General features: G+C 47.8%; 3 protein-coding genes across 12 annotated transcripts; 2 read left to right on the plus strand and 1 right to left on the minus strand.

The window, feature by feature from the left end:
- The first annotated feature begins 7,486 nt into the window (after positions 1–7,486).
- Positions 7,487–67,565, plus strand: RTN3 (reticulon 3). Of its 3 annotated transcripts, XM_048511864.1 has the most exons (9): positions 7,487–7,733; positions 28,460–28,510; positions 40,436–42,499; positions 53,206–53,413; positions 56,663–56,801; positions 59,178–59,247; positions 60,014–60,060; positions 60,905–60,963; positions 65,358–67,565. In XM_048511864.1, exons 1-9 carry the CDS (start codon positions 7,622–7,624, stop codon positions 65,401–65,403), a joined length of 2,796 nt encoding a protein of 931 aa, XP_048367821.1. In that variant the 5' UTR covers positions 7,487–7,621; the 3' UTR covers positions 65,404–67,565. The 3 variants fall into 3 exon arrangements, with proteins under 3 accessions (XP_048367821.1, XP_048367829.1, XP_048367836.1); XM_048511872.1 differs by lacking the exon at positions 40,436–42,499 and having other exon boundaries at positions 7,520–7,733; XM_048511879.1 differs by lacking the exons at positions 28,460–28,510; positions 40,436–42,499 and having other exon boundaries at positions 7,521–7,733.
- Positions 67,566–75,466: 7,901 nt separating this feature from the next.
- On the minus strand, positions 75,467–91,903 carry ZFTA (zinc finger translocation associated). Its single transcript, XM_048512095.1, is given in 6 exon segments — positions 75,467–76,570; positions 76,573–76,664; positions 79,529–79,954; positions 81,836–82,228; positions 89,634–90,122; positions 91,517–91,903. Coding segments are annotated over 6 exon segments (1,836 nt in total). The 5' UTR covers positions 91,563–91,903; the 3' UTR covers positions 75,467–76,180.
- Positions 91,904–101,007: 9,104 nt separating this feature from the next.
- On the plus strand, positions 101,008–124,196 carry SPINDOC (spindlin interactor and repressor of chromatin binding). Of its 8 annotated transcripts, none has more exons than XM_048511938.1 (9): positions 101,033–101,182; positions 102,544–102,655; positions 104,628–104,818; positions 107,935–108,219; positions 116,487–116,588; positions 116,679–116,783; positions 120,925–121,044; positions 121,573–121,632; positions 122,892–124,196. In XM_048511938.1, the coding sequence occupies exons 3-9, from the start codon at positions 104,668–104,670 to the stop codon at positions 123,251–123,253; spliced, it is 1,185 nt and encodes a 394-aa protein (XP_048367895.1). In that variant the 5' UTR covers positions 101,033–101,182; positions 102,544–102,655; positions 104,628–104,667; the 3' UTR covers positions 123,254–124,196. The 8 variants fall into 8 exon arrangements, with proteins under 8 accessions (XP_048367890.1, XP_048367895.1, XP_048367924.1 ...); XM_048511967.1 differs by having other exon boundaries at positions 104,680–104,818; XM_048511958.1 differs by having other exon boundaries at positions 101,034–101,182; positions 102,576–102,655.
- Positions 124,197–129,782: the final 5,586 nt, after the last annotated feature.

The raw sequence follows: 129,782 nt of genomic DNA on the forward strand, positions 1-129,782 counted from the left end.
GAAAGAAAGATTGAATCACTTGGTATATCTCTCGACTCGCTTTTCCCGCTATCTAGTTCAGAATCCTACAACTTGTTAAAACAAAAAATTGTTGGAAAGCTTAATGGATTAATTTATTTAGGCTGCTATGAAAACTTGTTCACCCTTACATCTTTCAATACCCCTATATCAAAACAGGATGGCTCCCTATTTGTATTTTTTGACTAATCCAATGCAGAGAAGAGCCCTCACACTTGCTCGCTTCAATGTTTTCCCCTCCGCTTTATTGCGTGGTAGATTTAACAACTTGGAAATGAGCGAAAGGGTATGCTCTTGTGGTGAACAACAAATTGAAACATTGGCACATCAACTGCTTTGCTGCCCTAAATCTGCTAATATCAGATCAAAATATTCCAACATTCTTTCTAGGATACCTAGTGAAATGGAAGAATCAAGTAGACTTCCTTTTCTTCTGGACAATTCTGACAATGAAACTTGTGAATTGGTTGCACAATTTTTACTGGAGGTGATGCACAATCAATAATTTATATTTTATCTTAAACCTTTGTATTTGTATACCTTTTATCTTAAACCTTTGTATTTGTATACCTTTTATCTCAGGTTTTTTATTGTGTTATGATTATTGTTATGCCAAATAAAGGCTTATTATTATTATTATAAATAAATGTGAATCTCTCATTATCATTTCTGTGTTCATTTAACATAAATAGAAAAACACTTTTTAATTTAACTAATCACATTCATTTAGCTAATTCTAACCTCTGATCTCTTTTATATCCCTTAGGCATCCCATATAGCTAGCTTTAACAAAAACAAAGTTATAAATGCATATGTCTTCTGTCACGTTGGCCTTTAGTGACAAGATCTTAAAGATGTTTATCTTTGCTTGCCTGCATAATCACTGACAAGCTTCTTTGACCTGCTGCTCACAAGCAGTCTTCAGCTGGTCACTATAGAGAAACTCCATTTTGATTCTTAGAAATCTTTGGTTCATTCAACTTAATCTTTCTTGATCAAATACAATTTATAGACATTCTGGTCCGTCCCCACACTGTTATTGCCTCCATCTTGCCGAATGGCCTGCCCAAGGAGATCAGAAGGTTCCCAAACTTTCATTGTTCCTCAGAATGTGTAGAATATTTACAGGGAGGGAATAGGGATCCAATAAAACGGAACTGTACCAGAAGACCCATCAAATTGTCATGGAACCTTTTCTCCAGGGTTACAAACTTTGGATTGGGAAATTCTTGGAAATGTTGGTGGTGGAGCCTGGGAGGGGCAGGGTTTGGGGAGGGACCTCAATGGTGTGGATCATATTTAATATCAAGGCTTTATCTTCCATATCTTCATATGATCCACAATGGAGCATAATGCTATGGAGACCACCTTCTAGAGCAGCCATTTTTATCAGGGGAAATGATCTCTGTCGCCTAGCCATCAATTGTCATTCTGGAAGACAACCTGAATAAGAAGAGTTGGATTTATATCCCTCCTTTCTCTCCTGTAAGGAGACTCAAAGGGGCTTACAAACTCCTTTCCCTCCTCCCTCCTCACAACAAACACCCTATGAGGTGGGTGGGGCTGAGAGAGCTTCAAAGAACTGTGACTAGCTCAAGGTCACCTAGCTGACATGTGTTGGAGTGCATAAGCTAATCTAGTTCACCAGAGCAGTCTCCACAGCTCAAGTGGCAGAGCAGGGAATCAAACCCAGTTCTCCAGATTAGAGTGCACCTGCTCTTAACCACTACACCACACTGGCTCTCTGGAGGTTAGCAACCTCAGGAGTATACTGCCATCGAGCCCACCTCCAAAGCAGTTATTCCCTCTAGAGGAAACTAACTTATGATAGTTGTAATTCTAGGAGATGGCCCCATCTGAAAGTTAGCTATCCTACTTCTTTTCCTTCCCACTTCATATTGCATTGCTTTCTGGGTGCAGCACACCATCTATAGTTCAATGTCCCATAATTGGGAAATCCGGGTTATAGGATCTTTGTTATCTGACTGTGAAATCCAGTTTATGCAATGTAGTACCACACAGTTTCTATTTCATTGTATTTCAATTTGCGTAATCTGGTTTTATGGCATGGTTCATAGTTTCCACTATCCCAGGGGTAGGGAACCTGCGGCTCTCCAGATGTTCAGGAACTATAATTCCCATCAGCCTCTGTCAGCATGGCCAATTGGCCTACCCCTGCACTATCCCATCTTCTTGCATTGTTTTTAATGATGCTATAATCTGCCTTTCTCACTGAGACTCAAGGCAGATGACAAATCAAGTGAATCAAATAATCAAGCATAAAAGAATAGAGCCAGTTATACCTGTACAAAATATTTTGCATCAAAGGATTGGTTTGGGATACAAATTACATCCACAAAGAAGCCTACAAGTGTTGTAAGGTGGGAGAAAAGGGAATGATTAATATGGGAAGGATTTAAACTGAATTTTTGAATTTTGGTAGCTTTACAGAGTTGGGAATCCTTGCCTAATCGTAAGGGTCCTGAAGGCACCTTTGGAATTCTGACAGGGAGGTAGGTGCAACAACAAAATGGCTGCCATGGTAACGGAGCCTGTCAAGAAAGAAGGTCAATTCTGCATCAATCAACCTGACAGCACTGTTAAAGAAAAATGTCAGGAGAGTTCCATTTCACACGCTTACAAACTCTTCCCTGCTTGCTGTTCCCAATATAAGATGAAGAACTGGAGATCAAGCCTTTGTATTTAAAGCAGTCTGACTCAACTGCCCTCAGCAATGTCAGATGAGAGAGGGGAATCTTTCTCCTCTTCGACAGTCATCTTTTGGATCCCGTTCTTGATTGGCTTATACTGGCCAGGGAGTCAGTGTTGCAGTTTCCTAAAAAGTTAGCCTATAATGGGGTGTTGTGTGGTTTCCGAGCTGTATGGCCGTGTTCTAGCAGCATTTTCTCCTGATGTTTTGCCTGCATCTGTGGCTGGAATCTTCAGAGGAAACCACACAACACGCCAGTGATTCCGGCCATGAAAGCCTTTGACAATACATTAGCCTATAATCATCTAGCAGATTCTTTTTTCTGAGCATGGCCCAATAACACCATCAAGAGCAGTAACGAGCCAGGGACTATTTTGCTGCATCTCCTCCCTGCTGCTTTGGTACTTATGCCAATCTGAAGATGTTGAAACCTGCTTGCCTTCTCACCTGTTAGTGCATGTTAGGAAGATAGATTGTTTAACTTTATTGGACCTGCTTGTGTAACCCCCATGCCCAGAATGGGTTGAACCAGTAAGGGGGTGGAGACTCAGAGCAGCAGAAAGGCTGCAGAGCTCTTTGGAGAAGACAAGGCTACCAGACTCGGACCTTGATTTCTATAAGCCCTTAACACCTTGTTAAGGTAAACTGCAATATTATTGGGAACTACTGGGAAGGTAGTTGTTTTTGCTATGTTGTAAATGTTGGAGTTTATTGTTTCAGGGTTCTTTTTGTGGTTGTAATGGGTGAGAGTTCTCCTGGAAACCTTCATCATGTTGCATCCTGTTCATCAAGCCCTTGGAGTCTTCAGGAGCCAACCCACTTGCAAAGAAGAATTGGACTTGGCAGTATCAGTAGACTGTAACTAGAAGGACTTGAAATGCAACCTGAACAGGACCTTGAATTGTAATGTTAAATGTTGATGTTTAATGTTAATTGTAAAGAGAAATAAACTGTTTTGTTTAAATTTGGTTCTTTGCAACTCCTTCCAAGTACTGCCCTACAGAACCCACAAGCAGAGGTTACACTTGTCCTCTACCTTATGCCAAACCTGAACCTTTTATTTAATATTTTCAATAAACCTGTTGCTTTTATTGGTTTTTTGGTCAAACCATCAGAAGGATATTTATTCCAGGGTGCAGGTCTGGGAACTGGGGAATCAAGTCATCCTTGCAAGGACCTGGTGGGTTGGAAACCCTCATCTTTGACAGAGCCAACCACAAAATGTCTGGAAGTGAGGTTATGTATAACTTTGATAATAGCTCTTCAGCATTTCACAGAATCTGCATTTAACAGGATGCCTTTTAACATGTTTATTTTCAGGCATATACACAAAATAAGTATATACATTGAGCGGGCTAAAAAACCTCTCTTCTGGCAGTTTCTGTCTCCACTTTGCAGGTATTTAATCCTCTCTCAATTATCCCTTTCACATGAGCCTTTTTCTCACAAGTCCAGCCATTTTCAACCTGCACTATTATTTGTTTGTCTATACCCCTTTCCACCCATTCAGGATCCATAAGGTTGTGAACCTATTAAAACATTAAAACAATTAAAACATAGTTACAAACTATGTTTTAATTGTTTAAATGTTAAATGCAATTAAAAACACTTAAACAGCCCTAAAAGGAGGACCAAAAACCATTCTTTCAGGTATGCCAGACAAAACAAAATGTATTCACCTGGTGGCAAATGAAAAGAATACAGGGAAATCTAAAGTTTTGATGCCACGACAGAGAAGACCTTTCCTTGGGTCACCACATGTCTAGCCTCAGATGATAGGATAACCAAAGGAAGGCCTTCAGGGAGTGAGTGGGTAAATCATATGGGACAAAGCAGTCATAGCATACATGGCTTTAAAGGTCAATACCGGCACCTTGAAATGAGCCTGGAAATAAACTGGAAGCCAGTGTAGATAGAGCAAGACTGGAGTGATGTGGTTCCTAAGACCAACTTCAGTGGACACTGGCCACAGCATTCTGTACCAACTGCAGCTTCTGGACAGTCTTTGAGGGCAGCCCCATGTATAGCCCATTGTATAAATCCAATCCCCACCCACCCTATTAGGAAGACCTGCAGGGGGTAGGGTCTGGCAGCTACAACAGGCAGTGGCATAACTAGGCAAACTGGAGCCCTGCGCAAAACCGGAGTTTGATGACCCCCCAGACGCATGCCCGGTGCAATGCGCAGCCCCCTTGTAGCTACACAGGAGTTCCACCAGCAGCCCAAGGCACCAGCTTTGGGCAGCAGCTGAAGAGCAGCAGCATAAGGGCACCGCCCATTGTGAGCCCATTTGGGGACTGTTTGGAGAGGTTTATGCTGTAGGCGGAGTAGACTCTGTTAGTTCATTGTATTTTAGTTTTTGTGGTTGTGGGATCTATGATTTGGGAGTTAGCTGGTATATTTAATTAACTGTTCATGTTTTATTGTTTGCTGCATTAATTTTTTGGTTGTACGTCACCCTGAGCCCTGTGGGAAATTGGGTGGGATAGAAATGCAAAAATAAATAAATATTGATATTAGCAGGGCCCAAAGGTGGCAAGACTTTTTCTGTCCAGGAAGGACCACAGCTGGCTCAACACTGCTGCTGAAACACACCTCCGGCTAATGCTGCCACCTGTTTATCCAACCTCTTTATCCATTGTAGAAGAAAATGTCACCATTTCAAAATGGCTGTGAGGGCCCTTGAGGAATGCAGCAACCAGCTATTTTGTTTCCCCTAAAACAGTACTGAAACAGTCACGGCGGGGGGGGGGGGGGGGGGCAGCTGTGCAGTTGGGAGTGGGGCAGCAACTACCATTCCTTCAACAGATATTTCTTTGCAAGATCTAACCCAATAAACAGACACAAATTTTATATTTAGAATGGCAATATTCAGAGGCTTGTGATGGCCCAAATAGGATATTGCAGTCTCCCAGGGAATTATATGGCTATCAAAAAAACCCCACCATTCTTCTACATAGGAATTTGAAATCCCAGCATGAAATTTGCTGTGAAGTCCTCAGACAAGAGGATGAAGTCAGCTCCTGGCAGTTCCTTATTTGCAAATTGAACCACAACCTTACATAGTTGAAAAGTTCTGCATTCCAAAATGAGCTTTGTGGACCATCACAAGTCATAAATCCCCATCTAGCGTTGCCAGCTCCTGGTTGGGAGAAAGTGGGATTCAGGGAACATAATGCCATGCAATACACGCCCCCCCCCCCCCCAATCAGTCATTCCCCACGCCCTGAGGGATAGATCTCATCTCTAGATCAGTTATAATACTGGAGATCTCTAGGGACCTATGTTCTTCTTCCTAGCGTTGTCCCACGCTGTTCTCCAATCCAAAGAGTGTTTTTTAATTAATTACTCCAATGTGGGATTGTGACTCCCGAAGAAATGAAGGTCAAGAAATTAGGGGCATTTGTACACCTTGTACCTCAAGGTATTGCCCATGGGTTGGGTATTAGAATAGAATAGAATAGAATAGAATCTTTATTGGCCAAGTGTGATTGGACACACAAGGAATTTGTCTCCGGTGCATATGCTTTCAGTGTACATAAAAGAAAAATACATTTGTCAAGAATCATAAGGTACAGCACTTAATCATAAGGTACAGCACTTAATGATTGTCATATAGGTCTAGTAAGCAATCAGGAAACAATCAGTAGTAATGAAAACATAAAATGTAAAATCATAAAATAAAATAAAATAAAATGTAATAAAATGTCAGCACAGGCTATAGTCATACAGCCATAAGTGGGAGGAGATGGGTAATAGGAATGATGAAAAAAGTAGTGCAGTAATTATATAATAAGTATATAATAAATAGTTTAACATTATCGAGGGAATTATTTGTTTAACAGAGTGATGGCATTCGGGAAAAAACTGTTCTTATGTCTAGTTGTCTTGGTGTGCAGTGCTCTGTAGCGACGTTTAGAGGGTAAGAGTAAGAGTATTATTGGAGATTTCGGGGGGTGGGGCCTGGGGAGAGCAGGATTTGTCCAGGGGGACTGATCTCTGTTGCCTGGATATCAGTTGTAATTACAGATCTCCAGCCAGCAGTTTGGCAAGCCTACCTGTACCCCCAATTATCATGACATTTCCAAATCACACATATGCACTCTAGAATTGCTTTCACCCTTAAAAGGAAAGCACCGAAAGGAACCTCGACCAAGGCACTGTACTAACTCCTTGACCTGTTAAGAGTATATTCACTTGGAGGGGTGGATCGTGATATTTATAGGGCTCCCAATTTTCAGGTGGTACCTAGAGATCTCCCGATAGTACAACTAATCTCGAGGTGATAAACATCAGTTCACCTGGAGAAAATGGCCACTCTAGAACGTGGACTCTATGGCATTATATCACATTGTAGTCCCTTCTTTCCCCAAACCTTGCCCTTCTCAGGCTCCACCTCCAAAACTTGCAGGTATTTCCCCAACCCGGAGTTGGCAACCTTCGATATTCAGCAATATTATGTTAACTGCGCATGCGCTAGCGCTTTCACCACCCCTCCCAAACAGCCAGCGTTAGAGGCCTATGGCCCCAATACGCATGCGCGACATGGACGGTCCTAAACGCACGTGAAACCCCACCCTTCCGTCATATACACAAAGGGGCGGGGGGGGGGAGGGAGGGAGGAACGCGCTAATGTCAGAGCGTGACTATAGAACCTGCTGTTCCTTTCCATGAGCATACCTCTTCAATGCGCGTGCGCACTTATTGCAGCCTCGGCCCCTCCTTTCTACGCTACCTTCCCTCATCGGTTCGCCCCGCCTCGTTGCCGCGCGTGCGCACTACGATCCGGCTGCTTGCGCCTTGTCAGTCGGCGCCTGTCCGTTGAGAGGGGCAGTCGCTTGAGGGAGTGGGTCGCTGCTGCTGCTGTTTTCGCCCTTCACCGCCATCGACGCAATGGCTGAGCCCGCTACCCAGTTCCCGTATGTTTCTTCCTCCGCTGGAGGTGGCTCCTCGGAGCCGGGAGGACGAGACGCCAAGGGGGCAGGTTCCCCCCAGTCTTGCGCTGGTAAGGGGGTGGTGGCCTGGAGAAGGAACAGCCGATAGAACGGGTGGGGTGGGAGCGGGGCGGCGGCGGCGACTCACGACGGGAAGTTTCTGAAAGGTGGTGGGCATGAGGCAAGGAAGGAAGCGAAAAATCAGTCCCAGAGCAGATAACCCCCACATTCACTGGGGCTATTAAACAAAAACAATTACTATCATTATTTTTTTAATTACTTAGCACAAAATCATTTTATCATGGGAACGTTTTAGGTGTGTAAGGTTTCGGTTTCCACAGAACCATTCCTCAAAATGGATGCCCTGGAAGGAAAGGGGCTGTCATTGCAAAAGCAGCTTTTGTTTTGCATCTGAACTGCCCAAGAGCAGCTAAAACAAATGCCGCTGTTAAAACCAAGTTGCATAGACCATCATGACCAGCCCAGGTAAGCAAGCTTTTGAGTGACACTGCATTCTCCTTCGAGAGAGATGTGGAAAAAAAAAACTTTGGCTGGCATAAGGCTACACAGAATATTAGAATGGTGCCTAAATAAAGCGCTTATCAGGAGCAACTTGGGTTTGTGGTGAGATCTTGTCTTGCCTGCAGCGGTTCCTTAGGCTGGGCGTGTTATATTTAAGTAACTCGCTGTTACCAGGGTACAATTCCTAGGAGCAATTTTCAAAATGCCTTGAGGAAAATCAGGTTTTGTGGCACAACGCAAATTCCCAATGTGTGAGATTATGGGTTATGCAAAAATCCTTAGGCTGGAGGTGAAAATAAGAGCATAGGTATGAAATGTGACAGGCAGGGAGGGGTTGAGACTAGGAATGAGGAGGTGGCTAGGGAGTCACTGCAGGGCAGACCAGTGCGTTTTTCCAGGTTTTAAATTGATGCGTCTGATTTTATATTGAAATTTAATAAACCATACTACAAAGCAGGTAGCCTTTGTTGTAGCCATATTCAAAAAGCAGGTTAAAAACCTCCTTTTAATAAATAACAAAAGGTATCGTGGCTAAATATTCATTACACCCTTGTTCAGAAATGAAACGTGCAGTCTTTTGAGTGACACAGAACTCTTGCTCAGTTGGGTATTATTTCGGGGGCTGGGTTTTTTTCTGTTTTTCTGTTTTGAACCTGAGGAAAGGTTCTGCATAATTCAGAGTCTTGCACACTGCTTTGTGATTAGTGGGAATTCTGAATACAGGTATGAGTTTGTAAGCCCTGAGGCAGCTTGGTGGAGGAGACTTAAAACCTACACGAGGGAGAAAGGTGGGGGGGGGGAGAGAAAACCGAGTAGGGGTGTGGCAGATGTGTTTGGGTGAAACTGTTCTGGAAGAAAATGGAGACTTGGGCTTTGAGGCAGCCTGGAATCTGCTGGAAATGGGCAGGTTTGAGATTAACACTGCAGTACGTGCAGTTCAAGAGGGTTGGTTTACAAGTGGGATCACCTTGTTTATAACGGGAGGGTGGCTAGCTTGCCTTTCTGGGTCCCCCCCATCTTGCCCTGATACACAATGCAGAACACATCAAGGGGGTGCTATGAGCGTGATGGTCTTAGAATTTTTTTTTCCAGAGGTTAGGGAGCTGAGCAGTTAGCATATGTTGATGACAACATTGCTGGTAAATGCAAAAAGGGTGGGTGGGGGGGGAGGTTGTGTCAATCACATGGGGAGCACATTTTGCAGTCTTCTTTCCTGGGAGAGGCCCGAAGCGCACTTGAATTGTTCTTGCTACCCAATGGCTGGATTCTCCACCCGTCGTTTTTGCTGTTTTCTAATCCACCATTTTTGAACGCCTTGACAATTCATCAGGGATGATGCCTGATAGGAAGGCTTGAATAGTACAGGTTCTCCCTAGTGCTGAGTGGGTTTGGGGAAGATTATTCATGGCATGAGGGAGCAATTGGGGCGGGGGTTAACAGCTCTTTTTTGTTGTTGTTTTTTTGGGGGGTAGAAATCTGGCTGGGGCACAGAACCCAACGCCAGCCGGTGCTGAATTCTGCTTTTGTACCTGACTAACGTAGGAGCAGGAATGACTTGCTGAGTGCTTGGAAAACACCAGATGGGCTGGAGGATGAGAAGGGAGGGGTCCCTGGATTGGAAAGTGGGGATCTAAAGGAGTCCCCCCACCCTCCTTCCCTGCTGGTGTAGCCTTTTCCATTTCTGACAGAAGATGCCTCCTTGCCCAGCAAAACAAGAAACCTTCCCCCCCACCCCCTTCCGTTTCGGTGGTACCAGCCGGAGCTTGGGAGTGACATAGACCTTTCTGGAGGGAGCTGACTGCCTCTGAAATCTCTCCTGCCCGAAAAACCAGGAGAACGGACTGTAGGGGGCTTGGCTTTGCCAAGGTGGATTTCCTTCCTACATTCCGTCCTGATCTTATATTGTTAGCTCCCACTTAGGAGCAAGAAGTTACATTTCTTTCGCATCTTAAAAAAACAACAACCATGTCCCTGTAACCCGGCCATAAATATTTATTGGGGGCGTGTAGCCGTCGCGGCTCCATGATTTTTCTTTTGAGACACTTGGGACCGATTCCCTTTTGTGATGGCTTTTGGCAGCTGGAGAGGCGCCAGGGATGAGCCCCAGACAAAGCGAGGCGCTATTTAAAATATGCACCCCTTTTCTCCCCCCCCCCCCCTCAGTCGCGTGGGGTGGCCTGAGAACCAGAGGGGTGGTTTCTTTAGCCAGCTCAGCCTCGGAAGCTGGGAAAAGGTTGACTCTCGGGTTTGAAAACAAAACCAACCAATCTGCACTGCGGATGAGTCTCTTTGAGGGTAAAAAGCATGTCCAGGTGACAACACTCAAAGGAGTTTTAGGGTCCAGAGATTTTGATACTAAATGAATTGTGTCCTGTTGGCTTGGCTCAGGGCTGACATTTCCAGTCTGTGGGGCTTTGTTTGGAAATTCCTCACCATGCTCCTTCCCTTGCATGGGCATATGGTTGGCCCCTGGGCTGGCTGCAGTGAGGAACGCTGGTCTTTGTCGCTTTCCTGAGTATTGTGTTCCTGGAGGCTTTGCATTTTTATGTTTCCCACTTCTGCGGGGGGGGGGGGGGTTGAAATCCTGAGCAGATGGTTTCACCCTTTGCAAGGGGACGAGCAGGTTTTTGCCTGGGACCTACCTTGACGTCAAGGTCAAACCATGTTGGCTGGTTGACCAGTGGGTGTGCATGGCTGATGTGTGATTTCGTTAAAGACGGGGGAAGAAGGGATGCTGCCCGCCTTTGTACTGAACCTTTCCTGTGGCCGGAGCATTTGCCCTCTCTGGTAGACTCTTTCAGAGCTTTGGGGGACAGCTCCTCTTGGCAGTTCCTTCCTGGCCTCTCTCACGACCCCAGACCGCTGTCCCGAGAGTCAACACCACCCATCCAGATGGCGCTTCGGTCTTGCTGTGAACGTCGAACCACCTCAGAGGGCTTGCGTGGTTCTAGAGTTCCTCTCTTGGAATGCAAGCAAGCTTTGAAGTTTCTTCGTAGGGAACCATATCTGGGCCCTTGAAGGCTGAAATCTTTGTATTGTCTTCCAAGATTGCAAAGATAGGCTTTGAAGAGCGTCTGAGTCACACTCTTTGACACCCTGGGAGTGAATTCACGTGCTCACATTCATACGTGACCGAGTAATGTTCTCGTAACAGGGGAGGGGACAAGACTCGATACTCCACATAGCTCCTGCTCCCCCAATTTTTAGATGAAGAGGCATTCTTTCAAATGAGAGAGAACATTTGTTGTTCATGGTGGCTTGGATTCTGTGGATCTGTTCTGCCATGGGTGGTGCTTATCCCTGGCTCATGGAATCCGTTCTGTGAGACCTCAAGCAGCGGGGCAGCCACACGGCGTCTCTTTAAACTGTGGGTGCAGGACACGGACTGGCATTTGTCTGAACAGTATACAAGTGGGAAACACCTTCCTGTTCCAGTACTGATACATAACAAACCCACTAGGAAGGAAGCACTTTATTTGTCCTCCGGAAGAGGCTTGAAAACTTGAAGAGATCGGAAGAAGAATCTGGCAGCTAGAGGTTCAGCTGCTGAGTCATTCTGACAAGACCCAGCGTCCCGAGAGGTGAATAATGTGGGGCCTTCCTTCCAGGCCTTTGACCCAGGTAGACAGTCTAGCCCCGTGATGGCGAACCTATGGCACTCCAGATGTTCATGGTCATCCCTGCCAATTAATCATTCTGGCAGGGGCTGATGGGAATTGTAGTCCATGAACCTCTGGAGTGCCATAGGTTTGCCACCACTAGTCGCCTGATCTCAGAAGCTAAGCAGGGTTATTCCTGGTTTGTACATGGATGGGTGACCACCAGGGAAGTCCAGGGTTGCTACACTAAGGTGGGCCATGGCAAACCACCCCTGGCTGTCTCTTGCCTTGAAAATCCTACAGCTTCACCCAAGCTGGCTGTGACTTGACCATATACATAAAATGAAAGAGGGTGAAGTGCCTCCTCCATCCAGTTACCAGGCTTAGTTCCTCATGACAGGAAGGTGAGAAACGTCTTAATTGTGGTGCTGTCATTGTTGGTCCTCCTTGCCTGAGGGCCCTCAGGGTGGTGTGCCAGATTGCGTAACCTGTTCCGCAGAAACTTGGGTTTTCCTGCAGCCGCTTGGCAGCCTCTGGCCCTGCTTTGCCTGTGTTTCACGAGCGTTTTCCTGCGAGGCTTTCTGCCGCCCTTTATCACGGCATCGCCAGCCATATCTACCAGGCAGACTCACTGAGAATGTAGGTTGCTTGAGTGAAAAATCCTGCTATGGAGGTCGGTGTTTCTTTCCCGCCGCCATCATTTTCTATACCTTGCAGCTGCTCGATCGCATGAATGAATTAAAACCACAGTCTTGCAAGCGTGCTATATTGCAGAACGTTGCCTGAACAGCATGGGACCGTTTTGCTGTTGTTTGCACAGTCTGCATTTGGTCCTCTTAAGGGCTCGGCGGATTTGCATCACTCTTGAAACCCCGCTGTTTAAAGACGGGGAGGGGCGCATTTGTCTGCTGTTCGGAGTTCTTTTGGTGAGCTGAGATTCCCAAGCTTCAGCTCCGTTCGTCTTCATGGCAAGCAAAATCTAAATTATGCAGCAGCTTTGTATCGCCGTTGAATACTGCTGAAGCTATGAATCCCTTCGAAGGTCATGGCTTAAAAGCAACAACAATGAAAGGACTTGAATATAGATCCATTAAGAGGTACTTTGGCTCCAGGGACAGTGGTGCAGGGCTCAGGCATAACATCAGACTGTGGTTTGGTGCTTCAGTACATGATGCGTGTGTTTGCATTCACATTCCCCACCTCACTTATCCACCTTTGCCTTAGTTCAAATAGCCATTTACTGTTAACATCTGAATGGGCAAAGTAAGATCTCAGCTCTACCTCCAGATCACTGCTTCAGACCAAGATTTTAAAGCTGGTTTTGAATCCAGTTTGCAGGAAGCGCAATATTTGAAGCTGTGAATGGGTCGTATAAGGAGACTTATTGAGAATTTGAGGGTGTTGCTGTCATTTCCCTATCACAGCCCACTTTCTGTGAAAAACATAAGAACAGCCACGTGTCCAAAACCAGATTATTTAGTGAGTGTGAGAGTTGCAGGAATTAAAGTTCTAGACCCGTGGTGGCGAACCTTTGGCACTCCAGATGTCATGGACTACAATTCTCATCAGCCCCTGACATCACGGCCAATTGACCATGATGGCAGGGGCTGATGGAAATTGTAGTCCATAACATCTGGAGTGCCAAAGGTTCGCCACCACTGTTCTAGACCATTTGAGCTCAGTGGGGCTGAATGATCTCCGACTGGAAAAATCCAGCTGATTTGCTTTTGTGCATCTCTTTGTAGTGTCCTTTGGGGTTGACTACCTCAATCTTCCCATATTGTTGCTGGAAAAGCAGGTGTGTCACTGTGTCCAGGAGCATGACATAATTTAAGGAGGGCACGGCGTATGATTCAGTTTGATAGCGATGCTGAGACACCGTAAATGTGTCTGGAACTCTTAATAGGGGTGACACATTTTCAGTTTTGGTGCATGATTATTGTGACCATTAAATATAGGCCGCTGGTAGAGTAGAAGTCACCAGGCACGTATAAAACTTCAGGTTGATTTCCGTTTGCATAACCTTGAGAAAGAAGTCGAAGAAGAGTTTGGATTGGTACCCCACCTTTCTCTCCTGTAAGGAGACTCAAGGTGGCTTACAAGCTCCTTTCCCTTCCTCCCCCCCCCCCCCACGACATCTGGTGGGGTAGGTGGGGCTGAGAAAGTTTTGAGAGAACTGTGACTATTTATTTATTTATTTATTATTTGAATTTATAAACCGCCCAATCCCCAAGGAGCTCTGGGCGGTGTACAACACTATGTATGCAAGACTAGCCCAAGGTCACCCAGCAGGAATGTGGGAGTGCAGAAACCACATCTGGTTCACAAGATAAGCCTCTGCCACTCAGGTGGGGAATCAAACCCTGTTCTCCAGATTAGAATCCGCATGTTTTTAACCAATACACCACGCTGGCTCTGAAAATGTAGTTCTCGCTCTGAGGAGGGCTACAAGCTAGGGTGTCTCCCACTGGTTGCTCAGAGTGGAAGAAACCCTCACAGTAAGTTTCCAAGGTCCCGTCTGAAGCCTGTTCTCAGAGCTTCTCCCCAGCCATGAATTTGGGATTGCTTAAGCACTCCCTGTTTCATGATGTGCGGTGGGACAAATTGACAAAGGCATCGTCCCAAGGAGGAAAAGCTGAAGCACGCGAGTTTTGTAAAAAAAACAACCCTCATTTTGGAGGAAACTCATAAAAGGTGGAAAGTGGGGAAGAGAAAATATATTCTCGCTCTCCCCAAATGTTGGAACTTGGGACTACCCAATGAAATTGAGGGCAAATGGCAGGGAAGTCCTTCTTGTATGACAAGGATCTTGATGGAGCCGGTGGTCACTTACTGACAGCCACAGGCTTGGGTGGCATTAAAAGGCAGATTCGTACGGGGGCGGGTTTGTTGAAGGCTTTCAATGCGAGATGGAGGTGCCATGTTCTGATTCGGTTGCTAGGGAGCTGTCGGAGGGGTGAGCTTAACTTCCTGCGGACCTCTTTAAAGCTCATCCCCGTGTGAAACAGAACGCTGGTCTGGGCGGAATTCCGGTCTTAAGTTCTTTACGAGACTCTGAGCAGCCTTCATTATTGTCTGGCAACAAACGCGAAGGCTCATTGCTGCCCCAAAACAATGTTGCTTGCTTGCCTTTGTTTCCCCTCTTATGCAATACGTCCCAATTTGGCTTCTACCAAAAACGGTGGCAAAGTTGACAACCAGACTGGCCTTTCCTCTTTTCTTTTCTTTTCTTTTCTTTTCTTTTCTTTTCTTTTCTTTTCTTTTCTTTTTTTTTTGAGGAGGTTGGGGGGCGGGAGGAGTCGCATTGGGAAGACAACTACACTCTGCGCCTTCCACAAAGGCAAATACTAGGCAGCGTTCCAGCTTTGTCTTGGCTGGCAGGGAGGCACGCTGTCATCATAACACGCAGCGCTCTGCTGTGACCTGCAACTAATGCGCAGGCCACGGTTTCTTCAGCCAGGGTGGCTTTTATGTTGCCTAAACGGCTGTTCCCCTCAGTATCATGTAGAATCTCAACGAAATGGGGGTCAGCAGCAATACCCGTGGGAGGGAAATGCTTCACTGTCCTTGATTAGCAGAGAAGGGGACCCGTGTAGCAGAGCAGCTAAGGAAGTTCCTGGTTCTAATCTTGTATCAGCCACAAACTTGCCTGGTTGTGTCGAGGCAGTCTTTTCTCTCCCCACATTATATAATGTTGAAAGTGAAATGAAACTTGAAGAGAGAAGGAAGGGGAATGGGGGGGGGGGGATTTACAGAAGGCGACGAGAGGATCTTTATATCCTGCTTTATCTACCATAAGGAGACTCAAAGCGATGTACAATCATCTCTCCCCACCACAGACACCTTGTGAGGTAGATGAGGCTGAGAGAGTTCGGGGAGAACTGTGACTAGCTCAAGGTCACCCAGCAGCCTTCATGTGCAGGAAACAAACCCAGATCCTTGTTTGCTGCTCTTTACCGCTACACAGTGCTGACTTTCAGTGTGCATAAAGCAGTGTGCATAAAATTCAGGTCACAGCTGAATTTTGGCAACCCTGTGGGTCGGAGGTGTCCAAGTCTGGTGGTTCAGATGTTCATGGACTACAATTCCCATCAGCCCCTGCTGGCATGGCCATCCATGCCAGCAGGGGCTGATGGGAATTGTAGTCCATGAACATCTGAACCACCAGACTTGGACACCCATGCTGTGGAGTTTTCAAGGCGAGAGACGTTCAAAGGCAGTTTGCCATTGAAGAGGAGGAGAGTTTGGATTCATACCCCTTTTTTCTCAACTGTAAGGAGTCCCAAATCTCCTAACCCTTCCCCCCCCCCCAAAAAAATCTGACACCTTGTGAGGTAGGTGGGGCTGAGAGAATTTGGGGAGAACTATGACTGGGCCAAAGTCACCCAGCAGGCTTCATGTGGAGGAGCGAGGAGACAAGCCTGGTTCTCCAGATTAGAATCCACTGTCCTTAACCACTACACCACACTGTCTTTCAGAGGCACAGTGCTGGACTTCAGTGCCCTGGGAAACTGTGCTCTTTATCCCAGGCACATTGGAGGTGGTAGTGGTCATTTGGTAGGGGGAAGAAACTTTACTCACTTGAAAATGGCCTTCCCTTTCCAGCTGAATCGCAGTGGCAGTGAAAATGGGTTCTTCCTTAATTCAGTTTTTTAAGCCTGGTACAAGCATCCTCTTTGGCTTGTGTTGACTCAGACTCTTTGGAGTGTGTATATACTCCTGATGCTTAAAGAAACCCTCAAGAATAGCTAGGGTCAAGGACTTGGTTGCAGCTTTTTAGGACTGCTTGCGTTGCAATAAGCACCACTGTTCCAGACCGCATCATTTGCCCCCTGCTGCTTCCTTTTCTGGCAGTTTTTGTACAAGTCAGCCATGTGACTTTCAGATCTGACCAGTCTTCTTACATTACTTCCATGCCAATGCGCGTCTTCCCTTCTCCCCTGTTATTTTGACTACATCTTTGCAAATAGGACTGCAGAAGTGACCTTGCCTGCAGAGGTGATTACTGTGAGGCTTGCTCACACATACCTGTACTTATGGTTCATTAAGGTATATTTAATTTATATACCGTCCTCCCCCGAAAGGCTCAGGGCGGTGCACAACAACATAATAACGACATCGATAAACATACCATCATACAACAAACGTCAATAAACATAGGGTCAATAAACATAGGGTCAATAAACATAACATCATAAATCATAACATAGTATCATAAACAGAACATCATAAATCATAACATAGCATCATAAATCATAACATCGTACAACAACCGTCAATAAATGCATCAGTAAACATAGGATCAAATAAACATAGTATAACGTCGTAAACATAATATCAGAGATATAGCAATGTTGACATAGCATTGTAATACCAATAAAAATCCATAAAATACAGTAATAATAGAACATATAAAACAGTGGTTCTCAACCTTCCTAATGCCGCGACCCTGCAATACAGTTCCTCATGTTGTGCTGACCCCCAACCAGAGGTGGGATCCAGCAGGTTCTCACAGGTTCCCGAGAGTAGGTTACTAATTATTTGTGTGTGCTGAGAGGGGGTTACTAATTGGTGATTTTGCCACGTGATTTTTGCCTTAGTTATGCCCCTCCTTGCCACAGCCCCGACCAGGAATGCCCCGCCCCCTGAATGCCCAGCCACGCCCCTGCCGTGCCACGCCCAGCCCCATTGGCGCTACGCCACAGTTTGAATCCCACCACCATGGGAACCTGTTACTAAAAATTTTGGATCCCACCACTGCCCCCAACCCTAACATTTATCCATTTTACAGATGGAGAACACCGATGCAGAGAGTCTTAGGCGACCCCTGAGAAAGGGTCATTCGACCCCCAAAGGGGTCCCGACCCCCAGGTTGAGAAACCCTGATATAAAACATCATAAATACAATTAAGCCAGTTAAAACCAGTCCCTTTGTGACTTAAGAGGAAGGCACGGCTTCCTCCTGTATAAGGCTTCCCTGCCTGAAAACAAACCTCTCTGCACAAGGAAGCCATGATAGACATGGTATGCAAATCAGTTTTATTTGCATGGTATCTGCATCCGTACCCCTTATGGTGAGATTCCTGATTACTTATGCGAGCATCTTTTTCACATCGAACCCACCCAAGACTGATCCCGGAAGCCCTCATTTCATCTGGATACTCAGTCTGTTTCTGCAAAAGATGTGGCCTTCTGTGTAGTAGAACGGCCTCCCGCAAGACAGCACTGCTAATGGATGTCCTTTGGGCAGTTAAACATGTATTTAAAACTCTACCGTATCTCCCAGGAGATAATAAAGCAATGCTCGATGTACTTGTCATACCCCGCTTCTCTTACTAGACAGAATGAAAATCCTTCTCCCTTGCTTGCCACGTGATACCAGTTTTTGGACACGCTCGGTTTTTGTTTTTTGTTTTGCTGTGGTTACTCTAAAACAGCCTTTCTTTGGCAGACTAAAAAACTTAAAAGGCAAAGGCTCGTCTGATTAAGCGTCATAGAAAAACATGAATCCTGTGTTATCAGTTCAGTGTATCCCAGCTGCTGTAGTATAGGCGAAAGGACCGGCTGTGTGTTGCGTGGTACCTTACTGTCCATGCGCATGTTTTGATGCGTATGTGTCCTGGACCGTTGAGAACCTCTGGCCGAGTCCTGAACTAGCGACTCGCCGAACTGTTTAACAAGGCTTTCCCAAAAGTCACAGATCGGGGTAGTGCTTTCCCTGAAGACAAAGGTTGTTCAGAGTTGGGTCATGTTTTGGGGTCCTCGCTTGTTGACATTCCAGAGGTCAGTCATGGCTCTCCTCGTTTGCCATGCCTTTGGGATCAACACCCTTCATTGCAGCCGTACTGTTTTAATAATATCATTGTTACTTCTGAAAAAGTAGTTAATTTTAGATTGGTCCCTCCCCTCCCCCCTCTTCCCCTCTGATGTTATATTTGGGTCTTATGTGATGGGCTGCTGGGTCACAGCTGCTAAAAAGCATTCTTGAAATACCAGAAACAGGTGAGATTGATGGTGTCTCTAAACAGATCCCGTGGTTCTCCTCAACCAGTGATTCTTGCTGAATTCTAGCTGCACCTAATCTTAAGAAATAGCCTGGCAGGGAATCCAGATGAATAAAAACCAGCAGACGTGGAACAGAAGCCACCTTCAGTGCTAAGCAAACAGAAAGTAGCTTAGCAGGGTAGCTGAAATGTGTAAGCTGTAAAGTCCTGTGGTTCGGGTCTCTTCCTTGGTACGCTGGCTGGCTTGATTGAAAAAATGCGCAAGACCTGTTTGAAGGATCCTAATCACTATGACCATATCGCTGCTATGTCTAGTTCTCTTGATGAAAAGTTACTTGTTTGTCGTTTTGAAGGATCCTGCGTCTCTGTGTGTACGAGAGACGGATTTGGGCACTTAATGACCCTTCCCAAATCTTGATTGCTTATCACACCCGTTTTAAACTCTCTGCCAGCCAGCAGAGGATTTTCAGAAATAGGGATCTGCAAAGATGTCATTAATTGTAATTTGGCTTTTTTAACATCCTTTGTTGATTTATGGGATTAGTGGGTTATCTGATTGGATTGTTGTGTGTGCTTCAGATAGTTCCTAGTTCCTTGTTATAAGCCACTTTTTAGTTGTTCTGGGCACAGATGCATGGTATAAATACATAAGAATATTATTGAAATGGCTAAAAATGTTGGGCATGTTTTTAAAACTGATTCAGAGTGCGTACAAGACTTGAGAGAGAAAATATCTGCTGAACAGTGAGAGACCATACACTGTGCTGGAAACTGAGAGTCAGCCTATTATTCTAGGGGTGTCCAACTCTGGTGCTTCAGGTGTTCATGGACTACAATTCCCATCAGCCCCTGCAATTGGCCGTGCCATCAAGGGATTATGGGAATTGTAGTCCATGAATATCTGAAGCGCCAGAGTTGGACACCCCTGGCTATGCTGTATTGGGAAAGAGGCCGACCGTGCTGAGCCTGTAGAAGTGTAGAATTGCTGAAGAAATAGGTAGAAACCTTGGGAGACCAGAAAAGGACTCAAATCTGCGATGGCCTCAGAGACGTAAAGGTGAGAGGAGATTGACGTAAAGCGAAAGTTGCCTCTGCAGATGCTGTTGCCTCACTTTGTTTTATCTGTTGTAAATTATTTCATGAAACCTTCGAGTTAAAGAACACACATGAATAAAATTTTGATTAGTTAATTGTAACCTGGAATCCCACACTAGTAGCCCTTTGAAACTGCTCAGACAGACTAGTTTCAGGAGAAAAGGGGTTTGGAATGAAATTCCTGGCTGTAGCGAAATATATAGAGATCAAGAAAGGAATAAATAAACGTTACTTTGCACCTATTATATTTCTTTGAAACGGAATAAGAGTGGACCTTGTAGGTAATAACAACTTCTGCAACATTTTTTTCCTTCTGTTGAGAGCTGTCACAGACAAGACAGAAATGTATTGTTGAAGGCTTTCATGGCCGGAATCACTAGGGCCATGGTGGCGAACTATGGCCAATGGGCCATGCTGGCAGGGGCAGATGGGAATTGTAGTCCATAACATCTGGAGTGCCAAAGGTTTGCCACCACTGCACTAGGGTGTTGTGGGTTTTCCGGGTTGTATGGTCATGTATGTTCAGAGAAGATGCCAGCCACAGAGGCAAGCGAAACATCAGGAGAGAATGCTACTGGAACACGGCCATAAAACCGGGAAAACCCACAACGCCCTAGTGATACTACTGGAACATGGCCATAAAACCCAGAAAAACCACAACTCCCTAAGACAGAAATGCTTAACTTTTTTTTTTTAATATTCCCACCTTTTGAAAGTTTTAGCAGAGCAACTTTATTCAAAAGCTTAGGACCCATGAGTGGGAATGGGGCTTGCCTCGGGGTGCCTCTGCAAAGAAGCATCTAGAGCTTTGCAGGCAGACAAGGCCGTGCCTGTGCAGGCCTCTTACAAAGTCTGGTAAACCAAAACAAAGGTTCCGTTGAAAGCCGATCCTGTGGGCTAGTGACACTATATATAATCCCATTGGCAGAACAGCTGGGATTGGAGGGATGATTGATAAGAGGGTGCAGAGTCTGAAAAGTCTTTTCAGTATTTATTTATTTCTCAGTGGTACTCCTTTCTCACAAGAAATAAAACCAATGCTCTCCCTCCTGCACGAGCCCTCCTGGAGCTAGGGGGATGCATTTGCGAAAAGCCCAACAATGCGCTTTTTGTAAAAGGGGGAGAGCCCCTGTGGCGACCCCGGTGCGCGTTGTACGCTCGCTGTCTGCCTCGCGCCGACAGAGCTGCTGTTCATCAGGACCGCTCGGCTCTCCTGTTGAAATTTTCCACTCACGAAAGGGCGGCGCGGGTGGAGAGGGGCACGAGAAGGACTTGGCGAGGGATCTCCTCCTGTTCTGCTGACCCAGTGGAATCCTTGCCAGAAGCCGTTCCCGGCTTGGTATGCCGAGTCCCGGAGCCTCGCTATCTTTCCAGTGGAAAATATGAGTCACCTGCCAAGGCCTGCGAAGACGTGGACGGGCGGGTTCTGCAACGGCTCGGTATTGCATGAGGTGCGATCTTTTATAACAGCCCTTTGCTGAAGCACAGGTTGTGCTCCCTGCGGTGGATAATAGATGGTAATAGATGGTAAGATTGGCCCTCCGGTTACTAGTGGAGTATCTAAGTCCCAAGGGGTGTGTCTTGCTTTGCTTGGCAGTGGTCCCAGGTTCCCAGTATCTCCTCTCTCCTGTGGAACAGAGGTTTAATTATTTATTGAAAACATTTATTAGCCGCCTTCCTTTCTTATGGAGCTTAAGGCAGTGTACAGTATTGATAAAATGCTGTTTTAAAGATTTTAATAACTTATTTATTGTGTTTTAAGTTGTTGTACACCGCCCAGAGCCCCTAGGGGATGGGGCGGTATAAAAATGTAAACAATAAATAAATAAATAAATAAATAAAATGGGGTACATAAACATAAACCCAGGATTTAAAAATCACAGTTTAGCTGTTTTATTCAAGCAGAACCACGTGGTGTGGTGGTTAAGAGCACCCCTCTAATCTGGTGAACTGGATTCGTTTCCCCGCTCCTCCACATGAAGCCTGCTGGGTGACCTTGGGCCAGTCACGGTTCTCAGAACTCTCTCGCCCCACCTGCCTCACAAGGTGTCTGTTGTGGGGAGGGGAGGGTGATCGAAGACTTGACATAGAGGAAATCTGGGTACAAAAAAACACCTCTCCTTCTAGAGTCGTCCACTGCTGCCTCCTGCAGAGCGAATGTGAGGCGTCCAGGCAAATCTCTCTGCAGAGTTGTTCTATTATTGCAAGTTGCCTTCTCTCCCCGAGGCAGAGGGCATCTTCACACATGGATTATTCCCACACATTCCTCTGGGAGGCAGGACTAGAATTAACTTCCTGCAGTTGGCCCTCTGTTGGCCCCAGGAACCCAGTTTAGTTCCTTCCTCACTTGGGAGGTCAGGCTCTGTCTTCTCTCCAGCATCCTCAACCTTTATATTCTTTTAAACCTCTTTTTATTCTGATGCCTTGATGCATTTTTCCTCCTCCCCGAATCCGCCTCTTGCTCTTAGCTTTGCCTTCCTTCTTCTTTTCACTTCTGCCTCCTCGCTGCCTTTAAGAGCAATGGCGGATTCAGTTGGTGCCATTAATTTGTGCGCTGAAGAGAAGGTTGAAGTTCTGTCAGAAGGGGATGAGGACTCCGACCTTCTGCTGCCTCAACAGCCAGCAGCAACCTCTAGCCCTCCTAACACCCTTGCGAGCCGAGCAGAGGTGGCAAGCGCTAAGGGACATAAGTTCAAGCCTCAAAAACACAAACAGCTCTCTGCGCCCTCTACAAAAGGAAGCTGATCTGAAGAATGCCCAGGAGACGGCCAGTTCAACCCACCTGGGTAATGATGACCAGGACTTCCCTCCAGCCACCGCTCCCACCACTTCTGATCTCAGGGTCAGGCCTGTGGTCTCTGCACTGGGAACTCCAGAAACAACGTAAGGCCTACCCTGTTTACTTTAAACCCTGTGGGAGGGCAGCCATCTTGTGTGACAGACGGGTGGCTATTTTGTCCCTGGAACTTTGCGGCGATTCAGCGTTCTGTAAGGGAGGAGACGCAGCATTCTACATGGGGCAAGTTCCTTCTCTTCCAGCCGTCCTTCTCTCCTGCGGATCGGCTCAACCAAGGAAGAAAGAAATCCCAAATCCAAGAAGGTGTTAGACAGAGCCTTAGGGCTTCCATCCTCCGCCGTCAGGTAGCAGCCATTGTTCCCTGCATGGTCCGCATGCCTATTTCCCATCATCCTCTCAATTGTGGCTTATTTCAAGGGAGTCTCCCTACCCAGAGACTACATGTGGTTCTGTTGGCCTTCACAAAACCACCTCTGGAGCTACTCAGGGAAGTCATTCTCTCTTCATCTCCCTCACTCCTTCCAACAAGGGGAAGAAGAAGTTGAATGCTGCCATCAGCCATACTCAGACAGTGCATTGTTCATGCATATCTTGCAAGCCAGCTTACGCCTCCTGAGGGGATAAACCACGCATTCTACTTGAAGTGCAGCCAAAACCGCAGCAATGGAATCCCAAGTGTCTGTGGAAGATATCTTCAAGGCTGTTAACACGGGCAACAGTCTCTACCTTCGTCCGCCACTATCATAAATCAGTGGGCCTCATCCGAAGCTTCCTTTGGATTCTTGAACAAATCTCAGAACATTAACAGGCCCTCCTGAAAGGTTATCAGATGCTGCTTTTGGACACCCCGTCTGTGAAGATGCCCTCCCCCTCAGAGAGAACAAAACTTTGAATGCTCACTGTGAAAGTTCCTTCTTCTATGAGGTTAGGAGGGCATCCATAGAAGGAGATGTTCCAAAGACTCCAACTAATCAACTATACAGAATTACACCTTTGTTACAGCACTGCAGGACTGAGATGATTCCTCACTGAGGAGAGGATGAGATAAGGTCATCGGTCTACTCACAGCTTCATAGACAACTGTATTTCCTCTCCGAAATTCCAAGGAAGATGTACTTCCATCCTTCCAAGTTCATCGACCCCTCTGGTCAATCCCTAGGCTCCATTCTATTTTTATCCCGTCTCTATGTTTGCACGGTTATGTGACATTCTAACTCAGTGGTTCTCAACTTTCCTAATGCTGCGACCCTTTAATACAGTTCCTCATGTGGTGGTGACCACCAGCCATAAAATTATTTGTGTGTCGGTTCCTAAGAACATTGAAAATATGTGTTTTCTGATGGTCTTAGCCAACCCCTGTGAAAGGGCCGTTGGGTCACGACCCACAGGTTGAGAACCGCTGTTCTAACTAGTTACTGTTTTATGTTTCTGTTGAATGACCTGTCTTGCTCAGAGAGTTTTAAACTGAGTTCCTGGGTCCAATAGAGGGCCAACTGCAGGAAGTATAGAATTAGTCCCGCCTCCCAGAGGAATGAGTGGAAATAACCCATTTGTGAAGATGCCCTCCGAACCTCAAAGAAGAAGGAACCTTCACGATGAGTATCTGAGGTTCTGTTCTCATGTGCCCACCCAATGAGCTTCTTTGATAGATGGGACAGTCAGGAGCGTCTCTCCCTGCGGTTAGGAAATCCCCTTGTCCCACCTCCTAAAAAGAGAGACAAACACAGAGAGAGAAGAAAAGAGGAACATCTCCAAAAAGCAGAATCCTAACTCTGATCAATCAAGCCTGCGTTCTCAAGCAACGGGGAAGATGTTTGCTTCCTTAATCCTCCTTCACCCCTCTCATATCGTTCCTCTGGTCATCAGTTGTTTTGCATCTGACAATGCCGCTTTTGCCTAATCTGGTGCTGTTTTTATCTCTGTTCTGTTCCTTCCTGTCCTCGGATTCGTTAGCTCCTGAAGTAACCAGATTGAGCCAGGTGACTCCCAGCTTGGAGACAGGGAGTTGTTAAAACTGGTCCTGCCTCCCTGAGCCATTGGGGGGGGGGAGGGGAATCACCCAGAGTTCAAGGTGGCTTCTTCACCTCTGAGCAGAAAAGATCCTAAGTATCTAAGGTTCCATTCCTCGGTACCTGCTTGCACTTTTCCTTGTATCAGACATAGAGGTGAAGCCAGGGGCTAGGCAGACTAAGGTTGTTGGGGTTTTTTTAACTTCATTCATACCCTGTCTTTCTCCCCAGTGAAGACCCACTGTGGCTTGTATCCTTTTTCTGTCCTCTATTTTATCATCATAGCAAACATCCTGTGAAATAGGTTAGGCCAAGAGAGCGTTGGGCCCAAGATCACCCATTGAACTTCCAGGGCAGAGAGGGGATTTCCACCTCCCCGATTCTAATCTGACACTTCTAACCACTGCGCAATGCTGAATGTTGGGTTGCAGTGTTGAGAGCCGGTATGGCATAGTGATTAAGAGCAGCAAACTCTAATCTGGAGACCTGGGTTTGTTTCCCCCAGTCCTCCAGTTGAAGCCTGCTGGGTGACCTTGGGCCAGTCACAGTTCTTTCGGAACTCTGTCAGCTCCACCATCACAAGGTACCTGTTGTGGGTGTGCAATTGTGTGTGTGGTGGGGGGGCCTGGTTTAATGGAAGTTGCTCACAGACTCCTTTAGGTAGAGAAAAGTAGGCTATAAAAACTATTCTTGCCTTTGCATGTCTCAAGTGGATTCTTCCTACTTTCTCTGTCCAGTTCCAGGGTTAGGTGAAACGGTTACCTGCCTGAGGTCAACCGGGTAAGCTCCTGAGCATATTGCTAATAAACTGAGGCGTGGGGTTATGCCTCAGCCTAATAGTTCAATCCTGATTTCATTTCTTATTCTGACTGGTTATTGGGCAGGGCAACATTATCTTTGCCATGGTGATAATTATTCCCCATGTAGGTATTGGAAAAAGAATTTATTAAAGTACAATGCGATCTGCTCGGTAATATAAGGATTCATATAATCATTTAATCTTTAGCATCATTAAAAAAACATTTCTAGAATGCTTAGGAAGTCAAGATGTTTTGGTTCATTGTTTGTTTGTTTTTAAGCCTACCCGAAGCCTGAAACTATTCTGCCTAATTACTGACAATAGACATGTTGATTAATCTGTAGTTTCCACAGCCCCAAAACTGGGTATTGAAAGTCCTTTGTTAGGAAGCGACAGACACAAAGTCTAACAAAAAGTAACGCATACAGTTGCACGCTGGTCAGTAGTTTTACAACAGTGATATAATTCTGGGCATGGTTCACACTTGGATTCCGGGCAGCTGGTTGCCTTTATCATTTCCCTGTCTGTAAAAGACCCCTAAGAAGCCCTTTACTTTGATAAAAACAACTTTGTCTGCCATTTTTTTCCTAATTGTCATTATTCTAGCCATCCAGGATAGCTCATTTTTTTTCTTAAAAGAGCTGCAGTTGGTTCTGCACCAAGCCTACATCTGAAGAAGAAGAGTTGGTTTTTATAACCCTGCTTTTCGCTACTATGGGGAGGCTCAGAGCAGCTTTCTGTCCCCTCCCCACAACAAACACCTTGTGCGGTAGGTGAGGCTGAAAGAGTTCTGAAAGAACTGTGGCTGCCCAAGGTCACCCAGCTGCCTTAATGTGGAGGTGTGGGGAAACAAACCCAGTTCACCAGATCAGAGTCCACCACTCCACCATTATACACTTGAGAGCCATGTAAGCCACACACACGCACACTATCACAGAGTATACAGTACTTCCATAGTTGCCTTGGAACTTGGTGTGGGAAACACAGCATGATGATTGTCTGCTTAGAGGTAATTAACAGAAGTCTCGTGGCATCTTAAAGGCTAACAAGTTTTTATTTTCATACAAGCTTTGGTGATCTAGAGTCCTCTTTCTTAAGGGTCATAACAGGCTCTGCATACAATCTGGAAAGGCCACAACACCCCAGTCTCTGCATATCCCATAGTGGACTTCAATATTTGAAAGTCTGTACTAGAATGAGAATTTTTGTTAGTCTTTAAGATGCTACAAGACCTCAGCTTCTTCTGCATCAACAAGTAATGCCGCTACCCCTCTGGAATGATCTGCATAGTGCAGGGGACCCCCAGTGTGATGCCAGTGGGTGCCAGGGCAAGGGCCAGTATCTTTCCTAGCGCCCGCCGCATCTTCTAAGAAAGTGGGTGGAGCCAGGTGGGTTTTTTTTTACCCAACAAGCCTTCTGATTAGCCACTGAAGATTTGATTGGGGCTGTGCAGGGTTGTTGTTTTTTTTCAAGGTTGCTATGCTGCCGCCATTTCACAAGGGTGTTTTGCACAAGAATTTACTGTGTGATTGAAGGTAAGTGCTGGTCGGCTCCACCTCCTGCAGCAGCCATTTTGTACCTGCGTCCACCATGCTGGTAGTCAGAATTCCAAGCGTGTCCACAGGCTCAAAAAGGTTGGGGACTCGTGCTATAGAGGGTCACTTTGTTGCTGTCGCACTTCAGATTTACATATCTCTTTCAGGAGATGTGGAAAGAGTCCTAGGGTACTTCCACACAGGCTGAATAATTCTTTTTCGGTTCGCTTTCGGTGTACTTTTGGGAATTATTTGCAAGTGGGTTTTCCTGTTTCACACAGTATAATCCAGTTGAAAAGTGGGTTGAAAGCGCATTACTCAGTGTGTGTGTAAGCGGCATTTGTAACTCAACACTTAGTGTGTCCTGTTGGAAACCCCTTCCCAAGGGGTTCTGGTCGCCGCATCTCAAAAAGGAGATAGAAAAAGTGCAGAGAAGGGCAACAAGGATGATTGAGGGACTGGAGCACCTTCCCTATGAGGAGAGGCTGCAGCGTTTGGGACTCTTTAGTTTGGAGAGGAGACAGCTGAGGGGGGATATGATTGAAGTCTATAAAATTATGCATGGGGTAGAAAATGTTGACAGAGAGAAATTTTTCTCTCTTTCTCACAATATTAGAACCAGGGGGCATTCATTGAAAATGCTGGGGGGAAGAATTAGGACTAATAAAAGGAAACACTTCTTCACGCAACGTGTGATTGGTGTTTGGAATATGCTGCCACAGGAGGTGGTGATGGCCACTAACCTGGATAGCTTTCAAAGGGGCTTGGACAGATTTATGGAGGAGAAGTCGATTTATGGCTACCAATCTTGATCCTCTTTGATCTGAGATTGCAAATGCCTTAACAGACCAGGTGATCGGGAGCAACAGCCGCAGAAGGCCATTGCTTTCACCTCCTGCAGGTGAGCTCCCAAAGGCACCTGGTGGGCCACTGCGAGTAGCAGAGAGCTGGACTAGATGGACTCTGGTCTGATCCAGCTGGCTTGTTCTTATGTTATGTTCTTAAGAGCATGGATTCTGTAAAACGAAGCGATTGGTTGCTCTCTGGTACTGTGACAACCCCCCCAACCATCCCACCTCCTCTAAAAGAATTCAGGTCATTAAAGTGAGATTGCATGTAATGATTCTTTTCTGGGCATTTCTGGCAAGGAAAACTGTCTTGTGGATATTTTTATGCAACCCAGGTTTCTTTTTCCTCCTTAAGCGGTCAGGTCATATACTTCAAGGGGCTTTGCTCCGTCGGTGCTTCATAAAACTTTGAAGCGAGGCTTTGCCGCCAGGTGAGTGCAAAACCCACCGCTGATCTCTTCTCCACTCCTTCCCTGTGACCCCGTGCACCTCGAGAACCAGGACCTGATTTACAGAAGCAGTATGAATTGAATGTTATTTCCCTCCTCGCCGAGGTTGTTGAGTCTCATCCTGTGTATTTTCCTTTCAGATTCCTTTGTTTCTTCCTCTCAGCCTGTCTCTCTCTTTTCGACCTCACAAGGCAAGTCTGTCATTTTTCTTGTACCCTGATAAAAGAAAAATGTTGAGAAAGAGGCTGTAACTGGGGACAGAATCAGGTCCATCTTAAATTCTTCCTTGAAACCTCCAATTAGTACCTGAACATCTTGTCAGGTTACCTTTGACAGATATTAATTCATAGCCAGCTGGAACTGGTTTGCCTCTACCCCACTTTCACTATCAGTAAGGCGTACATCATTAAAAATATCCATACACATAAATTAGTCTGGAAACTTGACATGCTCCCCAAAAATACTGATTGGATTCCATTGATCTGTTCCATTAATGGCAGCCCTTCCCTCCATTGCGCAGATACTTATGAGGCTTGTCTTGTGTCAGAGGAAGTGTGCCATTAGCTGAACGGATCCCCGAGATGCAATTCTGTATTTTTGTGGGCCCAGAATTACAGTGGTGTTCTTTAAAAAGGAAATGCTACACACAGTTTTGCCAAAGCAAAACCTTGTTTGTAAATTCAAACGAATTTTCTCAGAATAATTTCCCGTTGAAGCAAGATGTGCCCCAGAATCCATACAATGAATTGGGGCTCCGTGACCGATGTGTCTTGGTTTCCCGGAGATAGGGTGCTTGAAACTTGAGTCCCAGCTCCCTTGGGAGAAATGTTTGCAGCTGTTATTAGGAGGCAGTTCCTTCTGTGTTAACAAACGTCTTCTGGCTGATCTCTATCTCCACATGGCTTTTCGGAGGAAGTGAAAGGAATTTGCATGCTTTGCCATGGCCGGATATAAAGCCAGCAGTGTGATCTACCATATTGGAAAAGATTCATACAGCCTTATGACTCTTGGGCACTGTGCCCAGTCAGTGGTCTGGATGTCGGCATAATTCTGGATAAGAATGCTATTCAAAAGGACTTTAATGAATGAAGAAACCTTAGAATCGTAGAGTTGGAAGAGACCCCAAGTGCCATCAAGCCTAACCCCCTACAATCCAGGAACATACAATCAAAACACTCCTGACAGATGGCCATCCAGCCTCTGTTTAAAAGCCTTCACAGAAGGAGACTCCATCACACTCCCGAGGTCGTGCATTCCACCGTCGAACTGCCCTTACTGTCAGGAAGCTTTTCCTGATGTTTAGGTGGAATCTCTTTTCCTTCCCCTTGAACCCATGACTCCTGGTCCTAGTCTCTGGAGCCGCAGAAAACAAGCTTGCTCCCTCACCAACATGGCATCCCTTCAAATATCTAAACCTGGCTATCATGTCGCCTTGCTAGAACTTCTGCTGCTTCTGCAAACAAGTCAGAGAATCCCAAGAACTGGTCTAAAGCAAGCAGTGTGTCTTGCCTGTGAGATTTCTGCTCCGGGTCACACGAAGAGCCGTGGAATGAGCCTGTCAGACAGGATGGAGGCTCTTGTGTGCTGCCTTGAGTTAGAAACTTGGCTGTTAAACTTTCCACCGATAGAACCCTTTCTGTAATGACCCACCTTTCAGCTGAGTTACTCTTGCCTGTGGAACAGGAGCACTTCTCATGCGGAAGATCAAAAATTCAGCCCCACACTCCTCTAGCCAAAAGCAGCTCAGGGAATACTGGAGAAGACCCTTCTCTGTCTGAGGCCTTAGAGAGCTGCTACCAGTGAGCCTCGTGTGTTTGTATTTATGTCGTCGTATTTGAAGAAGGGCTCGTAGTCCCAACGGCGGAAGGTCTTGGCTTGCAGAAGGTCCCATATTCAATCCTTGCTATTACTAGTTAGAAGTAGCTCAAGTTGTATAAAGCAGCTTCCTGTGGGAGGTGTCTTGGAAGACACACCAAGGCCTCAGCATTGGCCCACATGGACTGTGTATGCCCTAGAACAGGGGTGGGCAATTATTTTTTCCATGGGGCCGCATAAGAAACAGAAAATATTGTGGAGGGCCGGGCCAAAAGGCTGAACTCAATTCTGCATAATAGGGGCTGATAAGTGACAGACAGGTGCACAGATCAACTTGGAATCAGTGGCAACAGTTCTGCATACAACACTATTTGGCACAAAGAATCACAGGCTTAACCTACCTGCATAGTTGTCCACTGTGACAATCAAGCAAGTGGGGAGACTTAAGTCCCTTGACCTACTGTTTTCATTGACTGGTGCTTTTGAAAGCCCCGCAGAAGCCAGCAACCAAGGCAACTGGCTTCTGCGGGGCTTTCAAAGGCGCCTCGCTCCCCAGCAAGGGGGGGGGGGGCAGCGCTTTTGAAAGCCCCGCAGAAGCAGGCAGCCAAGGCAACCGGCTTCTGCGGGGCTTTCAAAGACGCCTCGCTCCCCAGCAAGGCAGGGGGGCCAGTCAGGGTCATCCGGCGGGCCGGATGTGGCCCCCGGGCTGTATAATGCCCAGGTCTGCCCTAGAACATAGTCAATACTCCCTTGCATCTGTGCACTTCAAGGGAGTGTCAGGGGGCGAGTTGTTTTTTTTTGGGGGGGGACACCTGTCTGCTATTGCCAGTTGTCTCCAGTAGCTGCTGGGTTCCCCAGAAAATGGCTCGAAAGCTGGGCTGTGGCTCAGTGGTAGAGCATCTGCTCGGCATGCCGAAGGTCCCAAGTTCAATCTCCGGCCTCTCCACTGAAAAGTTCTGGCAGTGGGTGATGTGCACACTTGACAGACCATGGGTCTCGTTCGGTGTCAGGCAGCTTCCTGTGCTCATGAGGACTGAGCGTGGCATCTGCTGAGACCACTTTGGGCAAAAACAGAGAACCTTGATGCCATAGGTCAGTGGTGGTAAACCTTTGGCAATCCAGATGTTATGGACTACAATTGGCCAATTGGCCATGCAGGCAGGGGCTGATGGGAATTGTAGTCCATAACATCTGGATTGCCAAAGGTTCGCCACCACGGCCATAGATGTATGCTTTGTCACATCTGACTTATGGCACCCCATAAGGTTTTCAAGTCAAGGGGCGTTCAGAGTGGTTTGCCATTGCCTGCCTCCGCTTGGGCCGAGAGAGTTCTGAGAGAACTGTGACCCAAGGCCACTCAACAGACTTCGTGTGAAAGAGTGGGTAAACAAGCCCAGGTTCACCTCTGCCACTCATGTGGAGGAGCGGGGAATTGAACCCAGTTTTCCAGATTAGAGACTGCAGCTCCAACCATTACACCATACTGGCTCTGCAGTGCTTCAGGTACCATTCCCCTTTTTGTCACCACATTCCAGTGAAAGGACCACCTGAATTATCTGGGGATTCTTTCTGATACTGCTTCATAGCAACAGATGCTCCTCAGGAATAAACAGCTGCTCTTAAGAGAGATACCAAGTTTTCAAGTTTTTGCTTCATCCACATTTTTTGCAAATGCAGTCATAAGCTCGTGGGGAGTAGCTTATGACCACATCCTCCCAAGGATTCAAAGCGGAAGGATTCAAGGGTTCAATCTACTTTTAGCAGAAAGAGCCTAAGCAACACGGTCAATCCGTCTGGTGCAACTTAACAGCCCATTGTGAGTCTAATTCCAGAAGAAAGTATTTCACACAGTCCATCATTTAAGCTACGGAGCTTGCTGCCACCGGGTGCATTGGTGGTCTTTAATGTGGGTAATTTTTAAAAGGGGTTGGATAAATTCACACAGAACAGGTCTTATCACTCATTGTAGTGGCTCAAGAGAACCTCTCTCTATTTAAAGGCCGTAATTCTCTGAACGCCCTTCATGGGGGGAGTCACAGCAGGGTGAGGCTTTGGCCCCCTGGCCTTTTTTGTAGACTTTCTAGGGACACTTGGTTGACACTTCCTGGAAACTGGACCTAGACCAGAGGTGTCCCAACTCTGGCGCTTCAAATGTTCATGGACTATAGTTCCCATCAGCCCCTGCTGGCATGGCCAATTGGAATTGTAGTCCATGAACATCTGAAGCGCCAGAGTTGGACACCCCTGACCTAGACGGACCAGTGATCTGATCTACCAGAGGTACAGAAAAACAACCCTTCCCTGTTCTTTGCTGAATGACCATGCAAGCTGTATTCTAGGCAGCGGGTGAACTTATCCACTTAGCAATGGATGAAATTATCTAATTGCATAGAGGTTTCTTTCAATTACATCTGGCCTGCTGCCGCCAGCCTCTTCCAAAATGAGTGGCGGCAGAGAAGCATTAGGTGTTTTCAAAACCCCATCCTCTGTTCCCGTGGGCCCACCAGTAAAGACCTAAGAGATCTTTACCAGATTCCTACCTGAACTGGAATGTGAGCAACTACCAGAATCTTTTCCAACATGGCAGACATTTCTTGGTAGACGTGTGAAGAGTTCCGTGTGTGAAAACCACAGATCTGATCCAAGGAGACTTTTTGAGATCCTCTGTGAGGACTTCACAAGGATGTATTCTTCATACGTTGTGGTGGAACAGGTGTGAGTCTTGTCAACCTGTAGTGTTGGGTCTTCTTTTAAGCTCAGTTGTGTACGCCCAGCCTTATGAGTGAACACAGAGGTCATGCAAAATAAATTGGGATTTAACATCTTGGAGCTTTTCATTTGCCCAAGTGTACAAGATCTGGTGAGGCGAAGGGGTTAGTGTCATCATCCTTGCCGACTCTGGAATGGAGAGCCACACCCCCACACCTCAAGAATCTCACTCACACGATTGGCTGATGGCTCAAGTGGAAAGTGTTGGCAAAGGGCTCCCCTTCATCCCATTCCTATAGCAGCCAGGGAGTCCTGTTGGCTCTGTCTCACACATACACCTATGCACCTGCCCCTGGATTGTGAGAAGGGGAAGGCCAGCAAAGTCTGCCCCCCACGAGGGCCTTCTAGTTGCGCACCTGTAGGATCCATCCACAAGGAAACCATTCTTTCAGTTTAAAAGAAATGGATGATCTAGTGACAGCCCTGCACAAATCTTTGTGAAAGCCTTTGTACTGCCGAATCATAGAGTTGGAAGAGACCCCAAGGGCCATCAAGTCCAACCTCCTGCCATGCAGGAACACACAGCCAAAGTAAGAAATGAAATTAAATTAAATGAAACCTTTAATGGCATATCTGTTATACACTGGGAATTAAATTATTTTTAAAAATCTGTTTAGACATGCAGCATGAAGAAACTAAAATATTAAACCGTTGAATTAAAATTGGTAAGCATTTGAGAACATATCATAATGACAGCGCACAGAAATCTGGCAGTTGGTTACAGTCAAAGTATTCCTGGCATATGTTCATCCAACCTCTGTTTAAAAACCTCCAAAGAAGGAGACTCCATCACACTGAGGCAGTGAATTCCACTATCAAACAGCCCTGACAGTCATAAAGTTATTTCTAATGTTTAAGTGGAATCTCTTTTCCTGCACCTTGAACCCATTACTCCTGATCTTAGTGTCTGAAGCAGAAGAAAACAAGCTTGCTCCCTCACCAACATGACATCCCTTCAAATATCTAAACATGGCTATCGTGCCACCTCTTGACCTTCTCCTCACCAAACTTAACATACCCAGTTCCCTAAGTCTCTCCTCGTAGGACCTAGATTCTAGTCCTTTTACCATTTTGGTTGCCCTCCTCTGGACAAGTTCCAGCTTGTCAGTATCAAAGGTATCAGACTGCTTGTTCCAGAGTAATTAGCACCCCATTTACCTTGTTTAATCCACCCTTTTAAAACCTAGGCTCCTTCCGCACTTGCAGAATAATGCACTTTCAAACTGCTTTCAGTGCTCTTTGAAGCTGTGCGGAATAGCAAAATCCACTTGCCAACAGTTGTGAAAACACATTATTCTGTGTGTGCGGAAGGGGCCTTTGTGTGTGTGATCTTCCATGTGCACTTTTACCACCTCGCTTGGCTGCCATTCTGGATCGGATTGGAGGCCCACCTGATCCCTGGGCGGAAACCCACAAGCAGGAAACGGAGGCAACGGCCGTCCCTTCCTGTTTCTCCCTATTGTGTAGTGTTAGGAGGTACACTACCTCAACACATGGAGGTTCTATTTAGCTATCCCAGCTAAGCTGTATTCTTGCCCTTTGTAAACGTGCTAAGTGATACACAATAGGAAAGTGTTGGGGGGGAAATGAAAAAAATGTTCAGGACAAATAGCAGGAAACCAGTTACAGCCTTTTTTGGGGGAAACAGAGACATTTTTCTTACATTTTCCTCCCCTCTCACTACTTCAAAGCTCCCTCAGGACCCAGCTTGGCTGCAGACCGCTGGCTGACTTATCTTTGGTGCTGTGGCTACATCACGTGCCGTTATGGCTGCTTTTGCACGGACTGTCTTTCCCACTTTAGTTTCCCCCTTGTCTGTTTCACTGGTTTTGTTGAAGCAACTCGAGCACAAACCCTTTCTGAATAGTTTTCCAGGAGAGGGTCGGGGTCGAGGCTGATGAGAAGCGGGAAGTCCAGCAGGCAGCTGCAAGGTCTAAAAAAAGATATGTGTGTGCAACCCCCCCCCCCCCCCCCGTGAAAATCTCACCCTCTCAGCCCCCACATCTTGAGATTTCAGAGAGGGTGAAGGAACGCTCTCATTCCAACATCCCAAACTTTGTGCCATTTGGACGACTGGTTGAAAAATGACAGAGGGATGAGTCTGACAGCAGAAGTTGCAGTTGCTGGTTCTTATTTTTTGTCCAGGGCCTGTATTGTAGTGGGGGGGGAAGGGGGGATGATGTGCAACATTGAATTATGGCCGAAGGATGGGAAAAGTTGTCTTTAAGAAGGTTAGCTAGAGAAAACCCTTTCCAGTCCCTTTTTTAAAAGCTTTTGATGCCATATTTTTGAAGGTTGTTGCTGTCTGTTTGGTGCAGCAGTTAAGAGCGGCAAGCCTGGTTCTCCAATCCGGAGAACCAGGTTTGTTTCCTTGCTCCTTCACATGACACCTGCTGGGTGACCTTGGGCCAGTCACAGTTCTCTCAGGACTCTCTCAGTCCCACCAACCTCGCATGGTGTCTGTTGTGGGGAGAGGAAGGGAAAGGAGTTTGTAAGCCCCTTAGTGTCTTCTTATGATTGAGAAAAGTGGGGTATAAATGCAGCATGGTGTAGTGGTGAAGAGCATGTGGATTCTAATCTGGAGAACCGGGTTTGATTCCCCACTCTTCCACCTCAGTGGCAGAGGCTTTTCTAGTGAACCAGATGTGTTTCTGCACTCCTTCATTCCTGCTGGGCAAACTTGGGCTAGTCACAGTTTGTTCAAAACTCTCAGCCCCACCTGCCTCACAAGGTGTGTTGTGGGGAGAGGAAGGGAAAGGAACTTGTAAGCCACCTTGAGTCTCCTTACAGGAGAGAAAGGTGGGATATAAATCCAAAACTCTTTTTCTCTTCTTCTTCTAACCTGGTGTGCCTTCAGACAAATCCTGAATGCTGCATTGCAGAGGTTGGTGTGGTGGCGAACCTATGGCAATTGGCCATGCTGGCAGGGGCTGATGAGAATTGTAGTTCATGAACATCTGGAGTGCCATAGGTTCGCCACCACTGGCTTAGAATGTGCCAGTTCTCCCATGAGGCTCTCTTTCATTGCACTTTCTGTTTGCACTCGTGAACAGGATTTTTGGACTGTTGCCATTCTGCCGTCCACTCCAATTCCCCCTGGGTAGCTTGGCCTTTGTCTCCTTCCCCCGTGTTCAGTAAGTCCGTGAGGGGAAATGTCACTGTTCGTAGAGCACCTTGTTCCAGAGAGCACGACTGGGAAGCCATTGTTTTAAATACGCCTTCTAACACCTTAGATTTTTTCCTTTTTCAGAAGCACAATAACTAGAAATACCCTTCTGAGAACTCATTCCCTGCTTGTATTGATGCTAGGCAGTGAGATGATGCATATTGTGTATAGGGGAAAAAACACCTCACCCGTGAAAGGGGGGACAGGTGCAGGAATGAGGTCGAAACCATTTGCAGACTTTTAATTGCCACCGCTTCTGTGCTAGACCAGGTGCCCCCAGCCTTTTTGAGCCATAGAATCATGGAGCTGGAAGAGACCCCGAGGGCCATCAAACCCAACCCCCTGCAATGCAGGAACACACAATCAAAAGTCTGGAGGCACATTTTGGATTTTGGCTCGGCACGGTGGACGCAACAGTCAAGTGGCTCCCAGAAGAGGCGGAGCCGGCTGCTGAACGGTCGCCGCAGCTTGTCTAGCGGGAGACGATTGAGTGTTGTGGTTGACGTTAGCAGATAACTGAGGCCTCCTTTTTCCGAGTGGCATGAGGGCTGGCTCAGAGGTATTCTGCACTTTACGAGTCTGAACTATGAAGCTGCCTCATGCTGCCAGGCTGGTGATCCTGCTCAGGGTGGATTGGCCCTTTAACCAGCCGGGAAAGGTCCCGGAAACCTGGGGTTGGGCAGCAGTGAGCATAACCACGCCCCAGAACTGCCAGCATCACCAAAGGGCCCATTTGACCCTGAGCCAGGAAGTAATGGGCAAGGCTATGCCACTCCTGTCTGGGCAGCCCACGGGGTTCCTCAGCTTCCTTCTAGGCCAGCGATGGTGAACCTTTTCGAGAGCGAGTGCCCAACTACAACCCAAAACCCACTCCCTAGGAGCAGCAGTGGCATAGGAGGTTAAGAGCTCGTATATCTAATCTGGAGGAACCGGGTTTGATTCCCAGCTCTGCCGCCTGAGCTGTGGAGGCTTATCTGGGGAATTCAGATTAGCCTGTGCACTCCCACACATGCCAGATGGGTGACCTTGGGCTAGTCACAGCTTCTCGGAGCTCTCTCAGCCCCACCTACCTCACAGGGTGTTTGTTGTGAGGGGGGAAGGGCAAGGAGATTGTAAGCTCCTTTGAGTCTCCTGCAGGAGAGAAAGGGGGGATATAAATCCAAACTCTTCTTCTTCCCTTCTTCTTCTTCCCAGATTGGGGGGGGGGCAATTTTCTGCCTTCCCACATGACGAACTCTGTGCGTGCGTGCCCACAGAGAGGGCTCTAAGTGCCGCCTCTGGCACGCGTGCCATAGGTTAGCCACCAGGGTCTAGGCTGTTTGAATAGGCCAGTCCACCCGAGTCCATGTAGCCCAATGATATATATTACTTGTAGAACTAATTCTCCAAGGTCTTAGATCTTTCTGCTGCAGTCCTTCAGCCAGAGCTGCAGTAGGCCTTCTACGGGCAGATCAGGAGCTGTATCCCTAGCTGCAGGTTCTCCCGAGCTATGTGATTTGTATTGTGAGTCCATCTAGTGGTCTACTCTGGTTAGCAAGTGGCTGTGATTCATCCCTACTACTTGATGTCCTTTATTTAGAGGTGCCAGGGCTTACACACAGGTCCACCTATGTGCAGGGCATGCACTCCGTCTCTGAACTGTGGCCCTTTCCTCCCAACGGCAGCATTTAAATACCACGGAGAGACTGAACCTTGTGGCAGAGCAGGGGTCTGCAACCTGTGGCTCTCCAGATGTTCATGGACTACATTTCCCATCAGCCTCCTCCACCACGGCCAATTGGCCATGGTGGCAGGGGCTGATGGGAATTGTAGTTCATGAACATCTGGAGATTTACAGGTTGCAGACCCCTGTGGTAGAGTCTCTAGCTTGAAAGCCTGTGTTAATTTTCAGCATGTGCTCACTGGAATATACTCATTTTCACTCACGGCCAAGTGAAAGCTGTCGTGGAGAGGTATGAAAAGCGGTGTTATGTGTTTTTCCATTGACAGATTAGCAGGTTTCCCAAGAGCATTGAAGGCGTCTCTCCAGAGGAGGGCAACCAAAAGAGTAAAAGGTCTGGGATCTTTTACTGGTTGATACAGGAAATTTGGACTATTTGGAGGAGGAGACTGAGGGAGCTGGGGATGTTTACTTTGGTGAAGAGAAGGTTAAGAGGTGACATGATAGCCATGTTTAGATATCTGAAGGGATGTCATGTTGGTGAGGGAGCGAGCTTGTTTTCTGCTGCTCTAGAGACTAGGACCAGGAGTAATGTGAAGGAAGATGAAGGAAAAGAGATCCCACCTGAACATCAGGAAGAACTTCCCAGCAGTAAGGGCTGTTCAACAGTGGAGTGCACTACCTCAGAGTGGGGTGAACTCTCCTTCTTTGGAGGTTTTTAAAGAGAGACTGGATGGCCATCTGTCAGGAGTGTTTTGATTGTGTGTGCCTGGATTGCAGGGGGTTGCACTTGATGGCCCTTGGGGTCTCATCCAACTCTATGATTCTAAGATTCTGCTTGAGTTCTGGAACTGCCCTGTGGCTGAACTGACTTGGGAATTAGAGGCAGTGGGCTCCCTTGGATTTGTGTTTGGTTTCAGGCAGAACTGCCACAGGCGAGTGAAGTTGTGGACTGGTGGCATTTCAGCTTGAACATCTGCCATTTTGCATTTTGTTTCCAGATTTGGCAAGGAACACAAGCAGAATATTTGGAAGTGCTCTGTGTGTGTGTGCTGTGTCCTCAAGGCTGTTCTTTAATATAGGACATCTCCGGAACCTTATTGCCTTTCTGTTAGAGGGGCACATTCAAAGCCGGCCTGCTGTTGATGGAACGCTGTTAATAGAACGGGCGAAGTTGATTTCAATCCAAGAGAGCCAGTGGAACGTTTTCCACCAGCATTACTGCTGTATTGAAAATTTGGGGTTCCTTACTCTGTCAAGGTGGTGGCTATGGATGTTTCGTCTGGGAAACATGACTAGTTGAAATCTGTGAGATCTGTTTCCAGGTCCAAACAGAATGTCCATGTTTTAGTGTTGCATGTGGTGAAAGTGACTTAAAAGCACTGCCCACACCAAATGGCTCAGGCTAACCTGCTCTTGTCAGATCTCAGAAGCTAAGCAGGGTCGGCCCTGGTTAGTATTTGGATGGGAGACCACCAAGGAATGCCAGAGCTGTTACACAGAGGCAGGCAATAGCAAACCACCTTTGCTTGTCTCTTGCCTTGGAAACCCTTCTGGGTTGCCCAAAGTCGGCTACTACTTGGTGGCACTTTGTATGTATGTACACCCACACGCACATTGGGCAATCGAGCTCCTCGAGAATAAGACCTTTTCCTCCCATGCACCTCGTCTGATTACTTCAAATAATGCTCAAGTGGGTGTTTTGGCAATTTGACTGCAGGCCTGAACTCTCAGTCCAAAGCTCAGTTGTTCTTGAGAAGTTCCTTTGTGGAGTATGCCCTCTGGCTTTGGCCGAAAGACAAGCTTTATTTTCCCATGGTGTTACAGCATCAAGCAATTTAGACGTAAATTCCGCTGAATAGCTCCAGCTCCATTGAGCCAAACGTGTGGGCAGATTGATTTGGGAAAATGCCCCTTCAATACCCTTTCCCAACCACAGCTCCATTTTTGAGGAGAGGCTCCTAGAATTGTTCCATGGTGTAAACACAACCTTGGTTAACTGAAAAGATAATTTAGGGGGGAAACCACCCGGCTTTCCAGCTCTTTGTTATACGATCCCTGTTGCCCAGACCTTAAGCATAGGCTCATTTGGTAAAGCAGAATCACCGAGCTTCCAGTTATCTGGTTGGCTATCTTGCACGGTTGCAGCAGGCACGAGATTGTTCTGTGCCCTAGAAGGGCTCCAGGCTAGAACAGGGCATTGCAATATTGTACTACCCAGCGTGCCATATTTTGCTTACCTTCAACGTTTGCCAAGGCTGTTGTGTTTTCTCAGAGATCACATCTCATTTGAGCAAGGCCGTTTGAGTAGGGTCAGGTTGCCTCATTCTAATCTACACCCTCGCCATCTTCTGTAAGCCAGCCCTCAGGGATACTCACAGATAATTAAGTTCACTGATGCAATTGTGTCTGTTCACCTGCCCAGCATGCCAAGGTTTTTTGCGCACCTGATTTGTTTTTGCTGGCTTCAGCGATCCATGTGCTATGAAACTTGACCGTTGGTGGCTTTATGTCCATGTGGATGGCAGCTCCCCTGTGAAGTGGCTTCCCTGTCCTTTGGGTGACGGTCCCGTGCATGTTGCCAAGGCTGGTGTTTTGGAGTCTTGTCGTCCCTCTAGTCCTAAGAGCATGTTGCCTGCTTCACTGTGTGAAATCTTTAACAGCTACTGTGTGAATCTCTCCTTTTCTCTACTCTGGACCCTAAAGAAGGGATCACATCTCATCCTTTGGCCGCAAAATCACCTTCCAAAGCCACGACTCCCCATGCCCCTGGATACTTTTCATCAGCTGACACCCAAGTGTTCCATTCGATCCATTCAGAAAACCAGAGGGAAATGAATGGGAAACCAACGCCCCTGAATGCAGAAGAATTCAATGACGGCAAGAGATGGAGCCGTTTTAGTGGGACCAGCGAAGATTCAGGAATAGAGGCGGCTTCTGTCGGATCCCCTGGCCCAGAGGAACCCTTATGCTCAGTTGGATCCAAAGCTCATAATTATGAGCCCATGAATCAGGCTGGTTCCCTTGAACATGATAGCTCTATGGGAGAAGGCAGCCTGTGCCAATCCAAGCAGCAAGCTTTGGGTGGAGAGTCCAAATTTCCTGTATCGACCAGCCCACAAGAAGGACCTGAACAATTGCCGACAAGAGTTGCCTCTTCCTCCTCCTGCCCTGCAGCCCCCGGGGATGCTGTTGTGGACAAAGATTCCCCTGAATCTCCTTTCGAAGTCATTGCTGACAAACTGGAGTTTGACAAAGAATTCAAAGATGCCCTGGCAAGCAATTCCAGTGACATCAGTAGCAACTGGGTCATGCACAGTGAACGGGAGCTGCTTACGGACATCCCAGAAGACAGTGTCTGTGAGTTTCGGGCCAAGCCTCGTGGTGGGAGCAGACTTCCGTCAGGACTTGGGCTTTCGCGCCAGTCTTCAGGCACAAACGCCGCCCTGGAGGAAGTGTCCAAATGTGTCCGCGAGCTGCACAACTTCACGAGTGAGATGATGAACTGGGACTTGATTCCCAAAGATCTTGGGGAGAAGACTGCCGATCCGGCGAGTTCAGGCCACCCCACGTCACCTACTGGAGAGGCAGGCGGCGTCCTCGCGGGCTCGGTGGGCAGCAAGGCAGAAGTGGGTAGAACATCTGCCCCTTTCCAGCCCGTCAAGATCAAAGTCCACCAAAACGAAAGGATATCTTCAGAAGGGGCAAAGCCGCCGTCTCAGAAACGAGTGAACGGAGAGGCAGCTGCTGTGAAAACTGCAGTCGTACTGAACGCTGATGTCTGTTGGCCAAATCCTGGCTCGCCTGAACCTATTGACGGTGACAGCTCCGGTGAGTCGGACGACACCGTCATCGAAGATACAGTGGCAGATCCAACCGTCCGAGGCGAGGAAGGTGCGCAGAACAGCGTGCAACCTCAGAAGCCGACCTCGGCACCGACGACCTCGGTCAAAAAGGAGAATGTGACTATAGATAGCAAAGACAGATCAGGTGAGCCGCTCAAGTCTGCCCAAGAAGCCAGAATTCCTCGTAAGACTCCAGAGGGCAGTTGGGGATTTATTGATGACTTTGAGACCGTACAAACTAAGGCCGACGTTCTTGGAGGAAGTCCCGTTGGTGCACCGCAGTTCCCTAAACAGTTCAATACAAGCTTACCGGTCAAAGAGCGACAGGACACGGGTGGTTGCGAGCAGGGCTTTTTTGGGGACCAGCCCGGAATGGAAAACATTTCCCCCAGGGGACCCCCTGCTTCGAAAAGAGTCAAAGATGCTGCACGTTCGGATGATCCGAATGGCGAGAGTTTTATGGACTTCATGAAGGAATGCTTGAAATCCAAGGGGAACGAGTCCCCCGAAGACCCCGTAGAAACGTTCTCCGAAGCGGAGCTCAAAGCAGCGAGGTCCGAAGTGTTGGCTCCGCCCTTCCAGCAACCGCTCAAGGCGGCTCAAGATTTTGAGCAGGAAGACCTCACTATTAAGGCCCTCAAAGAAGCGGGGAGAAAGGTAGAGGCAGAAAAGCCAAGCAAGTTCCCCCCGCCAGGGGGAAGGCAGCCAGGGCGCTACGGGGAAAGGTCGCCAGAGCCCCTTGTGCCTGCTCAGAAGTCCGCCTTGGAGAAGCGACCCCTCTGCCTCACGCAGGCCACGGATGTGAAATTGTCTTCTGCCTCTGCTAGCTTTGGCATGCATGATGTTCCCCGGGCGTCATCTCGGGCCCCTCCTCTTGATCTCCCCATACCTCATGCTATAATGAAATTGCTGGCTGAAGTTTCAGGTAAACTTGCTGTTTTCACATTACCACTTGTAGCCCACCCCAGAATAACAGTAGCTGTTTTACCTCGGGGGGGGGGGATGGGACTTTTCAGCTGTTTCTCAACAGCTTTGCAACTGGTGATTCGAAGTAGTTGGTGTTCCTTTTAGCATGAAGTATCTAGGTCTGTGGTGGCGAACCTATGTTACTCCAGATGTTCATGAACTGCAATTCCCATTGGGGCTGATGGGAATTGTAGTCCATGAACATCTGGAGTAACATAGGTTCGCCATCACTGATCTAGGAATATCTCAGGAGTGTGCATGCTTGGAGAAGGCCCAGATTATAATTGTGGGAGCCGTGCTACCCAAACGCAGCTTGAACTCTCTCTCTCTTTCCCATACTCCCATAAAGCTTACAGTTGCCAGGTTTGGAGAGGGGCCATGGCTGAGCGTTAGAGCGTCTGTTGGGCAGGCAGGAGATCCCTGGTTTAATCCCAAGCATCTCCAAGGTGAAAGAATTAGGTAATCAGAGAATCATAGAGTTGGAAGAGATCCCATGGGCCATCAAGTCCAACCTCCTGCAATGCAGAAACACACATTCAAGGCACTCCTGACAGATGGCCATCCAGCCTCTCTTTAAAAACCTCCAAAGAAGGAGACTCCACCACACTCCCAGGTAGCGCATTCCACTGTCAAATTGCCCTGACTGTCGGGAAGTTTTCCCTGAGGTTTAGGTGGAATCTCTTTTCCTTCCCCTTGAACCCATGACTCCTGGTTCTAGTCTCTGGAGCCGCAGAAAACAAGCTTGCTCCCTCACCAACATGACATCCCTTCAAATATCTAAACAGCTATCATGTCACCTCTTAACCTTCTCTTCACCAAACTAAACATCCCCAGCTCCCTCAGTCTCTCCTCGTAGGGATGGATTCCTTTTACCATTTTGGTTGTCCTCCTCTGGACCCGTTCCAGCTTATCAACGTCCATCTTGAATTGTGGTGCCCAGAACTGTGCACAATGCAATGATGTGAAACACCCCGGAGAGCCACTGCAGATCTGAGTGGACAATACTGACGTTGATGGAGTGAAAAGGACCTTCAGGAGCCGTTGCCGATCAGAATAGGCAGCACTGGCATAGACTGGGTAGATTAACGGTCTGATTTCGTGTTAGGTAGTTTGGTCTGTCTGTGTTCGTTTGAGGAAGAGATCTTTTTTAAAAAAGGAACAGCACAAAGCTTAGTTGGAGCAAAAGATTGGGATGCTCACCATGTTCTCACCCCGTGCACACTCGCCTGCTTTCTCCCAAGATGCTCTCTGCCTTCTCTCTCCTGCAGATAATGCTTGAAGTCTCCAAGCAGCTGGCCAAGATTAGATTTCAGGAAAGAATTTCTGTTCTCTGCTAACCCAGTTGATTCTAACGGCCCAGTGGGTTCCACGGGCCGTAGATGCCACAAATGGTTTCTGCTTTCGAATCACATGGTTGAAATCGCGCTGGGGTGGGGCGCGTGTGAGAGATCGGCCTCGGCCAAAGAGAGCTTTGGATTTTGTTAGAGGTTATTGTAAAACCCGGTTACATATCACGATCAAGATTAGTTCAAGGGAGGAATGTGGCCTTGAGGAACTGCTGGCGAAACGGTTTGAAGGGGAGGGGGTGGAGCATGCAGCTCAGAACTTAAGGATTTTCACACATGCGCACCAATTAGAGCGTCCTGAATAGAGGTTTTGTTTGGCCTCACAATATATGCTCAGAGTGCTTTTCAAGCAAGAGATTCGGTAGACGTCTGTGGGACCACACATGTCAACATTTTAAAGTTCCATAGCACAGGTGTCAAACTCGTGGCCCTCCAGATGTTATGGACTACAGTTCCCATGATCCCCTGCCAGCATGCTGGCAGGGGATGATGGGAACTATAGTCCATAACATCTGGAGGGCCGCAAGTTTGACACCTATGTTCCATAGGAACCGGTGTACACTTACCTTGCAATATGAACCGAGTCGCAGTTGTCTGTTTCAGAGAGAGCTCGAGTTCCAGTGCAGTTTAATGGTTCCGGAACCTTGCCCATGGTTGGGAGGAAACCTCAGGGCATCTACGCAGAGCCCTGTGATGTTCAAAGATCGTCTGATCATAAAGATGAAGAGTGGGGAATGATGGTTTGATGTAGTGGTTCAGAATGTAGTGGTTCAGAATGATGTAGTGGTTCAGTGTCTGAGTAGAACCTAAGAGCCCCCTCCGAGGGGGGGAGCCTGAATTCGACGGTGGAAGAGGCGCATGGCCATGCCAGCAGATTCACCTTCCCCAGGGCACTTAGCGCCGTTGGAGGGGTGATTCTGCCTGCATTCAACTGCAGTCGCCATCCCCCAGTCCTGGGATGTGGTACCAGTGTCCCAACGCCCCAGTTCCTGGTGTAGGGGGTGTGGGTCGCGGGTGTGGCCAGGAAGGGGCAGCTCCCTCCCAGCCATTCGTGGCATTGCGCCAGCAGCTGGGAAGCAAGTCTGTTGAGCCCTACGGAGGATTCTTGGCAGCAGGGGGGCCTGTTCATTTTTTGAGCCTCCCCACACGGCCAGGAGGCCTCTTTGGGGGTTGCGGCTGGGCACCCGGCTTTTAAATGGGGCTGCCCATCTCAAATCCCCACTCGGCCGTGACCCTTACTAGGTGACCTGGGGCCTGTTGCTTTCTCTCAGCCTAGTCTGCCCCCCCGCCCCCATGGTTATTGTAGGTGCAAAATGGAAGCAGGGAAAGACGTGTTCTGAGCTTCTTGGAGAAGGGAGGGTAAAAGGGTGAGATGCGGAACTGCAAACCAAGAAAAACTCATTTTTAAGCTTGCCTATACCATGAACTCAGTACTTGGATTTTGCCGGATATCTGGTCTTTTAGCCTCACTCTGACCCATTTATAAGAAAGCAATAACAAGAGGAGGGGGGCTTCAAAGGTTTGCAGAGGGCATTTCATGTTCCACTTTATCCCTTGCCCCACTATTTCCTGTTCTTCTGGATGGAGTAGTCCATCTTGTGGGTTCTTCTCTACGATTCGTCAGAGAGGCAGGAAAGATACTTTGTCGCTCCCTGTTGGTCGGTTGCCGCCCTTTCTCCCCAGTATCTATCTTCCTGCCTCGTTCAGGGAGTGCATCATTTCAACAGGCTCCTTGCTTTTAGGACAGATTGGTGTCTGATTCGCATTTTCCCTTGTGTTTGTTATGAGTTGTGTGGTTGGGAGGTTTGTGGACCCCTCCTTCCCCTATTGTTGTTGGGATTGTGTGGCTTCCCCCCCCCCCCCAATCTTCTCTCTCCTTCCCGCCACTTTCTCCCTTGCCCCACTATTTCCTGTTTTCCTTCCTTGGCAGGCCCCATCGCCTCTCCCTTCTCCCTGCTTTCTTTTCTCCTTCCCATCTGCCTCGCCACCTGCTTTTACTTGCCCCATCTTCCACTCCCCCCGCAGCTTCTTCCTAGGAAAAAGCTCAATGGTATGAGTAGTGCAGGGGTGTCCAGCTCTGGCGCTTCAGGTTCTCATGGACTACAATTCCCATCAGCCCCTGCTAGGATGGCCAATTGGGCTGATGGGAATTGTAGTCCATGAACATCTGAAGCCCCAGAGCTGGACACCCCTGGAGAAGTGAGTCTCCAATGGTTGCCGTGAGGCCTGCCCTCAGCACGTTCTTTATCAAAACACATGATAAGGGATCAAGATTGGAGCCTTTCAAGGGCTGGTTAGATCTCTAGATCCACCCCCACTTCTGCCTACCTGCAAAGTAAGACTTGGAAAGGTTGTGGTTACCTAGCAACAACCAAAATGTTCTCTTCTTAAAGCGAAAGGCTCCGTTTCTGCTGTGCAGGGGAGATTTAGTCCCACAGTTCTGCAAACCTGGGACATTCCTTAGGTTTATAGAGAAATCCCCCTTCTGTCCCTAGGTCTATTTTTCAGATTTGCTAATCCGTGCTCTAAGCCCTGTTCCGAAGTTAGATGGAAGTGTGACCTGTCCTGTTTTTATATTCATAATTACTGGGGAAGTGGCATAGCTCAGTGGCAAAGCATTTGTTTTGCTTGTATATAATCCCAGATTCCTGCATTGGCATCTCTAGTTAAGGGATCTTGGGTTCCAGGCATTGGGCAAGTCCTTTGCTTAACACCCTGGAGAGCATTTGGCAAATAGTATTACTCTTAAGTAAGAAGAGAAAAAGAAGAGTTTGGATTTATAACCCAGTTTTCTTAGCCATAAAAAGACTCCAAAGTGGCTTACAACGTCCTTCCCTTCCTCTCCTCTCCTCCTCTACAGCCACCTTGTGTGGTAGGTTGGGCTGAGAGAGTTCTGAGAGAAGTCATCCAGAAGGCTTCATGCGTAGGAGTGGGGAAACAAACCTGGTTCACCAGATAAGAGTCCACCGCTCATGTGGAGGAGTGGGGAATCAAACCTGGTTCTCTAGAGTTCACCACTCTTAACCTGTCCACCATGCAGGCAATTTCATGTGTTCAGAGGTTTTGAGAAGTCTGTGACGTGGTGGTAGACTACTTGACTACATCCAGGAGGTTCAAGATGCAATTCCCTGCCACCTCTGGTGGGTTTTTCCCCACACCTGCTTTCTTCCCTTGGAGGGCTTTAGCCAGTCAAAGTGGGACATGCTGAATTGGGTTGGTCCACCTTAATGTTTGGCCACTTCCTGTGTTGATCAAAGTTTGGCAGCTTCCTACGTTTATAAAAGGAGCATGTGAAGTTGACTTTTCCCCTCTCTGTGGACAAAACTGTTGAACCTGATAACGGTGTCATGTTTTGCGACAAGTACCCTGATCGAAATGGATGCAGGCTGCCGCCCCTCCTCTACCTGGTCCAAAAGATGCTGCAAAGATGCCTTTTTGTGCTCTTGGGAAAAAGGCGATGCTGGGGAGTCAGGGGAAAAGAGAAATAAACAGTAGACACACAGCCCAAGACTGCACAACCCTGGGGAGTGTTTGTGTTTGTGTGCGCACGCCCTGGGAGGCTCCTTTTTGTCTGTGTCGTATTTACGGGTTGCCGCTGAACAAGCAACGGGGAATCTTGGCTTCCATTCTGTTCCCCTGGGAGAACAGACGTGGCTGGAATGGTGGGGCTTTCCCTTTGGGCCTATTCCCCCCACCCCCAAGCCTGGGGAGGGTTAATGGGGGCATTGTTTTTCTCCCCCCCTCCCTTTTGTGGTCAAGCATCAAGCAGTCTAGAAAATGTTTTCTTATGAACTTATCTTTGGACAGCTGCCCGCAGCCCATCTCCCACAAAGAGGGAGCAGTCCTCCTGGTATCTGAATAGGGAGTGTGTTGTGCTGATTTTTAAATGCGTCTTCTGTGTTTTGAGACTGCTGGACGGTGGGAGGGGCCGCTACCGAATGGCAGCGCGCGTGTTTTGCATGCGCACAGTCACAGGGTCCCGTGTCACATCTGGTGTTCAGTGGGAACCAAATGATTTGCATGTAGATTTCCTAGGCCAGGGGTCAGCAACCTTTAACACCCAAAGAGCCATTTGGACCCGTTTTCCATGGAAAAGAAAACACTTGGAGCCGCAAATAGTTTTTGACATTTAAAATAAAGATAACACCGTATATATTGTTTTTTTACCTTTACACTTTGTACAAACAATTATAGTGTGTTCCTTATGAAATCCATGAAGTGCTACAGAGAAAATTATATTTTATTTATGTAAAGAACACATTTTGAACATTTTGAACTCTTAAAAAATAACAAAAAAACCCGCCAAGTTGAAGGTCTCTTTCAAATGAATTAAAAAGCTGAACTTAAATTATCCATGTAACAAACAAAAAAATGCTGTGAGCCGTCATCCATCATCCAAGTGGGCGGGATAGACAGTGGCGGTGATGCCAACAACGGCAAGTTGCATTTGGGATGCAGCGAGCGCGCCTCCCTCCCTGCCCCTCCCTCCCTCCCTCCCTCCCTCCTTTCCTTCCTTCAGCGTACTTTCCCCTCCTTCCCTTGTCTGGCGCCTGCTGTCACCTGCCCGGCTGGGGGTGTCCTCCATAGATAGCCCAGGGTAGTTGTCCGCTTGCTTATTATGGCAAAGCGTGGTCCTCAAGTTGCTCAGGTCCCAAGCCACACGGAGCCGCAGTACAAGGACGAAAGAGCCGCATGCAGCTCCGGAGCCACGGGTTGCAGACCCCTGTCCTAGGCTCTCACGACTTTGCTGCCGTAGGACTGGAAATAGTATTGCCAAGAGAAATTATTTTAATTCCCCGTTACCCAGTTTCTCCCTGAAATGCAACAATCCATTTCTGTCTCTCCTTTTAAGATCTGTGGAGTCTGTCTCCGATCAGTTCTGTTTTGATCAAAGGAAGATTTTGAAGAGGGGAAGGCAGGGGCGTAGCTAGGGGAAATGGAGCCCCGGGCAGATTCCGAGTTTTCCACTGCCCCCCATGGGCCCCTGCGCCCCACTTACCTTAGCTGGTGGCGGGGCCTGCCGAGACAGGGGCACACTCAGCAGCCTGTGCTGGGTGGGGCAAGGGGGGAAGGAGGATGTGTATGCGGGTGATTTTCGGGGGGGGGGTCCCACGTGACCTGAATAGTGGCTTCCTGGGGCGCCTATCCCCACCCCAACCCGCAGAAGCTGCGAGCCACTGCGAGTAGCAGAGAGCTGGACTAAATGGACTCTGGTCTGATGCAGCTTGCTTGTTCTTATGTTCTTAAGTTATGCCACTGGGGGAGGGGCAGGAAGGGAAGCTCACCAGAACTTCAAAATTTGGCTCTGCAGATTCTCAGACGCTGGCAGTGCCTTCCCGTCCTCCTGTCAGAACGGCAGCTGGTGGCCTGTCATTTTAAAGCAACTGCAAGGGATGAAGTTACAAAAGGGTCCAAGGAGAGAGGGGGAAAACCCAAGAGGAACCATTGGCTGCGTTTACACAAGCGGATCTGGGGAAAAGAAATCCCCCCTGGAGCAGCCAAGCTTTGAGCAGAAAGGCAGCTAGAATAAAATAAAACGTCCCTCAGCTCGGCCTGTAGATTTCTCAAGGCTTTGCAGCCTCGTCTTCAAGCTGTGCTCTCCAGCCTCGAGGGCCAGAAACTGGCATTTGATATAAAAACAGGCAGCTCAAGGTTCTGAGGATGACGCAGCTGCAAGAAAACAGCACCGTCTGTCTGCTTGTCGGCGGAGGTTCATGAAAAATGCAGGCCCAATGGGCTGGAGGGCAGAGAGCCAGCCGGAGACTTCCCAGCAGCCAGTCACAGCAGACCAGTAAACTCAGCCAGCAAGCGATGAAAATGGAATCGATGCCTTTCCGGGAGTGGCCGAGGGGCCTCTTTGCCATCCTGGCTTTGCCGCTCCTGCTTGTTCAGCATCGATTGCCGCCAAGGCGTTTTCATCCCCTGCATTTGCTGAAAGAGTCGCCAGGCTTTGGAGGGGGGAAAATCCCCTCCGCGATTCTCCAGCAACCACCTGTGCCAGGCGGTTTTACTTTCATTTTGCTCTTTTCCCCCCCAATATTTTATTTATTCATTTTTAAAAAACTATATAAGATACAGATACAACTTGGAGTAAATATTTCCTAGGATATAGATAATAGACATATGTTGGTTAACTACGTTCATCCATATTTCACAAAATGTAATACATGCACTATTATTTGTACAGTTTTGTATTCAGATATTTCAGAGGATTTAATACATGTCCTGTTAATCAAAATTATCTGATCCTTATCTACTTAACACTTTAATCCTAGCAATATTAAAGTGAAAGAAAATATATAATCGATAGTTAATAGTATTTAGAAATTATTTTGCTCTTTTTTTCAATATTTTATTTATTCATTTAAAAACATTATATAAGATACAGATATAACTTGAAGAAAACATTTCCTAGGATATAGATAATAGACATACATTGGGTAACTACATTAATCCATATTTCACAAAACGTAATACAGGCACTATTGTTTGTACTGTTTTGTATTCAAATATTTCAGAGGATTTAATACATGTACTATTAATCGAAATTATCTGATCCTTATCTACTTAACACTTTAATCCTAGTAATATTAAAGAGAAAGAAAATATATAATAGATAGTTAATAGTATTTAGAAATTATTTTCTAAATATTGTATTGTCGAAGGCTTTCACGGCCGGAATCACTGGGGTGCTGTGTGGTTTCCGGGCTGTATGGCCGTGTTCTAGCAGCATTCTCTCCCGACGTTTCACCTGTGGCTGGCATCTTCCGAGGATCTGATAGTAGGAATGGAAAGCAAGTCGGGTATATATACTGTGAGGTCATATACTCCACTTCCTTTCCATTCCTACTATCAGATCCTCGGAAGATGCCAGCCACAGATGCAGGCGAAACGTCAGGAGAGACTGCTGCTAGAACACGGCCATACAGCCCGGAAACCACACAGCATACTTCTGAATAACTTCATTTTGCTCTTGTTTTGGGCAAACACCCGCAATCCCGTCCTGTTCCCTTTCCCTGGCATCGCTCCCCACTCCAGACTGCTACTGCGATGTGGCAGAGAAGGGGGCATCCTTGCCAGGCTGTTGCTGCTGGTGGGTCTTTGGTGCAGGAAGCATGTGGCCAGCCTCCCCCTCTTCCCACCCCCAACCCCTTCTGAAATATACATATGCTTCTGATCTGATGGGATTACTTTTTCCATTCCAAACTCGTAGCAGAACTCCTATTCCAGCGGCAAGAGTTCACACAAGCTCACCAACCAACCTTTCCGTGCACTCTCACGCAACCCCTTACTGCAGCGAAGCCGGTGTGGGTTTTGAGGGTCACCTCGGAAGTGCGCTCAGAGCCCCTGAGTGAGGTGGTTTGTTCAGAAGCCCCCACAGTTCCATCCCCTTTTGTTTTCTGCGGGGCAAACCCGGAACCAGCTTTCATCTTGAGTGAATGAGAGCTCAAAATCATGGGAAAAAAATAAGACATCCCCTGAAAATAAGCCCTAACTCATCTTTTGGAGCAAAAATTAATATAAGACCCTGTCTTATTTTCGGGGAGACACGGTAAATGCAGCTATCTTTCTCCTGCAAGGACTTACTGAAAGAATAACTAGGAATGCCAAATATTCTAACATTTCGAAATCCAGAGGGCTGGGTTTGGTCCTACAGTGCTCTCTTCCTTGAGATGTGTGGGTATCGCATGCAAACCTCACGGCCAGGTGCAGTTTGCTTGGGTTCTTTTGACTTTGCGGTTGGGTAAGAGGCCAGTCAGGGGTTGGCCTAGAGCAGTGGTGGCGAACCTATGGCACTCCAGATGTTCATGGACTACAATTCCCATCAGCCCCTGCCAGCATGGCCAATTGGGGGCTGATGGGAATTGTACTCCATGAACATCTGGAGTGCCATAGGTTTGCCACCATGGGACTAGAGGGGCAAAGAGGCATAGAGGGGAATGGCTGCGTGGAGGGGCTAATACAAGCCTCTCTATGGTTCCTGGACCCTGATTGGAATCTTTATAGAAATAGTTACCCTGCTTGCACGCTGGCGGGCGAGAAACATACAGCGGGCCTGTTGCGTGATGTGTGCCAGACTATGGTCAAGAGGGGGGTGATTGCAGCTCAGTTACTGAGCATCCTGAAGATCCCATGATCGGCCCCCAGCATCTGCCCTTAAGGATCAGGCAGTAGATGACTTGGGAGATGTCTGCCCAAGACGCTGGAGAGTCTGAGTAGATAATATCAACCGTGACGGACCAGTGGCCTGAGTCAGTGTAAGGCAGGGGTGTCTAACTCTGGCGCTTCAGATGTTCATGGACTACAATTCCCACCAGCCACTGCTGGCATGGCCTATTGGCCATATTTATCCAATTGGCCATGCCAGCAGGGGTTGATGGGAATTGTAGTCCATGAACATCTGAAGCACCAGCGTTGGACACCCCTGGTGTAAGGCATCTTCATGTATTTATTTTGTTGTGCAGACAGTTAAAAATGTTACATTTTCTATATTATTGAGGGGGTAATGAAATAAGATGTCCCCGCCTGGGTAGTCTGAAGTGGTACTACGTAGACGCCTCCAATCTCATTTTGCATAACACATGGAATAGTCTATGGCAGTGGTGGTGAACCTTTGGCACTCCAGATGTTATTGACTACAATTCCCATAAGCCCCTGCCAATTGGCCATGCTGGCAGGGGCTGATGGGAATTGTAGTCCATAACATCTGGAGTTCCAAAGGTTTGCCACCACGGGTCTAGGGTGTTGTGGGTTTTCCGGGTTGTATGGCCGTGTTCCAGTAGCATTTTCTCCTGACGTTTCTGAAGATGCCAGCCACAGATGCAGGCAAAACGTCAGGAGAAAATGCTACTGGGACACGGCCATACAACCCGGAAAACCCACAATACCCTAGTGATTCCAGCCAAGAAAGCCTTGACAATATATAGAATAGTCTGCTTGTCTCGGCGCTGAGCAACCGCCCCTTTTGCATGCACAGGAGGAAATTCCAAAGAGCAGGATGGGGGCTTTCCTTCCCCTTCCTTGGCCTGTCACCAAAGCTGTCTCTCTGATGTTAGTGAGTTTGTTTTTATTCCAGAGCAAAGACCTGTTCTTCTGTGTTGCCTAGGGAAATGAGTCACCTAAAAGGGTTTCCTCCACCAGGAGGGAAAAAGCTAACATTGACTTTGGATGTCTGCAAAGCGTTGGTCGGTGTTCTGTGCGCATCCCGCATCCTATCAGCTGTGCAGATCTTCCACCGCGCCGCACTGCGTATGGCGGCATCTTCCGGCACTCTCTTGTGACCACTCACGGCTCTCCGTTTGTTTTCCCTCTCCGGCAGTGCGCGACCTGGTCTTTTGGCGGGATGTGAAGAAGACGGGCCTTGTCTTCAGCACAACGTTGATCTTGCTGCTCTCCTTGGCCGCTTTCAGCGTCATCAGCGTCGTATCCTACCTTATCCTGGCACTCCTCTCGGTCACCATCAGCTTCCGGGTCTACAAGTCCGTCATCCAGGCCGTACAGAAATCCGAAGAGGGACATCCATTCAAGTGAGTGGGCTCCGGTCAGCGCCAGTGACTGTGCTGGAACACTGAGCTGCATTTGGTTTGGTGAAGAGAAGGTTAAGAGGTGACATTATAGCCACGTTTAGATATTTGAAGGGATGCATGTCATGTTGGTGAGGGAGCAAGCTTGTTTTCTGCTGCTCCAGAAACTAGGACCAGGAGTCATGGGTTCAAGGTGAAGGAAAAGAGATTCCACCTAAACATCAGGAAAAACTTCCTGACAGTAAGGGCTGTTGGACATTGGAATGCATCTACCTCAGATGGAGGTTTTTAAAGAGAGGCTGGATGGCCATCTGTCAGGAGTGCTTTGATTATGTGTTCTTGCATTGCAGGAGGTTGGACTTGATGGCCCTTGGGGTCTCTTCCAACTCTATGATTCTATGATTCCTGTCTCCCTGGCATCTGAGACATCTTCCGCCCCTGATTTCCCTTTCTGTAAAGTGGACTTTCTCAGCTGAAATCCCTTGTGAAGTCCCCAATGTGGTGTTAACCTGTAGAAGCAGCTGCCATAAGATGGAATGAAGGCCACTAGCTTAAATGACTCTTAAGCATATTTAAGAGGGCGGATCACTTAAAGCTGTTAGTCATAATAGCTAAATGGAGTCTCCATATTTTGAGGCATGTGTATGCCGGGTTAGCATGTACCATGAGTATACAGTAGATTAGTGGTGGCGAACCTATGGCACAGGTGCCAGAGGTGGCACACAGAGGCCTCTTTGTAGGCACGCATGCACAGAGTTCATCATGTGGCCTACCTAGGCTGGCCTGGGCCACTGGGCACGACGTGCAGGTAACCCTGTTAAGTGTTGTTAAACCCCACTGATTTTCATGGGAAGAACTAAAGCACAATCCTTTATTTGGGAGTAAGCTCGGTTGCTGGCAATGGGGCTTGCTTCTAAACCCTCCTAGGGTCATGATTCACCCATTCAAAGCGTTGCACGGTTGCTTCAAAGCAAAGCCACCGACTACCACCAAGCTTACTCCCAAGTAATGCGCACCTTGGAGTCAACCGTTTTTTCTCAACTTAAACCTCAGTATTCGGGTTAAATTGCCGTGTTGGCACTTTGCGATAAATAAGTGGGTTTTGGGTTGCAGTTTGGGCACCCGGTCTCGAAAAGGTTCGCCGTCACTGCAATAGATGATGAAGACGACTTTGGTTTTATACTCGCCCTTCTGTCCTGTGAGGAGACTCAAGGCAGCTTACAAGCTCCTTTCCCTTCCTCTCCCCACAACAGATGCCTTGGGAGGTTAGTGTGACTGAGAGAGTTCTGAGAGAACTGGGACTAGCCCAAGGTTGCCCAGCAGGAATGTAGGAGCAGGGAAACAAACCTGGTTAAGAGTCCGCTGCTCAGGTGGAGGAGCGGGGATCCAAACCTGGTTCTCCAGTTTAGAGTCCACTGCTCTTAACCACTAGACCACATTGGCAGTTGTCTTGGTGCCCTGCTTCTAGGCTTCCTAGAGGCACCTGGGTAAGTGACCACTGGAACCAGGATGCTGGAATGGCCTAGCCCAGGGGTAGGGAACCTGCGGCTCTCCAGATGTTCAGGAACTACAATTCCCATCAGCCTCTGTCAGCATGGCCAATTGGCCATGCTGGTAGGGGCTGATGGGAATTGTAGTTCCTGAACATCTGGAGAGCTGCAGGTTCCCTACCCCTGGCCTAGCCAGTAGGGCCTGATGGGAATTGTAGTCCATGAACATCTGAAGCGCAGGAGTTGGACACCCCTGTTGTAATGTGTTGAGTATGTTATGGGCAGCCCTATCCAAAGGATCCTGGTACCTCCAGAGGACTTTCAGGCAGTGTGGGGAAGCAGGAAAAAAATTCCTCAGCCTCCTGAAAGACTCTCCATTTCCTGGAGAGAAGCTACACCATTTCGGGTGGCATAACTCTGAGGCTCACGCCACTGCTTTCCTGACTCCAAAGCCCAGGTGACTGAAGTTGGTTCCGCTCCCAGAAATACATTGGCCTGCCCCAACCCTGTGCTGGCATCCAATTAGGTGCCAGCGTAGCTCCACAGCGGCACCTACTTCCACTACACAGTTTCTGTTTACAGTAGAATTTGTTCCTTACATGAATGCTGATTTTTCCTGCCTCTCAGATGGCAAAACAAAATTGCAAATACACATTCCAGGGTAGCAAAGGGTTCAGTAGTTTGCAGCTGTTTCTCAAGAATCGCTATATACATGAAATTCTTCTTATAGCACATGAGGTTTCAGAATGCCATACATATGTTAAATAGTACAATTTTGTATACTAAGTTATAAATGATGCATTTTATGCTTCATTAAATCACTAAAAAGTTTAGATTTGATAGGAAAGTATTGCATATATTAATTTTTTCCCCAAAATTTTCATTTTTTTTCCGGGGGGAAAAAAGCTTGTTGCCATGACTTTGAAATATCCAGAAATTTTAACATCTCTATTCATGAGGTCAGTTTAGGATCAGTTTAGGATTTGAGAGGCCAGGCGGCCAATCTGGATGCTTGTCCTGAAGTAAGCTGGATAACCAGAGCACCATCAGTCGAACGCTTTGTGGAGGAGTGGGGAATGGCGGGAAACAACGTGCTATTGTGAGTTTTCTGGGTTGTGTGGCCATGGCTTGGTAGTTTTTGCTCCTAACATTTCCCCTGTATCTATGGCTGTCATAGAATCATAGAGTTGGAGGAGACCAGAAGGGCCATCAAGTCCAACCCCCTGCCAGGCAGGAACACACAATCAAAGCACTCCCAACATATGTTCATCCAGCCTCTGTTTAAAAATCTCCAAAGAAGGAGACGCCACCACTCTGAGGCAGACAATTCCACTGCTGAACAGCCCTTACTGTCAGGAAGTGGAGCAGGGGCAAAAGAAACTTGTAGATTATTGGGGGGGGGGCTGTTTTTAAAATATATATATATATGTTTCAGTGCTCTCCATGCTGTGAGCATACTTTCCACCTTGGTTTTTCTGGGAGCCATTCGACATCAGTCTGAGGATCGAGGACTGAGGAGCACAAGTCCAGCCCACAGAAGGGGGGGGGGGCATTTTGTACACACCCTGGTGGCTTCGTGCATCCTGACAGCTCCGTTTCTCCTGGAGGCGACTTCAGGCATCCTGTATGGGTGATTCCCAACTCATTCTCAGGGAGGCAGGACCAAATTGTTGTCACTTCCTGTAGAAGGCTTGGGCATCCATCTTAGTCCCAGTATTGTTCCTGCTCCATTTCTAAATGCTGCTTTTCCGCCCCTTCCCAGAGCCTACCTAGACCGGGACATCACTCTCTCCTCAGAGACTTTCCACAACTACATGAGCGCCGCCATGGTGCACATCAACCACGGCCTGAAACTCGTCACACGCCTCTTCCTGGTGGAAGACTTGGTGGATTCGCTGAAGGTCAGTGTTGGGCCACAGTAGTCTTATTAAGCAAGAAGGAGGAGGAGGAGAGTTTGAATTTATACCTCCCCTCATGTAAGGAGTCTCAAGGTGGTTTGCAAACTCCTTTCTCTTTCTCTCTCCACAACTGACACCTTGTGAGGTAGGTGGGGCTGAGGGAGTTCTGAGAGAACTGAGACTAGCTCAGAGTCAGCCAGCGTGATGTAGTGGTTAAGAGCAGGGGCATTCTAATCTGGAGAACCAGGTTTGATTCCCCACTCCTCCACCTGAGTGGCAGAGGCTTATCTGGTGAACCAGACGTGTTTCTGTACTCCCCCATTCCTGTGGGGTGACCTTGGACCAGTCACAGTTCTCTTGAAACTCTCACATCAGACACCGTGTGAGATAAGTGGGGCTGAGAGAGTTCTGAGAGAACTGTGGCTAGCTCAAGGTCACCTAGGAGGAACGTAGGAGTGCAGAAGCACATCACCAGATAACTATAATTCCCAAGTCTAATAATAAATTGAATGTAGGGTTGCCAACTCAGGGTTGGGAAATAGAAGAGTTTGGATTTATATCCCACCTTTCTCTCCTGTAAGGAGGCTCAAGGTGGCTTACAAGCTCCTTTCCCTTCCTCTCCCCACAACAGACCGCTTGTGAGGTAGGTGGGGCTGAGAGAGTTCTGAGAGAACTCTGACTGTGCCAAGGTCACCCAGCAGGAATGTAGGAATGCGGAAACACATCTGGTTCACCAGATAAGCCTCTGCCACTCAGGTGGAGGAGTGGGGAAACAAACCTGGTTCTCCAGATTAGAATCCACCTGCTGTTAACCACTACACCATGCTGGCTCTCTGAGAAAGGTAGAGTGGACCATAACACTTCAGCAAATGGGGAAGAGGGTTAAATTTTTCAGAGATCCTCAAGATCAACAGCGGCCTGTAAATGGGGAAACCAACACAGCATTCAAACTTCCATAGGGAGAAGCATTAAGCATGTGCTGCCGCCACCCCAGTCTGAAGAGGTGCAGCCCCGCTGCATCGGTTGACTAAGCCTAAGGCAGGGAAGGGCCAGTGTGGGGTAAGGAACAGACAGCTGCACTTGGACCACTGCCACCCCTCCGCTGCCTAGGTAGTTTGGGGCTGGTTATATTTGACTGTGGTTGTGAGAGTCCATGTCTGAACCCACCCCCTGATTCACAAGGCTAGACAAGCGCATGGAGAAAGGAAGATTGATCAGCCACTATTGGCCATGATAACTGCACTCCTGTGCTGCCACGGACAGAGCCCCTCCCCCCCCCGAGTTCCAGCTGCCCACAGGCACCAGCAAGGGACAACTGTTTCCTTCTCGCCCTGCTTGAGGGCTTAACAGCTGGCCATTGTAGGAAGCCCTACACGCATGCACGCACACACATGCGTTCCTGTGTTGTTTTCAGCTCGTGCCCCATTTCTGTTTTATGCCTTGTCCAAAGATGGTTGAATCAGCACCATGCTCATGCCTGATGCTTTTCTTTGTAAAGTTTTAGGACCACTTTTCAGCCACTGTTTCCAACAGATGCACAGTGCAATCCGAGAAAGCATCTTGAAACTGCATGCTAAAAATTAGCATCGGAACAGGCCTGGCAAACATCTTGCGGGGCTAGTTTTTTACTTGCTGTTGAGCTAGGGTGGGAGCCAAATGAACTGCTTGGGGGAATTCCAAAGGTCTGTGGTAGCTACTGAGATCTATAGAGGATGGGACATTCCCAGAAACCCCTTCAGACCCTTTAGACCAGGGGTCTACAACCTGTGGATCTCCAGATGTTCATGGACTACAATTCCCAGCATGGCCAAGTGGCAGGGCTGATGGGTACTGTAGTCCATGAACATCTGGAGAGCCGCAGGTTGCAGACCCCTGCTTTAGACCTTTGCAGAGCAAGGTCTGTCCTTCATCATCCCCAGTCCCTGCCCCCCCCCCTCCGTCCAGATGCCTCTCCAAGGTGCTTACAGATTTCTTTACATATTTACTTTATTGTCTGCCTTTCACCTTGAGGCTCAGAGCGGATTACAGGGTACAAAGCAGTGCAGCCAGACAGCCTAAGACAACTGATGAATAATGCAGCAGACAACAGAAGGAGGCGAGGAAGGGACGGCCAAAAGGAAGGGGAAGGCTCTGAGGAGACCGAAGGAGGACGAAGGGGGAGGGAGGCCAAAAGGCTGCAAATCCACTCCGTGAGAACGGCCACTGCCACAAGCTCTCCTCCCGCTCAGCATCTCTGCACCTTTCTCAGTTCTAAGCAGAGAGGTTTGCAGCAGTTCCCAGACCTGGAGAACCCACAGCCTTTCCGTTGTGTTTGCACCAAGCGACTCATTGCCCCGGCTTGGCCTCCCACTGACGGTCCGACCCTTTCTTTGCTTGCAGCTGGCAGTCGTCATGTGGCTGATGACGTACGTCGGGGCTATCTTTAACGGGATCACCCTCCTCATCCTGGGTAAGACGCAAGTCATCGTTTCTTCGGCTGGGTCACCCTGCGACAGTCCACGCTGGGTTTTTTTGGCCATGGTGATCTAATACGGGCCTAGACGGGTAGCAGGAAGTTGAACAGCTTATTTTAAGGGGTTGGTAAAAAGAGTCATCCCAGCGCTATGGAGAGGCTGCAATCTGCAGGAAGGCCTCCATGTACCAACTTATGTCTCCTCTCAACCTCTGCGTCCTGCTGGTGGCTCCTAGCCCCTCTGTGATGCAGCTGGCCTCTACCTGGGACAGGGCTTTTACTGCCCTGGCCCCTGCCTGGTGGAACGCTCTCCCTCCAGCCATCGGGGCCCTGTGGGACCTGGAGCAGTTCCGCAGGGCTTGCAAAACAGAGTTGTTCCACCGGGCTTTTGGGGAGGCCGGCTGCTGACGGGTCATCCCCTGCATGCCACTGGGATGGGCTACTGTCATCCCCGTTCCCAATCCTCTCCCAGGGGAGGGGCGAGGGAGGGGTTGAGTCGCCACATGTTGAGTTGCCATCTGTTGGGATTTAATTATGCTGTGGTTGATTGTTTGTTTTAATCGTTGTATTTTTATGGTGTTTTAATCCCTCTGTACACTGCCCAGAGCCCTTCGGGGAGGGGGGGGGGTTGTATAATAAGTTTAACCATAAATAAATAAACTTGTCCCTTTGTGCTTTGCGTTGGTCCGATCAGCCCCACCTGGCGGGCCTCTCTTGGTTGCACTTGTGAACTATCTGGTCTCCCTTTTTTTCCCCCCTCCAGCGGAGTTGCTGGGTTTCAGCATGCCGGTTGTTTACGAGAAATACAAGGTAAGGGGAAAGGCAGCCTATTAATAATATTTATTATAATTATTATAATACTACAAACACTATGCCAGAACATTACAATGTCCTGGGCCTCTGGGTAAGGCTCGAGTTGTAACGAAAGGCCAACAACTACCTGCTAAAGATCGGGCCCTTTCCTTTCACTGCACTAACCTAGTCTGATTTGGTGGTTGTGGGTTTTCCGGGCTGTGTGGCTGTGGTCTGGTAGATCTTGTTCCTAACAAGGGCCACGGCCACACAGCCTGGAAAACCCACAACAACCAGTTGAATCCGGCCATGAAAGCCTTTTGACAATACTAGTCTGATGTCTCATGGAGCTGGTCTAGTCTGATGTGTCATGGAGCTTCTTCCCGGTGGCTGGATTTTCAGCTCCGCTAGTACCAGTAACTTCAAACCCATACGGAAGGTTTCTTGGCCCATGCTGATGGCGGGGAGGACCGGGGGTGGGTGGGTGGGTGGTAGGATAGAACATGTGGGTTTTCATGCGTTCTAACTTCACCCTGCATTCAAGAACTATAAGGAGGAATAAGCATTGTGGAGAAAGGCACGTGGCTTGGTGGTAAAACATCCGCTTGGCACGTAGGGTGTCTCAAGTATAGTCCTCAGCATCTCCAGTGTAAAGGTGATATGAAAGACCTCTGCAGAAATTATTGAGAGCCGTCCCACTGCCTGTCCAAATAGACATTACTGAACCCGACAGTCTGATTCAGCATCAGGCTGCTTCTTGTGTCCGTTCTGAAGTGTTGAGAGGAAAGCGTCATGCTTCTTTCTTGAATCCCTCCTTCTGCTTCCTGCGTACCTCACTGGCTGTTCCTTCGTTTGCCCTCAGACCCAGATCGACCACTACGTCGGAATCGGCCGGGACCAAATCAAGACGGTGGTCACCAAGTAAGTCTCTGCGAGCCCTGAGTGCGAACTCCCTGTTAGGGCAGGGGTGTCTTTCCGCAACCTCCCAGAGGTTCTGCATTCAAAGGGTTGCCGTATTTTGAGCGCTGTCCTTTCTGTGCCTTCCGTATCTGCGGTGGCCTTGCAGTTTGATCTGCATAATGCACCGAGGAAGACACTTGCCATAAGGACGGAGACAAGTTTTCCAGTGTGTGTGGGATGAGCCACTGTGAGTAAGCAGGTTGCTATAAGGCCGTGGTGGCGAACCTCTGGCACTCCAGATGTTATGGACTACAATTCCCATCAGCCCCTTCCAGCATGGCCAATTGGCTGATGGGAATTGTGGTCCATAACATCTGGAGTGCCAAAGGTTCGCCACCACTGCATAAGGCAACAGTGTGGGTGGGGCGGGGCCAGTATTGGTGTGCTGCCTCTCTGCACAGAGTTCATGTTCTGTAGTTAAGCCCTAGATCAGGGGTCTGCAACCTGTGGCTCTCCAGATGTTCATGGATTACAGTTGGCCATGCTGGCAGTGGCTGATGGGAATTGTAGTCCATGAACATCTGGAGAGCCACAGGTTGCAGACCCCTGCCCTAGATCCACATGAGGATCTTCCTGATTTCTTCTTTCAAACCACGCGTTTCTAACTTCACTGGGACCCTTTTTTTAAAAAAGCATTCCCGGGGTTTGCTGTACACTGTAGCTGTTCGTCCCTTTGGCCCTCAGTCTCACTTCTGCAGAGTCTGAGGGAAGGTTCCATATGGCCCACGGAAGCTTTTCATCTAACCCTGCAAAACTGTCGAACCAATTATGGCAGTGACGGCGAACCTTTTCGAGACAGAGTGCCCGAATTGCAACCCAAAACCCACTTATGTATTGCAAAGTGCCAACGCAGCAATTTAACCTGAATACTGAGGTTTTCGTTTAGAAAAAACAGTTGGCTCCGAGGTGTGCGTTACTTGGGGGTAAGCTTGGTGGTAGTCGGTGGCTTTGCTTTGACGCAACCGTGCAACTCTTCCAACAGGTGAATCATGACCCTAGGAGGGTTTACTCAGAAGCAAGCCCCATTGCCAGCAACCGAGCTTAGATCGCGCTTTAGTTCTTCGCATGATAATCAGTGGGGTTTAACAGGGTTACCTACACTGCTTCCCCCAAACTAGGTCTTTGGTTTAATGCTAATAATCGAGCCCAGCGACCCAGGCCACCCTAGATGGGGGGGGGGGGGCACTCTGTTTGCACGTGTCCACAGAGAGGGCTCTGAGTGCCACCTCGGGCACCCGTGCCATAGGTTCGCCACCACTGATTCATGAGATCCGCCACCTCTTGGAATGGTGACCCACAAGTCCAAATGTACTTGTTTTTACTTATTTTTTAAAATAAAAGTCAAAGCCTTTTGGAATGGAAAAACTTTAAGAAAATAGGTTTACTCTTAGAGGACAAAGGAAAAAACACCTTACATGAATTATGTAAGTGTATATGGGATTGGGCTTTTATTTTGAGAACTGTAGAAACAAGTTGGATGTATGTAATCGAACATATGTTGGAACTTGATTTTGTACTGAACGGCTTGAAAAAGAAGAATCGAAATAAAAGCCAAAGCTGAAGGTTTTATAGCCGAACAGCCTACAGGCTTACCTGTTGAATGATATTAATATTTTGTTACTGAGAGAACAGGATAGAATTGTATTCCAATTTATTATTGGTTGAAATATTACTCATTTAGTGGATATTATTGTCCCCGCTGTTATTTAACATCTACATGCGACCCCTTGCTCAGCTGGTACGGAGTTTTGGGCTGTCCTGTCATCAGTATGCGGATGACACTCAGCTCATTCTGTTGATGGAGAGGGGAACAGCCGCCGCCCCTGCAGCTCTACAGCATTGTTTGGAGGCGGTTGCTGGTTGGTTGCGACAGAGCAGGTTAAAACTGAACCCATCGAAGACGGAGATCCTCTGGCTGGGCTGCAAGGGGAAGAGGGGGATGTTTCAGCCGCCGGTGTGGGAGGGGGTCACATTGGCACCGACCCCCCTCCGGTGACGCTAACCTGGGGGTCCACCTGGATTCGTCTCTATCAATGGAGACCCAGGTGGCCCATATTACCCGGTTGCTTTTTTCCACCTTCGCCAGGCCCGGCGGTTGGCCCCCTTCCTCTCCCAGACCGATCTGGCCACAGTGATCCATGCAACGGTCATCTCCAGATTGGATTATTGTAACTTGCTCTACGCTGGCCTTCCCTTGCGTTTGATTCGGAAGTTAAAGCTGGTCCAAAATGCAGCTGCGCGTTTGCTCACAGGTAATGCCACCTGGGATCATATCCAACCTGTGCTACGCCAGCTGCATTGGCTCCCAGTGGAGTTCCGAATCATCTTCAAGGTGCTGGTGTTGACCTTTAAGGCCTTACGTGGCCTGGGACCGTCGTATCTTCGGGACCGCATCACCCCACATGTCCCAATACGGCCTCTTCGTTCAGCAGAGGCCAATTTACTGGTGGTCTCTGGCCCCTCGATGATACGGCTGGCCTCCACGCGGGCCAGGGCCTTTACAGCCCTGGCCCCAGCCTGGTGGAACGCTCTTCCACCAGCTGTCCGGGCCCTGCGGGACCTTACAGAATTCCGCAGGGCCTGTAAGACGGAGCTGTTCCGCCGGGCCTTTGGAGGTACCAGCCGTTGATGGTGCCCCCCTCCTCCCGTGGCCTTCACATCTGTGCCTTTGCCATCTTGGGATTTGCTGCCCTTCCCTCTCTGAAAGAGGGTGAAATTAGATTGTCGGACACCATCTTACAAATTAATTTAATTATTCTTTTTAGTCCTTTATCTACTGCTGCTTTTAAAGGTTTTAACTGTGTTTATCTGTATACAATGGTTATCGTGTTGTACACCGCCCAGAGCCCCTAGGGGATGGGGCGGTCTAAAAATCTGAAAAATAAATAAATAAATAAATAAATAAATAAATAAATAAATAAATAAATAAATAAATATAAGTGCGCATTGGTGTAATTTCTTTGATCTTTACCTGTGGTACACCTACCTTGATTGCTATGGTTTTTTGAGGTATAGGAATCACATATTCAGCCTATCGGCAAATGCCTCTTCTTATGAGAGCCCCCAAGTTTGGGGTCTAATTTTATAGGGTCCAGTTTTGTAGGCATTCAGTTTTCCTCCATTTCCTGACCCAGTCTTCACCAAACATGGGGGTTCTCATAGGGAAAGCACCTGCAGCTCCCCTGAAAATTTGGTGCCTCTAATTCACTCTCCCTTCTGAGTCCCACAGAATTTTTCTGTAAGGGTTAATGGATCTGAAAATATTTTAAAAAACATTTCCCAAACATTTCCCAAACATTTCCCAAAAAAATAGGGGGAGTAAATCAAAATCTGAAAAATACTGGAAAAAAAAGAGTGTATACCCATAGAGGAGATGTAAGATTAAACTCCAGTCCAATTGGCTGGAGTAATTTTTGAGAAGTCTTTGTGTCCTTTCAAAACAAGCAGGGTAAGGTGATAGGCTTCTAAGGGGGAGACCGATTGCGCAGTGTTTGGGGCAGCCACTGAGAAGGCCCTGCTTCTGGGGGATGTTGTTCTTGCATCTGCCTTGGATGATTGTCTGCACAAAGCTTTAAGCGTGAGAGGCTTTGTGTGAAAGCAGAAACACTCAGATGTATTGTGACTCACAACCATTAATGTTTTGCATGGTCAAACCTAGCATCTTGAAGAGCGCCTGGACAGCAAATGCAGTTCTCAGAGGACTGCGCACAACATGCTGTCATCTTGGGACTCTTTAGTTTGGAAAGGAGACGTCTGAGGGGGGATATGATTGAAGTCTATAAAATTATGCATGGGGTAGAAAATGTCGACAGAGAGAAATTTTTCTCTTTTTCTCACAATATTAGAACCAGGGGGCATTCATTGAAAATGCTGGGGGGAAGAATTAGGACTAATAAAAGGAAACACTTCTTCACGCAACGTGTGATTGGTGTTTGGAATATGCTGCCACAGGAGGTGGTGATGGCCACTAACCTGGATAGCTTTGAAAGGGGCTTGGACAGATTTATGGAGGAGAAGTCGATCTATGGCTACCAATCTTGATCCTCTTTGATCTGAGATTGCAAATGCCTTAACAGTCCAGGTGCTCGGGAGCAGCAGCAGCAGCAGAAGGCCATTGCTTTCACATCCTGCATGTGAGCTCCCAATGGCACCTGGTGGGCCACTGCGAGTAGCAGAGAGCTGGACTAGATGGACTCTGGTCTGATCCAGCTGGCTTGTTCTTATGTTCTTATGTTCTTATCTTCTCATGCTCTACAAAAAGATCTGTCCGTGTTTTGGACTCGCCGTCGTCCTCTGAGCCATCTTCAGATTCAATCCCGAGTCACCCTTTCTCGCCTCTGTTTTCCCCTCTGCAGGATCCAAGCGAAGGTTCCCGGCGTTGTGAAGAAAAAACCCGAGTAATCTTGCCGAGAGTCAAGGGTCAGCTGTTCACCGAAACGAAATGAGAAAAAACACCCCCAAACCCCCTTGTGTCATAGCTATAACCATTGTTACTTGTACCTATGAAGGAACATGCCGAGTCAGCTTGATGTCTGCATTCCAAGCTTACTGATTTTATTTTTTATTGTCCCCCCCCCCTCACACACCCCTTTTAAAGCCTAAACACTGGGCTCAGAATACACTGGACTACACACAAACTGGTGTCAGGCGTTGGAAGTCGGGCAGGGGGGATTTGGCACTCCGGGTGATCGTGTCTTGGAGGGAACAGCGTGTGTAAAATAAGCCACCGGAAGTGGCCGCTGTTACTTGGCTAACAGTGCGCAGCTCTGCACCCCAGGAACGGCTGTGGATTGTTGTTATTTTTCAACAACGGCCTGTCTGGCAGAAATCGCTGTACAGTAATGGTAGCTCCCTTGTTTCCCTCTTCCTTCTCCCACCCCGACGCCCTCCCTCCCAACCTGCGAGTGAAATTCCAGGATTAGCATTGGAGCGGCATTTCGCCGAAGCGGGAGGTGTCTCTGCTTGCGCCTGACCGTCTGTCTCTCAGAGCTCTTGTCTTTTCTGGCACGGATTAATCTGTAGCGCAAAGCCAAGCTTAAGGGGGCTTTTCTTCCAAGCCACGGTCTGAATCCCCCCGTCCACCCCACTGAAGAAAGGGAGATTCTCCACCCAGTCTCCCCTCAATGACATCAGTTCTGCTCTTTAGTCTGATTCACCTTCTGCTGTCTTCACTCCCCCCCCCCCTCCCCCAGCCTTCTATCGCAATCCAGACAAACCAGTCCTTTGGTCTCTTTCTCCCCCTGAGGTTATAGTTTCCCAATTTTGAAATGAAAATGTCTGTAACTGCTGTACACATTTTTTTTTAGAAAATAAGCTATTGAAAGAATCTGCATGTGATTCCTCAGCTACCATAATCTCGATGCAGCCCTTAAGAGAAGTGGGGGAAAGATGCAGAGTCACAGGGCCACAGGGAAGGAGTTGCTGGTAGAGCATTGAGAACTTTGCCTGCACCCGGTTAAAATCTTAACTGCAGCTTCCCTTGCTAACTTCCAGCCAAGACAAGGAGCCACAGGTAACCCGAGTGAACATAGAAGGGTGCAGGTTTAATTTGGCATTCAGGCTGACCAAGGGAACTCATCCTGTGCTGGGAGCTGGGCAAAGGGGACCAGAGAGAAGCGAAATCGGCAGCTAAAACCGACAAGGACCAGCTCAGCTCTTGCTACTGTGATGTCTCCCAGACTAGAAAGGGGAGGAGGGAGGAAGCGGCCGGTGTTTCGCACAGACTTCGCAGCACCTGCCATTCCCTGCGGGCAGTCGGCTCCCCGCGCTTCGCACAGTGACGCTTCCTTCGCCTTGTACTCAAGTTGCCACTTGCAGGTCGGGGAAGTGCCAAACAGGCATGAGCAGAGTGTCGGAGGCGGGCCTCACGTGCGCAAACATGGCCGCTACCGTCGTCTTGACTACCACGCAGACGCATGTCGCCTCTTCGCACGCTTGCTTCGCAGCAAGTCGCTTGGCGGGAGCATCCTGTTGGAACAGCCGATGCCCGCAGTTGCATGCCCACGGTCTGCAGCTCTGCAAGCCGGCAAAGGCTGTGTCGTTCCAACAGTTTGCACTGGTGTCGAGGCACTTGATTCGAGTGCCTCTGGGTGAGAAGCGCACCGGTGTCTGAATTATGTGCTTCCGCTCACAAACTCACAACCCACCTCCCTCCTCTGGCAGCCCAAGGCGGAAATTTACACTGTCTTGTTCCAAATTTCCTCCCAGCCTTCCCATGGAGCTCTTTTCACTGCACTGGAAGCCCGTCGGCTCACCTATTTCCATCTCTTCTGTTACTGCTGTGTTTTGAATACCATGAACAGACCTCTTTGTGCTGGGTGGGCTTTTTTTTATTTAGTACAAAAAAAAATGTATGTAGATGGAGAAAAATGACAGAAACCTTACTAACTCAGCTCTTGCATTTTGTGTGCGTGTTTGTACTGTGCGTGCAGCAGTAAATTAAAGAGAACAAAGGCCGGTCATGCCAAGGGAACGAGAGACGTGGCTGAGGTTTTCAAGAGAAGTAAATAAAAGAAATGCAATTTGATGTGGTATTAATAAAAGAGCACAAAGTACAAATTCCATACCTTAGTGTTGTGTGGGGTTTTTTTTTCTTATTGCTTACCCTAAATCAGGAAGAGGCAAATCTGGCAGAAAAGCCTGTTTAGCCTCTGCATGTCCCCAATCTGTGTATTTAAGTATCCGCAGGTGGGAGCAACACATTGCTATTAGTATATAGATGCCTGGCAGCATGCTGCCTTCTGAAGGAGTCCTGAATGTCTAGTGCAGCATGCACACATTCCATGCAAGAGATCCACAGCTGGAACCCAACTAAATCCAGCATCTACTTCAAGACCTCCAGCAGCGAAAAACTAATCTCTACTAACAGCAAGATAATTGGTTCTGTTGTTGAACTGCTCTTATCGTCAAGGAGCTTTGACTAATGTACAACCGAAGCCTTCTGTCCTGTAGCTTAAGCCCATTAGAGATAGCCTTGTCTTCTGCAGTAGCCAGAAACAACCTTTTTCCTTCCTCTGCTTGAAGGCCCTTCAGGGAGTTCGAATGCCGTCACTTCACCCCGTCCACCTTTTTTTGCAGGACCTGTCCTTCAGACCAACTGCCCTCTTGACTTCCTCTTCCAAACTTAGTCCAGTTTTTCTGAACAAAGGCAGAGGTCCTACACTTGGTCACAGGACTCCAGATTTAGAGGGGAGTCCTCTAGCCTGGTTCCAGGAATGGCAAAGTGCTGTTCACTTGATGAAGAAGAGTTTGGATTTATAAACACCCCCCCTTCCGGTAAGGGGACTCAAAGAGGCTTACAATCTCCTTTCCCTTCCCCCCACCCCAAAACAAACACCCTGGGTGGAGCTGAGAGAGCTCCGAAGAGCTGTGACCAGAGGTGGGATCCAGCAGGTTCTCACCAGTTCCCGAGAGTGGGTTACTAATTATTTGTGTGTGCCGAGAGGGGGTTACTAATTTTCCATCCGCTTTTCCATCTCCATGCTCTCGTCTCCCCGAGAGGCAGACTGCCTTTGAATGTGAAGGTTCCATATAGCAATTGCGACTAATAATGTCACTCCCTGAACTGGGTTAATCCCTTTCAGGTACTGCAATTCATGGATTCTCAGCCTTTCGTACCTTTTATCTTACCAGTCTCTATCAAAGAACCTGTGTGTTTCACCATTGCTGTGCTCAGATTTGTGAGTTGGGGCATTTTCTATAATGTGGTGATGATTTAGAAATGACCTGGTGCAAATCAAAATGTGGGGTGGCTGCCCATGGGGCGGGGGGGGGGGGAATCCAACTCAGGTTTTGCTCAGGGCTCAGGTTTGCCTAGGTACGCCTCTGCCCCCTTTGCTGAGGGGGGGTTGGAGAGGGAACCTGTTACTAAAATTTTTGGATCCCACCACTGGCTGTGACTAGCCCAAGGTCACCCAGCTGGCGTGTGTTGGAGTGCACAAGCTAATCTAGTTCCCCAGATAAGCCTCCACATCTCAAGTGGCAGAGTGGGGAATCAAACCCAGCTCTCCAGATTAGCGTGCACCTGCTCTTAACCACTGTGCCACTTCTGCTCCTAAAGGGTCCCTAGCAAGCAGTAACTCGTATAAGGAAAGTAAACCATCTTCCTGACATGGTTGGCTTGCCAGGGGGATGACGCCTGTGGAGTCAGACCCAATATCCACGTAGCCCAGTATTTTTCCCTCAATTGTCAGCAGTGCAGCAAGCGTCTTTTGTGACTCGGCTATACAAGACCCTTCTAAGACCTGAGTTCTTAGAGTTTGTTCCCCCACGCAGCTGCTTATTTCTTTCCCTAAAGGGAAGCTGCTTTGTACCAACGGCCCGTCTAGCACCACCTTGTCTGCTCTGCCTGCCAGGAAGCTCTTAGCTGTTTCAGGCTTGCTGTTTTCCCAGCACGGATGATTGAAGTTCTTTTATCTGGTATTTGAAGCTGGGAGCGCAGGCCTGAAAAGAGAGCCTTCCTATGCTTGCTTTCCAGGAGTGAGAATCGGATCTAAGAAGGGCCTTGCTGGATTTATCTGGCCCCTCATCCTGTCTCACAGAACGGCCAACAAGTTCTTCTGGAAGACCAATAGAGGCTGATGCCTCCCCTGGACGTTGCCTCCTGGCACTTGGATTCGGAGGTTAACTGCCTCTAAATGTAAAGGTTCCCTTATGTCGTCATGGATAGATTCCCTCTTCCGTGAATCTTTTAAAGCCATCTATCCTTGTGTGGATCACTACATCCTCTGGCCACGAATTCCACATAGAATCATAGAGTTGGGGTGTTGTATGGTTTCCTGGCTGTATGGCCGTGTTCTAGTAGCATTTTCTCCTGACGTTTCGCCTGCATCTGTGGCTGGCATCTTCCGAGGATCTGAAGATGCCAGCCACAGATGCAGGCAAAACGTCAGGAGAAAATGCTACTAGAACATGGCCATGCAGAAGAAGAGTTTGGATTTATATCCCCCCTTTCTCTCCTGCAGGAGACTCAAAGGGGCTTACAATCTCCTTGCCCTTCCCCCCTCACAACAAACACCCTGTGAGGTAGGTGGGGCTGAGAGAGCTCCGAGAAGCTGTGACTTGCCCAAGGTCACCCAGCTGGTGTGTGTGGGAGCGTACAGGCTAATCTGAATTCCCCAGATAAGCCTCCACAGCTCAGGCGGCAGAGCTGGGAATCAAACCCGGTTCCTCCAGATTACATACACGAGCTCTTAACCTCCTACGCCACTGCCAGGAAACCACACAACACCCCAGTGATTCCGGCCGTGAAAGCCTTCGACAGTCATAGAGTTGGAAGAGACCACAAGGGCCATCAAGTCCAACCTCCTGCCATGCAGGAACACACAATCAAAGCACTCCTGACATATGTTCATCCAGCCTCTGTTTAAAAACCTCCAAAGGAGGAGACTCCACCACTCTCCGAGGCAGTGAATTCCACTGTGAAACAATCCTAATCTTTAGGTGAAATCTCTTTTCCTTCACCTTGAATCCATTACTCTGTGTCCTACTCTCTGAGGCAGCAGAAAACAGTAGGACTCCTCCAAAGTCCATCTCTCACTGGGTAGAGTAACATCAACCAAGCTTCAGTGCCCGCTTGTGCGAGAATCTTGCTTCTAGAAAGAAAGCGCCGGTCGTGGGGTAGCAAACCAAAAAGCATTTAGCACTCTGTACAAACATAACAGGCACTTCCGAGGTTGCATCTTAAAATACTCATTTCAAAGGATTTATTTTGACGTACTTGTTTTACAAAACTTAGTGCTTATATATATAATATTTATTTTTAAAAAAACACGCCTCATATTGATGCAAACCACTTTCACGAAAGACAGGGACAAGGTTTCCAACAGTCACAGGGTCATCACGGGGAGCACTGAGCATACACCTCTGCGTTAAACGATTCATAAGGGTAGCTAGAGAAAGGACTGAGATATTGAACTGGATGAACAAGGCAAGTGCAGAGTGGGAGCGATTGGGAGGAAGGACAACCCGTTGCACCGAAGTCATTGATGTTCAACAAGGATCAACTAAACAGGATTAAAAGTGCAACTTTTCTTGGCGTTCTTGCTGCTGCAAGAGAACGCTCGGGACGAGCCTCGCCTTTTTAAATGCTGCAAGAAAAGGGAACAAAAGTTCTAGACCTCCTTGATTTCCAAAGATGATGTATTTCTCCAGATGTAGCGCTGTTAGGAAAAAACAGAACTTCCTTGCCATTTTTTTTAAGATGGCAAGGAAGTCCTGTTTTTTCCTAACAGTAAAAAAACCAAAACACTGTTATGTTCCAGTATAAGCTTCTGGTGGGCTAAAGGCTTGACTTGGATGACCCAAGCTAGCCGACGGTGTCAGATTTTTGAAGTTAAGCAGGAACGCCCTTGGGTAGTCTTTGGATGGGAGATTACCATGTCTCTTGCCTTTAAAACAGGGGTAGGGAACCTGCGGCTCTCCAGATGTTCAGGATGGCCATCAGGCCATGCTGGTAGCATGGCCATGGGACCTGGTAGTTCCTGAACATCTGGAGAGCCGCAGGTTCCCTACCCCTGCTTTAAAAGAAGAGGAGTTTGGATTTATACCCCCCATCTTTCTCTCCTGTAAGGAGACTCAAGGTGGCTTACAAAGAAGAAGAAGAAGAGGAGGAGGAGTTTGGATTTTTATCCCCCCTTTCTCTCCTGTAAGGAGACTCAAAGGGGCTTACAATCTCCCTGCCCTTCCCCCCCTCACAACAAACCCCCTGTGAGGTAGGTGGGGCTGAGAGAGCTCCGAAAAGCTGTGACTAGCCCAAGGTCACCCAGCTGGCGTGTGTAGGCTAATCTGAATTCCCCAGATAAGCCTCCACAGCTCAGGCGGCAGAGCTGGGAATCAAACCCGGTTCCTCCAGATTAGATACACGAGCTCTTAACCTCCTACGCCACTGCTGCAAAGGAGTGGGGAACCAAACCCAGTCCTCCAGGTTAGAATCCACCTCTTAACCACTACACCACACTGGCTGTCTACAGGGAAACCCTACAGGGTCACCATAAGTCAGCAGCAATTTGACAAAACTTCCCTCCTCCAAAGTCCATTTGTTGAATGTATAGCTACACATGCAAGCAAGACGATTCGAAGGAGCAGGAAATGCAGGGTAACAGGGTAAGATGTAAATTCAAAGCCCACTTTCAATAGCAGTAATTAGCAATTATTTCTCTGGCTTTGGTCAAGTGCTTAATATCTGTGATGCCTGAGGAATCCTAAGTCCTCGTTAATCGGTATGAACCAGCTGGTTAAAAGTATGGAGAATTCAAACTGTAAACTATTGCTGTTTTAGAATTTTTCATAAATACCTTTCACCCTGGACTTTTAGCTTTTCATGACCCTTTGACCAGCAATTTACAATTTATGTTCATAACCTCATTATAAATATATTAGCTGCCTGGTAAAGGGCCAAAAGGTGAATTCAATACAGAGGGCTCTTGTCCACAGAAGCTTAAGCCAGAATAGAAATGGATTTGTTTTTCCAAGTGCTATAACAGTCCAATACATTGATCCCTTTGAACGAGCTCCCACAGCTAGTGAAGGCTTTAGTAACTAGGAACCAGGTGCCAGCCATTTTTGGACCGTACCAGTCCCTTCTTGAATAAGTTGTCTCTCCGATCCTTTATTTAAAAAAAGATGCTTCTATTTTGTGAAAACCCAACCCACAGATAATTCCATGTTCAAAATATAGAGTGGTCTGGCTCCACACTCCGTACCTAAAAACTACAGGTGTCCTCTTCCAGGTAAACGCGTGAGAAAGCGTGGAATGTCCTAACATTGTTTCCACTTCCTCTGAAAGGTGGTGGCAAAGTCCTCCGTTACTTACTCAGGTAAAAGCAGCGTGGAAGAGGAAAGTGAGGAAAATAACACTGAAGCAAAACCAGCCAATTGGGACAGTTTCTACCATCAGCAGTGGGTTGTGAAATGGTACGATACAGCCTGATCTCATCCGATCTCAGAAGTTAAGGGGAGTTGTTATTTGGCTAGGGGACTACCAAGGAAGGCTCTGCAGAGGAAGGCCATGGCAAACCACCTCTGCCTCTCATTTTGTCTTGGAAGTCCTGCAAACCATAGCAAACCTCCTCTGCTTCTCACTTGCCTTAAATCCCCTTGCTGGGGTTGTTACATGTCAGAAGCTAAGCAGGGTCAGTCCTTGGATGGGAGACCACCAAGGAAGGCTCTGCAGAGGAAGGCCATGGCAAACCACCTCTGCTTTTCATTTGCCTTGGAAGTCCTATGTTGGGGTCGCCATTAGCTGTTACTTGGTGGCACATACACCCATAACACCCTGATCACAGCTTCAGCTTTTCCTGGGCTGTGCCTAACTCAGTCTTCCCTGCATATAAAAATCACATCCCTGAGAAAGGTTCTGCCTTTTCCTGACCTGCTGTCTTTCTGTACACAAGGAAACCACGTTCACAGGAGTGTATTCAGAAGAGGGAAAACGCCGCTGCCCGGACTGTGGAGTTTAGCTCATTTGGTTCTGCTGATGGTATAAACTGGACCATTAATCTAAGTGCAACCATCGGGGAATGTTCAGTATTATAACCAACCTCATAGGTCACTGTAATACAAGTATTGTGTCGGTCATGGGGGTCTGTTTTGCCCAGTGTTGGGTCTCCCGGCTGTTTCTGTTTTGGTTCTAGTTAGAGCAAAAATAGTCAATCTAGGGATATGAGACAAACACTTCTGGGGTAGGCACTTGGGGGGTGAGGGAGAATTTCTCATATCATGCGGAGGCTGATGCTTTATCATTCTTAGAACATGCTACAGACTGGGGGCAAGGGGGGCAGCAGGCCTCCTTTCCTAAACTCTGATCTGGAAGAAGACTTCTGCCAGGGACCGCTAGAGCGAAGTCCTTTTCCTTTCCTGGCGTTCAGGCTAATCGCTTGAGCTGCCGGCTGGGACCTGTTCAAATCAATTGATGAAACAACCTTTTTCATACAGAGCGTGAGAATTCATGCTGTCCTTGCACACGAGAATTGGGAGGCGGGCATAAGGTTCTAGAAGGCAGAGTCAGAGAGGAGGAGATTTGGAGGGTCAGAGTTTGGAGGACCTACAACAGGGGTGCCCAACTCTGGTGTTTCAGTTGTTCATGGACTACAATTCCCATCAGCCCCTGCCATCATGGCAATTGGCCATGCCAGCAGAGGCTGATGGGGATTGTAGTCCATGAACATCCGAAGCTCCAGAGTTGGACACCCCTGGACTACAGCTTGCTGCGGGTAAACAAAACATACCACTTAACACAGTATCCAAAGGGGATAAAAATTACCACCAAAGTAGGCAATGTTTTATTCTAGGCTTGTGGTGGCGAACCTTTGGCATTCCAGATGTTACGGACTTCAATTCCCATCAGCCCCTGCCAGCATGGCCAATTGGCAGAGGCTGATGGGAATTGTAGTCCATAACATCTGGAGTGCCAAAGGTTCGCCACCACTGTTCTAGGCAGATTGGAGCATAGGCGACCTCTGTCTACAAATGCCTGGCAACCATCGTACCTTTATACCAGATCAGGATATTTATCTATCAAAGGCGGACCAGCAGTGGGGGGTCTTTCACATCACACACTGGATGACCCTTTAATGACAGATGCAGGAAACTGAACCTGGGGACCCATCAAAAAGCCCTCCCGTTTTGAAGAAGCGTTTGGAGTTATACCCTGCTTTTCTCAACCATAAGGGGTCACAAAGGAGCTCACAAACTCCTTCCCTTCCTCTCCCCACAACAGACACCCCAGGAGACAAGTGGGTCGGAAAGAGTTTGAATCGTGGCGAAGCAAACCTGGTTCACCAGATTGGAGTCTGCCGCTCATGTGGAGGAGTGGGGAGTTAAACCCGGTTCTCCAGATTCAAGTCCACCGCTCTTAACCACGACACCGAGCTGCCTTGCTTGATAGCCCAATCTCATCAGATCTCAGAAGCTAAGCAGCATTGACCATTGGTTGGTATTTGCATGGGAGACCCTCCAGGAAGATTTGGGTTCCTAAGCAAAGACAGGTGTAACTAACACCCACAGGGGAGGTGGTTTCAAGGGACAGACAGCATGGAAAGAGTTAAGTCCTGCCCGGTCCTGATTGGCTAGGGGGGGATTGCCTGGGAATTGAAAAAGAGGCAGCTGGAGTCCTGTGGGGGGTGGGGTGTTGTTGAGGGAGAGTCTGAGGAAGGGAGACTCCCAAAAAAGGGGCCTGAGCGTGAAAACCTGTCAGGGCTACAAAATATATTAAATTAGGGTGACCCTAGGAATGTGTCCTTGGGGCTTGTTTACTCTTCCTTAAGGGGAGATCTCCAAGATATGGCGCCTGAGGGAAACTGGCCAGTTTGAGGTGGAATACCAGCTTCCTGAGGAGAGAGCTGTAACCCTTCCATAGGTGTCAAACTCGCGGCCCTCCAGATGTTGTGGACTACAGTTCCCATCATCCCCTGCCAGCATCATGCTGGCAGGGGATGATGGGAACCGTAGTCCATAACATCTGGAGGGTTGCGAGTTTGACACCTGTGACACTGAGATTCCAGGCAGGGACCCAAACTGTCTGCCATAGGTCCTAAAGAGTCTGAATGACTATGCATACTTCTGGGGTTTTTTTTATGTTTATGCGTTCCTCAACCCTGCCACAGAAATGTTTGACGTTACTGTTTATTGTAAATAAAATATTTTTTGTTGTGGAGCTGTAAGGCAATTCGGGCTCTGGGCTGATTTTTAGGGAGGTCCTTGAAGTCAATAAGGAATCATTCCAGAGGGAATAACTCCCTGGGTTTGGGACTTGTGAAAGGGGAATCCTTCCCTCCCACCCGTTTGGTTTTGTTACAACAGGCAATAGCAAATTACCATTTGTCTCTTGTCTCGCAAACCCTATAGGGCTGCAGCAAGTTGGCTGTGAAAGAACTTCCCACCACCAGTTAGTACCACAATAAAAACGGACACACTGATCGTTGCTCCGTCCTACCCCACTCTCTTTTCCCGTACCCCCAATTTTGGTACCAAAAAAATAATAATATCCCAAACCCTTTAAATTTGTTGTGGCTGGAACAGAACATGCAGATTAAACCACCGTTTTGTAAAACAAACAAATTCTTCCTGGCTTCTGCGCAATGTGATCCAGTCGCCCAGTTGTTGAAATCTAGAACTCTGGGATTCTCTAGAGTTCCATGACAAGGGGTGGGGAGGAAGAGACACAGCCCCTGCCCCTCGTTCAGCAAAGCCACGCCCTCGTCCACTGGTAGGTGCACGTCACGCCACCACATAATGGGTGCAGATTGTAACCAAACGCCATTTTCCCCACTCCTTGGATGTTTGGCTTGACATCCTTGGGCTCAGAGTCAAGGCTGACTGCAGGCCTGGGGCCCAGTGGGGCCGGTTTTGATGCCTGGTCGTTTTCTGCATAAGCTTCAAGGATCGTCTGTTTTTCAAGGGGCGTGTATTCCAGAGAGAAACGGTGGACCTGCCGTTTGATGGTGCTGACCTTCAGGGTGGCCAGCGTGCCGCCACAAACCATGCAGATCAGCCCGTGCCGTTGTTCATCGTAGTCCATCAAGTATTCCTCCCGCCAGCGCGGCTGGTAGTTCCGGCGCTGACACCGGCGGCTTCCTCCTCCTCTTCTTCACCCACAGGTGTTGCGGCACTCTTTTGGGACTCCTTGGGGGATGGAGGCATCTTGAGGGCAGGCTGGGATTCAACTGGGAAGGCAAAAAACAGGAACCCACAAGTCACCATGTGTAACCAGATGTTTATACAACCCCATCCGGCTCTTTCTGTGCTAAATGGGGAGGGTGGCAGTCACTTAAATAATGCATTTCAGGGCACCGAATTCTGCAATAAAGCTAGAGAAGTAGAATATAGTCCAGAACAAATATGAGAATTATTCTTTACTCGCTGCCTTTTTTTAAAAAAAGCCTTCTTTTTTGCAATATTTAATGTTGTACAAGTAAACTGAATGCAGAAATGTATTTTTACTTTCAAACAGATGGGGAGGGGGGAGGAATAGGGCTAGGTAGGCAGTAGGACCGGGCGGAGCATTCCGCAACAATGAAGGTCCAGCATGTTGATTTCTGTAGTACAGGAATGTACAATCCTACTAACATCTTTTTTTGAGACAGACTGCAGTCCTGCTGGTTATATTGATGTGCTTGAAAGTGGATGCTCACCATCTACTGAAACCTTAGTGAAGCTGGGAGAAACATGTTCAAAACTTTTGTGTCTTTGTCCCCAGGGACATCAGCATGGTGGGGACACTGTCCCATCCCAAATACTGGTTTGCCCTACTTAAGAACCTTCTGGAGACCCAATGTGAATTAAGAACAGTGGACTCTAATCTGACAAACCAGGTTTGATCCCCCCCCCCGCCCCCCGCCCCCCCGCCCGCCCTTCTTCACATGCAATCTCCTAGCTGACCTTGGAACAGTCACAGTTCTGTTAAAAATATACATAGTGAGCCCAAGACAGTATCTTGTTAAAAGAAAGGAAAAGAACCTGTCTGGCTCTAGTGCGAACTATACAAATCTATTTTAATCTATTTTAATATAAGATTCACAAACTCGCGTGGCACATAGGCGCTGGCTCAAGCAATTTATATTACCTGTTAGTTACTTGTAAAGTATGCCAAATTGTTGGCTATTAGACTTAACAAACTATTATATCTCCATAACACATGTATATCTCCACTTTAAATCCAATTCATGCAACAATTTATTACAAGACAACCTTCTCTCAAGTCCATAATCATGTATTTGTTAAACCAACGATGTCCATAATCATAGATAATCTATTTTAATGAAAATAATTTAAACATCTACATACCAGAACAACAACTCTTAATCAACAACATATTATACACCACCACCACCACCACAACAACACAATGAACAATATACACACAGAGGATCCCAAATATAATAATATAATATTAAGTCTCTGTAATGGAGTAAGAGATCCCTCAGACCTCTCTCAGCCCAGGTGGTGGCAGCCAACGGCAAAACACCTCTAACATCTCTCGACTTGAAGCCCTTGGGGTCGCCGTAACTCAGCTGTGACTTGACAGAACTTTCAACCACCAAAAACCTTTTCAAAAACAAGCTGTTCAATTTGAGATTCAGCAGCTTCTTCTAAAGAAAAAAAGAGCTTGCTTTAGAACAGGGGTAGGGAACCTGCGGCTCTCCAGATGTTCAGGAACTACAATTCCCATCAGCCCCTACCAGCATGGCCAATTGGCCATGCTGACAGAGGCTGATGGGAATTGTAGTTCCTGAACATCTGGAGAGCCGCAGGTTCCCTACCCCTGCTTTAGAAGAAGAAAAGGATTAGGCTGGCAAAGACTGGTAACAGATGTACCACAGAAACTCCAGACTCTACCCTGAAGTCTATACACGTCACCCCATCGAGGGTTTCTCCCAACTCCAAGGAGATTTTCCACAGTCAGCATCACCTTTATCATGGTTAAGTCAAGCAAGGGGGGGGGGGGGTCTCCAAATACAACCAGCTGCTGAAAGGAAGCTCCATATTTTTTAAAAAAATGTTCTTTACGTAATGCAGATCCAAGTAAGAGGAAAGAAAAAAATTACAAAACTGGAAAAACAGAAAAGTAAGCTAGCAGAATGTCAGGCTAGAACCTGGCATCGGGGGGGACGGTGGGAGGATGGGAGGGGAAAGAGAGCCTTTTCCTCTCTGCGGGTGTCCAGTTATCTTGCTGCTCGACATGGCCTTGGAGACAAGAAGAAGAAGAAGAGTTTGGATTTATATCCCCCCTTTCTCTCCTGTAGGAGACTCAAAGGGGCTTACAATCTCCTTGCCCTTCCCCCCTTACAACAAACACCCTGTGAGTTAGGTGGGGCTGAGAGAGCTCCAAGAAGCTGTGACTAGCCCAAGGTCACCCAGATGGAATGTGGGAGTGTACAGGCTAATCTGAATTCCCCAGGACGTTCCCTTATCAAGTGTGAAACTGTCACTTTGCTTTTGCTTTGTAGAGTAGTGCCTTCTGGCTCAGGGGCCAGGGTGCTGAGGGGACTATATTCTATGGGTTTTCGTGGACTTTTCAGACACGTCTTTGCTAATGCTATCCTTCAGGTTCCAAATAAAGACTGCTGATCAAATCTACAGTTTCTATTATTTTCGGACCCAAGGTCTGATATTAAGACGTTTCTCACAGTATCCTGCACTAGGCTTCAGGTCCGGCACTGATGGAGCTACAGGAAAGCAACCTATCCTGGGCAACCTAACCCTTACCCTAACCCTAACCCACCTGCAGATGACAGAGGGCCCTCTGACCCCACCGAGAGTTGCTCCCGATTCAGGACGAGGGGTTGGATACCCTCAGGGAAGATCCCGATCTATACAGTCAACTCTTGGGCCCATGGGCCAGGGCTCAGGAGGACTGTACTCTCAGGGGAGAGGCGGGACTTCAGTGGGGTATAATGCCATAAAGCCCGCCTTCCAACGCAGCAATTTTCTTTAGAGGAACTGACCCCTGTCACCTGAAAACTGGCAACCCCATGTGGTTATAATACAAATTTCAATCGCACAATTCCTGACCCGAAGGCACCCTCACCCTTGTCGGCTTCTGCCTCCGTTTTGGGCAGGGAGTCCTTGGCCGCCGCCCAGCGGGACACATTCCGGTTCCACTCTCGGACAATGAGAGCCTTGACCTGGTGGCTGAGCTGCGTGGAGTCCGGGTGCTTCTGCTGGATGTGGCGCTTGATGGTGCTCATCTTGAGGGTGGCCAGGGCACTGCCGCACACCATGCAGACCAGCCCATGGCGCAGGCCGTTGTAGTCCATCAAGTACTCCACCCGCCAGTGCTCCTGGAAATAGCGCCGATGGTCCCTCCCGCGGGGCGGGGCGGGCGGGCTGCTCTCTTCCGAGTCCCACGGGCCGGCCTCTTCGGACCCTTCCTCGCCCGTGGGGCGGTCAGGAGACAGCGACGGGTCCGCTTCCTTCATGCTCAGATCCTGAGGAGCTGGTTCGGCTTCTGATTCTGGGTTGAGGTGAGGACAGGGTGGACGTTAAGTGTTAGAATAGCATTACGAATTGTTACAGTGCTCAAAAGTACGGCGGGTGGGTGGAGAAAGAGATCTGAGCAGTGAATTAAAGGCACAACCCCTTGACTCCCTACCAATACTGGTAGGCCCCGGCTCAAAAAGTATCCGGCTGTCTTCAACTAGAGCTGGAGCCTTTCCGGTTCTGGCCCTGGATCTGACTCAGTTCCACAGGACCTGTAAGGTGGAGCTGTTCCACCAAACCTACAGTTGAGGGCAGCCATGAGGAAGAGTAGAGTTTGGATTTATACTCCATCTTTCTCTGTCATAAGAAGCCACAAGATGGCTTACAAACTCCTTTTCCCTTACACTCCCCCCAACAGACACCTTGTGAGATGGGGGGGGGGGGGCTGAGAGAGTCCTGAGAGGATTGTGACTGGCCAGAGGTTACCCAGCAGGCGTCAGGTGGAGGAGAGAGAAAACAAATCTAGTTCTTGGGAGTCTGCCATTCATGTGGAGGAGCGGGGAATCAAACCCAATTCTCCAGATTAGAGCCTGCTCTCAACCACTACACCATGCTGGTTTTCACTGGAATAAAATCCATATTGACTGGCCTCCCGAACGCTCCCTTCTGTATTAGTATGATTGTGTGGTATGGAGGTTGGGGCAAGAGGAACATTTTAGCAGCAGTGGCGTAGGAGGTTAAGAGCTCGTGTATCTAATCTGGAGGAACCGGGTTTGATTCCCAGCTCTGCCGCCTGAGCTGTGGAGGCTTATCTGGAGAATTCAGATTAGCCTGTGCACTCCCACACACACCAGCTGGGTGACCTTGGGCTAGTCACAGCTTCTCGGAGCTCTCTCAGCCCCACCTACCTCGCAGGGTGTTTGTTGTGAGGGGGGAAGGGCAAGGAGATTGTCAGCCCCTCTGAGTCTCCTGCAGGAGAGAAAGGGGGGGATATAAATCCAAACTCCTCTTCTTCTTCTTCTAAATCGTTCCACCCTTGGTTGGAGTTTTTAACAGCGTCGTGATGTTCTGTAAACCTCTTGAGGGCCCTGCTGCAAATGAAAAGAGGCATTTCAGTGCTTCAGATAAATGCATAATAGAAGACCTGAGGAAACAGAGAGAACGGTGAGAAAAAGATGTTCCCCGAAGTAGGCAGAGCCCAGATTTATAAAAGGGTTTGGTCATCTTAATAGGGCATTTTGGAGGGCATTGATCACCGTGAGTCAGAGGTGACTTGACAGCACTTACCACACACACACACACACACACACACTTACACACTTATAATAAACAAATATAAAACAAAATACCCAGACAGCACTTACCCCCCCCACACACACACATACACACACTCTTATAATAAACAAATAATACAAACAAAATACCCAAACAGATAGTGTGTCCTAGTGGTTAGATGTCAGCCAAGTTTCTAGAAAGGCTAGGTTTTCATCTGCTTGTTGGATGACTTGGGCCAGCCTCACACACTCAAACTAACCTACCTCGCCAGGTTGTTGTGAGGGAAAAATGGGAGAAGTGAAGACCAGCATAAGCCATTATGAGTCATCATCGTTGAGAAAGGTGTATAAGTGAGGTAAACTAGTGGTTCCCAACCTGAGGCACATGTGCCCCCAGGGGTAAACCCCAGAATGTTCGGGGGTACCTGAAAAAGATTATGTAATGGGTACGTGAATATGGGGGTACGAATGGGTTGCCGTGGGGTACACACGTGAAACAAGGTTGGGAACCACTGAGGTGAACAAACAAAAATTCTGCTGTGTGGAACTCAGTCTAACACACTTCAAAATGGCGTCGTAGCAACATAGGGATGTGAGGCAATCACCCTTCCCGCCCCACTTCGGCCCCCTTCCCATCTCACCCAGGCCTGTGTCCTCCCCTTTCATGTCCTTGGCAACCAGTGCCGATGGACGGGAGTTCCACGCCTCGAGGATGGCCGCTTTTTCAGCAGGGCTGAAGCCGAGTGAGGTGGGGTGGGCCTCCATCACGTGTCGCTTGATGTCGTCCAAGTTCAGACTGGGCAAGGAAGAGCCGCACATCATGCAGAAGAGACGGTTGCCCTGCGGGTCGTAGTCCATGAGAAACTCGGACTGGAACCAGCTCTGCAGGGACTCCTTCAGGTAGCGCTCCAGGTTCCGGGTCTCCCCGACTGAAGAGCCTTTCAGGGCCAAGCTGGGGGACCGACAAGCCCCACGAGAAGAAAGGGGGCCCAGACTACGCCGCCTCCTGCGACTAACACTCGGTGATAATTCTCCTGTAGGGAAAGATGTTGGAGATGGAATTACTGTTCTTGAGAGGTGCCAACCTCCTGGTGAGGCCTGGAGGTTGCCTGGAATTAGAACTCATTTCCAGATGGCAGAGATCAGTGCTCCTGGAGAAAATGGCTATTTTGGAGGGTAGACTCTATGGACAATCACACCACAGAGGTTCCACCCCACCTACCAGAGATGTAGCTGGGCCAGAGTGTGCCCAGTGTGCACTCTGTGTTTCCCCAGCTCCCTGCAGCGCCCCTCGCCCCACCCCTCGCCCCACCCCCCCTTACCTTAGTGCAGGCTGGAGAAGCGGCCTGTTCCCTTCAGGCTGAAAATGGCCTGGTGGGAACTACACTTTCCATGAGACCCTGGGGCTTGCAAGGTCTCCTGGGAAGTGTAGTTCCCACCAGGCCGTTTTCAGTCTGAAGGGAACAGGCCGCTTCTCCAGCCTGCACTGTTTCACGAAGGTAAGTGGGGGGGCGCTGCAGGGGGGTTTGCCACCTTCCTCCAGGCGTGCGCCCAGTGCAACGCGTATCCCCTGGCAGCTCCGCCTCTGCCACCTACATACACACCAGACTCTGCTCCAAAAATGTCCAGGTACTTCCCAACTCAGAGTCGGCAAACCCTACCGTTTCTCCATACAATGATCATTAAAGTTGCCAGCTCTGGATTGAGAAGTACCTGGAGATTTTGGAGTTGCAGCCTGAGGAAGACAAGGTTTGGGAATGGCTGAGACTTCAGTGGGGTAGAATGCCATAGAGCCGTGGTGGCGAACCTTTGGCACTCCAGATGTTATGGACTACAATTCCCATCAGCCCCTGCCAGCATGGCAATTGTAGTCCATAACATCTGGAGTGCCAGAGGTTCGCCACCACAGCCATAGAGTCTACCTTCCAAAGCAGCCATTTTCTCCAGGTGAACCGATCTATCACCTGGAAATCAGTTGCAATCTCAGGAGACCTCTAGCCACCACCTGGTGGTTGGCAAGTCTAGTTGCTCGTCCGCAGTGGCGTACGAGGTTAAGGGCTCATGTATCTAATCTGGAGGAACCGGGTTTGATTCCCAGCTCTGCCGCCTGAGCTGTGGAGGCTTATCTGGGGAATTCAGATTAGCCTGTACACTCCCACACACGCCAGCTGGGTGACCTTGGGCTAGTCACAGCTTCTCGGAGCTCTCTCAGCCCCACCTACCTCACAGGGTGTTTGTTGTGAGGGGGGAAGGGCAAGGAGATTGTAAGCCCCTCTGAGTCTCCTGCAGGAGAGAAAGGGGGGATATAAATCCAAACTCTTCTTCTTCTCTTGGCGGCAGAGTGAAAACGTGCAGGGAAACCTCCTGCCTGCCTATTACAGAATGACAAAGAAATTCAGAAGGGGATTGAGAAGGCCAAAGAATTTAGTTGAGATCTTGGAGGCAGAAGGAGGGGTGGCCACTTTTGCATATAAAATGGTCAGTTGGTTCCGGTCCCAAGTTTATATTTTTAGTGTATTTTTGCACCTGTTAATTTCATAAACATCGGGTTCGATTTAAGATGTATTAAAACTGCTTTTGGGGAAATGCTTGCTATGGAAAGGAAATTCACTCAGTCCTTAAAGTAGATGTGCCAGACAATCCCATTATAAGCTTAATTTACACAGTTTACCACTTGTCACTATGTATTTTTCAAAGGTGATCTGCACATTTTATTTGTTTACTTAGAGGCTTACATGTATGCAACGTTACATTAAAATGTAGCTTAGATCTATTCGGTCCATTAACTCACATACACTTTTACACGCACATTTTGATTGCTTTCCATTCTACTATAGAGATATAAAGTCTATAACAGATTTTATTTATAGCGCTATGATTCTACAGACCTGGAGCCCCACCTAAAATGTTCCCACCTGGGCCCTTCAGCTCCTAAGGCCAGACCTAATATAGGGGGGTTTAAATCTGTCTTTCTACCCTCTTTATGTAGAAAGATTCTGGCCGCAACTAACATTGAGCTTGTAAGTGAGTAACTACAATAGTGCAATCCTATGTAAAGCTCTTCCAGTCAAGACTCAGTGCATTGCAATCATAAGAACTAGAAGTTTGTGTTCATGTTTTTAAAATTAAACTCAGATTCTCCTAATGCTGTGCTAATGCTGTGCTAGATATTACATTCTAAACTTGCACTGTATAATGGTGGGCACACAAGAATCATACTACAAGTTGTCAAGTTGGTAAGGGAGCAAGCTTGTTTTCTGCTGCTCCAGAGACTAGGACCGGGAGTAGCAGGTTTAAGGTGAAGGAAAAGAGATTCCACCTAAACCTTTCTGATAAGTTAAAAATAGCTAAGCTTCTAAATAACTCTAATGTTGAAATCTCTGAAGCTGTTGCTATATTTTTACTCTGTGTACTGCAAGTTGTGCAATAATGATCTTCTTATTGTATCTGGAATTCTGGACACACACCAGTTTTTATGCCTAATAAAAGTTTTGTATTTGGATTCCACCTAAACATCATGAAAAACTTTCTGACAGTAAGAGCTGTTTGACAGTGGCGTGCACTACCTCGGGGTTTGGTGGAATCTACTTCTTTGGAGGTCTTTAAAGAGAGGCTTGATCTGTCAGGAGTGCTTTGATTCTGTGTTCCTGCATGCCAGGGGGTTGGACTTAATGGCCCTTGGGGTCTCTTTCAACTCTATGATTCTAAGTTTGTCCAGCTCCACACTGGAAAGTCTTTATTTGCACACACCAAGTGCAGATTTCGAACTTTGCGTGTTGGAAGGGGAGGAAGCTGAGATGGAATTCACAGCTGGCAGCTAGGATGCACTTCTGCATAGAGGTTTAGGCAACTGGAAAACACAAGGATCTTGGCTGGACAAGCTAGATTCAGCAGACTTCACATTTCACAGTTTCGAGGTCCCCTTTTAATCTGAATTTACAACTTGTAACCTATTTCAGTATTTTGGCTTCAGTATTCCTTCTTTCATTACCAAGTATTCCTCCCCTCTCTTGCTGAAAGCAACAAAACAAAACTTGTGGATCGAAGCATTAAAACCTGGAACTATACAACTGCATGGAGAAGAAAAGGTCTATTAATGACTGTTAGTCAAAATGGCAAAATGAAACCTCCATGTACCAAGGCAGTGTACCTCTGAATACAGGTTGCTAGGGAGACATCAACTGGAGAGGATGTTTCCCTTTGTGTCTGAGATTATGGTAGCACTGTCAGTCCCCAGGTGGTGGCTGGAGATCTCCTGGGAATATAACTGATCTCCTGGAGAAAATGTACCCTTTGGCGGACTCTATAGCATTACAAAACACCGCACTGAAGTATCTCCCCTCCCCAAATACTGCCCATCTCAGGATCCACCCTGAGTCTGCAAAGGGAGGGGAGCAGTGGTGGGATCCAAAAATTTTAGTAACAGGTTCCCATGGTGGTGGGATTCAAACTGTGGCATAGCACCAATGGGGCTGGGCGGGGCACGATGGGGGCGTGGCTGGGCATTCCGGGGAGGGCATTCCTGGGCGGGGCTGTGGCAAGGACGCAGCTGCTGCGCCGGTCCTTGGGTGGGAAACGAATGCACGCAGGCACAGGCTGCCACGCACACCGGTGCACCTCCTGCTAGACTGCTTCAAGTTCTGCGGGCTACTGCTGAGCGGAGGGGTGTAACTAAGGCAAAAATCACGTGGCAAAATCACCCATTAGTAACCCCCTCTCGGCACACACAAATAATTAGTAACCTACTCTCAGGAACCTGTGAGAACCTGCTGGATCCCACCTCTGGAGGGGAGATATATAAAATGATATTATTAATAATAATAATAAATTTCTGGGTAAAACTTGTATTGTAATGAAAAGCCAACAACAACCCACTAAAGAATTACCAGCCGTATCAAACAAAACGACAATAATAAATCTCTGAAAAATTGCAAAAAGAAATTAACTGCAACACTGGAAGAAAGAACAGTACATACTCCAGAAACATCAGGAGAAGTAATAGTAGAACTGCCAGATGAAAATGCCAGTTCAGGAATGGAAATAATAGTGCAACCACCAGAGAAAGTCGTCATGGAAACAGCTGATAAACTGACAGAAAGACAAAAAGAACTAAAGGAAAAGATCATCGAGTAGGCGCAGTCAAATGAGGAAAGACAACGGCTGCCAGCATTGAAAACGGTGCCCAAAAAAGACCTGGCGCCCATAATTAGGGATGTGAGCAAGGCAGTGATGACAATTGAAACAACTTCCATCAAACCAATCAGCTCCTGTACAGTACAGTGATCATATCAGAACTGGGCACTGAAACACCTAAACCCAAGATAAATCAAACATCAAAACCAAAGTGGAAAATTTGACTGGAACAGAAGATTAAAAAATTAAGATCAGATGCCAGTAACCTGAAAAATATGAAAGAACGAGAATTAAAGATTGGCAAGATCACGAAGGGACTAATTAGACTCTACAAAACTTGAAGAAGCATTGGAGATACCAAACAACAAATAATAGCCACAAGAAGAAAAATTGGAAGTTATATAGCAAGAATCATTCAGTAGAGGCAAAACCAGAAATTTCGATCAGACCAAAAGTGTTTCTACCAAAGCTTCAATACAGGGGTACAAAAGATCAACTCCTGATGGATAAAATGATAACGGAGAACTGCAAGAATTGAAAAACAAACTTGCCTACAGTCTAAATCGTTGACAAGAAGGCATTTCGACTCACTGCACCATAGTTAAATTGTGAAATGTTTGGAAACAATTGGTGTCAGCAAAAACACATGAGCATGCACTGAAAAAGCAATGAGACAGTGGAGAACTAGACAAGTCAGAAATGAAAACTATGGAACAATCAGCATTAAGCAAGGAATTTCCAAGGTGATTCACGATCATCCTTAGTGTTTATCATCGCTACAATCCCCCTGACAGTGATTTTAAGGAAAACCACGTTGGGATAACAAGGGGCCAAAGAGGAAAAAATCTCACATTTGCTGTACTTGGATCATTTGAAGCTGTATTGGAAATCAGACACAGAACTCCAGTCACTAGTGAACAGAGTCTGAATATTCGGCACAGACTTTCTTTGGAGTTTGGCCTGAAAAAGTGCGCCACTGTGGCTATAAAGAGGGGCAAGATCACTGAGAGTGATGGCCTAGAAATGCCGGATGGCCAACTAATCAAGCGCAACCAAGAGGAAGCCCATAAATACCTGGGCATTTTGCAGCTGGATAACATCAAGCATGAGCAAGTGAAAACTGTGGTCAGCAGAGAATACACCCAGAGGCAGGAAAATTTTGAAATCCAAATTAAATGGCGGGAATGCCATCAAGGCCATCAGCACCTGGACCATATCTGTCATCAGGTACACCGCCAGAATCATAAACTGGATACAGGCTGATTTAGATACACTGGACAGAAAAACTCGGAAGCTTGTGACAATGCATTACGCCTTACACCCACGCAGTGACAGATTATACCTTCCCCGGAGATCTGGTGGTAAAGCTTACTGCAAGTAATGCAAACAGCGGAGGAAGAGAAACATGCGCTGGCCGATTATGTGAATGAAAGTCAAGAACAGGCATAGACTGAGGTGGAGAGAAGAAATTTACTGAAAGCCCAGCAAACCATACAGCGGTACAGGAGAACAGAAAAAAATGTGATTAAAACGAGGACTGAAAATTGGCACAACAAAGAACTGCACGGCTGATTTCTGGAGAACATCAAAGACAAGGGGGACGATGAAAAGACCTGGCTGTGGTAAACAACTGGAACCTTGAAAAAGGAAATTTGAATACTGATTTTAGCCGCTCAAGAGCAGGCCATTAGGACAAATATGATCAAGGCCACAATCGAAAAATCCTCAGATGATGAAAAAGTGCAGATTGTGTAAGGAAGCTGACGAAACTGTAGGTTATGTATTCAGCTGCTGCAAAAAGATCACCCAGATGGAGACCAACAGAGGCACAAAAGGAAGTGGGGAGGCCAAGATGATCCACTGGAATTTATAAAAGAATTACAACGTTAGGACAGCTAAAAACTAGTGGGAACATCATCCAGAGAAAGTCTTGAAAAACGAGAAGGTGGGACTTTTGAATCCAAATGGACAAAGTGTTGGTGCATAACACACCAGATATCACAGTGATTGAGGATAAGAAAGTGACCATCATCGACATAGGGACCATCATCAACATAGCAATACCAGAAGACAGCAGGGGCGATGAAAAAGAACACAAAAAAGTCACTAAATATAATGATTTTGAACATTGAGATTCAGCTACTATGGCACAAACCAGCTGAGGACGTCCCAGTGGTAATCAGTACCCTGGGTGCCATTCTAAAAACACTAGACTTGCACTTGAAATATCTTCAAATCAACAAAATTAACATCTGTCAGATTCAGAAGGCAGCCCTACTGGGACCCGCACAAATACTACACCGATACATTAAAATGTCCTAGGCCTCTGGGCAGGGGCGTACCGCCCAGGGGGACATATGGGGTCAAATGTCCCTGGGCTGCAGCTATTTAGTCACATGGAGTGGAAAATCGCCCCCACACCCCTCCTCCTTCCCCCCTGGGTCCATACACTGGCTTCAAGACCTGGTGCAAAAAAAAGTTGTTTGGTCGTGGTGGAAGAGGCAGGCCACCTATACCAGGGGGTGTGGGGCAGGAAACTCAGATTTTGCACCAGGCTACATTTTTCCTAGATACGCCTCTGCCTCTGGGTGGGGCTGTAATTGTAATGGAAGGCCAATAACCAGCTAAAGAACTGGCAGCTGTGTTATTAAACAAAATTAAAGAAGAAGAATAAAAATAATAATAAATCTCCCGGTTTTTCTCCATCCAGATCTGGCAAACCTAGATTATGGGCTTCTGCGAGATACAGTGGAGCCTCGGTTTTCATTGCCTTCGGTTTTCATCGGTTTCGGTTTTCATTGATTTTTTTCAGTTAAAAATTTGTCTCGGTTTTCATCGATTTGCAGTAAGGTGCAGGGGTTTGTGGAGAAAAATCACCCAGACAAAGCTGTTGAGGGCCATGTCTGCAACTTGTTTAATGACAATGTCTTGCCCCATTTCAGACAGATCTTAAAGAGGCATCAAAAACAGACCTCTTTGGACAGCTTTCTGGTGTGACATTGGTCCACTGGCTCTGAAGCTGGTCCTAGTGTTATTGTTTGTTACTGTTTTCAGCATTAAACACTATGTTTATTCACCCAAAAATGTGGTTTTGGTATGCTTTTTGCAGTGCCTAGAACGGATTAATTGGATTTACATTGATTCCTATGGAAAAATTTGCCTCGGTTTTCATCGGTTTCAGTTTTCATCAATTCTTTTCGGACGGATTACCAACGAAAACCGAGGTTTCACTGTATCTGGATAGTGCAGGGCTGTCCGTACACTGCAATCCACCCACTGAAGACCCAGAAAGCCACACCATCTTACCCTGACCCCTGTGCTGGGCACCGGATCCATCAGCGGGATCCCTAGTGCCATCCGTCTCAGCCTCCAGCCCCAAGTGGGCATCCCAGCTGCTCATGATGCCCTCCTTCTCGCGAGCACTCCACTCCAGGGAGTAAGGGTGCTTCTGCCGGATATGTCTTTTGATGGTGCTTAGCTTGAGCGTGGCCAGAGAACTGCCGCACACCATACAGATCATGCCGTGCTGGGCAGCGTTGAAATCCATCAGGTACTCGGCCCGCCAGTGCTCGTGGTAGTACCGCCGGTGGTCCCGGCCTGGAATGCGGCTCTTGCCGGGTCTCGAGGCCCGTTCTTCACAATGGTCCGAGTATTTCCGACCTCCAGAGAAGAGGAGAGAAGAATCTTTTGGGGTCCCCTGCAGAAAGCCATTCCCGGCAGGGCGTAAGGGGCAGCCCGCGCTCAGCTCAGCACCATTTGGAGAATCGAACGCCTCTTCCGGAAACTGGGACTCTTCTGGAAAGACACAAACGCAAGACGTAAGGGAGTGGGGAAAAGAAATAATAATACTGACTACATTAACAGTAATTTATAATAATTTGTATTGTTTATATTTTTAGAAATTTATTTATAATAAACAATGTATAATTTATATTGTTAATTAAAAACTGGGTAAGTTAACAATAATTCTGAGTGTTTATATCTTGCTTCAGTGTTCAAAAGGACACCCGATCCATATATGCTTCTTTAGGGATAGAACAGGATTAAACTGGAATGCATTAACATGACACCGGCCCTCATGGAGGAGTGCCCAGGCTCCAGTGGAAAGCCAAAAAAGCTAAACAAAACCTCCAAGTACAGAGGCACTTTACCTTTGAATACCAGGGTACAAACAATCAGGGAATGCTGTCACCAAGACAGAAACAGAAGGCTGGAATAAACAGGCTGGATTTGATATATAGTTTTTAGCCATAACATTCTCCTCTTTAGACAGAGTGCCAAAATATTGTATTGGGGAAGATGAAAAATTCAGCTGACTGGAGTCCCAGTTCCCTTTAAGAAATCTGAGCCAAGTTGGAAGGTGGGGAGGACCACAGCCTTAAAGGGACATGGGGGGAGGAGAAAGGGGGGGTCTTAAAGGGGCAGGCTTCAAACTAGTGAGCCTTTGCCACCTGGCAAGAGAAAAATCTCAGAGATATTGGGGTTATTACCAATAGGTTTAGTTTAATGAGGGGGTCCCTACTCTAACATTTGACAGCAGGAGGAGGAGGAAAGAAAGAAAGACCTCCTGGCCAGGTACTACAGGTGTGATATATCTTTAAGAAACCTGATAATTGATGGGGGAGACTAATCTTAAAGGGGCAGAAAGAACAGATAAGGGGGAGTTCTTAAAGGGATAAGTGGACAACATTGGAAAGGGCAGTCCTGAAGGACCTGCCAAACTGCATCTGCAGGGGAAGCAGGGGAAGGAAGAAGGGGAAGGAAGAAGGGGAGGAAGGGTGGGCCAAGCCCCCCCATCTTCTGCGTGGGGGGGGGGTGCTCAATACAGGAAGATAATATTTCCCTCCCATATAGGATGCACATCGAGGCAGCTGAATCCATTTTGCATATGACGCCTGGAGGAGGGGGATTTATTTATCTTTTTAATGGGATGTCATCTATGGGGCTCCTGCAGACAGGAAGATGGAAAGAAGAGAAGGGGGGGTCTTAAAGGGCCATTGCCACCCTGGCCTCTTCCTTCCTCTCCTCTCCCCCCCTCCCCAGATGTGCAAGCTGCCACCCCCAACCCCCACCTCATCCTTGCGGGCGCTGCTTCCCGCCCACCTAAGGCCGGCAGGTGGCGTCGGGGGGGGTGGGGGTGGGGAAAGGATGGGGTGGGGGGGGTCGCAGGGCCGGCCTTTTGTTCTCACCTGGATCGCGGGGCTCCCGCTTGACGAGGAAGCCGGGGGGGTCCATGCCTCGCCGCGCCTGTGCTAAATATCCATTGCGCGCCCTCCCCGCTTCCCCAGCCGGTGCCCCGGAGGGCTCCTCCAGCCGCACAGCCGGGGACTCACCGATCTGTTCTTAGCTCCATTTCCAAAAAAATAATGCATACAAAAATGCATATAGTTTATTTTTATTTTTATTTTTTTTGCACGGGGTTTCCAGTCCCTCCCCGGCAGCCTCCTTGCACAAGGGCCCCTCCGCGGCCGAAGAACCAAGCAGGCTCCAGCTAGCCAGGGTGGGGATGCCTTCCCCCCGGGGCCCCTGGGGCTCCTTTAAGGGCTCCTGGGTAAATTTAAAGGGGCCGCAGTCTATTTCTGCAAGAGAGGGGAAAGAAGGGGGCGAAGGGGAAAGGGGGGGCTGTCCATTTGCCCCCCCCCCCCAATAAATAAGCATTCACCGGTATACCCCGTCAGCCCTCTCTAAACCCCTTAAGCTGCAAAGCCTATAGGGTTCTAGCTCACTTCCAGCCGTGTTGTATACCGCCAACCCCCAGTGGATCGCAGATGCTGAACATGGCAAAGTGGTGGCCCCTGGCCCCTTTCCCCTCACGCCATGCAATTCGGCTGTGTTTTCTCATGGGCTTTTTTTTTTTAAGCAGTGTGTGCAAAACATGCAATAGGCAGGCAAGACTTATGGGGACCCCATAGGGGTTTCCAAGGCAAGAGATCAGCAGAAGGAATTTGCCGTGATTGCCTTCCTCTGCATAGTTATCCAGGTATTCCTCCGTGATCTCCCATCCAGTTAGGGCTCCATCTGAAACGACGTGCGAAGTAATAACTCTTGCGAGGCAATGCTAAGGATGATTTCCTAGGAGACCAGCCTACTGAATGGCCTGGGCAGGATTGTGAGTACATCTGCATAAGATTGCTCTACCTGGCTAGGCGTGGGGGAGATCCAGTTAAGGATCTGGGGAGGGGGGAAGTCTCCATTTGTCATTCCTGTATTCTTGGGTCTTTGACAGACATCTCCTGCAACAGGGAGAAACGAAAGTGTGAATTTCTACAACTTGCAAAAGTAATAGTTGGGAAAGGGGGGGATGGGTCTCAATTTCCACCTGTCAAAGACAAAGGAACTGAACTTAGGGAGTTGCAGCCAGCCCTCCTAACCAGATTCTCCAGGCTTCAGAGAATATTGTGGACCAAGAGAGAATTCCCACAATCCAGAGTGTGTCCAGTGTTGCCAACTGACCAGAGGCAGACTGGGCTGCCCACGTGCCTTTTACAAAAATCTGGTCTGAGGAAATGAGCAGCTGAGACATTTCAGAGTCTGAAGACAGGCACAGCATAATGGACAATTGGCCTGCTCTTAAAGGCACAGGAGAACTGAGGCTTAAACTATGGATCTCCAATGCGGTGCCCTTGAGCCTGCAAAGTGTTTTTGGAAGTGGCCGATACTTTTAAATACGGCCACTTGATTTTTAAAAAGTTGCTTCGACAGCAGCTGCCCGTCTTCACTGTGTGGCTGAAGGTAGGTTGTGGGTACGTAAGAGAATATTTTTAAATGTGTACATTTTAAAAGGCGTCCCGCAAATCAGAGGTTTCGCTTGAGATGTTGAAGAGTTACTATTACAGTGGTGGGATCCAAAAATTTTAGTAACAGGTTCCCATGGTGGTGGGATTCAAACTGTGGCGTAGTGCCAATGGGGCTGGGCTGGGCACAATGGGGCGTGGCTGGGCATTCCGGGGGAGGGGCATTCCTGGGCGGGGCTGTGGCAAGGACGCAGCCACTGCGCCGGTCCTTGGGCGGGAAACGAATGCATGCAGGCGCAGGCTGCCACGCATGCTGGTGCACCTCCTGCTAGACTGCTTCAAGTTCTGCGCGCTACTGCTGAGAGGAGGGGCGTAACTAAGGCAAAAATCACGTGGCAAAATCACCCATTAGTAACCCCCTCTCGGCACACACAAATAATTAGTAACCTACTCTCCGGAACCTGTGGGAACCTGCTGGATCCCACCTCTGGCTATGCATAACATCGTCTCCTGACGTTTAGTGGTTGGCTCCGCCTTCTGTAGCAGCCATTTTATAGTTTCACCCCCACCTTATGTCAGAATTCCAAAGGTGTCCACAAGCTGGAAAAGGCTGGGGATCCCTGCTTTGAGCAGATAATGCAGTTGCCTGGGTATGGTACACATTTTTGGCATGAGGAGAAATGATCTTGCAGCTGTTTTAATAAACTGGTGCCAACCTACTCCTGGTATGCTGAGTTTTTAGCTGGGCACTTCTGGGTTATAAATGAACCGTCACTTGCTCTCAACAAAACTCCTGTGGCTACAACTGTCAGAACATGTGTTTAGATGAGCAAAATCGAAATGACAGCTGGACCCTCCTCCTAGCTGGTGCCCTGTGCAGATTCGGACTGAGTGCACAGCTTGAACCGTGTGCAAAGCCTGATAAGGTGAGGGCACCTGATTGGTACTACTTTTGTATATAGTTAGCACAGACAGCAGAGTGAGGTGTGCCTGCAAACACCTGTGGTCTGACGAAGCACTTTGTCAGTAGATGGCAATAAATAGAACTGCACTGGTGACTGTGTGTCTGTCAGTTCTTGTCTACATTGCGTCCTGCAAGGTGGTCTACTCTGAGTAAATCCGCTGCTTCAACAACAACACTGCAGATCGGGTAGGAATTAAAAGTATAAAGTTTGGCCTGGAACAATATCCTAGTGGTGGAAACAACCTGTGATATTTCTGCCCGAAGTGAAACTGCTATGCAAAAGTATCCCCACGTTACATTTCTTGCCAGGTAAGATGGTCAACTGAGATATTTCCTCAAGAACCCCTCTCACCTGGAAATGAGGTGATAGCTTTTAGATGCAAAGTCTTTTCTGTGGTGGCACCCTACAGATGGGAGTCCCGGACAAAGAATGTTCCCCTAGCACTATGTTTGTTGCCATTTAGATGCCACATGAAGTCTTTGTAGGCTTAATGGGGGTGGGGAGGTGGGGGCACACAATAGGCTTTTGTTGGCTTAGTTTTTAATGTTGCCCTTTTAATACTGCTGCTTTTTATTTTGCTGTTGCTATTTAGTGTTTTTATTTAGTGTGTTTTTGATGTATCACATGCTGCTAGGATGAATAAGCCTCCATTTTGTTAGGAATATAAGAAAGCTGCTGGATCAGATCACTGGTCCATCTCGTCCAGCATCCTGTCTCCTGCTGTGGCCAATCACGTATTCTGAAGGGCGAACAACGAGGCATAGAAGCAAAGGCCTTCCATTATAGCTCCTCCAAGCAGTGCTGCCTCCTAGCAGTAAGTTTTACAGGTTGACTGCCTCTGGATCTGGAAGTTCCATTTAGTAGTCATGTGGCACTTCTGCTTTTGCCCGATCAAATACTGTACAGAGAGCAATACTGTACAGAGAGCAATTCTAGGCAAGTCTACATAGGAAAGTGCCTTAAAATTGCAGCCATAATCTGCCATCACTAAGCAAGAATGGGGGTGGGCTGGCCCTCCATGGGGAATGTCTTGTTGAAAGACCACCTACCTACTCCTTCATTATCTTAGCCAGCCACTGAGGTCATTTTTGGAAGCCCTTCATCAGGTGCTTCTGCCTTCTTAGGTTTGGTGGGTGAGAACCTGGGCCTTTTCACAGCTGGAAGATAGATTATGTTCAGCTTGGGGAAAGGGCCTTCTCAGTAGTGGCATCAAATCTTCTCCCCAGGGAGACTGGTCTGTCTCCTTCTGAAGAAGAATTTGGATTTATACCTTTTCTCAACCGTAAGGAGTCTTGAAATATACTAACATCTGGGTGACCCAGATTCAAATCCCAACTCTGTGACAGAAGCTCACCGGGTGATCTCGGGTCAGTCGCTCTCTCTCAGCCTAACCTACTTCACAGGGTTGTTGTGAAGATAAAATGGAGCAGGGGAGAATAATGTGAGACAGTTTAGGTCCTGAAGAAGAGTTCGTTTTTATATCCTGCAGGGACGTCTCCATGAAAGCGGTCAGACAAGTGAACCTGAAATATACTATTTTCCCGTGGGTAGCCGTGTTGGTCTGCAGTAGAAAAATCAAGTTTTGAGTCCAAGGACCACCTCAGAGATCTGATGAAGGGAGCTATGATTATTGAAAGCGTTTACCCCCAAAATCTTGTTGGTTCTATGGTGCTACTGAACTCATATCTAGCAAAACGCTGGACAGTGTTCATGCGTAGCCCTTCGTAGCTGTGCAAAAGACACAAGAAGAGTTGGTTTTTATTCTTCTTTTCTCTACCATAAGGAGTCTCAAAGCAGCTTACGAACTCCTTTCCCTTCCTCTACCCATAGCAGACACTTTGTGAGGCAGGTGGGGCTGAGAGAGTTCAAGAGAACTGTGACTGGCCCAAGGTCACACAGTGGGCTTCATGTGGAGGAGCAAGGAACCAAACCCGGTACTCCAGATAAAAATCCACCCCTCTTAACCACTATACCATTTTTATCGCTGTCTTCTGCCAGACAACATTTTGTTTTGTTTTTCATCCACTCCATGATCCTCCTTCCCTGTCCAGTGTTTCCATTTATATTTTATTGTAGCTCTGGTTTTAATGGTTTTAAATATGTGTTTGTTGGTTGGTTTTAATCTCCTTTTAAGAGGAGGTTTTGCTACGGGTGCTTTTATTTGTCAGCTGCCTCAGTGGTCCTGTGAGAACAAAATGCCAAGGTTATAGTTTTGCAAATAAAAATACAAAGACTATTCACCTGCTGAATAATAGCAACGGCGGGATAACTGGAAAAACCACTGAATTTTTATTAGAAGTGCTCAAGTCAAAGACATAATGGAAGCTTGGCCACCTCTTCTGTACCAACCTTTCGTGCTTTGTCCAGTTTTATGTCCTGTTTTAACACCCGCTCTGTCCTGTATTCTGTTTTATTGATATGCCTAACAAAAAATAATAATAAATAGAATAAACCGGGAACAAACTCTTTAGAGACCTCTGGGAAGCACAGGCACTGTGGCTATTATTTTGTCTATTTTGAACTGATCAAGTACTCCTAGCAGCAGTCTAAGGATCTCTGGCTGTCAAAATCTTGTTCCTCTTTAAGGGGCTGCTGGTCTGAGGGTCAGGCTCCCTTCATACCAAAACTTCCTTCTCAGCCAGTTCAAACCAACCAGTCGAGCCTCTTTCTCATCTCCAGTCCCTTGGCCTCCATTCAGAGGTGGGATCCAGCAGGTTCTCACCAGTTCCCGAGAGTGGGTTACTAATTATTTGTGTGTGCCGAGAGGGGGTTACTAATTGGGTCCGTTTTTCCATCTCCACGCCTCCCCGAGAGGCATACTGTCTTTGAACATGAAGGTTCCATATATCAATTGCGACTAATAATGTAACTCCCTGAACTGGGTTGATCCCTTCCAGGTACTGCAATTCATTGATTCTCAGTCTTTCATACCTTTTATCTCACCAGTGTTTCACCATTGCTGTGTTCAGATTTGTGAGTTGGGGCATTTTCTATAATGTGATGATGATTTAGAAATGACCTGGTGCAAAAAAAAATTGGGGGGTCGTGGTGGGGTGGCTGCCCATGGGGCGGGGGCATCCAACTCAGGTTTTGCCCAGGGCTCAGGTTTGCCTAGGTACGCCTCTGCCCCCTTTGCTGGGGGAGGGGGGGCTGGCAAGGGAACCTGTTACTAAAAATTTTGGATCCCACTCCCTTTTTACACCAGTCAGAAGGGCTGGTTTTAATCCGTCCAGGATTTCCTCCACCTGCTGGCAAGTCTGCTGAAATCAAATTTTGCTTTTTTTCTTGCGTAGGATCCCTACAACTGAGCTCCCCTCCCAGTTTCCAAGTGCCCACTGCCAGTACATGCATGCACACTCTGCCAGCTTACATGCATGCCAATCTACCTACTCTCTTGCTTGTTGCCTGGGTGTCCTTGGTTCTGACACATGGATCATACCCACTCTCATTCCTCCCCCCCTCCGCTGGATAAATAGCCTTGGGATTGAAGAAGAAGAAGAGTTGGATTTATACACCTCCCTTTCTCTCCTGCAAGGAGACTCAAAGGGGCTTACAAGCTCCTTGCCCTTCCCCCCCTCACAACAAACACCCTGTGAGGTGGGTGGGGCTGAGAGAGCTCAGAAGAACTGTGACTAGCCCAAGGTCACCCAGATGGCATGTGTTGGAGTGCACAAGCTAATCTGGTTCCCCAGATAAGCCTCCACAGCTCAAGTGGCAGAGCAGGGAATCAAACCTGGTTCTCCAGATTAGACTGCACCTGCTCTTAACCACTATGCCACTGCTGCTCTTAACCACTATGGCATTGCTGCTGGATTCTGCATTTGGCTCCTCCCACCCTTCCTTTCTCTGCCACACAGTCCTTCCTTGGCCTTCCCTCCACAGTCTGAAGATCTACGAAACTTATTTATTCATTTATTTATGTTATTTATAGTCCACGTTTCTCACTTTTGGACTCAAGGAGGATGTCAACTGAGTGTCTCAGTGCAGTCGACTTGATGGGGCATTAAATGAGCAATGCAAAGCAACGCAGTAGGAATGAGGGTTGTAGAAGAACCGGAAGTCTGAGCACAGAACTGAAGCAAGACATAAGAATTAACGTATTAAATTATTCAAATTACATGTGTTACCCGCAATAAAATAAAAGAAGCACAATGTTTATTTTATATTATTCCCTGTTCATCTCGTCATAAAATGTTCAGATAGTTTTTTTAAGGTCCCCATCGTGCACGTGACTGTTGGAGGCATCCAGGTCTGACTCACGAAACTACACCCTCCGCTCGAATGGTCCTGCAGCTGAAACATAAAGGACTCATGTAACATCACAACCACAACCAAACCCAGGAAGAACACCTTTAGCCGTGGCTACCACCTTTTGTCCCCTGATGGGATCAAACCGATAAGGTCCTAGACAGGAGCCTTGGGCCACCTATGAGATCACCCACAACAGAGAAGACCTTGCTCCACCCCTGAACTTGCCTTCCACCAATGAGAAAATAGGACCTTTAATTATTTACCCTCCTCCCTTGTGTTTGAATTTTTCCCCTATAAATGGTGTTGCAAGTGCCTTGTTTGGCGCATTCGTTTTAGTAAAGTGTTCCTGCTTCAAGATTAAATGTGGATAAAACATTTGGAGCGAAAACTACCGGATCACAGCCACACAGTCCAGAAAACCCACAACTGCTGTTTGGAGGTGGTTTTCCATTGCCTACCACAACCCTGATATTCCCTAGTGCCAGCGGGGTGTAGTAGTTAACTCTAATCTGGAGAAAAGGGTTTTATTCCCCACTCCTCAACATGAGCAATAGACTAATCTGATGAACCGGATTTGATTCCCCACTCCTCCACATGAGTAGCAGTCAGTAATCTGGTGAACCAGGTTTGTTTCCACACTTTTACACATGAAGCCTCCTGGGTGACCATGGGCTAGTCACAGTAATCTCCAAATTCTCTCAGTCCCACCTGCCTCACGAGATGTCCGTTGCAGGAAGAGGAAGGGAAGGAATCAGTGGTGGGATCCAAAATTTTTAGTAACAGGTTCCCATGGTGGTGGGATTCAAACTGTGGCGTAGCACCAATGGGGCGGGGCGGGGCTCGATGCGGGCATGGCTGGGCATTCCGTGGGCAGGGCTGTGGCAAGGACGCAGCCGCTGCGCCAGTCCTTGGGTGGGAAACAAATGCACGCAGGCGCAGGCTGCCATGCATGCTGGTGCACCTCCTGCTAGACTGCTTCAAATTCTGCGCGCTGCTGCTGAGAGGAGGGGTGTAACTAAGGCAAAAATCACGTGGCAAAATCACCCATTAGTAACCCCCTCTCGGCACACACCAATAATTAGTAACCTACTCTCGGGAACCTGTGAGAACCTGCTGAATCCCACCTCTGGAAGGAATGTGTAAGCCACTTTGATTAGAAAAGCCAGGTATAAAACCAAGCTCTTCTTTTCTTCTTAAAGGCTTTCTATTCAAATGCTTGCTGGAGTTGGCCCTACTTAGCTTCTGAGATCTGATGAAATCAGGCTAGCCTGGGCTTACAAAATATGATTATTTTACTTCATTTTATAGCCAGCCTTTCACTCTTATGGAGACCCAAGGCAATTTACGTTGTTTATGTGGTAAGATAGACTGCAAACATGTAATCGCCTGGGTCCCCAGACGATTTAGTCCAAAAGCAGGATTTTGAAATGTGCCTGGAACTGGCTATTGGTATAGCGCTGGCAAAATCCCATCTTTCCTCCTTGTTCAAGGTGACATTTCTGAACAGGACTCAATACCCACCCACCCCCGCTCCCCTTCTACATAATCAGGGTACGAAGTCCTATCTCTAGACAAGGAAATGATAATGGTCTGGTTTTTTTAAAAAAATAGCAGTAGCAGCCTTTGTTAGGTCTGGTTTACATATGAAGGAGAATGAGGTGGCAGAGCCCTGAAGAGGTAGAAAAGACTATTGTTCTTCTGAATGCAGCCTGGGGATTCTTCCTTTGAATGCTTTCTTGCAAAAGTTAAACATACCAACAGAATCAGAACAAGGAAAAAGTCCTAAACGGCCATGGAGCAAAGCCTGAAAATGCTTCACAACTATCCTGTAATCCAATGTGATTATTCAGTATTTAGCATATTTTTAAATCCCATTTTCCTCCAAGGTAGCAAACACAGCTCTTCCATTTTATCAGCGTAGCAGGTTAGGCAGAGAGAGATAACTGCATTCTTCTCATGACAAACAGATCTTTGAACTTGGGTCTCCCCGGGCATGGTGTAATACTCCAACCACAGACTTTTGATTACCCCCATACTGCAAGAGTGATGCCCGTTTGAGATGACACACTGACTTGCAACAACCCTACAATATAGTCCAGTTTTATTGCTTCCCATATTGTGGGAGTATGCTTCAGCCTGAGTAGGGTATACAACAACCCTGCCGTGCAGCCCGGCGTTCTTATTCCCAATATTCTGGGCTGTGTTTGAGGTTGAGACAAATCTACAACAGCCCTGCAATGTGGCAGTGCCATTCTGACTCTTTGGGCGATCCAACAAACGTCTTTGGACTAGAATCAAGATTGCTAAACATTGGTGTTCCAATCTCCAAGTGGAGACCTGGAATTACAACTGATCTCTAGATGATCCAGATCAGTCCCCCCTGGACAAAATGACTCCTTTGGATGTTGGATTCTGTGGCATTATAGCCAGCTCCCCCAAACCATGCCCTTCCCGGGCTCCATTCTCAAATCTCCATGAACTGCAACACCCAGAGTTGGCAACCCTAGCAAACCACTCCCTCCCTCCCATCCCACTTTCTGCTAAAAGCTATTTGGCAGTGGCAGCCTTCGCCTCCCTTCCCTCGCCTGGAACTGCCGCCCCTTAGTGGAAAATGGAGTCAACCCTCCCCTTCCCCAACCGCCTGAAACAGACATTTGGGGGAGAGGGGGGGAGGCGTGCCGCTCTAGCGCCTGCGGCTCTATGGCCAGGCCAGGCCCGGCCATCGGACAATGAAACCATAGAGTGGACAGGCGGAGGGGAGCGACGCGTAGGGCGGAGGAGCCGCTCTGCCTCGCTGGAAGCAGGGGCCTCGATGGTGCAAGGGGGGTTATATAGTGCAGCCGGCCGCAGCAGAGCCAAGAAGGGTCTTCGAGCAGCTGTGCCGAGGGTGGGAGGGGGGCTTTAGGTATGGAAAGGGGCTCGGGGGTGGGGGTTGTCCTCGTCCCCCCTACTGGGTTGCGGGGAGGGGCTGGGCAAGGTCCAGGTGGGGGGTTCAAATGGCTGTGGGGGGGCAGCAGGAAAGAGTATATTCTCGGGGTGGGGGGTTAATGGGTAAAGTATATTTGGGTCAGGTAAGGCCCAGGTGGGACTCCTAAATTTATGGGGAAGGGGAGGTTGGCATATGATTACTGCCTGGGGCCCCGCATTGGGGAAGGTCAGGTGTGGGTTCGTGAGGGGAAGAGGGGTGGGGAGGAAAATGTGACTTGGAGGAGACTTGCGGGGTGGGGGGATTCAGGTGGCCGGGAGCCACGTGGGTATACAGGGGTGGTTGGGGGAAGGCAGTGATAGGAAGCACCTTGAGGGAAATTCACAGGGGATTGGCCCAGGGGAGGAAAAGTAAGGACATTCTGAGCTTGTCGCGGGAGGGTAGGGGGAGGCTGAGATCATGGAGGGGATGAACACAGTTGGGGAGTAGAGAAGGAGGAAGAATAAAGATGGAGAGACAGAGATAATGGGGGGAGGTGAAAAGCCTTATGCCTTTGGAGTTGGAAAGAGGAGTCCAGTGGGGATGGAAGACTGAGTTGGAAATAGGGTTGCCAGGTTCCCCCCTAACCACCAATAGGGGATGGGAGGTAGGATTGCCAAATCCAGGTTGGAGATTTGGAGCCTGGGGAGGCCAGGGACCTCAGTGGGTTCCAGTACCATAGAGTCCACCCTCCAGAGCATCCATTTTCTCCAGGGGATCTGAATCTCTGTACTCTAGAGAGGAGCTGTAATTTCAGGGAATCCCCAGGTCTCACCTGGAGGCTGGGATCCTCGGTTGAAGTTGGGGGTTCTTCGAGTTTGGTATTAGGCAGAAATCTGTGGCTTTGGTTAAAGCAGGGGTGTGCAACCTGCGGCTCTCCAGATATTCATGGACTACAATTGGCCATGCTGGCAGGGGCTGATGGGATTCATAGTCCATGAACATCTGGAGAGCTGCAGGTTGCAGACCCCTGGGCTAAAGCAAGCAGAATTGTGTCTGGCCAAGGGAGCTTTGGCTGTTGGAGGCTTATGCCCAGAAACTCTTGTTAGGTGCTATTGGTCTAGAGCGGGGGTAGGGAACCTGCGGCTCTCCAGATGTTCAGGAACTACAATTCCCATCAGCCACTACCAGCATGGCCAATTGGCCATGCTGACAGAGGCTGATGGGAATTGTAGTTCCTGAACATCTGGAGAGCCGCAGGTTCCCTACCCCTGGTCTAGAGTCTCTTTTACTGCTGGCTAGCAGGGCTACGCTCTGAAAGGTTGCTAAGGAAGTGATTCTTTCCCTTTTTTCCCCCCTAGTGGTTTGTGACTTTACAACCCTCCCTTCCCAGCTCCTGTTCAGCCATCAGTGAGTGGATTCTTTCCTCTGCTACAGCAAGATCCCCCCCTTCCCCCCATCACCCACACACAGGTAAGAGATTTTAAGTTAAGGTAAAATACCAACCTTCCCTTCCTAACTGTTGTTCTTTTATGCCTTTGTGCACATTGTAGCTCTGGTTTTAATTGAGTTAATAATGTGGTTCCTGTTGGCTTTAATGGCTTGTAAGGTGTGGTTTTTATGGTGCATGTTTTTAATTTGTTAACTGTCTTGGTGGCCCTTGCGAGGGCAGAAATCAGGGTACAAATCTGGTAATATAAATTAAATTAATTCCTTCTGCAGCTGAGTATTTGCTGTGAGTACAGCAGGACAATTCTCATTTCCTTTGGGGGGGAAGCAACTTTAGCAATGTGGGCTAGAAACTTAGGCTCAAGAAAAATCTTAGTAGAAAACAAAGCACAAGGAAGCAGGTAATTTTGACTTTTGAGCTCTTATGATTAGCAAAGGGGGGCTGATCCCCCCACACCTTAATCGAATCATAATATCTCATTCTTTCAAATCAACTTTAAAATGGGCAGTGGGTGCGCGATGCCCACTAACTGGCTTTGTCCCTCCCAACTTATGATAACATTTCCAGTCGCTCCCAGTTGGTAGGCTAGGATTTTTTTTAATAATTTGATTCATTAGATGTGGGAATTCTGCCCATATCCTGGTTTCTATAGTCTGAAGACAAAGATGCTTTTGTGAGCGGGCATAAGGAAATGACTTTGGGTGGAAAAGCGGAGAGAATAGTTTGACTGGAAGTTGTGTGACTCCAAGATTCGAAGATATGTTTTTATTTTTAATCAGTCACATTTTAACCCAGACTTAAGTGAGCCCAGAGAGTGGTGGGAAGTGTTCCTCTGTCTGTTTTTGTCCTCCCAATATCCCTGTGAGGACTGATGGTGAGTGCCTTGGCCCATGGAAATCTTGGTAGCTTTATAGGGCTGGAACTCAGATCTCTTCAGTCCACCACTCTAACCACTACATCAGACTAGCTATAGGGGGCCTTTCTAAGAATGGACTTTGACTTTATAAACTATTGTTTATTATTTATTTATTTAGGATTTATGTGCCGCCCTACCCCCCAAAGGGCTGTGGGTGGATTACAACCTAGTTCAAAACATTCCATAAACATTAAAATATTGGAGTGTTAGAGTAGGGCAGTGGTGGCGAACCTATGGCATGGGTGCCAGAGGTGGCACTCAGAGCCCTCTCTGTGGGCACGCGCAAACAGAGTCAAACACACACACACACCCCCATGTAGGCTGGCCTGGGCCGCTGGGCTCGATTATTAGCATTAAATCTGAGACCTAGTTTTGGGGAAGCAGTGTAGGTAACCTTGTTAAGCGCTGTTAAACTCCACTGATTTTCATGCATAGAAATAAAGCACGATCCTTTACCTGGGAGTAAGCTCAGTTGCTGGCAATGGGGCTTGCTTCTGAGTAAACCCCCCTAGGGCTTACTGAGTAAACCCCACATCTAAACCTCACCCGTTCGAAGAGTTGCATGGTTGCTTCAAAGCAAAGCCAACGACTACCACTAAGCTTACTCCCAAGGCTACCACTAAGCTTACTCCCAAGTAACACACGCCTCAGAGCCAACCATTTTTTCTAAACTGAAACCTCAGTATTCAGGTTAAATTGCTATGTTGGCACTTTGTGATAAATAAGTGGGTTTTGGGTTGCAATTTGGGCACTCAGTCTCAAAAAGGTTTGCCATCACTGGAGTAGGGGCAGGAACCCAGGTTCAAATTTTCCGTGGAAGCTTGCTGGGTGACCTTGGGCCAGCTACACACTTTCTCCTTAACCTACCTCGCAGGGGAGTTGTTGAGAGGATAAAATGCTGGGTAAAAGTGGTGTATAAATACCTTGAGTGCTTCCCTTTGGGTGTGCTGAGAGCGTCCCTCCTTTGCCGCGTCTGCTAGTTCACTCGTTCTAATCCCAGAGGAATTAAATTCAACCAATGGGGGACATGAATGTACTTAGGAAGGGGACCCGCTCTGATGCTTTGTATTCTTCTGCAGCTGGGCTTCTGTCCCCTCCCCCCCACCCTGCAAATTGTTAATGGCTTTGAAGGCTGAAGTTCCCCTACTGGATTACATTGAGGTATCTCTGAAGTGCAAAAGAGAGGAAGAGAAAATGGTTGCCAAGCCTCTTGTGCCAGTTCCTGACCCGGTTATCCAAGGTGGAGCCAACAAAGGCGCTGTGGGCAGAGGTAGGGAGTGCACCCCAAAGGAAGGATTCCCTCCACCCCTTTTTGCATACCTGGGGGGGGGTTCTTCAATAGATGGGTCTGTTATCACAGAGGAAGCTGGTTATTACAGAAACGTGCCTATAAAATCAGGACAAGTGGGTACCATTAGCAGTCATAGATGGGATTGATCCAGTAGCAAAGATGGTGTTGGTAACATCGGATGGGGAGCAAGCTCTGAAATTCTGATCCCACCTCTGGGAAGTGATTTCAGAATGGTGTTTAGATGTGTTAATTAGCACCACTATCTTTAAGAGTGCAATGTCAACGTTAGCCTAAATAAACTCAAAAATACACCCGTTGCACTCTGGCTGTGTCCAGTCTTATATATTAATCTTGCATGTGATCAATCCACTTAACACTTCTATTTGTATTTACATTTCCTTATTTCTCTGATAAAATTCTTAAAGATACCGCATAAGACTTCCAACTCTTATAACTACACATAAATAATCACTTAAATCATTCAATTCTTTTTTTCAGAAACAAAGCTTCAGTTCCATATAGTCCATATTCCAATTCTATAGGTTCTACATAAAAACGTCTTGCGTGTATAGATGTGTTAATTGACATTTATTAATGGAGAGCCACCATTGTGTAGTGCATAGGTGTCAAACTCGCGGCCCTCCAGATGTTATGGACTACAGTTCCCATCATCCCCCACTAGCATCATGCTGGCAGGGGATGATGGGAACTGTAGTCCATAACATCTGGAGGGCCGCGAGTTTGACATCTGTGGTGTAGTGGTTAAGAGTGGCAGACTCTAATCTGGCGAACCGGGTTTGATTCTCCGCTCCTCCCCGTGAGTGGCGGAATCTTATCTGGTGAACCAGATGTGTTTCTGCATTCCTACATTCCTGTGAGGTGACCTTGGGCCAGTCACAGTTCTCTCAGAACTCTCTCAGCCCCACTACCTCACAAGGTGTCAGTTGTGGGGTGGGGAAGGGGTTTCTAAGCTGCTTTGAGACGCCTTAAGGTAGAGAAAAGCAAAGTCTAAAAACCTAATAATAATAATAATTTATTTATATTCCACACACACACCCCTCCACCAAGGTGGGCTCTGAGCTGATTGCCGCAAGGTAAAATATTTCCAAATTTGAGTATGGGAAAACGTCATGATGGAGGTCAGAGCCCCCCATTCTCAAGAGCAGAGTTTTAGTGTGACCACTTTGGGGGTTTGTGCTGGTATCATGAAACTTCATGGGGGAAATTCCCTCATTAGGTGTGGTTTGTACCATCACAAAGGTCATGCCATACCGCAAACTTATAATATAAATTAGACAATAAGACTTCAAAATGCTTGCTATTATTAACACAAAATCACTTTGCTAACGGATTACCTTGAAAGGGAACAGGACGAGATTTCCCACGCTAGTCTCAGATTTACTTTGCTGCCTCTGCATACCGAATTATCTAATTACTTGCTGATTTATGTCAAATTATTCATTCTGGAAAGCAGAAATTTTCAGCAGTTCCTTTGTAGCAGGTTCAGTAAACAAAGTTTTGAATCCCTATTAGGTGTAGTGGTTAAGAGCAGGTAGTGGTTACACCACCATGGTGTAGTGGTTAAGAGCAGGTGGATTCTAATATGGAGAACTGGGTTTGATTCCCCACTTCTCCACCTGAGTGGCAGAGGTTTATCTGGTGAACCAGATGTGTTTCTGCACTCCTACATTTCTGCTGGATGACCTTGGGCTAGTCACAGTTCACCCAGAGCTCTCTCAGCCCCACCCACCTCACTTGGTGTCTGTTGTGGGGAGAGGAAGGAGCTTGTAAGCTGCCTTGAGACTCCTTAAGAGAGGAGAGAAAGGTGGGGTATAAATCCAAACTCTTCTTCTTCAAATAAATAAATACAGCATTCAGATATATAGAAACACATGAAGCTGCTGTGTCCCTGCTCAGGCCGTTGAGGTTGCAATGTCCTCCCCTCGCTGGCAGTGACTGTCCTGGATTTTCTTTGAAGGGCATCAAGGAAGAGACCGAAGGGTGCAAGAGGATTGAAAGTGCATTATTCTGCATGTGCGGAAGGGGCCCTTGATGAACCAAAAGATCTGAGTCAGTATAAAGCAGCTTCATGTTTTCATGAGCATGCTGTAGGCGTTGTTGGTCAGTGGTAGAGCATTTGCTTGGCATATAGAAGATCAGATCAGTCTTTGGCATGTCCAGTTAAAAAAGGGACCTGGTAGTAGGGGATATGAAGGACTTCTACCTGAGACACTGGAGAGCTGCTGCCAGCCTGAGTAGGCAATACCAATAGGCCAAAAGTTCTGATAAGACTGCTTTAGGAGCAGCAGTGGCGTAGGAGGTTAAGAGCTCGTGTATCTAATCTGGAGGAACCGGGTTTGATTCCCAGCTCTGCCGCCTGAGCTGTGGAGGCTTATCTGGGGAATTCAGATTAGCCTGTGCACTCCCACACATGCCAGCTGGGTGACCTTGGGCTAGTCACAGCTTCTTGGAGCACTCTCAGCCCCACCTACCTCACAGGGTGTTTGTTGTGTGGGGGGGAGGGAAGGGCAAGGAGATTGTAAGCCCCTTTGAGTCTCCTGCAGGAGAGAAAGGGGGGATATAAATCCAAACTCTTCTTCTTTATGTGCTCATCTGTGTGTTTTAGGGCTGTGGCTCATTGATAGATCATCTGCTTGACATAAAGAAGGTCCCAGGTTCAATCCCAGCAGTCCCAGTTAAAGAAGGACCAAGTAGCAGGTGACCTGGTTGACTTCTACTGGAAACCTCAGAGAGCAGCTGCCAGCCTGAGCAGACAACACTGACCTTGATGGACCAAGAGTCTGTTTAATGAGGCACCTTCATAGGTGTGTGTGGTTCAGTGGCTTTGGCTCCGTGGTAGAGCATCCGCTTGGCATGCAGAACATCCCCGGTTCAATCCCCAGCAGCATCCGTTTGAAGGATGCGGTAGTTGGTGATTTGAAAGACAGAGACCCTGGAGATTGCTGCCGGCCTGAGTAGACAATACTGACTTTGATGGGCCAAGGGTCTGGTTCAGGCCACTTCATGTGCAGAAGTCACAAATGCATGTGGACTCCTTCCCTGTAACATGCCTCATTCTCCCCTCCCCCCCTCAGTGGAGCAGGCAGTCCCCAACTTGATGGCCGGGGAAGGTCAAGCAAAGCCCGGCAGTTCCTGGAGGGAGGAGTACCTGATAGCCAAGAGTTCGACAAACGGCCGGCTGGTGTGCATGGTGTGCGGCGGAATCCTGAGCGCCTCCGGTCCAGCAGCGGCACGGGAGCATATCCTGCAGCATCATGCCCACTCCATGGACTTCAGCCCGGAGGAGAAGCAAAACATCTTGGAGGCCTGGAGCGAAGGACAGACGCTGACCGATGGAGAAATGCAGACTTACCTTGAAGGTACAGCGTGTCTCTTTTTAGTGTGTGCGTTAGAATTTTGGCTTCTCTCCTTGGAGCCGAGCAGTTCTGGGAAAGCTCCACATTCTCAAGGTGTTCTCAGTGTGGTGTCGTGGTTAAGAGCAGGTGGATTCTAATCTGGAGAACTGGGTTTGATTCCCCACTCCTCCACCTGAGTGGCAGAGGCTTATCTGGTGAACCGGATGTGTTTCCGCACTCCTACATTCCTGCCAGATGACCTTGGGCTAGTCACAGATCTCTCAGAACTCTCTCAGCCCCACCTGCCTCACCAGGTGTCTGTTGTGGGGAGAGGAAGGGAAAGGAGCTTGTAGGCTACCGTGAGTCTCCTTACAGGAGAGGAGAAAGGTGGGCTATGAATCCAAACTCTTCTTTTTTTGTTGAAAGGCTTGGAGATCAAAGGGGCAGCAGCACAAATGCTTTGGCTCAGTCCCTCTTTTTCGCATGCCCCTCTCTCTCACCTTGTCTTTTACAGTAGTGGGGGGTTTGTGGTTTTGGCAACAGATCTGGGGGCGGTTTCATGGCTGCAGGTGGAACGGGCAGCGTTTGCCTTGCGGGCATGGGACAGACTGGGAAGATTGAGATTGAAATGAGTCTCTTGGCCCGTGCGCCTTTTGTTCTACACAGCTTTGCATAAGCCAACTATCCTTCTCTTGTGTGTGCATGCCACAATTGTGTGTGTGTGGGGGGGGGGCGCACAGGTTTTAACATCCAAAGACTACCTCCCTTCCCCCCAAGTTATGACTCTCCAAAATCCTGCAACCTTATACAGATTGGTGGTAAAAATGCCGTCAAGATTTTTAAAAGCAAGAGGTGAACAGAGTGTAAGGAATTCCATAGAAGCAGAAATAAAAGGCTCTTTGGTGAAAAAGACCGTTTATTCAGACATCTTAGAAAGCTCAAGTACACGCAGTGGCAGGAATGACACTTCCCGCCAGAAGCACAGGTTATAACTTATCCATCCCATCCTCCCCGCTTCCCATGGGAATCGAGACCTCATCTCCTCGCCAAGAGATAAAGTCTCCGGCCATGAAGCTGGCCCATCACCGACTGTGGAATGTACTGTCAGGGCGGCTGCCCTTCCCATCAACACCATTGAAACTCCCCACACTCTGCCTCCTTAAAGAAGACCCCTCCCCCCCCCAGGTTTAGCGGAAAGGGCCGTGGAAAGCAGGTACAAGGGGTGAAGGCCAATATTTTCGAATAAACCCATTGATTATACCCAGAGTGAATATCCCACCTGCCAGTTCTAAATATTGCAAGCGCTTATTAAAGCGAGAGTCCAGGATGGCATCAATTTCAGAAGTGCTGTGGCCATCAATAATAGTCGGGTGGGGTCTCCGCTGGTCGTGTAAGCAGGCATCGAAGCGGAGCCTTTGAGTAAACTGGAATGGAAGACAGTAATGAATGCTACTTAAGAGAGTTAGGCAAATCCAACCGGCAGTGACATCATTAATCACCTTAGTAATTCAAAGGTCCTGTAATCTTTGCCTAGCTTGGAAAATTTATGCACGCCTCTGGAGATTTTTTTTTTGCAGACAAATACACTCCAAGTTTCCACACGCAGAGGAAACTGAAGCGGTGCTTATCCGGGCTGCAGTTTTGGGAGTCTTTAGCCTGTTGTGGGTATGTCTGGACCGACGCACCCTCGCTAGGGATGAAATCCATTGTTGAAACTCCTGAGGACCAATGCTGTCGCGTAAAGGCGTAACGGGCGGGAAGGAGCTTACTCAGACACAATTTCGGCGGGGTTTTGTACTGCTGTGAACCGCATTGTTATAGTCAGATTCTGCAAACGGATCAGCTCTCGCACTACCCGTCTTGGTGGTACCGGTGTAACAACGAAATACCGCTCCAGGGTTCTGTTCGCTCTCTGACTCACCGTCACTTTCATCGCGGTAGGGGCGGTTAACGCCGGGCGCCCCCAATAACCCTAGAAAAGCTTCCAGAACTTAGAAATGAATTGGGGTTCAAGGGTCGGAGACCACCTTAACGGGCGGAGTGTAGACGAGCAAACATGCTGAATGAATAGACGCCGCTTAATCCTAGGAGCCGAGGGATGGAAGGCTGCTGGATGAAATGGGCTTGTTTAGAAAATAAGTCCACCACCACCCACAAGACCGTTGCCATGACTTTCAAATCTTGTAATAAAATCCATGGAGATGACTTCCCAAGGGCTGAGGCCACCGAGAGGCTCTGGCCAGGCCATGGGGTTTTCCTGAACGCTCTTTGGCTTCCGCATCAGAGCAACCTTTAACATATGTCTCAATGTCCTTATACATTGCGCTACCACCAAAATTCGACGGCTGGCCAGTTCGTAGAGTTTTGAGAAAGCCAAAATGTCCAGCTTGATGGCATCATGACAGGCCTCGAACCTGCTTTCACGAGGGGAGGCACTCCACCAACATTCCCGCCGCCAAACACCATTCTCCAAACGAATTGGGAGTCACTTCTCTCCGCCGTGGTTCAGGCAGCCCCCGCTTCCTCGAAGTTCCCGTAGGGAAAGGAGAGAGACCAGGCTGGGAATGGGCGGAGGAGGAGGGTGGACGCCTGAGATCGGGTGACAGCCAGCCCCACTGGGAGGGGAGAGAATAGTATGGAATGTCCCGCGAAGGCAGCTCCACCCTCGGTAGGCTGGTGAGCCGCATCAGCCAGTTTATTGGCGTTTCCGGGAAAAAATGTACCGCGGAAAGAGAAACGAGAAAAAAGAAATCGCCCAACGGTTGCTTCATGGGACATCTTGAGGTGGAGAGGCGCCAAGTTCTTGTGGATCCTCACTCAACTTGAAAGGTGTTTAGCCCTTCAGCCAGTGGCGCAAGTGAGAGTGCTACTTTGATGGTCAAGTAGCCCTTTATCCCCAGTCCAGTTGAGCTCAGCACCGAGAGAATTTCTTTGATAAATAAGCAATACCGAACCAGCCTACCATCTTTATTTTTCTGCAACAGGCTGCCCTGCTTTGTCCGAAGTATCCACGGAACTACAAATGGGAGATCCGGATCAGGTGCTTCGCGGATAGGTTCGTGGTAAAAGCTGATTTTAATAGCTGAAAGGCTGTCTGACATTCTTTAGACTAGTGAGGCAAAATTTCGGTTTGGTGTCAATGGATCTTTACCTCTTAGGTGCTTAAGAGGTCTGTGAGTGGGAGAGTCAGTTCAGCGACTAGTATAAAGTCACGATAGAAAATAGGCAAAACCCAGAAAAGTGATTGGAGCTCCTTTCGCTGGTAAAGCAGGCCACTGGAGGACTGCAGCATCAATCTTAGCAGGATCCATCTGAGGCCCTCGGCGAGATCCTAACCAAATAGTCATTAGAGGTTTGGTGGAAACAGCATTTCGAAGTTTGGCAAAGAGGAGCGTTACAAGCGTCATCACTTCAACTAATGTTTACATGCTCTTCCCATGGTTTGTGAATAAATCAAACGCCATCTAAGTACAATCTCACTCACTTCTTGTACAATAAATCATGGAGAACTTCGATAAGGGCCATAAAAGTCTGGGGCCCTGTAATTTAACCCAATGGCATTATTAAGTATTCAAACTGTCCAAACTTTGTGTTAAATGCAGTCATGTTCATAGCCTTCAGCAATTCTTGACCCTGTGGTAAGCTTCTCAAGTCCAACTTAGTAGAAGATGCGCCCTGCCCAATGCCAAAAGGTCCTTGATCAAAGGCAAAGGGTATTTATTGACAGGAGACTGCATTTCGAGACCTCGGTAATCTGTGCAGCACGAAACATCCATCTTTGCCAAACAATACAGGAGCAGCATGTGTGTAGTTTGGTGTTCACAGCATGAACCCGCCGAGCGAGTTCTTGTCTATGAAGGCACGGTTCTTCTCCTCATTGGGACTCATAATGTAGATTCTACCTCTTGGGCAGTTGCGCCCTGGCTGCATACGATTTTGCAGCTCAGTTCATGGTGGCAACTGATCGCATTCTTGCCCTGAAATACTCTGGCTAGATCTGGCATCGGTATTGCAGAATCGAGCACCGCTGATGAAGCCAGGGTGTGTGTGCCAGGAGAAGCTCTAGCTTTCCCCAATTCATGTAAGCTCCCCGCAGGGAGTGGTCAGTGAATTCCAAGATCCTTTCTTCCAGCGGAATTTTGTTCATAACAACCATGGCATGCCCAGAACTATGGAGGCTTCATTACTGGCTTCAGGATAAAACTAATTTTCTCCCAATGGTCGCAAAGAGCGGAGGAGAACCGTTATGCTTTGAACTGGCCGTCCTTCGGGCCCCGAGTGACTGGCCAGCCCATTTGGGTGAATGGTATGGGCTTAGCCAGGGGGACTTGGTCTAGACTCCAGTTCCTCCGCCACCCAAATGCGATTAAGCAATGGGAGCAGCCAGAATCTACAAGGGCTGAGGCTATAATACTTGTGCATGTTTAGCTGGCTGGCCAGAAACGCTTTGATTGTGATGGGGCTTCTGCCTTCACCACCGCTGCCTGGAGCTCAACCCATGTCCATGGGGCTGGAAGAAAGGCACACAGCCAGTTTCCCCACCTCTGGCCGCCTTCAATAACTGCCTTGAACGCTTCGTTAGCGCCCGATTTGGCGTGGTGGCTTGGCAGATGGGTGCGCCAGAGTCGAGCTGCTGGCTTCTTGTTTTTCGGCAGTTACGGCTAGATGACCTGGTCCTCCTATAAAGACATTAATCCCAGCCGCATGCACGACGCCGAAAGTGGTCTCGTAGGGCTGCCAGTATTTGGCTTTGGTGGTCGGTAGTGGTCGAGGGCGGTTTTGGGCGGCCCCCGCACGGGCTTATTCCAGACGCCACTTGGGGATCCCAATTCGTTCAATCAGCAATAGCGGGGATCCCAATTAAAATCACCGCTTCACGCAACTTGGTTGCCGACAGCATCCGAGAAGTATTCGTGATTTACGCGCGCCAGGCCACTCAGGAGGGGAGTCGAAGCAGCCGCCGCATCGCAAATTCACGGCAAATTCTGCAAACGAGCGGTTGCCTTGTTGATAGATTTGATGGTGCTGGATAGTCATTTTCAGCACCGATCTTGGAAGCGAGCCCTTAAGGCTTGAGGAATGCGGCACCGGCGAAATATCCTCATCTTGCAGGTTCAAAAAGAGACAGTCCAATCGGCTGTCAGCCCATCTCAGGACTGGAGCCATGTCCCGCGATTTTTTTCGCCAGCTTCAGACCTACCGGGCATAAATCGCCATAGTCCTCCGCGTGGGCATCGAAGGTAAAGATGGCAGGGAAGTTTGAAGCCGTCCCATCAAACGGCAGGTATTGAGGCCTGTAGTATCCCTCTCCACGGCTCCCGCCTTGTGGTTGCGCGAGGGTTGAGTGCAGCGGTTAAGAGGGGCTGGAATCGTGGAGGTGGAGGTACCAACCGGTACGCTGGCGCTCTGGTGGAGCCGGTCCTTGAAGGTGGCAGGACTCCAGCAGCTGCCCCTCTGGCGCCGGCTGTACCAGTGACAGCGTGACTCCAGCATGGGTTGTCCTGTTCTGCTGCTTCTTCAGTTCCCTCTCCAGCCAGCCTTCTCCTTAAGCAGTCACGCATCCCCGCCCTTTGCAGGTTTTCACGCCTTGTTGCAGCTGTTCTCGCTCTTCCCATAGCTGCCGCTCACGTATCTACGCTTTGGCATCTCAAGAGTCGCCTTACCTCCTCATCCCAGCTCTTCGATGGGAGAGGGAATAGATCCGAAGGGGAGTGCAGGCTCTCCGACTCCTCTTCCTCTGAACGCAGGACGTCAAGCCCACCGCGGCTCCACGGGCATCTCTACAGCCGCTAACCGGGATCTGGCCACGGTGGGATTCTTGGGAGCATCACCAAAAACACGAAATCCAGAATCGTCATCGGACTCCTGCTGTCGTCAAGATGAAAGGTGGTCAGACCCGCTCTCCGCGACAGGCTGCACCTGAGGCTTGTAATCCACATGGAAACGGGCAGATATCCGGATCCACAGGCTACCGATCCAGACAGCTTCAAATCCACTCATGTAAGTCCGACATGATCGCCTCCTGGGCCCTTCTGCCAATGGAGTAAGGGAAGACTCGCGGTTGATACGAGGACGCGGAAAGAGTCACCAGCGACCCGCTCTCCGCCGGGTTCCTCCAGATCCAGGCGGAAAGGACGGAGCCCTCTTTGGGGCTATCGCATCTCCCCAGAAACATCCAACCTCTCCATGCCGAGGCACCAGAGGTCCACTGCACTAGGAATATAGATGAATTAAGATTCCTGCCACAATGTAAGGAATTCCATAGAAGCAGAAATAAAAGGCTCTTTGGTGAAAAAGACCGTTTATTCAGACATCTTAGAAAGCTCATACACGAGTGGCAGGGAATGACACTCTCGCCAGAAGCACAGGTAGTTATAATCCTATCCATCCCATCCCCCCCCTGCTCCATGGGAACGGAGACCTCATCTCCCGCGCAGAGATAAAGTCTCCGCCGATGAAGCTGGCCCATCGCCCGGACTGTGGAATGTACTCAAGGTTAGGCGGCTGCCCTTCCCATCAACACCATTGAAACCTTTACAATGGTTTGCCATTGCCTGTCTCCGTGCAGCAATCCTGGGGTTCCTTGGTGGTTTTGTTTCCCGCTGCCAGAGTAACAATTAATGCTGCTGAACTGAAGCAGTACCCACCGGGCGGCAGCAAAACCCGGCCTAGCAAGAAGAGAGGGGTTCCCAATGGAAGTGAAGACAGACACAAGAATCTTGAAGCAGGAACACTTGACTAAAACGAACGCCCCAAACAAAGCACATGCAACACAGTTTATAGGGGGGAAATTCAAACATACAGGAGGAGGGTAAATAATAAAAAGTCCAATCTTCTCATTGGTGAGGGGCAGATCCAGGGGTGGAGCAGGGTCTTCTCTGCTGTGGGTGATCGCATGGGTGGTCCAAGGGATCGGTTTGATCCCATCAGGAAACAAAAGGTGGTAGCCACTGCTAAAGGTGTCCTTCCTGGGTGCGGTTGGTAAAAGCAGACACAAGTCCTGCACCCTTTTGTGATGTTTCATAAGTCCTTTGTGTTCAAAATGCAGGAGCATTAAAGTGAAGGGTGTAGCTCCGTGAGTCAAACCTGGATGCCTCCAACAGTCACATACACGATGGGGTCCTTAAGGAATTAAAAAAACCCCTAACTACACTACCTATGGCTAAATAAAATTATAATAAAAGTTAATATAAAAGTCATAAAATAAAAGTGTGCTTCTTTGATTTTATTGCGGGTATCAGTTTCCCATGGAAGTACCAACCAGGGCAGACCCTGCTTAGCTCCCAAAATCGGATGAGGGGGGGTAAGCCTGGGCCTTCCAACTCAGGGCATCGTAAAGGTTAGGGTTGCTATCTACTTTGATGGGACAGCAGTGGCTCTCCATGATCTCTGGCATCTTTCTGTTAGTTCTTTTCTCTGGAGAGGTTGGGGATCAAACCCGCTACTTTCTGGTGCCAAGAAGGTGCTCGGCTACTGATCTGTAACCCCTCCCCCGGGATCTCCAAAGCTGTGAAAGTGTATTATACCTAGTATCTTCTTCTCTACCTGAAGGTACCCATCCAGAGTCTTGGGTAAAAAGGGACCCCTTACTATCTCAGGTCCTGAGCCCAGGACCTTCTGCATGCCGTGTTGATGCAGGAGCCCAATTGCATTGTGGGGATTAATGGCAACCTTTCTTGGCTCCCGCTCGATCCACCGTGATTCGGTCATGTTTTGTCAAGTCTACAACCTCATTCAACACCAGACTCTGGATTTTACAATTCAGAAATCTTTATTGAAATGAACGTGTGTACCTGCCTGGCTTTACAAAGCCGGCTCTGACCCCTTGCATACTTGACCCAGGCTTTATCCCCCTCCGATGCCCACACCCCCTCCCTCCCTGTTCCCACGGTAAGCAGAAGTGGGAAAGTGAAAGAAAGCGAAATCACTTCAAGGTCGGTGCAGAGATAGGAAGCCATCTGCCCAGGCGTCCCCAGGAAGACACCAGAGATGCTTCTAGTTAACTACAGTTGCCAGCATGAGAGAAGGAGGGGGGGGGGGGGAGAGCCATAAATAAAAAGTGGTCTGCAGAGAAAGAGAGAGAGAGCAATCATTGAGCAAGCGCAGACACCCTGGCAGGTTTGCCCATGCTTGGTGGTTAACCTCTGGATGGTATCTGAGATTCCGAAGGGGCTTAATTCTATACCCGCTTTCTGTGTTTGCTCACTGCGTTTGTTAAATGTGCACTACTCAGCACACTGTGTGGAGTTCCTGTTCTGTTTTATGAAACTTCCTCCTTTCCTCTACACCAGACAACCCAGGCAAGCGTGAGCAGCCAGCGGAGATCGATGTGCTGCTCGATCCGGAGGAGCAGCCGGCCAATCGGAAGCCCGGGCAGCCGAAAGCACGCTGTGGTGGGTCCTACAGTTTGGGGCAGAGGGAGAGCGAGGGAGGGTACCCGTCTAGACCCCAGGTTCGTCTGATCCTGAGACCTTTCGTTACAGAGACGGTACGCTCCGATCCCGGGCAGCGATCGCAAGGTCAGCGAAGGGTGCGCAGCTCAGACGGTGCCAAAGACGTCAGGAGTGACCAGCCTGGCCAAGTCACAGGTAATAGTGGGGGCTGCAAATGTGCTCAAGCTAAGCTGCAGGAGGGTCTTCCTTCCCATCTTCTTCTCCCCCCACCCCTCCGCCCCACGGTAGCAGCTTGCGAGTTTGTGGTAGTGCACAAAAAGAAGACTATGGCAGCTTAAAACTTGCTCCTTTCCTGACCCCCAACTCAAGTTTCTAGGTCTTATGGTGGCCTTAATTTTGAGTGGCCTTCAAGCATCGCTGTGGCTTGTTCTGGCACGAAGGGCCAGTGCTCCTCAGTTCCTCAAGGTATCACGGAACTGTGCAAATGCAGCTTGAATGCAGGAAACTGCCTTATACTGCCAATGAGTCCATTGGTCATCCAGGTCTGTATTGTCTACTTTGATTGGCGGCGGCAGCCCAGGTGGAGATATTTTCCTGCCTTGAGAGGGTCCCACTCATGTTAGCACCATCTTCCTGCCACCAGACCCTTGTTGTGTTCTTCTGCCTCCACTTTGTATGTGTGCATAAGCTTTTTCAGAAAAGGTTTTTAACAAAACAGTCGTGGCTTATGCCCTGTAACTATCCAGAGGAGGGCAGCCAAAATGGTAAAAGGTCTGGAATCCATGCCCTACGAAGAGAGGCTTAGGGAGCTGGGGATGTTTAGTCTGGAGAAGCGAAGGTTAAGGGGGGGACATGATACCTATGTTTAAATATTTGGATGTCATGTCAAAGAGGGAGTGAGCTTGTTTCCTGCTGCCTCAGACACTAGGACATGGAGTAATGGATTCAAGGTGTAGGAAGAGAGATTCCACCTAAACGTTAGGAAAAACCTTCTGACAGTTAGGGTTGTTTGACAGTGGAATTCACTGCCTTGGAGAGTGGTGGAGTCTCCTTCTTTGGAGGTTTTTAAACAGAAGCTGGATGGCCATCTGTCAGGAGTGCTTTGATTGTGTGTTCCTGCATGGCAGGGGGTTGAACTTGTTGGCCCTGGTGGTCTCTTCCATGATTCTATCTCCAACTACAGGCATTCTATTTAAAGTTCTGATGTAATTGTTACATTAGCATAGCGCATGCTCAAAAGGGAAACCAACCATGAATTTCTTGCTATGATCTGTGGACTTTGCCGAGGGCTTTTTATCCCGTGCACCCTCCTTGGTTCCATTTTCTAAGAACCCTTCTTCCTTTTTATTGGAGTACTTTTCCGTCTTCACCCTTGGCAGTGTTCTGGTTTGATAGGAACTGTGGAGGTGGACATAAATATGCTTTCCTAGTAGTAGTAGCGGCGGCGGCGGTGGCGGTGGTAGTAGTGAAAAGCACCAGGTCATTGCTGACCCATGGGGTAATCTCACATCAGGACATTTACTAGGCAGACCTTGTTTGGGGAGATGGTCTACATGTTACCCCCAGCCAGTTGGGTACTTGTTTTGCCAACCTTGGAAGGATGGACATCTTTGTCCACCTTGAGCCAGATACCTGAAATCAAGTTCCATTGGGATCCGATTCGGGTCATGAGCAGAGCTTGAGCTGTAGTACTGCAGCGCACCTTTCTGTGCCACAGGGATCTTTGCCAGTAGTAGTAAGACTTTATTGTATAGGCTGTAACAATAGAAAAAACATAGGTATAAAAACAACGCACTTTACAATATACAACCGGATTATGCCTTAAACCAGCATAGTGTGTGTGTATATATATCAAATTAAAAATCCAAAGTGATTGTGCAATAAAACTCTCTAATAAACCCGGCAGGAGGCATGTTGAAATATACTTTGCTCCACTTGGCTACATGTTTTAGATAAATATTTAGCCTGTATCTTTCTGTCTGCCTGAGGAAAGAGAGGCGACCTGTCAGTGATAAATGGGCTGGTATCGCTTTCCTTGTAAAAACAAAGCTGAAAACCAACCCAGTTCTTGTCCTTCCTTTTACCAAGTGATAGATGCTTCATGTATATATGCTTACTTTTTCAGCATAACATTTTTTTATGGCTGAAAGCCCCTCTGCTTTGAGCATATTCTGAAAGTGAGGGTCCCACTTACCTGTTCTCCAGTGTAGTGTGGGTGTTCTCTGGTCTCTCCCACTCATCTGTGGGTGCCTGCAGCCTCTGTGGGTGGTCTGATGACTGCTGATATCACCGCTCTTCTTTTCTCCTTCACACCGGCAGCCTATGTGTTGTCCGTGCCGTACTGGGCAAGAACCTGCACGCTTCTGTGTGCTGATACCTGAGGTGCACCACATCCTTGTCAGATGAATGTCGGATGCGGCCGCTCTTCTTCTCCTGCTCTTCTCCAGGGCTGTTACCAGTGACATAGCCTTTACAGTCTTACCCATGTTTGGTCACGCCCAAGCATTGCTGAATACAAGTACCGGTATATCTCTGGTCTTGAATATACAGTATGTTTATTTACAGCACTCAGTCTGCTATATTTTATTTTTTATTTTCCTACTAAGCCAATTTGGACCCAGATTCTTTTGAGGGCTATCTGTTTTCCGTGAAGCCTGTCTTGCTGCATTCTATTGCCAACTGATTTTACTTGTTTATATGTATAGTTGCCTGTTTACTGTAAATTGACCTCATTTAAGGACTATTAACTAGGGCTTATTTTAGGAGTAGGGCTTATGGTATATTTTGAGAATTCAATCGCTATGGTACGACATTCTTTTTCAAAGTCTTTTTTTTACCCTGTGAGAAATGGATCTCAATATTTCTAATCCTGGACCAAAACAAAAACGCAGGTCATACGAAGCTGGTTTCAAACTTAAGGTTGTGTCAAGAGTAGAAGAAAGCAATAACAGTATTGCAAGTAGGGAATTTTGTGTTGATGAAAAAAGTGAGGGACTGGCAGAAAATGAAAGCTAACTTGGAAAAGATTCCAAAGGCAAAAAAAGCTCAACGTGGTTTAATGACTTCATATGAAGCTCTGGAGACAAGCCTTCCCGCTCTCCGTATCTGCAATCAGACCGCTGTCCTGAGAAAGCTGTTGAGTGTGAAATTCTCCATTGTTGCCAACTCCACTCAAATGTAGTATCCTACTATGTCTCTGGCTGCTATAAATAAAAGCTCCAAATGAAAATTTCTTCCTGTCATCATTTTTGTTTTGTGGAAGTATTTATTTTGACGTTCTTTCATTTTGAAAAAGGATTTCAAAAAGTAAATATAAACAAGAGATTTGGGTCTGGAGTTGTCTAAAAACCATTTAGGGTGCAAAACTGTTAACAAAAGTTGTGGAGGAAGAAAGTACTGGGCCAATCAAAACTCTTGCCATGGCTTTATTATTATAATTATTATTTATTAAATTTCTTATACCGCCCAACCCCCGAAGGGCTCTGGGTGGTGTACAATAAGCCATAGGATAACAACAATAAAACACAAGATATAAATATAAAATATTCTATAACATTAAAAAGTTAAAACAATAGCAGTATTTCACATATATTGGCGGTGCCCGATCCCATGCTTAAGTTCCTAAAGCTTGCTTCCCCAGAGCTAGAGTCTGCCCTGCTTTATTTTGTTTGGGGCATTTGCCTAGTGTCCGTACTTCTGTCCAGATGCTCAAGGTTAAGAACAGGATGATCCGGGGCATCTTTATATGTCTTGGTCCATTTAGACCAGCTCAGGAACCACAGCTTTGCCAGATAAATTCAGGAATGCTACGCCAGCATGGCCAATTGGCCATGCTGGACAGGGGCTGATGAGAGAATTGTAGTTCCTGAACATCTGAGAGAGCCGCGCAGGTCCCTACTCCCCTGATTAGATTATAGGTGGAGTCAATGTGCTCTTCCAGTGGATTGACCACAGTTCCCATCATCCCCTACTAGCATCATGCTGGCAGGGAATGATGGGAACTGTAGTCCATAACATCTGGAGGGCCGCGAGTTTGACACCTGTGATTTAGACCAAGCGGTGGCTGCTACCGGAGCAGGGTGTGTGTATAAACCTTTTATTTCTCCATTTTGCTACGGTGAGAAGCCAAAGAGGAAGGGGAGTTATTGCTCTCCGTACCCTTCCTATTGTGTTTCGATGGCTTGCTTCTGTTCTGATAAATTTTGAGACTTCTAGTTGCAGAATCAGGTGGGAAAGGAGTTGGTGGCAAATGCTACAGGATTGCCTTTGGGGCCCGCGTTGTGTAAGAAGCCAGGAGCCTTTGTGTGCTGCTTCACAATGTTTCTTTGCCTTGCAGGGAAAGAGTGGCCGTCGGAATGCGGTGTCCCGGGGTCAGCACCTGCTGAAATAAGGATCTTCACTGATGGCAGCTTCCCCGCTGGCTTTGCCTTAAAGCTGTATTGCCGGACTCCGCCAGGTGAGGTTCACTCTGACGTCTTGGAGGGGAGGGGGTTGAACAAAACTGCAATTAAAGGTGTAGTGGAACAATGTCTATGACAGTGGTGGCGAACCTTTGGCACTGCAGATGTTATGGACTATGGATGTTATGGCCAATCGGCCATACTGGCAGGGGCTGATGGGAATTGTAGTCCATAACATCTGGAGTGCCAAAGGTTCACCACCATGGGTCTATGATATTAAAAAACAACCTACTATACTTCCAGCTGATATTAGACAAGTGCAAATATTTAATTAATATTTAATATTATATTTAATATTAAGAAGAAGAGGAGGAATTTGGATTTATACCCCCCTTACTCTCCTGTAAGGTGTCTCAAAGGGGCTTACAATCTCGCTTCCCACCTTTGTTCACCTGGAAGATTACATGGCAAATTTTCCGCTTGATGCTCACTGTGGAGTCTGGGGTTGGATGTATTGGAGGGGTGTGGCTGGGACCTTACGATAGCGCTGCAGACGGATGAGCACACGATCCTTCTTTTTTCAGAAGTGCCCCAGGACACAGGAGCAAAGGCAACTGCCAAGAAGAGAATGGGGGATAAACCTTGTAAGTTTTTGTTTTCTCTCTGAAAAGGAGAGTTTTGTAGGTTAAAGGGGGGCTGTGGAAGGGGGCCACTGCCTTTCATTGCGAGGAAGGCTTAGAGCTGGGTATCCATTGGGAGATGCATCTCTGCATTAAATGAGAGGAGAGTAGCAGAAACAGCTGCTCTCTGGTCCGAAGAAAAAGTGTCTGCTTTTATTTTATTTATTTGTTTATTTATTAGATGAGAATAGGTCACCCCGCCATTGGCGGGCTCGAGGCGGCTCATGATACAGCTGTTCCAATAACTGACCACATTAAAACAAATTTCCATAGCAGCAAATTTCTTTAAAATTTAAATAGCAAAGTTAAGAGCAAGCAAAATTAAAGACAGGCACCCGATCAAAAAGGCTGGGAGGGGAGAGGCAGGTTGCGTTTTTTCATCTTTGCCGGGCCTGGCTCCCTATTTCTCTCAATCCGACCTGGCAACTGTGATCCATGCGACAGTCACCTCGAGGTTGGATACATTGTAACTCGCCCCACGCTGGGCCTTCCTTGCTCCGAAGTTGAAGCTGGTATAAGTAATGCAGCTGCTCGGCTCTTGACGGTTGGTGGTTATCTAGACCATATCACTCCCATGCTGTGCCGCCTGCACTGGCTACCAGTGGAGTTCCAGATCGTTTTCAAGGTGTTGGTATTGACCTTTAAGGCCCTACACGGCATGTGGGGCTCCCTCATACCTGCGTGGACCAAGATCACTCCCCCTTATGTCCTACACATAGATGGAAACTTCCTAATTCTCCCCCCTCCCTCTTTCATAGTTATTAGTCATTATTTTGGGGAAATAATTTAGTACTTATTGTAGAATCTGGCCACCCATTTTAAGGGGAAAAATATAAAAGATCTAGTGCATTTTATCCCTTCCTACTTCCATAGAGTCCAGACTAGCGTATATCTCCTTTCTCTACCCATTTTATTCTCACAACAACCCTGTGAAATGGTTCTGCTGAGGGAGTGTGACAGGAGCATAGGATTCATGGCCATGTGGGAATTTGAACCTGGGTCTCCCAAATCTTAGTCTGACACTCTTAATCACTACACCACACGTGCTTTCCATTGTGAAGTTTATGTCCTTGGAGAAATGCAGTTTTATTGTGTGGGATATATGGATTTTAAATCGAGTTCATTTGCTTGAAACTCTTACCTTGAATCTCTGCCCCCAAGATATTAATTGGGGGAGGGGTTTGTTGACTAAATAACCTCCAGTCTCACTTCCTTCTTTCCAGATCGCGATTGCTCTGTCTCTTTGCTACGGCTTCACTCCACTGACTCTCCCCACTGCCTAGGCCTGGCCAAGTCCAATGCCCCCCGCCCCTTCGGCAACTCTTTGGCTCGTGGCAATGTCAAAGACTGTGGAGTCAAACTAGGCCAGCGGAAAGCCATGGAGGTCAAGGCAAGAGACTCCTTGCCCCCAAATCCTCAAGAAAGCTCTTTGGACTCCTGCTCGGCGCAGCCCAAGCTTCTCATGGACTTTGATGCCATCACAGTACGGCTTGGTGTGTATGGTCTGGGCGAGAATGCCTCCTGCTCTCAAGTGTGCTCTGGAAAACACACCGGCCAAGCAGCACATCCTTCAGTGCCATGCTGAGACACTCCATTTGCCCCGTGAGGTCCGCCGCACCATCCAGGAAGTCTGGGAGTCCCGGGGACAGTCTCCCACTCCACCCCTGCAAAAATAAAGTGCTGACCAGGCTGTTCCCTACCCTGCTGGTCTCTGATGTGTCTGGGAAATGAATTGGCTATCTCAGATACTACAGTCTTTAACAGCTGGAGAAGGTGATGACAGCCACTGTTGAACTGGGCCCATAACCCTTGTGGGTGTATATGCAGCTGTTGGGTTACCTGTATGTAGCTTTCCAAGTTCTCTGTCTCTCTCTCTCTTTCTCTCTGTATCTGGCTCTTTTAATCACCGCAGAATTGTGAGATGAGGCAACAGTAGTGACTTCCCCAATCCCTATTTTCCCACCCACTGGTTTTCACCTTCCCCTCTTCCCACCCCCCACCCCCGATCCTTTTTAAGTCCTGGGCAAGTCCTGCAGACTGGAGAGGCCAGAGCTGTCTTGTCACCCACTCGGAGGGCAATTTCAATTTTTTGATGAATTCTTCAAAGACTGTGCTTGTGCCCCTTCTCGGCCCATCTTGAAAAAAACCTTCCAAGGTGCTTCTGCGTTCTCGGTGGGAGGAAATCGAGAAGTGGACGAGGGTCTGGGGCACTGATGGTTAAGAGTGGCCTTTTGAACTGTTTGTTGTAACTGACTGGTTTTGCAAACGTACAGCAGGAGAGTCTGCTAGCGGTTCCCCATTTCCCGCATCAAGCAATAACCTGTCTCTTGCATTGGAAATAATATCTCTTCCACGTTTTCTCACCCCCCTACCGCTGACTTTCCATTGACCTCAGAGCTAGTGCCATGCACCATTTGTAGCCGTGACTGGGCACCATGTTTTGTGCCCAACTGTGACCCTTTCTTTTGTAGGCCTTTCACAAGGATGACTTGTACCAAGGGAACAATAAATTATTTTTTATGATATAACATACTTTTTTTGTTTCTTGGCATCTAATGTGCCTTCTTTGTTTTTACATGTTTCTACATGTTTTACATGTAGAAACATGTTTAATAATTGTATCTTTAATGATAGATTCTACTAATTTACCAGAAACAGATGTCAAACTGACTGGCCTGTAATTTCCTGGGTCCCCCCCCCCCCCCAGGCCCTTTCTTAAAGATTGGTGTGACATTGGCCATCTTCCAGTCTTCAGGGATGGAGGCAGATTTCAGGGATAAGTTGCATATTATGGAGGAGAAGTCGATCTATGGCTACCAATCTTCATCCTCCTTGATCTCAGATTGCAAATGCCTTAGCAGACCAGGTGCGCAGCAGCAGCAGCAGCAGCAGCAGCAGGCCATTGCTTTCACCTCCTGCATGTGAGCTCCCAAAGGCACCTGGTGGGCCACTGCGAGTAGCAGAGTGCTGGACTAGATGGACTCTGGTCTGATCCAGCAGGCTAGTTCTTATGTTCTTACATCAAATCTAGCCTGAGTTCTCCCTAGCAGTTAAAATGGCTAGACTGAGGCTGTCGTCCTTGGGTCACACTATGAGAAGACATTCACTCGAAAATACTATAATGCCAGGAAAACCAGAAGGCTGCAGGAAAATGGGAAGACCCAACATGAGATGGATTGAGTCTATAAAGGAAGACACACCCCTCCGTTTGCAAGAGCTAAGCACAGCTGTGAATGGTACAGTGCTTTGCAGGTCATTATTTCACAGGATTCTCATAAGTCCAATGCGACTTGATAGCACTTAACAGTCACTCATACCCTGTAAATCCCGATGGCCTTTAAGCTGTTACTGGACTTGAAACTTGGATCAGGAAGCCAATCGGCTTAAGGAGTTGGAGTCCTGTGGATCTGCAATCTCTAGGCTCTTCCAGTGGTTCCCAAAAAGTGGAACACGGAGCCTTTAAAGGCACTGGAGTATCTGAGGAAGGGGGAGGGGTCTTGAGCCCCAGGTGCCACTTCTTGGGGGCACATTTATCACCCAGACCCTTTGGTCCAGAAATCTCCACAGAATTCGGGACTGGGATGCAGTTGAAGGCCAGCAAGCGCTGCTTGCCCCACCCGCAATCTCTGCATGGCGGTCGATGTGGGGCTGGCCCTACGCCAAACAACATAAAGCGAGAAGGATGAGAGCAGCTGGCTTCAGTCTGAGCCAGGCTTGGATCTAATTAAAACTAAGAGTTGGATCAAAGCCCTTGATGCTCCCATTTCCACATGGAGATCGTGGTGGGGCCAGTTCACCATCTTTGCAATCCTCATGGAGATTGCCAGTGGGGCGAGTAGGGCTTGCTGGCCTTCAACTGCGGTGGGAGCTGGGTGGGATAGCTCCTGGCGTCATTTTTAGCAAATACGCCACTGTTGGAAAGCCAGCCCTCCCTAATGGCCACCTTTACCCTTTGCATGGTTGATTCTCTCCACTCCTTCTTGACAAATTCTCACATTCTTGTCGTCACCCCCTCTTTTTCAACAAGGATGGATGGATGGATTCAGCGATATAGGTTGCGGTAGCTTCCAGATGTTCATGGACTACAAATCCCCATAGCCCCTGCCAGCATGGCCAATTGGCTGATGGGAATTGTAGTCTATGAACATCTGGAGAGCCGCAGGTTGCAGACCCCTGGTCTGGAGAGAAATAACTTCAGCAGTGGGAAGAAGGGTGGAGGGGAGGCCGAAGAGTTGCTAGGAGCTGTTAAGTGCATAAGAAAGCAAAAGGGTGAGAGAAAAAGGTGTGAACGAAAGATTGGGGAACACTGGCCGTGGGGAGCAAAACACCTTGGCTGCCCATGGATGGCTTACTGTACCAACTAAATTTGGACTGGTGAGTGACCATAGCAAACATTTTGGAAACTGCTGCTCTTATCCTTTTTGCCTGCCAGCAGGGGGCGTCCTTTACATCTGGACAATCAAGAGTTGTCTTGCATGGAGTGTGAAATTTTGAGCAAAGCTCACAGACAGTTTCAACCCAGATACCAGGAGCTCAGCTCGGGGTGTAGTTTGGATGTTCCACTAAGGATGAAGCTTTCCCATGTGATGACAAGTTTGGAACCCGGGGCAGAGCTCCTTGTGCTGTGGGAAAATATTATTTTAATCTGATGAGAGCCAGGTCATAAAGGTTCAGTGTAAAATGTACAACTTTGGACTATGCTTTCAACCTAGAAAGATGTCCGTAGGTGTGATGTCCCCTAAGGTCTTGTGCGGGGTCTTCAGTCTGACTATTGAGCTTGTGCATGGTAATGGTATTGAGCTTTGTGATCTGGGAAACACCCTGTTGTCAGCAAGAGGTGTACAGAGCAGTCGCACTGTTCCAGCTCAGACCTGGTGTTTTCCAGATAGCCTGAACTATTCTATCAGTTTTCTACCAGCATGGCCAATTGGCCATGCTGACAGAGGCTGATGGGAATTGTAGTTCCAGCACTGAGAGCCGCGAGGCACCCCTACCCCTGATCCAGCCAGCAATCTGTTACCAGATTACTAAAGCCAGATTTAAACTGCTATCCCTACAGTGTGGTATGGTGGTTAAGAGTGGTGGACTCTGATCTGGAGAACTGGGTTCGATTCCCCACTCCTCCACATGAGTGATGGATGCTAATCTGGTGAACCAGGTTTTTTCCCGTTTCTCCACATGATGCTTGCTAGGTGACCTTGGGCCAATCATAGTTCTCTCTCAGAACTCTCTCAGCCCCACTTACCTCACAAGGTGTCCGTTGTGGGGAAGGGAAGAAGTTCATGAGCCACTTTTGAGACTCCTCATGGTAGAGAAAACAGACTATAAACCTAACTTTTCTCATGCCTTTTGCAAAGCCGTTAGGGGGTATGCATGGACACTTTCTAGCATTTGGCTAGATAGGAGTGTAGTAGCACCGCAGAACCCAACAAGATTTTTCGGGTAAAGAATTATAGTTCCCTTCATCAGATCTCTGAGGTGGTACCTGACTCAAAATCTGGCTTTTCTACTGCAGGCCAACACGACTGCCCACTGGAAACTAACATATTCCTGTTTCACTTGCCTGACCGCTTCCATGGAGACGTCCCTGTTGCTCTTTCGGTATGTCCAACTTTTTGATCCCCTTCCTCATTTTCCCCAGAGCCTGCCCCCCGCTTCCCAAGAGAGAAGGACCACCTTGTTATAAAACAGAGATCACGTTTAATAAATTACAGCTGAGGCCCAACACATGGGCCCAATAAATAACAAAGACGAGAGCCAAAGAAAAACGGCTGGAAGGGAGAGGAAACCTGACAGGGGTCTGACCACATCTACTTCCTGCTCAGTTGCACCGAGAGAGCTATTCCCATTTACTTGAAGGACAAATCTTTTTACGAAAGGGGGAAGCCGTCGGGTGCCCACTGCCGCCGCCACCACCCATCTCTGGTGCGGTAGCATTGAGTGAAACGTCGGCAAAGGAGGTGAGGACACACCAAAGGTTGGATCCTGGCTAGCATCTCCATGGACGCAATATTTGCTTTGCAGAGCAAACTTGCTTTATGTTTATAGGCTGTTCTTTATTGGGAAGGGAATGTCTTTCCCCAAATTCATTTTTTTAAAAAAGATATAGCCATTGATTGCTCTTATTTTCTTTGAAAAGAGGGCTTTCCCTTTGATTAGAAATCAATGCACCTTTTTGTCAGGCCGGAACTGAGGGGGGGATGAGCAGGTGAGCCAGTTGGCATAAGCCCATGATTTTGAGGGGCCTACTGCCTCAGGGGATCCTTTTGGTAAAGAAATATTGGTGGAGCCTTATAGGCTAGAGCGAAGATGCCTGAATTATTCAGATTGCATCTGTGGCTGGCATCTTCTGAGGATCTGATGCCAGCCACAGATGCAGGCGAAATGTCAGGAGAGAATGCTGCTAGAATACGGCCATACAGCCCGGAAACCACACCGCACCCCAGTGATTCCGGCCGTGAAAACCTTCGACAATACAAAATGCATATTGTGGAGAGAGTCAAAGGGGATCTCATGTATATACACATACATAAATCATATGCAGTTAGCACTGATTACAAAAATACTCAACGAGTAGTTTGAAACAAGGCCTACATTTCCCATCTGGTCTAGGCCTACTACCCGCTTTGCACGGGCCTGGTTTTCGTAATTTCAGCCCTCACAGTTGTGTTATATTACACACCACAGGGCGATGCTCAAATAGGAGGACAGGAAGGTCCAGAAACACACTGCCACTCCGTCAGGGCCTACAGAGCGAAATTCTGAAAAATCTGCCCTTTTGCCTCTTTTCCCCTTAGACTTCCTCTTCGATCAAAAGAATTTTGTTTTGACCAAATTCCTAACAAGAGGGAAAAGAACAAATGGCTGGAGTTTATGGAGAAAAGGGGTAAAGACAGTGGTGGGATTCAGCAGGTTCGTACCGCTTCGGTTGTTAAAATGGTGCTTGTAAGCAACCAGTTGTTAAATTATTTGAACCCCACCACTGGAACCAGTTGTTAAATTATTTGAATCCCACCACTGGGTAAAGAGGAACAGAGAGAATTTGTTAACAGGAATGATTTTCCAAACTGCTCTCTTCCCAAGGCGGCCCCTGAAACACTATTCCTGGGAGGATGGTAGGGCCCCCTCACCCAGGAACAGGAGGGACTTTTGGACTGCCATAAAAGGAAAGGCACTGTCACAAATATTACACCCATGCGTACTCCAAACTCACTAGGTGAGTATCACGTCAACATTATCTTATTATCACAAATATACAAAAAATGTTTTGGTAAGTACACCGTCAGTAGAGAATTCTGCAACATGTACAACAATTGTAAGTGCATATGGGAGGGTTCTTTGGGTTTTTGTTAATTATATGAAAATGAAAGAATTAGACAGACTTTTATATATTGACACTTGTATTTGTACATTTCAGATTGGCTTGACAAAGGACTGCCGAAATAAAAACCTAATCTAGAGGTTTTATAGCCATACCTGACGGTGTACTTACCAACATTTTTTTTTGTATATTTGTGATAATAAGATAATGTTGAAGTGATACTCGCCTAGTGAGTTGGAGTATGCATGGGTGTAATATTTGTGACAGTGCCTATTGTACACCTGCCTTGATTATTATGGTGGATAAAAGGAGAGGCAGCAAATTCCCATTTTGTGAGAATGTTGTATCCACGGAAACACGAGCCAGGAAGTTACTGCATCCATGCGAACACTAGTCAGGAACCAGCCCGACAACTGTTTTGTTGTGGGGCATATATGGTGTCAGTCAGGCTGGGTACGATGGAAATCTCCGTATTTCTCTCTTTCCAAAAGGCAAGCGTGCAGATTCCCCACTGGTGGAACATGTGCATGTCTGAGACCGCCATAATTGTTCTTACCAAATCTTTTCCATTCATGGTAATGCTTTCCTGCCTGCCTCCTGGCACTGGGATTAGCAGAACAAATCCAGCCCTTCACATTTTCCACCATCTACTTTTTGAAACGTACTTGCCTAATTTTAGGCGCATTGTTCCCCTCTCCCCTCCACAATTGTTTACAACAGGGATTTTGAAGACCAGCATCAAGTGAGAGGGCGGGGAGGTGGGGCGTTGGGGGAAATGCAGCTTTCCTGTGAT

The sequence above is a fragment of the Sphaerodactylus townsendi genome, linkage group LG01 (assembly GCF_021028975.2).
Source record: "Sphaerodactylus townsendi isolate TG3544 linkage group LG01, MPM_Stown_v2.3, whole genome shotgun sequence".
Classification (NCBI taxonomy): Eukaryota; Metazoa; Chordata; class Lepidosauria; order Squamata; family Sphaerodactylidae; genus Sphaerodactylus; species Sphaerodactylus townsendi.

Bases quoted from the DNA above. Each gene is read 5' to 3' on its own strand.
- SPINDOC (XM_048511933.1), top strand. From the start codon at position 101,090: ATGGTGCAAGGGGGGTTATATAGTGCAGCCGGCCGCAGCAGAGCCAAG. The intron at 102,656-107,934 runs GTAAGAGATTTT...TCCCCCCCTCAG, and splicing joins CCCCCATCACCCACACACAG to TGGAGCAGGCAGTCCCCAAC. The intron at 121,633-122,891 runs GTAAGTTTTTGT...CCTTCTTTCCAG, and splicing joins GAGAATGGGGGATAAACCTT to ATCGCGATTGCTCTGTCTCT.
- RTN3 (XM_048511864.1), top strand. From the start codon at position 7,622: ATGGCTGAGCCCGCTACCCAGTTCCCGTATGTTTCTTCCTCCGCTGGA. The intron at 60,061-60,904 runs GTAAGGGGAAAG...GTTTGCCCTCAG, and splicing joins TTGTTTACGAGAAATACAAG to ACCCAGATCGACCACTACGT. The intron at 60,964-65,357 runs GTAAGTCTCTGC...TCCCCTCTGCAG, and splicing joins ATCAAGACGGTGGTCACCAA to GATCCAAGCGAAGGTTCCCG.